We start from the raw sequence: 144,179 nt of genomic DNA, 5'->3' as shown, positions 1-144,179 counted from the left end.
CATCTGCAGTGATCTTGGAGCCCAAAAAAATAAAGTCTGACACTGTTTCCACTGTTTTTCCATCCATTTCCCATGAAGTGATGGGACCAGATGTTACTCAGCTCTAAAAAAGATTGCATCTGAGTTAGTCCTAATGATTTGGATGAACCTAGAGCCAATTATACAGAGTGAAATAAATCAGAAAGAGGAAGACAAATATCAGATATTAATGCATGTGTATGGAACCTAGAAAGATGGTACTGTTGAATCTGTGTGCAGGGCAGTGGTGGAGACAGACAGAGAGCAAACTTGTGGACACAGAGAGGGCAGGGGAGGGTGGGACAAACTGAGGGAATAGCATGGAAACATATACTTTACCATATGTAAAAAGAGAGCAAGTGGGAATTTGCTGTGTGATACAGAGAGCTCAAAGCAGTGCTCTGTGACAACCTAGAGGGATGGGACGGAAAGGGAGATGAGGGGGCATTCAGGAGGGAGGGGACATAGGCACGTATACCTGTGGCTGAGGCATGTGAATGTATGGCAAAAAACAATACAATATTACAAAGCAGTTATCCTCCAATTAAAAAAACATCAACAACCAAAAAAGAGAGCACAGGTTACTTTCAAATACTTGAAGGCATTCTCTGGGATTTAACATTTCCTTAAGTTTTACAGGAAAACTGTGAGCAATTAGGTGAAAATTACAGGGAAAAAAATTATTTCAATGATTTTCACTTATAATAACATAAGTTGTTCATGTTGAATTTTATTATATTAACAAAACATTAAGATACTTGGTGTTATTACTTGAAACATAATCTCTTCTGTGGTACAGATGATAAGGAATCTGCTTGCAGAGCAGGAGACCTGGGTTCAATCCTTGGGTCCAGAAGATCCTTTGGAGAAGGGAATGGCAACCTATTCTAGCATTCTTGCCTGGAAAATCCCATGGATGGAGGAGCCTCGTGGGCTATGGTCCATGGCATCACAAAGAGTCGGACGTGACTGAGCAACTAATATGTCGACAAGATACTTGGTGTATTTTATGTGAAACATAATAAGAACCCATCTCTATTTTTATGCAGCATATGTAATGAAATCAATTGATGGAAGTCTTAAGAGAGAAACATACAGTTATATGCAGCTAATTATGAAATTATAAACAAATTTCATCAGTGTCTCTCCATATGAAACACATCTCTTGTATTATTTAAATTGACTGATTTTCTTCTTTCATCATAAAATTAGTTTGGGCATATTTTCTTAAGCAAAAAATGCAAAATTATATGAAGTTAACTTTAATGATCTCTGGTCATATATCTCCTTTCCCACAACCTTTGATTGTTGTTTTTGTTCAGGCACTCAGTTGTATCCAACTTTTTGTGACCCCCATGGTCTGCAGCACACCAGGCTTCCCTGTTCTCACAATCTCCTGGAGCCCACTCAAACCATGTCCATAGAGTTGGTGATGCCATCCAACCATCTCATCCTTTGTTGACCCCTTTTCCCCCTGCCCTCAGTCTTTTCCAGCATCAGTGTCTATTCTAATAAGTCAGATCTTCATAACAGGTGGCCTTAGTATTGGAACTTCAGCTTCAGCCTCAGTCTTTTCAATAATATTCAGAATTTATTTCCTTTAGGATTGCCTGGTTTGATCTCCTTGCAGTCCAAGGGACTCTCACGAGTCTTCTCCAACACCACAGTTCAAAAGGATCAATCCTTTGGTACTCAGCCTTTTTTATGGTCCAACTCTCACATCCATACATGACTACTGGAAAAACCATAGCTTTGATTAGATGGACTTTTGTCAGCAAAATTATGTCTTTGATTTTTTACATGCTGTCTAGGTTTCTCACAACTTTTCTTTAAAGGAGCAAGCATCTTTGAATGTCATGGCTGCAGTACCAACTGCAGTGATTTTGGAGTCCAAAAAAGTAGTCTCTCTCACGGGTTCCATTATTTCCCCATCTATTTGCCATGAAGTGATGGGACCAGATGCCATGAACTTCATTTTTTGATGCTGAGTTTTAAGCCAACTTTTTCACTCTCCTCTTTCACTTTCGTCAGGAGGCTCTTTAGTTCCTCTTCACTATCTGCCATAAGTGTGGTGTCATCTGCATATCTGAGGTTATTGACATTTCTCCCAGCAACCTTGATTCCAACTTGTGCTTCCTCCAGACTTCCTATTGCATGGTGTACTCTGCCTATAAGTTAAACAAGCAGGGTGAAAATATACAGCCTTGACGTACTGCTTTCTCAATTTGGAACCAATCTGTTTTCCCATATCCGGTTCTAACTATTGCTTCTTGACCTGCATACAGGTTTCTCAGGTGGCAGGTAAGGTGGTCTGGTATCCCCATCTTTGTAAGAATTTTACACAGTTTTTTGTCAACCACACATTCAAAGGCTTTAGCATAGTCAGTGAAGTAGAAGTAGATGTTTTTCTGGAATTCTTTTTATGATCCAGAGATGTTAGCAATTTGATCTCTGGTTCTTTTGCCTTTTCTAAATCTACCTTGAACATCTGGAAGTTCTTGGTTCGTGTACTATTGAAGCCTAGCTTGAAGAACTTTGAGCATTACTTTACTAGCCTGTGAAATGAGTGCAATGTGCAGTAGTTTGAACATTCTTTGGCCTTAGTTTTCTTTAGGTGGGGTGGGATGAAAACTGACCTGTACCAGTCCTGTGGCCACTGCTGAGTTTTCCAAATTTGCTGGCATATTGGGTGCAGCCCTTTCACAGCATCATCTTTCAGGATTTGAAATAGTTCAACTGGAATTCCATCACCTCCACTAGCTTTGTTTATAGTGATGCTTCCTACAGCCCACTTAACTTTGCACTCCAGGATGTCTGGCTCTAGGTGAGTGATCACACCACCATTGTTATCTGGGTCATGAAGATCTGTTTTGTACAGTTCTGTATTCTTGCCACCTCTTTTGTATTGTATTGTATTGCCACCTGTTTTGTATTCTTGCCACCTCTTCTTAATATCTTCTCTTTCTGTTAGGTCCACACAGTTTCTGTCCTTTATTGTGCCCATGTTTGCATGAAATGTTCCCTTAGTATCTCTAATTTTCTTGAAGAGATCTCTAGTCTTTCCCATTCTATTGTATTTCTCTATTTCTTTGCATTGAATACTTAGGAAGGCTTTCTTATATCTCCTTGCTATTCATTGGAACTGTGAATTTAGATGGGTATGTCTTTCCTTTTTTCCTTTGTCTTTCACTTCTCTTCTTTTCTCAACTATTTGTAAGGCCTCCTCAGACAAACATTTTGCCCTTCTTTTTCTTGGGGATGATTTTGATCACAGCCTCCTGTACAAAGTTACAAACCTCCATCCATAGTTTTTCAGGCACTCTGTCTATCAGATCTAATTCCTTGAATCTATTTCTCACTTCCACTGTATAATCATAAGGGATTTCATTTAGATCATACCTGAATGGTGTAATGGTTTTTCCTACTTTTTTCAATTTAAGTCTGAATTTTGCATTAAGGAGTTCATGGTCTGAGCCACAGTCAACTCCCAGCCCTGTTTTTGCTGACTGTACAGAGCTTTTCCATCTTTGGTCGCAAAGAATATAATCAATCTGATTTCAGTTGACCATCTGGTGATGTCCATGTGTAGAATCATCTCTTCTGTTGTTGGAAGAAGCTGTTTGCTATGACCAGTGCATTCTCTTGGCAAAACTCTGTAAGGCTTTGTCATACTTCATTTTGGAATCCAAGGCCAAAAGCCTGTATCCCAGGTATCTTTTGACTTCCTACTTTTGATTGCAATCCCCTGTGATAAAACGGGCATCCCTTTTTGGAGTTAGTTCTAGAAGGTCTTGTAGGTCTTCATCGAACCATTCAACTTCAGCGTCTTTGGCATTAGTGGTTATGGCATAGACTTGGATTACTATGATTTTGAATGCTTTGTCTTGGAAATGAACCGAAATCATTCTGTCCTTTTTGAGACTGCACTCAAGGATTGCATTTCAGTCCAGTTTGGTTCACTGATTCCTAAAATATTGATGCTCACTCTTGCCATCTCCTGTTTGACCACTTCCAATTTACCTTGATTCATGGACCTAACATTCCAGGTTCCTATGCAATGTTCTTTACAGCATCAGACTTCACTTTCACCACCAGACACATCCACAAGTAGGTGTTGTTTCCACTCTGGCTCAGCCTCCTCATTCCTTCTGGATCTTTTCTCTGCTCTTCTCCAGTAGCATATTGGGCACCTCCTGACCTGGGGAGTTCATCTTTCAGTGTCATATGTTTTTGCCTTTTCATACTGTTTATGGGATTCTCAAGGCAAGAATGCTGAAGTGGTTTGCCATTCCTTTCTCCAGTGGACCACATTTTGTTAGAACTCTCCGCCATGACCAGTCCATCATGGGTGGCCCCACACGGCATGGCTCATAGTTTCACTGAGTCAGACAAGGCGAAATTATTTTAAGATAACTATAATGATCTCCAATCATATTTTTCGTTTCCCTCAACCAGAATTTATTCATTTTTTTTACAAACATATGAATCACAGATAGTACATTGCAATGTTAAAAATAACTATTTTAAATGAATTAACTATTCTTCAGATCAGAAGGTTTGTTCAGTCTTTCTTCTGTTGATTGATTTTCACTTTTTTTTAGTTTTATATTGCAGTCATGATGCTTACAAGGAATGTGTAAAATATGTGTATATTTAGTTACTATTGCTTTATTTTATATGATATTCCGTAGAAACTTTTTTAAAACTTGTTATGCTAGGTTCAGTTCAGTTCAGTCGCTCAGTCATGTCCGACTCTTTGCGACCCCATGAATCACAGCACGCCAGGCCTCCCTGTCCATCACCAACTCCCGGAGTTCACTCAAACTCATGTCCATCAAGTCGGTGATGCCATCCAGCCATCTCATTCTCTGTCATCCCCTTCTCTTCCTGACCCCAATCCTTCCCAGCATCAGAGTCTTTTCCAGTGAGTCAGCTCGTTGCATGAGGTGGCCAAAGTATTGGAGTTTCAGATTTAGCATCAGTCCTTCCAATGAACACCCAGGATTGATCTCCTTTAGAATGGACTGGTTGGATCCCCTTGCAGTCCAAGGGACTCTCAACAGTCTTCTCCAGCACCACAGTTCAAAAGCATCAATTCTTTGGCGCTCACCTTTCTTCACAGTCCAACTCTCATCTCCATACAGGACCACTGGAAAAACCATAGCCTTGACTGGAAGGACCTTTGTTGGCAAAGTAATGTCTCTGCTTTTTAATATGCTATGTAGGTTGGTCATAACTTTCCTTCCAAGGAGTAAGCGTCTTATAATTTCATGGCTGCAATCAGCATCTGCAGTGATTTTGGAGCCCAAAAAATAAAGTCTGACACTGTTTCCACTGTTTCCCCATCTATTTCCCATGAAGTGATGGGAACAGATGCCATGATCTTTGTTTTCTGAATGTTGAGCTTCAAGCCAACCTTTTCACTCTCCTCTTTCATTTTCATCAAGAGGCTTTTGAGTTCCTCTTCACTTTCTGCCATAAGGGTGGTGTCATCTGCATATCTGAGGTTATTGATATTTCTCCCAGCAATCTTGATTCCAGCTTGTGCTTCTTCCAGCCCAGCGTTCCTCATGATGTACTCTGCATATAAGTTAAATAAGCAGGGTAACAAATACAACCTTGACGTACTCCTTTTCCTATTTGGAACCAGTCTGTTGTTCCATGTACAGTTCTGACTGTTGCTTCCTGACCTGCATACAGGTTTCTCAAGAGGCAGGTCAGGTGGTCTGGTATTCCCATCTCTTTCAGGATTTTCCAGAGTTTATTGTGATCCACACAGTCAAAGGCTTTGGCATAGTCAATGAAGCAGAAATAGATGTTTTTCTGGAACTCTCTTGCTTTCTCCATGATCCAGTGGATGTTGGCAATTTGATCTCTGGTGCCTCTGCCTTTTCTAAAACCTGCTTGAACATCTGGGAGTTCATGGTTCACATATTGCTGAAGCCTAGCTTGGAGAATTTTGAGCATGACTTTACTAGTGTGTGAGAGGAGTGCAAGTGTGCAGTAGTTTGAGCATTCTTTTGCATTGCCTTTCTTTGGGATTAGAGTGAAGACTGACCTTTACCAGTCCTGTGGCCACTGCTGAGTTTTCCAAATTTGCTGGCATATTGAGTGCAGCACTTTCACAGCATCATCTTTCAAGATTTGAAATAGCTCAACTGGAATTCTATCACCTCCACTAGATTTGTTCGTAGTGATGCTTTTTAAGGCCCACTTGACTTCACATTCCAAGATGTCTGGCTCTAGGTCAGTGATCACGTTATTGTGCTAGGTTAAGGATTATAAATCTTTTGTTTAATCGATATTACAAATTACTTTTTAAAAAATTGTAACAAGCCTTGTAAGAAAATTAAAAAGAAGTAAATTTTCCGTCATGTTATAGTACTGGATACTACCAAATTTTAAAAGTTTTGTAGATCTGAAGACAAAAATTTTATTTATTTATTGCTTTAATTTGCATTCCTTGGAGTAAAGTTGAAAATATTTTTCATGATATAAGTTTTTGTTTTTATATGTCTTCTGTAGATTCCCTTCTATATTATTCAAGATAATCTAGGATATGCTCAGGTAATATATTAACCCAGAAACTTTGATGGTATAGCACAGAAGAATTTTATTCCTCAATCATGTTACATGCCCAAAGTAGATTAGCAGCAAGACCAAATCCACTGTCACTCAAGAGACTCAAGCTAAAATTATTCTTCAGTGTTGTATTTGAACCAACTGCAATATTTGTTCCAAGGGAGCTTCCAGTGAAGCATAGAATTATAAAAGAGGCCTATCAGCTCATTGCAGCTTTAGTTTACAAATAATACATGTCACTTCTTACACTGGCTAGTCCCAAAGCACCAATCTAACTTTCAATAGGGCTGGGAAAATCAGACAAGCTGCATTTGGTGAATATTTGATAGCTATTAACCATGTCTACAACAACTACCATTTTTATAGCTTGATATTTGTCTTCTTAAAAAAAAATCAGTTTTCAGAAGCATTTGTAATATCAATTTTTTACAGATTGTTAGCATATACTCGGAGAAGGCAAAGGCAAACAACTCCAGTGCTCTTGCCTAGAAATCCCATGGATAGAGGAGCCTGGTAGGCTGCAGTCCATGGGGTCGCTATGGGTCAGACACGACTGAACGACTTCACTTTCACTTTTCACTTTCACACATTGGAGAAGGAAATGGCAACCCATTCCAGTGTTCTTGCTTGGAGAATCCCAGGGATGGGGGAGCCTAGTGGGCTTCCGTCTATGGGGTCACACAGAGTCGAACACGACTGAAGTAACTTAGCAGTAGCAGCATATACTTGTTTAATGTATTATTTATTTGTCTCTAGCTACTTTGTGGTATTCCTAGACATGCAACAACAACAAAAACAAAATTTTCCATTTTTATACTATTATTCTTGCAAAATACGTATTCATTTTCTTTACATGTAAATATTTTCTTCATTGATACTGATATTTAAATAATGAAGTAAGAATTTGGTTTTTCTTCTGTCAGATAGTTAATAGGCCCCATCAAAAACATTTATTAAATAATCTATTTCCCACTGAACTAAAATATTTCTCTTAAAATACTATGTTAGTTCCTTTATAGTGTTTATATCTCTTCCAAAACTACTTTTTATGTATTTCACAAGATGTGGTATGCCTTAATATGATAATATACTTTCTTTTGCATACAATGTTTTCATACTCAAATTTAGTATCTAGTAAATCTTTGAGTGAACTCTGGGAGTTGGTGATGGACAGGGAGACCTGGCATGCTGTGATTCATGGGGTCGCGGAGAGTCGGACACAACTGAGTGACTGAACTGAACTGAACTGAACTTAAATCAAGAACAGAAGCTCATCTTCCAATTTTGCTAGGTATAATTCTTTGGAACCATAAAAACCTATTCAAAATCTAAAGGTAAAATCAAATTATTGTGGAATTTGAATGAAAACAATTTTAGCAAATACTTTTTGTCATACGGTGTTTCCTTTCAAATATGTGTATGTAATTATTTAAGATTGATGTCTTAATTTTGAAAAAAATTTATATTTTTATCTAAATCCTTTCTCTTTCTGGTATTATTCTTTTCACATTAGGGGAGTCTATTTTTCTGAACAAAGTATTTAGAAAATTAATAATGCTAAGTGAATTGTTCTAGAGTTTATCATGTTAAAATATTAAGGTTTTGATAAATGCATTAAATGACTTGAGAAAAGTTCCATTTTTCTGTAATCTAGAATACTTCATATTGGGCTTCCCAGGTGGCACTAGTGGTAAAGAATCTACCTGCCAGTGCAAGGGGTGTAACAGATGTGGGTTCGATCCCTTGGTTAGGAAGATCTCCTGGAGTAGGACACTGTACCCCACTCCAGTATTCCTCCCTGGAAACTTCCATGGGCAGAGGAGCTTGGTGGGCTACAGTCCATGGGGCCACAAAAAGTCAGGCATGACTGAGCACAGCCCAGCACACTTCATATTACATAGAGCTTTAATGTTTAATAAGTGCTCAATTATAGAATAATAAGTATCTTACAGCTCTCTTAATGGGAGAGTTCTAAGTATATTTCCAGTTGTTTCTGTAATTGTTTATTATTCAGTAATTGCTTTCTATGCTTTTGAAGTCATTCTTGATAGTTTAAATTTTGATAGGAAGCCATCTGTTTCTTTCAGGTTTTCTAAGTTATTGCCATCCTATTGCTCATAATATTTTACAATTCCTTCATTCTTTATCCTTTTTTTTCTAAAATTATATCTATTTTATCAATATAAGTATTGCATAATTGTGCTGTCTCTTATAGTTTTTTTGTCAGATTTGTTCAAACTTTATCTAATTGACATTTTTAAAGAAGCTTTTGACCAATTGGTTTAAACAACATTGTACTGTTTTCTGTTTAACTATTTCAACAGTCATTGATTTGCATTCTCTTTTTCCTTTTTTGGCTTCATTTTTTTTCTTTTTTTTTTAATTTGGATATTTCATCAGTTTTTATTTTGTTCAATCTACATTGGCTATATTAGGTCAGTTTTATAATAAATTATTCTAACTAAAACTATTTTTTTAGTTAAAAATCCCATTTATGGCTTGATTTTCTCTTTGATTCCAACAGTTCATTTTATTTTCTTTTTTGAAAGGAAAGAAAGCCTTAATTTCAAGGAAAGAAAAATTACCAAGTACAATACAAGGCTAATACCCACTCAGTGGCTAGATATGTTTTCCTGAGGGATTTCGCTGTGTTTATTCCTCTAGCATTTTTCCATTTCTGAATTTTAGGGTGGCATTCTGTGAAGAGTTTCTTCATCCCAGCTGTTATGATATTTAATCCAGAGTTGCCAACTTTTGATCTGGCTGTTCCTAGACACAAATTAATGAACACAAAGCCTTCTAGTATTTCTGAATCGCATCGTGCACCCAAATTGGAATTAGTGTTCTCATCTCTGGTCAATCCTGAATTGTTTTCAACCCTAGCTTCATGCTGCCTCTCCCTCAGAATAACAACAATTACTAATGTTGTCCATGGCCAGAGTGCAAATTACTTATGCCCCACACAAATTTCAATTTACTCATTTTTCCTTTTCTCTCTTCTCCCTTCTACCCAAGTAAATTATGGTGGTTTTCTCTGGGGAAATATTTACATTAAAGAGCTCTTTTTTCTCCTAATTGAAATATTAGATTTTTGTTTTAAAACTAACTAGGAAAAACAGGATAATCTTTAAAATGGATAATCATCTCTTTTTGATCCTAATGTTACTTCATGGGATGGCTTAACATTTCCAGTAAGGGAAGTCATGGCATTTCATTCTGGAAATAGATGAGGGTACTTCCAGTTCCCTCCTGGCCTCAGCCTGAATGGTATAATGTTAAAGTGAAATGGTCCTGACTGCTTCCATATTTTATGCATGGCCTGCTGCAGGACTAGGCAGATAAGGAATTAGAGGTAAGCAGAATTAATACATTAATTCTTATTATTATTAATTATTATATTAATTATTATTATTATCTAATAATTAATTAGAGGTAAGCAGAATTAATACAAAGAAAGAACCAATATGATACCTGATATGCTGAAATTTAAGGATGGGGCTTTGTTGTAACCCAGAAAATGCATATCTGCATAGGGTTATAGTAGCAAATTTATAATAACTGTACAATAGTTTAATATCTTAGTCTGTAGCATTGTCTCAGATTTGAAAGAGTCCAGTCATCAAAATATGACAGTGATCTTGAGGACCAGCTTGGGATGTCTATATGGTGCCTGTTTGCATCAGGTTACTTAATAAGAGGCATTTCTATAGAAACACAGGGCTTCCCGGGCAGCACTAGAGGTAAAGAATCCTCCTGCAACGCAGGAGACACAGGAGACTGGGTTCCATCCCTTTGGTAGGAAGATCACCTTTAAAAGAGAATGACAACCCACTCCAGTATCCTTGCCTGGAGAATCCCATGGACAGAGGATCCTGGTGGGCTACAGTCCATAGAGTCACAAAGAGTCACACACAACTGAAGCAACTTAGAATACATGCATGTACTGCAGAAACAAACAAACAAACAAAAAACATTTGGAGTGGACTCTAAGCCCTCTCTGAGTCCCCAGTTCAGTTCAGTTCAGTCACTCAGTCGTGCCCGACTCTCCGCGACCCCATGAATCACAGCACGCCAGGCCTCCCTGTCCATCACCAACTCCCGGAGTTCACTCAAACTCATGTCGGTCGAGTCGGTGTTGCCATCCAGCCATCTCATTTCTGTCATCCCCGTCTCCTCCCACCCCCAATCCCTCCCAGCATCAGACTCTTTTCCAGTGAGTCAACTCATCACATGAGGTGGCCAAAGTATTGGAGTCTCAGCTTTAGCATAAGTCCTTCCAATGAACACCCAGGATTGATCTCCTTTAGGATGGACTGGTTGGATCTCCTTGCAGTCCAAGGGACTCTCAACAGTCTTCTCCAGCACCACAGTTCAAAAGCATCAATTCTTCAGTGATCAGCTTTCTTCACAGTCCAACTCTCACATCCATACATGACCACGGGTAAAACCATAGCCTTGACCAGACGGACCTTGGTTGGCAAAGTAATGTCTCTGCTTTTTAATATGCTATCTAGGCTGGTCATAACTTTCCTTCCAAGGAGTAAGCGTCTTTTAATTTCATGGCTGCAATCAGCATCTGCAGTGATTTTGGAGCCTAAAAAATAACGTCTGACACGGTTTCCACTGTTTCCCCATCTATTTCCCATGAAGTGATGGGACCAGATGCCATGATCTTTGTTTTCTGAATGTTGAGCTTCAAGGCAACCTTTTCACTCTCCTCTTTCACTTTCATCAAGAGGCCTTTGAGTGGCCAGCTGAAATTTCTAGATGTTTAGTTTGAAGCATCTTCAGGTGGAGTGAGTGCAGGCAGTTGAAATCTGAAAGATGTTCTTGGTTTTCAGCTTTAATGTCTCTGGTAATCTTTCTGAGTGGCCACATAGCAACAGGCACAAAGATTGTCCATGAGTTATTGTGGTGATTTCTCCGAAGTTTATATTATTACCCTACTTTAGCTTGCATAGTTTTGGGGAATGGACAGTTGTAGTTTGAGAGTTTCAGAATTCTGGAGGGATCAAGTCAGGAGAAAAACAAATTGTTTGATTTTTGTTCACAGAGGTATACTTTAACAAATTGCTGTAGGTCATAGTTAGCTTAAGAGAGAAAGTTTCCTTAAATCTGGAAAACAAAAGATTAAAGAGCCAGCAGTGTTTCAGACAAAAAGTCATAAAAAATTATAATCACATTCATCAATTCATTCAGCCCTATATAATCAATTTTAATCTTGATCTTTTGTTGCTATTTTATGAATCCATGTTTTCTTAGAGTTCTGTAAATGGTATGTTATGAAACTCAGCAGAAACCTGTATTTGTCAGAGTCCTTTCCATGAATCTCCTTGAAGAGGAAGCACTTTGCAAAAGTATCAGAATAAAACAAAACTATCTATAAATGTCAAGAGACTTTAAAATGCCTATGGTTAAAGATCTGATAAGAGTTCTCTGTATGTAATTGATAAGGAAATTTGGTTATTTCTCTGACATAGGACATTTCAAAACGAAAACTGGAATTACGACTCTTAATATTACATATCAGATTTTTCTGGTTTCATAAAATTTCTGGAACAATTTTGTTCATAACACATATATACATAAGGAAGGTTTGGCTGCTGCTGCTGCTAAGTCACTTTAGTCATGTTCGACTCTGTGTGACCCCATAGACAGAAGCCCACCAGGCTCCCCCATCCCTGGGATTCTCCAGGCAAGAACACTGGAGTGGGTTGCCATTTCCCTTCTCCAATGTGTGAAAGTGAAAAGTGAAAGTGAAGTCGCTCAGTCGTGTCTGACACTTAGCGACCCCATGGACTGCAGCCTACCAGGCTCCTCCATCCATGGGATTTTCTAGGCAAGAGTACTGGAGTGGCTTGCCATTGCCTTCTCCATTATTTGTTATTTGACAGTGCTTCCCATGTAACTTAGCATGTCAAATCAGCCTGTGTGTGCTGGCATACTAGGTTTCTTGAGTCATGTCTGACTCTTTGCAGCCCTATGACTGCACTCCGCCAGGCTCCTCTGTCCATGGGATTCTCCAGGCAAGGATACTGGGGTGGGTTGCCATGCCCTCCTCCAGGGGATCTTCCCAATCCAGGATCGAACCCACATCTCTTACATCTCCTGCATTGGCAGACAGATTCTTTACCATTAATGTTTCTCTTTTATGAGGAGAGAGAATAAATCTTTTGAGATGTTCAAAGAATCCTCTGGAAATCCTAGAGTTACTTCAAGGTTAAAAGACTTCATTCAGAATTTGATTTTGGGGAGTCCATCAAAAATGTTAAAAGGCTATGTACACATGATTAAATAAGATCACCTATTATTATGAAACAATACTTAATTATCCCCTTAACCAAATTAGTACAAGATTTTAAAGGCAAATACAGGAAGTTACATAGTTGTAAGCAAAAACAATTCTTTTCATTTTAAGAAAACTCAGTTTTCTTAAGTAATCAATGACCTGATTTAGACAACATGAAGCACAAAATTATTTTTATAAAATTCACAAACATTCCTTTCTAGCCAGATAACTGAAAAGTCAAAGAAATACCTTTAACAGTCTCTTACCAGGAGAAGACCTGTTCTCCAAAACACTTTGTCCTTTTGGCAGATGAGACAAAATTACATTAAGTATACAATAAAAACTCTTATGAAAACAATTCAATTTTAGCCAACCTGGTTACACAAGACAAAGTTCTTTTTATCTCTTCTTAACTTTCTTACAATTTTGTCCTTTATTTACTTCTTTTTCATTCTGAAATAACCAGCTTTACTTTAGGATGAAAGACCAAGAAAAGCAAAATAATTACTGAAAAGTTTGGATGACGCCACTGTGAGTCCTGTCCATAGGTGGTCATTTCCTTTCCAGAGCATCCCAGTCAATCTCTCTTGGACTGGAATCTACCTCCACTTGTACAGGACACGCATGGTGTCTAGGGAAAGCCCCTGGCTTTCTGGTGTATAATTCCAGAGTTGGCATGTTGGTATGCATGCCTCTGGAAGCTTCTTTGGGGTTTTTCATTTATAAAGGATTTGCTGTTCCTCCTCTGGGTTCTTCAGATGGCTGTCAGCAGATATTCATGACATTTATATTTGTCCAGTATTATTTTTCTTTTTTTAGCAATATCATATCAGATATTGCACCCACAATTGGTCAGGGAATGAAGAATGACAGTTGTGAGGGATCTGGCAATAGACTTCTTGGTATTTTCCCTCTGATGATGCCTCTGGTCTCCTTGAGAGGCTGTTTTATTCTCCTGGGTTAGGACATGGTCCAGCCATGACCCATAGACTCAGGGTTCACAGATGGAGGGCTCCCATCCCCCTCAACTGTGAGATTCCTTTCTTCATGCCTTTAGCTCAGAGCCTCTCCTTGGTCAGTGACAAAAGCTTTTCGGTTCAATCCACCCTCCTTAGCTCTTCATGGTCAGCATATTAGTAGTTAAATAAAGCCTTTATAAATAGTGGTGTGATTACCTCATTAAACCATATGGCCTTGATCTCACTGCTCTTAGACAATCACAGAATTATCATGGCAACCCTGATACTTTGGGTTTGATACCACAGGTAACACATGACAGAGGCAATCCCCGAAAGCACATAGCAGTGGGACAGAACCTTAGAAGACAGAGTCCCTTCCCCAGATGGTGTCACCCACCTGAGTTAGGTGCTGCTGCTGCTAAGTTGCTTCACTCGTGTCTGACTCTGTGCGACCCCCTAGCCCACCAGGCTCCCCATCCCTGGGATTTTCCAGGCAAGAACACTGGAGCGGGTTGCCATTTCCTTCTCCAATTCATGAAAGTGAAAAATGAAAGTGAAGTCGCTCAGCTGTGTCCGACTCTTCACAACCCCATGGACTGCAGCCTACCAGGCTCCTCTATCCATGGGATTTTCCAGGCAAGAGTTAGGTGGTTAGTAAGCAAATTGCAGGTAAAAGGCATTCCACTTGGTTAATTACAAAGATGATCTTGGAGTCCTGCTGTCTATCCCAATTGTTTCATGCTGGTCTCAATCAAAAACCAGTATTATGGCTGGATAGGTCCTTACGGTTCTCATTTAGCAATAACCACCAGGAAACTTTGGAAAAAGAAAAGGTTTATTGCTTACAAAACCTGGATATTACATGGCACACCTGGGGCAGCACTGGAAGGTCTCAAATTGAGAGACTGAGAACTGACCGGGGGTTCAGCTTTTAGTGAGGTTGAGGGTCCTTGGGTTGTATGGGTTCCCTCTTTATTAATGAATTTAAAACAAAAGAGTGGGGATTTAAAGCAAGAAAGAAAAACAAAGTGATCCAAATGGTCAGTTATTGAAACCAACAAAGATCTCTAAATAGAGGCCTTTCCCCTCAGTGGGGAAAGGCCACCTGGTTCTTTACCTGGTCATATGGCTGGCAGCGTGTATATTCCAGATAGCATCTTTGAAGTGGATGCCTCTTTGAAGTGGATACCTCTTTGAAGTGGTGTGTCAGCAATCAAAGCTTGTGTCAGGCATATGCATTACACAAAAGAAAAAAAGAACTGTCAAGAGTTTATAGTACAGTCACTTTAGATGACTGATTCAGAAACAAGAAACAGAAAAGGAAATTTAGTAATAAAAAACAAATTGTGTAAGTCACAGATGGCAAATTTCTAGTTATGTGCAAGGACAGAAAGAAACAATCTAGGCAAGAGAACATAAAATGCAAACCTACAGTCTGTGATGCATCACAGGAATTTCACAAGTAAGCAAATTATTAAGCGTATAGCCCAAACTACTGTGTGAAATAATCATTCTATTATATGAAGTACAGGTTCTCTATACAGTTACAATCTGTGCAGAAGACGAAAATAGAATATAATCAATTGGAAGTTCCAGGAAGCAAATTGATTAAGTAGCATCTAAAACACTAAAATATTAGACATGTGATGGAACATTAAGTGATCTGGATTTATTCTCTCTATTAAAGACTATGAATGAGATTGGATAATTGACTGAAGTACATGAAAGGTTTTTCCAAACAGAATGATGACTGTTTTACTTCTAAAGAAACAATAGGATTTATATCCTATTTAATGAGTATTTTCTTGGCAAAATGATAAACAAGAAAGCATAGATGATAGAAACTGCAGATTTTCTCTGACTCACAGTCCTTCTGCAAAAGATAGGGGTCTGCTTATCCAAAGTAGCTTGATACATATGGCCTAGCTTCCCTGATGGCTCAGCAAGTAAAGAATCTGTCTGCATTGGAGGAGCTGCTCGAGATGTAGGTTCAGTCCCTGGGTTAAGAAGATACCTGAAGGAGGAAATGAGAACCCACTCCAATATTCTTGCTTGAAAAATCCGATGGAAAGAGGAGCCTGGCAGGCTACAGTCCATGGGGTTGCAAAAAGTCAGACACGACTGAGCAACAGCACACAGTGATAAAGTGCTGTGAATTACACAGCTAAAGTCTCCATTTGACAGAGAAGGCGATGGATGGCAACCCACTCTAGTGCTCTTGCCTGGAATATCCCATGGATGGAGGAGCCTGCTGGGCTGCAGTCCATGGGGTCAGTAAGAGTCGAACATGACTGAGTGACTTCACTTTCACTTTTCACTTTCATGCATTGGAGAAGGAAATGACAACCCACTCCAGTGTTCTTGCCTGGAGAATCTCAGGGACGGGGGAGCCTGGTGGGCTGCTATCTATGGGGTCGCACAGAGTCGGACACGACTGCAGGGACTTAGCAGCAGCAGCAGCAGTCTCCATTTGAAGCTGTGGAGCAGATACACAAGTTAGCTAATATACAAGACAAGAACTCTTGGCCCAAATATGGATCTTAGAGGGTATGAATCTAATTCCAAATTTTTATCTTGGGTTGACCTTAGTTCTAGAAAAGTGACAGGGCTGCATTGTATGAGCTTGGGCTTACACATTAGACAAGAAAAACTGAGTGATAACTCCCTAATAAATGAGAGATCTGTGTCTGAGGCTGAATGGTACAAGGTCTCAGTAGGTGGTCTAAGAAAGCTTCCTGATGAGTGAAACCTGAACTGATAGACAGAGCTGAGGCAGTTTTCAGTTTGGGCAGAATATATTTTAAGTTATTTATTTAATAATAATACAGAAAAAGGCAATAAGCGAGTTCTTTTTTTCCCCAAGGACTGCAAGATACTCCATGTATCTAGAATATAAGATTCAACTGGGGACTATGAGATAATAGTTCTAAAGGAAAGGCAATTCTTAGTTTATGAAGTACTTTTTAAGGCAATATTTGGAATTTGTATTTTATTCAGAAAAAATTAGAACAATATCTTTAAGCTCAGAGCAGTGCAAAGGAAGTGCATGAATGCAAGCAGTAATTGGGTGCATTTTCCCTAGTAAATGTAAAAACAATAATCAAATCCACTTAATTCAGTCCTTTTTTTTAATGCACCAGCAATTTTAAACAGTCAGTGATAAAATACTCTCCCAGAAAAATATTTTGTTGGTCTAATTATAAACAATTTCTACTGCACTTATTGCTGGATTTTAATATTTTAATATTATATATGCAGTGTGGCAGATTGTATTTTTCTAAAACAGCATTATGCGATGGTATTTCTACTCCCATATGCTCTTCTGAATTTTGTCACTCTCATCAAAAGATGGAAACTCTGTCCCCTCTATTTGCCTTTGTGTGGGCTTTTGTAACTGTTTTGTTGAATGGAATGCAGCAGAAGTGCAGATAGATCTTAAGTATCCCTTTCTTATAACGCTTGCTTTTGGAACCCAGTTACCACTATTATAAGGGAGCCAAGAAATAACTTGCAGAGGTTACGTGGAGATGGTCCTAATGACACACGATGACAGCTGTCCCCCTTAGCTGACTAACCTGTACACAGGTTTCCTCCTGTCTTCCTGACATTTCTCTTCTGAGAGCACTTACTTTAGAAAATTTGCAGTCATCTGTTCTTTCTCTGCCTTTCTGAAATGTAAATCTCCCATACTCCTGACAGTTTTACAACCTAGGAAAAACTTTCTTGAGGACCTGGGAGACATTCCTTTAAAATACAATCATTCAGAAAGATAGCCCCTTATTTCCCAGTGTCTGAGAGAGGGTAGGAGCCTAACTTTGATAAATGCAAGTTAGTCAACACATAGGACCAAACTCTCCCCTAATGTCCTCTAGTACTTTTCTACTGACTCACCCTGTGCTTGAAAATTTCCATCTCTCTCCCTGTTGCAGTAGACTTTACTACAATATACTTAAATAGTCGTTCTCACTGTTTCACTGCATCCGATGCAATATTTTTCTATGATTCATTATCTGATGAGATCCAAGATGGCAGCATCACCTGTTCAACATTTGAGTAATGAATATTCAGATTCCAGCACTCATCTGTCCACCTAATTGGCCCCCCTGGTGATCTTTGGAAAAGATACAAACTGTCTTCACTTAGCCCACCCATATCACAGATGTGCAACTAAATAAATGATTGTAATTGTTTTAAAACACTAAGATTTAGGATGGTTTGTTGTGCATCAACAAAAAACTGGAATAGTAAGCTTCTAGTTAGCAGAATTTTGCTAATAATGATTTTTATGTAGATATTAATTCTGATTAATTCCCATAGTACATAACACTCAATTCACAACTGTCCAGAATCATTTTAACTCACTTCTTGTGCCATTTGATTTCTCCAATCCTAGGGAACCACATATTCCTACATTTAATGAATGATTTGTAATCTATGATAGCACAATTATAAAAAAGAAAAAATCTTCATGCTATTTCAACCTTGTCATTTTATCTGACCCCTTAGAGTTTGTGCATGTGTATTTAAAACATTGAAATAGAGTATGAACTGGAAGTAATAATAATTTTTGGTGAGTGCAGATTTTATCCCACACATGAAAATTTTTGCTAAATTTGAAAAATATTTTAAAACTAAAATGTACTCCTCTTTTTATTTTTTTACTGCTGCTTGGTTACTGGGAAACAAAAAACAAATCAAGAAAATAAAACATTACATCAGAGTTATTATGTAGTAGTTACTTAAATGTTTTGCAGATGTTCCAGTTGTATTAAAATTAATTTACTAATTATTAGACACTTATTTACATAAAAACTTATTTTATAACACTGTGCCAAAGGATGATACACACAATTGGTAAGAAGATATAAAAATACTGTATAAATATTGTATTTTTTGCTCCTATAAAAACTTGAAAGAACTTGTAATCACTTGCAATATTTTTGTATAACCAGCAACTGGTTCATAATATTGTAAATTTCAGAGAAAATTGAATGCACCAATATGAAACAGATAAAATGAGTTTTCACTTGAAATGTTACACTGCTAACCATTATGTCATACTAGATAAAAGTGGAAAAACCCTTTCAGTAGCCAAAATAAACAATAGAAAGTCAGTGAGTGGAAAAAGTTCCTTTTTTTAGCCTCCATAGATTAAGTCTTAAGTGACTAACTCCTTTTTCAGTCCTCTCATCCATGTAGGAAGTTGTGAATACAGTCCAGCCTCTTTTAAAACACTTTGCTGTTCTCCTCACAGTTAATACAAACACTCTTCCCCAAACTCCTCTCCTCCTGTCAATCCAGTGGAGCTCAACAGGGAAAAACAACAATGGCAAAACCCTCAAACAAACAGCAACAATAAAAATATACTAGAAAGCAATTGTAGTAATGTCTGCATCTATTTTGGAATATCCAATATCTCCAATGTTATGTATAAGATAATTTCATTATAAAAAATAATTTTGTCATATAAGAGAGGGGGAGATGTTGAATAATTCACTCATGTCACATACTAGGTAGACCACAGGAATTATTATTTTAGATTGTATATTCTGACACTACTGAAACTATGGCTATTTTCCATTATACTTATCATAGTGCTTAATATTTTTTAAATTGATGCATCAAATATTTACATAGGGAGTAACATAATTGGTGTTTTATTTCTGAAGAATCTCACTGATACCAATTTGGACACTAAATTAGAGGAGACTAAGATAACAATCAGGAAGATCAATATGGAGTTGTTGAAAAGGAGATGAGGAGCCAAGGGGGCAGCTGGGGGTTTGGAGGGAATAGAAAAGATAAAAGTACTATTTATGAGCTATAATCCACAGGACATATGGAAAAAGGAGGTGTTAAGAGTATCTTTTATGGTATCCAGAAGAAGGACAGATTTAGGAAATCAGAGTTTAGCTGTATACATGATGTTCTAAAAATGTCTCTTTGACTATCCAAGAAGCTAATTGTGTATATAACATTTGTGTCTAGAGGAGAAGTATTAGAGGAAAATCTTGGGGATTCAATACATATATGCTCTACTTGATATCAAGCATATGATATCTGAGGTTCAGCCTTTAGGTTAGAAGAAAGAAATGTTAAAAACTTGTGAAAAAAGGCAACAGTTAGTAGACAAGCATAAAAAGAGAAGTTATAGAAAATCATTTGGAAATTTCTAAAAAGAAACAAGGTGTATGGAGATGTCAAGATAGTCATTGAAAAGTGCCCATTTGACTTAGCAAATAGGGAGTCATTGCAGGCATTAGAAAGAGGGCCTTCACTAGAACAGTGTGGGTAGAAAGATGTTTCCTGTGACTGAAGTAGAGACTGCAGAAGTGCAGATAACAAGTATCGACTCTTTCTAGAGTCTTTACTCCAAACACCAAGACAGAGTGTAAAATGCTAAATAAAGAGTAAGTTTAGGGAAGAGTTTGCTCTCCTTTCTAAAAGGGTTGAAACTTGATTATGTTATTGGTGTACAGAAAGAGCTAATGTGGAGAGAAAGTGGTAAGAGATACTTGAGGATGTGAAAGGAAATAACTCCAAAAAAAACCTTCTGGGTCATATATTGAGGATTTACTCATTCAATATTTATTCCAGCTTCCCTTTAGTATTTCTTTCTATACTGCAGAGACAGAAAAGCTTAAAACAAATCCCAAATGTCTCATGGCTAGAATTCCAAATGAGTTTTAGGCTCCATAATCAAATGAACTTACATGAGACTTGAATCAAAACTGAGGTTATTGATGAGAGAAGCCAAATGCATGGTTCTCTAATTATCTGTGCATATTGTGGAAGAGGTAGCATGGTTCTGAAATGAACAAGCATAATAGCACTATGTTTGTATGTGTGTGTGTGTGCTTTGTGTGGGAATGCACACACATGCTCATGTGTACCTTTCGACATTTGTCTGAAAACAGCATCTATGGAGGCAACCTGTGTGATAGTTGTTGAGTCACTAAATCATGTCAGACTCTTTGAGACCCCAAGGACTGTAGCCTTCCAGTCTGTCTGTCCATGGGATTTCCCAGGCAAGAATAGTGGAGTGGATTGCTATTTCCTTCTCCAGAGGATCTTCCTAGCCCAGGGATCAAACCCACGTCACATGCATTGCAGGCAGATTCTTTTACTGCTGAGCCACAAAGGAAGCCCTTATAGAGACAACTTATCAATGCAATACACAAGTTCTCATTATGGAAGGAGCTGCTGATGCTTTTGCAACAGGTCTGCTATTGATAATTTACATTAGAGTCTCTTGACAGCTCTCTCAATGATTTATAACCCATTTAGAACACTGCAAAAAATGTAAGTATTCTTTTTAAACCACTTTATTATGATGTGATTTATACACAAAAAAGCTATACATATTTAATTTCACATCTATGAAAGTCATCACAATCTATGCCACAAACATATCCATTACCTCCAGAAGTTTTCTCTTACCCTTATTATTATATTATTTCTCTTTTTTTGTGTGATAAAAACACATAAGATCTAGCCTCAACAAAATTCTAAATATACTGTACAACTATTGTTAACTATAGGCAGTATGCTGTACAATAGATCTCCGATTCTGTGTGCTTTAACTCAGCCATGATCCATACAACTGAGAAAACAACTATGAATGAGAAAAGATTGCTAGTGGGGAACAGGAAATTTGATGCCATGCTGTCTGGCAGTCTCCTTTTTCTCCCCAAACAAAAAGAAATTTTCTGCTGAGAGCAAAATATTGGAGTAGGGACTTGCTGAATATAAATATTTTACTTTGCGTTGGTGTTCAAAAACTTACCCTTGTTTTTGTAGTTATCCTCATAGTTGTTGTCTGGTTTTGAAGGGAAAATACAGATTCCTGAATTAATGGAATTCAGTCGAAATATTCTGATTGAGGCAATGTGTAGAATAACACAAAAACGTTTTGACTATAAATTTCTCGAGTGCTGAATAAAAATTCAACTTTTCTGAAAAAATCTATTGCTGTGTTTACAGGATAGAATGAGAATAATCCAGGGCTGGGGGCGGTGAGGGGAACAAGAAAGGAGGTGGAGAGAGTAAGCTGCTCTTGTGGCTGTGGCTGGGCATTGAAAGAGTTGAGTTGTACATACCCATGGAGATAAGAATGAAGTTTTGAGTCTATATGAAACAGAAAGTAGAACCGAGGTGCCTACACAGAAATAAGACTATGCAGAGAGTTACATAATTACTGAAAAGGAAGACTATGGAAATATCTATACATCTGCATGAGTAGATCCTAAGAATAATTTGTTAGGGTTAAGCAGAAAACAAGCTTCCTCAATTACTTAAATCAATGTACATGCTCCTTAAATGAGTCTGAGATCAAATTTGCACAACTCTAATAGTTTTGAAATGCCCATAGAAATGAAAAAAAAAAAAAAAAGAAGCTTAAAAATAGGTAAAAAAAAATTAATAGCATCAAAATGATCATTAGCAGACATAGCCACCAGTGTGATTAGAGACCTAAAAATGGCAAAAAACAAACAAACAAACAAAAAATAGAAAAAAAAAACATATGGAAGAGAAAAAGACCAGAAAATAAGTATTATAAAGTTATTAAAGACAAATGAGAAACTAAAAGTGTAAATCAGAAAGCAAAAAATTATGAAAAAAGGCAGAATTGAATGAAAATCAAGTAGTATTTTAAAATTAAAATACATTCACTGCAATTAAAAGTTTACTGAATCAACCAAAAGCATGCTAGGCACAGAGAGATTTGGTGACTTGAATATGAGACCTTGAGATATAACCCAGAATGCAGCACAGGAAGATAAATGATCTTTACTTCCTATTTCATGAGAAAATAAAAGCCAAGAGAAGACAATGTCTATACATAAGCACCACTTGGTCTGCCCATACTTTGCAACTGCACCCATATACTCTCCAGAGTCAGCTATATATTTGGGGTACCCAATATAAAATTTATCAATTTCAAGATGATGACAGAGGGTGTCAAACCAATGTCCTGTGTAATTGCACTAGGGTAATCAGTCACACGTTCATGAAACCAGCCTTTACTTCTATTTCTGTGAATGAGCTCCCTGTCTCCTACCTAACATCAGTGCATCCACCAGAGCACTCATGTTCAGCCCCCTAATTGTTCAAGCTTATTCTTTCCATATTAATTTATTAATTTAGTGCAATACCAGTCAATATTCTTTTTCAAAGAAATTGTTACACCAAATATTAAACTTCATATGGAAGATATAAAGGGCAAAAATGCCAAAAGAATGTTGAAATGTTGAAACAGAAGATAAAGATGATGATTTCAAAGACGAAGATTTAAAAGTATAAATTTAGAGAAAATGTATACTATTATATCCATCATATTATGGTAATAGAATTTTTAAATAAAATTTTAAGAGCATAAGCCATGAAGGAAAAGATTGATATATTTACCTATGTCAATATTAATTCTTATATGTCAAAGATACTCAAACAATATAAAAAGACAAGACATATACTTGCAGAAGGAATCTTCAATCCATATAACCTATAGGATTGCTTTTTTTCAGAATATACAAGGAATACTTACTGTTTCAACAAGAACAAAACAGAAAATCAAGTATTTTAAATAGTCAAAAGATATGAACAGGCATTTCTCAGAAGAGTCAACCAATAAACATGACCAACCACTTTCTCGCTAGAAATCTAAAAAAGTAAAATCATATCTACAATAAGATATCGTTCCTTACAGACCAGTTAGAAAAAATTAGAAATTCTGGTAACACTTTTTTTGCAGGCATTTGGAGAAATAAGTACTCTTATATAGCACTGTGGTGAGACTACTTTGTGGAGAAAAGTAGTATTGAATGTGTTAGCCATTCCGTCGTGTCCGACTCTATGAGACCCCATGGACTGTAGCCCACGAGGCTTCTCTGTCCATGAATTTCTACAGTCAAATATACTGGAGTGGGTAGCCATTCCCTTCTCCAGGGGATCTTCCCATCCCAGGAATCCAACCTGGGTCTCCTGCATTGCAGGCAGCTGCTTTACTGTCTGAGCCACCAGGGAAGCCCACTTTGTAGAGAACTTTAACAATAACATGTATAATTAAAAGCTGCTTGTTCTGCAACCCAGAAATTCCAGTCTTTCATTTCTATCCCGAGAGATGCTTACATTTGTCTCAATACAAGATGTCATGTGTAAAAATGTTCACTGAAGCAAAACAAGTACAAACAAGTTAATCTACTTCTCCTCAGTAGAAGAATGGAAAAAATTAATTATATGTTTTAATAAATGGAATACAATACCATAGCTAAAGCTAACATAGAAGAATAGCCATATATACATTTCATAAATACAATGATAGGCGAAAAAGTTGCAAAATAATAAGTTGAGGATAATACTCTTTATGCACATTAGAAAGGCAGCAGTATAAATTATTTGTATAAATAGCATGTAGAGCAATGTACAGCATCAGAAATGGGGAAAATTCACCCAACTTCAGGATATTGACTACTTCTAAAGAGGAAGAGAGACTGTAAAATGAACTAGATTTAAGACTATTTCAGAGTAAAGTAAATTTGGATCTTTATTGGTTAGGAGTGGTAAAACTAATCCACAAATGAAAAAAGTGCCAGCAGAAATGTTTCAAGATGGAAAACAGTCCCCTAACCTATGTGCCATAACAGAGTGTTAATACTCACTGAAGATTATTTCCATGTTTAGTGACATATGGGCAACTAAGCCTGAACGCCCATGCACTTTACTCTTTAATGCATTTGAAAAGTAAATGCATTACTCAGTTGTCATCCATTTTAGTGAAGGGAAAGGTACACTCCTGACTTTAACATGGAAAATGTAGCTCGACCTTGTCATTTGTGCTTCAGTTTTTGTCTTTACACCCTCATTGTTTAGTCTGACTGGTTATGATGAATGTCACCTGTGTTCTGAATGACTTCAAACATCAAAAGAGAGAAAAATTACTGTTGCCCAAGAAATAGTAATAGATATTCTTCTCAGTCCAGGTGGGTTTTTGGCAGGCACCCCATTTTATAAACCATGTAATGAATCACTAATATATGGATCTGACACAATTGTAATAGAACTCAGAAAAAAAAAATATGCCACGAAAATGCCTTTTCCTGAATTGATTTTGCTGTTAATGGAAATGAATTTGCAACTATGGCATTTCTAATTAACCTTACTTTTCTGTGTTTGCAAAATGGGCAGTAGCCTTTTATCACCATGTCTCCATAGGGATATATTAATAGAAGATATGGTTTTGTGACTGCTTATTTTACATGTTATAGTACCAGTCAATCAAGCTTATTCTGCTTACTTTCTGGAATACCTTGCAACCTGAAACAAAATTCAGTTTATATTTTCTTTCTTTCATATTTCTTTTAATTCTACTGATTAAATTGTGAGGATACTGTTTGCTGCATTGACATTTTTCTATCATTCTTTTGCTTCCTTTTGCCCCCTAAACATTTTCCCCAAGGCTAGACCTTTCCTCCCAGTCGTTTGATGAATGCTTTCAGAGTTATGGAGCTTCCCTGGTGGTTCAGAAGGTAAAAAAATCTGCGTACGATATAAGAGACCTAGGTTCAATCTCTGGGTCAGGAAGATCCCCTGGAGGAGGGAATGCCAACCCACACCAGTTTTCTTGCCTGGAGAATTCCATGGACAGAGGAGCCTGGTGGGCTACAGTCCATGGGGTCGCAAAGTTGGACATGACTGAGCAACTAACACTTTCACTTTCCACAGTTATGACATCCTACCAAAATCACTTGTTAATTCAGCAAAATTTGTCAAGTCAATGAGGAAAACTGAAAAGGTTTGTGTGTGCCATTAAGAGGGTAAAAAAAATATATGCCAGAATATGCTAAATACATCCCCTGACACTTCTGATGAAAAATGTACTTAAACATAAGTTCCAAGAAAACATTAATGTTTATGTGGTTTGTTAACTGCAATAGTCCCAGTAGTGGCACACAGGAAGCGTCAATTAATAGTTGGTATGACGGCACAGCGGTTAAGAATCCACCTGCCTGTGCAAGAGACTCAAGAGACATGGATTCGATCCCTGGCTTCAGAAGATCCCCTGGAGTATGAAATGGCAATCCACTCCAATATTCTTGCCTGGAAAATTCCATGGACAGAGGAGCCTTGCGGACACGACGGAATGACTGAGCACACAACACTCATACAAATAATTGGTAAATGAATGATTCAGAAAATGCTGTTTGCATATTAATAAAGTGGGAGGCAGCAAGCATTATGACGGACATGTTAAATATTGAAAGTTATTAAGCAAGATAGAAAAGTACTACAAAAATATCGTCTATCCTGCTTAAACAAATGCATATCATAAAGATGAAATTGTAAGATATGTTATAAAGCTGTAATTTTTATATGGCCAAAAGTTAACAAAATTGTAAGACATTCCAGTTGTGCATATTGGACATTAGGTTAATTAGTGAGTGATGCTTAATTGAATAGTATATATTTATTCCATACCATTGATCTTTCTTGCCTTTATTTCAGAAAAATTAATAATTATGTGGTAATCAAGATTATCACATAATTTTGCTATGCTGAAATTTGAAATAGTTTGTCCAAAACGTAAATTAAAGCATTAAAAATTTTTATTTTTTAGATTTTTTTCCTCTAAAGCAGTCAAAATTATTTATTACAATACAAATGTGAAGTGAAGAGTTTTAATGAATATCACAACCTAAAATAGAAATTTACATGACAAATTTTAATGTAATTTTTAAAAATCTGATTGCTGTATTAAAACCTTTAAGAAAACACTGTCAGCAGTTCTGGTGTACAACATTCATCTAATTGTCAATAAAAAGATTATTATTACACCCCACGTGTCATGTATACTCTCACATACAAAACTGTTCAGAGTTTACATGCATTGTTTAGTAGACCAAAACATTCCTCAAACTCCCAGAGCAACTATTGCGGATACTTCACTAATTTGTGTATTTTTCCAGAAAGAGAAATTAGAATTAAACAAGAAGCCAGAAAATGGACACTCAGAGCTTTGAGAAAATGATATTTAGCATCTAATATCTACTCTTCTTGTTACCTGAGAGAAAGGTTATGACAAGGTAATTATTTTGATTTTGTCTCTTTGCTGAGCACTTCTGCCACTCAAATCCTATCTGTGCCCAGAAGCAGAAAAACTGGGTTGCTTACAACGGAGAGGACTGCAGACAACACCTTGATCAAGGGATCAAGTTAACATCCATCATCAGTAATAAGATGGATCCAAATCAAATGTCCCCTGATGAAAGGAGAACAAAATTGTCTCACTTCTGTAAGAGTCCAAGAAGAGATGCACAGTCTAAATCAATTATTAGAAATGTCAGGCAGTCCCAAATAAGAACATTCTAAATTTGTCTGTAACCTTTAGAAGTGTCAATAAAACTAAGTCATATTAAAAAATGAGTTATATCATTGTGAAGTAATATGGAATAAACTCTAGAATATGTTTTACTTTTGTAAAAAGCTGGAGAATAGTACTTCAATTTTGAACATACATACACACACACATAATTTCCAGAAAGACAAAGAAACAGTTAATACTGGCAACCTCTGGGGGTGGAATCAGATGAAGAATTAAAGATGTTTAATTTTCTCTTCTCAGTTTCCTTTCTTGTATGATTTATTTTTAACCTGAACAAAGGTCTTATTTGAAGTTTTAAAAGAAAGTAATTTCTTTAATTCCTTTGACTATTGTAAATTCTGTTTCTGACTCTGAAAATGAAAAATATTCTCTGGCAAAAAAAAATAAATAATTACGGTTTTCAATTTAGTCAACACAACACTGATGGTAGGTCATGGTATCTGGGGTCTCATTCCATCCTTGTCATTAAGAACCTAAGCTCTTTGGACAAGGCACTTCCCTTTTCTGGGATTTAATTATTCATCTTATTGATGAGATTAACTCTAACCTTAAATAAGATTCTTAAAGTAAATGAAAGACATATAACATGCTGCCAACAGAGGGCAGTAATTAACCACAAATAGTTCCATGTTCTCTGAGCAAGAAACGCATCTTTTTTATACGATTTGAAGGAAAATAGTTCACTTTCTGGAGAAGGCAATGGCAAACCACTCCAGTACTCTTGCCTGGAAAATCCCATGGATGGAGGAGCCTGGTAGGCTGCAGTCCGTGGGGTCGCTAAGGGTCGGACGCGACTGAGCGACTTCACTTTCACTTTTCACTTTCACACATTGGAGAAGGAAATGGCAACCCACTCCAGTGTTCTTGCCTGGAGAATCCCAGGGACGGGGGAGCCTGGTGGGCTGCCGTCTATGGGGTCACACAGAGTCGGACACGACTGACGTGACTTAGCAGCAGCAGCAGCAGTTCACTTTCACACATTGGAGAAGGAAATGGCAACCCACTCCAGTGTTCTTGCCTGGAGAATCCCAGGGATGGGGGAGCCTGGTGGGCTTCCGTTTATGGGGTCACACAGAGTCGGACACGACTGAAGTGACTTAGCAGCAGTAGCAGCAGTAATCAGAATGGGGGGTTCCTGGTGGCTCAGATGGTAAAGAATCTGCCTCCAAGGTAAGAGTAATTAGAGTTTCCTTGGTATTTCTGAAAATTCGGATCACATTCCAATTTCCTTCCACTGAAACACTTCTACAAACCAAACATTTCATTATCTCAGACAGTTTCAGTTCTTTGCATTAGGAAAATAAAACATAATAAAAAGCAGAATATAAAGTTTTATAATGAGCTTTGTGCTGAAAGAGGAGCCCTTGTTAATGGGAATCAGAATGACTTTGCCTCTCTTCTGATCACTTGAATGGTGAATGTTAAGGCAGTAGCATCCATGGAAAGATAAAAGAAGAGGGATTACACGTATACCCCAATGTTCATCACAGCACTGTTTATAATAGCCAGGACATGGAAGCAACCTAGATGTCCACTGGCAGACGAATGGATAAGAAAGCTGTGGTACAAATACACGATGGAATATTGCTCAGCTATTAAAAAGAATGCATTTGAATCAGTTCTAATGAGGTGGATGAAACTGGAGCCTATTATACAGAGCGAAGTAAGTCAGAAAGAAAAACACCAATACAGTATAATAATGCATACATATGAAATTTAGAAAGATGGTAATGACCCTATATGTGAGACAACCAAAGAGACACAGATGTATAGAACAGACTTTTGGACTCTGGGAGAAGGCGAGGGTGGGATGATTTGGGAGAATAGCATTGAAACATGTATCTTATCATATGTGAAATGAATCGCCAGTCCAGGTTCGATGCATGAGACAGGGCGCTCAGGGCTGGTGCACTGGGATGACCCTGAGGGATGGGATGGGGAGGGATGTGGGAGGGTGGTTCAGGATGGGGAACACATGTATGTCAATGTATGGCAAAAGCCACCACAATATTGTAAATTAATTAGCCTCCAATTAAAATAAATAAATTAATTTACAAAAAAAAAAGAGATTGCTACAGATTGGGGCTGTACACAATGCTCAGCTACTTACTGGGCTTCCCAAGTGGCTCAGTGGTAAATAATCTGCATGCAGGATACACAGGAGACATGGGTTAAAGAGGGATATATACGTATTATGCATATACATGCTTATTGTTTATTTTTATTGTTTAGTTGTTTCACTTACTGTTTCGTTTATTGTTTACTTCCCAATCCAGGAAGTAATATGGAATAAACTCTAAAATATGTTTTACTTTTGTAAAAAGCTGAAGAATTGTACTTCAATTTTGAACACACACACACACACACACATATTTTCCAGAATGACAAACAAACAATTAATAGTGGCAACCTCTGTGAGTGGAATCAGATGAAGAGTGAAAGATGTTTATTTTTCTCTTCTCAGTTTCCTTTTTTATATGATTTATTTTTAACCTGAACAAATGTCTTATTTGAAGTTTTAAAATAAAATAATTTCTTTAATTCCTTTGACTATTGTAAATTCTGTTTCTGACCCTGGATTGGGAAGATCCTGTGCAGAAAAAAATGGCAACCCATTCCAATATTCTTGCCTGGAAAATTTCATGAATAAAGAGTCTGGTGGGCTACAGTCCAGGGGGTCACAAAAAGTTGGACACGACTTAGTGACTGAGAATGCACACTCACAGAGCTACTTACAGTGGCCAATTGAATTAAGCCTTCCAATGGTCAAACTTAAAATGATAATAATAGCTACTTTGGAGGATTTTGTAAGGATCAAAGTAACTGTAAATGGTATAACAGAATAGCAGGTATATAAGTAGGTACTCAGTAATGTTAACTATTACTATCATTATTACTGTTACTAGCAGCAAATATATTTCTTTGTTTTAGTACAGTAGAGTTTAACAATGGAAAAATATTGCATTTTATCCCTAAGTACATATCTGCATGTATGTATATGCATATATTGGAGAAGGAAATGGCAACCCACTCCAGTATTCTTGCCTGTGAAATCCCTTGGACAGATGAATATGGTGGGTTACATTCCATGGGGTCACAAAACATATGACATGAGACATGACTTAGCAACTGAACAATAACAATAAATAATATGCATATAGTGCATAATATGTATATATACCTTTTTAAAAAATGACAAACTAATTTTCTTGAACCAAATTTTGGATATTTTATACATGCAGTTATTAATTCAAAATAGATATCAGTTTAGCTGTTATCTCAATTCTAAGATTTTTAAAACAGAAAAAGTTGGGATACTAAATAAAAACTCTTACAAGTCTATAAAAAATATACCAAACTAAAACAAAGACCATAAAGAGCAATCCACAAAAGAAAAAAAACTATTTAGTGAGGAAATGAACATTCAATTTCAACGGATTACAAGTTAAAATTTTTGCCATGTTTTGGCTATAAAACAAAAAAAGCTTTTGAGAATGTTGTTGAGGGTGTTGGTATATGGGTACTACCATAGACTTTGAAGTTCAAGTGGTTTTAAATTGATATAAAAGTATAATTATAACCATGAAACTTTATGACAAAAAATTTAAGATGTTAATCAACATGGTAATAAATAAATATTTGTCTTTACATTTCAGATATTGAATGATCAATGAACACTTCCACAAGATTAACTAACACATTTTTTATAAACTAAAAAGAAGAAATAAACTAAATTGTTGCATGCAGCTCCTGAAATAACTTCATCTAAGCAGCTTAAAGAGCCTCTTGATAAAAGTAAGAGGAGAGTGAAAAAGTTGGCTTAAAACTCAACATTCAGAAAATTAAGATTATGGCATCTGGTCCCATCGATTCGTGGCAAATAGATGGGGAAACAGTGAAAACAATGACAGACTTTATTTTTGGTAGGGGGACGGCCTCCAAAATCATTGCAGATGGTGACTGCAGCCATGAAATTAAAAGATACTTGCTCCTTGGAAAAAAGTTATGACCAACCTAGAAAGCATATTAAAAAGCAGGGACTTTACTTTGCAACAAAGTCCCATCTAGTCGGAGCTTTGGTTTTTCCATTAGTCATGTATGGATGTGGGAGTTGGACTATAAAGAAACCTGAGCATTGACGAATAGATGTTTTTGAACTGTGGTGTTGGAGAAGACTCTTGAGAGTCCCTTGGACTGCAGGGAGATCCAACCAGTCCATCCTAAGGGAAATCAGTCCTGAATATTCATTAATTGGAAGGACTGATGCTGAAGCTGAAACTCCAGTACTTTGGCCACCTGATGCGAAGAACTGACTCATTGGAAAAGACCCTGATGCTGGGAAAGATTGAAGGCAGGAGAAGAAGGGGACGACAGAGCATGAGATAGCTGGATGGCATCACTGACTCAATGGACATGAGTTTGAGTAAACTCCAGGAGTTGGTGATGGACAAGGAGGCCTGGCGTGTTGCAAAGAGTTGGACACAACTAAGCAACTGAACTGAACTTACCTGAAGCAGCTTTAAAAAGAGATATTTTTAAAGGTGAGACATTTTTTCTTTTGTTTTCTGTAATCCTCAATCACTGAGTAAGAATGGTTATTGTTAGTAGCATTCAGTTTATGGCACTAAAATTAAAGTTCCAGGAAGACAGTTTTATTTGTCATGTTCTTTGCTGTTTCCTTGAATCCTGGAACAGTGTTTATCATACAGTTGGTGCTCAATAAATATATCTGTGTGGTATATTTATATGCTATTTTATTTTCTGTTTTGAAATTTTTCCTAAGAAATTTTTAAAGTAAAAATATTTAATAAAAACATATACCCTTATGAAAAACAAGTTTTTAAATTTCTAAAACAAATTTATCTGTTAGCAAAATTGTTATGCTTCTTATCAGGAATCTACTCAACTCTGACTACCAGCCATTCTTGCTTTTGTAGTTGTGTCTTGCATCCAAAAAAAAGAAAAAAAGGGAGACAAATAATCATAACACCACCTTTGTACTGAGTCTTTTTTTCAGAATTCCAAATGACACTGTACAATATTGTTTTTCTGAATCCTCTTAGAAATGAATAGTGATAATACAAATGTAAACTTAACAAAGAGATAGAAAATAAGATAAATATTTTGAAAGGGAGATAATCCAAACCCAGCTAAGATTACAATGAATGAGAGATTGAGATGGTACCTTGTCTCCTATACTTTGAAATTCTGGGCAGGATCACATTATCTAATCAGCTAGGCTCTCTGAGGGCAGAATCTATCAAGGGATTAACTCCCTAAATCTAAAACAATAGGAATGGATATATAAGGATAATTCTGAGGCAGGCTTTCCTTAGCATTCCTAATCAATGAGAGATGTTTTGCACTATAAGTAACAATCCTTCAAACCCAGTCAATAAAGAAGGTGAATTAATATGTAGATGTTGGTAGTGCAGACCAAAATAAAATTTAGCTATCCTCACACGCAAGCTTTCTGGGAGGTTCAGAGTGAAAGTTTGCTGTGAGAAGGTGGACTTTTCATGCAATTCGTCAGTGTCTATCCTGGCAGTATAGGTAAGCCAGTGCTTGGAAATATTTGCCTTCCATGGACCTATCAAATGATTCATTGTTGTGATCTTAGAGTCACTGAACCCCGCTTTGGTTAAGAGAAGATAGTCTGTCCTAGGGGATTGAGAGTTTGCTGCTTTATTAACTTGAAGGAAATAAAGACTCAACTTTCCTAGTTGACACCATGCTATATTCACATCCATGGGCATCATACATTATATCTTCATCAATATAGTAACGATAATAATACTTAAACACTTTCATAAAAATTAAAATGAAAAATAGCACTAAAAATAACAAAATAGTTAAAAAATTACAGATGGGATTAATAAAACAAGTAATAGAAATCAGAGGGTTGATTAAGAATAATAGTATTACAAAATAATTAAAAGGACCAAAAAACTAAAATGAGTTTTAAATCTAGAAAATACATAGAGGCAAAGCAATTAAAGTCTAGAAGATTAAAGGGTAAAACACAACGTTGATAAAAGTATCAACTTCAAGGCTTAACATTTAAGTGAAGAAACAAAGAGGTAGAAGATATATAAGTCAAGATCACTTCCTTCTCTTGACATCTGAGATTTGACTTTCTTCGGATAGGGTCTCCAGGCAGATTTCCTAAAAAGGGAGTATTTACTGGGTTGCAGGTGAGCTCAGCACTGGTTAATCTCCCTTAGGAATTGGACTATACATTTATTCTCAGCATTTTTGCTTCTCCATTCCGTAGCCTTTTCTCTGTGTTCACCCAACCAAATCAATGTACACCTATGTGAAGTGAACAGAAAGTTGCTCAGTCGTGTCTGATTCTTTGTGACTCCATGGACGGTAGTCCACCAAGCTCCTCTAATCATGGAATTTTCTAAGCAAGAATACTGGAGTGGGTTGCCATGCCCTCCTCCAGGGGATGTTCCCAAACCAGGGATCAAAGCCAGATCTCCCGCATTGCAGGTGGATTCTTTACCAGCTGAGCCACCAGAGAAGCCTAAGAACACTGGAGTGGGTAGCCTATCCTTTCTCCAGTGGATCTTCCAGACCCAGGAGTCAAACGAGGGTCTCCTGCATTGAAAGTGAATTCTTTACCAGTTGAGTTACCAGGAAAACCCACATACATTTATAATGACCCCTGAATATTCATTGGAAGGACTGATGCTCAAGCTGAAGCTCCAATACTTTGGCCACCTGATGTGACGAGCTGACTTATTAGAAAACACCCTGATGCTGGGAAAGATTGAGGGAAAGAGGGGAAGGGGGCGGCAGAGAATGAGATGGTTGGATGGCATCACTGTCTCAATGGACATGAGTTTGAGCAAACTCAGAGTGACAATGAAGGACAGGGAAGCCTGACATGCTGCAGTTCATGGGGTCACAAAATATTGTACACAACTTAGCTACTGAACAATAACAACAATAATGATCCCGTCCATCCTGTAATGAAAAAGGAATCCTTGGTCTTAAAAAAAAATGCAATGAGACAACAATTGTGAATGGCATAATTGTCAAACTCAGGGATTCTGGAGTTGGACTTATTCTTTGTAATTTTTTAAAACACCCTTTGTACTATCATAAAATTGATACAAAAATCAAAGGAGTTCATTTAGTTAAAATAACAGAATAGTTTTGGGTACATAATGACTTTATCACTCTCCTAACAAAACTTGAACTTTAAAAGACTATTTGGTGAGCAGACAAATGCCTTCTTCATTACTGGGTGCATTTCATTTATAGCAGAACCAGGGATAAGACATTGGGAAACGTGAGACTTTATGTCACTGCTTATCAGATTGCATCTTACAGGAGCTTACCTTTCCTATCTGGACTTTTTCTCTCAAAAACATTCCCAGAAAGAATGAAAAACCAACCTGGGCCAGAAGACCCTGTCCAAATTTTTACCTTTCACATAGAATTAGGGAGAGACAGGAAGAAACAAGAGTTATACTTCCCAAGTTCTCACGGAAGAAGTTAAGCAAACTAAAAGTGATCAGGAAAAAAGTACATGAATTAAAGTGAAGTCTCAAAGTAAAATCACCGGACCATTTAATAGACTATCTAATTCTAAAAAAAGCATAAAGAAACATCTAGGAACTCAGCTTATTTTATTTTTCCTCTGAGACATTATATATATTTTAAAAATATCAGTAACTATCAATAATTTATTGTGAAGTGCAATGCCTAAACACATGATACAATGATTAGCTTTCCCAGCTCTCTTAGTCTATATGTTTTGCCTGATGAAGGAAAAATCACTTACTCAAGATGTCTACCTGTTGATAATGTGATTTATCACTGAAATTCCTGTGGAGACTCTCCTGAGAGGGCTGATTATACATCAATTACGACTTTATGATAGTTCATATTACCACTCAATTCAGTTCAGTTCAGTTCAGTCGCTCAGTCACGTCCGACTCTCCGCGACCCCATGAATCACTACTGCTCAATAATCGATTATTCTCATTTTAAACTGAGCAAGGAATATCATATTAACAAGAAATATGAATCAAATAAAACAAAAATAACATGATGATTCCAGTACTCATGTTTGCATGCATGCATTTATTTTGAGTTTAAATTTGTAAAAATTTAACCTAATTTGAGTACTTGCTTTCCTACAGATGCAGTCAGTTTGTGACCATAACATTTCTGGAAAGACATATTATTGTATTATTTAATAAGAATTAACTTTAATCTGCAACACATTTGAAGTTGATTGTTGGTTAATTTTGTTTACACTGCTGCTTTAACATCAGTAAACTTCCAGAAAGCATTCCCTCCAAAATACTTGATATTCTTCAGTGAAGTACATAGGATGAAAAGGAACTCAGAACACCAGGGAGACTGAAAGCATGGAGTCTGGGGGTCCAATTTAGTCCAGTGGCCAAGGTTATAGAACATAATAATATATATGTGGTCAAGAAAACATATCTTTAAGGGAAGAAGGTAAGGGGGTAGGGAGTATATTATTCATCTCTTCCGAAGTGATGCTTGATAATAGAGTACCAACGCCTTTATTTCTTTTATCAAGAAATGATTTATTTTCAGTCCCCTTTCTGGGTCACCTTTACTGTTAGCCAATTTTAAAGACTGACCTTTATGTAGGACATGTACATCATCTGGCAGAGAAAATGAAAAATAAGTAAAGAATCATAAAACTCATAAACTTCTGATAAAGCTCACACAAATCTGAAATGCTATTTGGATTGTATGAGAGTTGGAAAGGAAAAATTAAGTGTTTGGTTAGAAATGAAAAGGAGATGCCTAGTATTTGGTGGGTACTTGGAACAGCCAAATAATGATTAGATACAAGGCACTTAAAAATACAATGGCACAAACAACAATAGTCAAATTGTTGGTGAGAAAAATCTTTTATCCATACAACTTTGACTAAAGAGTTGTACACAGTAGAACGGCAGACTTGTAATACAGCCTCAAAAAGGAGCTCACCCAAGCTTCAGGGAGAGAAAAGTTGAGTCCACAGAGGCCTTAAGTGTCTTGTCAGGTTGTCTAATCTTAACAATAGTTTACATCAAGTTCCCGTATTGTGTTGAGCACAAGAATACCCAAGTGTGTATAGATTACTTGGGAATCAAATGCAACTTAAATATGAAATCAGTAATCATTGGGAAAACAATTTCAGCTCAACTGTAGCTCTTTCAGATAGAGTTCTTTACACAGTAAGAAAAAGATATTTCTTAAATGACCTTAGGGATAAAGTGGGTTTATTACAAGGGTATATGAAGTGAAGAATCTGCCTGACAATGCAGGAGAGTCAAGAGATGCTGGTTTGATTCCTGGGTCAGGAAGAATCCCTGGGGCAGGAAATGACAACCCACTCCAGTATTCTTGCCTGGAAAATTCCATGGACAGAGGAGCCTGGAGGGCTACAGTCCATAGGATCACAGAGTCAAACATGATTGAGTGACTGAGTGTGTGCCTGTGTGTGTGTGTGTGTGTGTGTGTGTGCACGCACACACACACACACACACACACACACACACACACATGTTCTTGAATACTTAGAAAAAATTTAATTAGGCCTGGGGAATGATGGTTACTGTAGAACTCAGGTCACTGTCTCATATCTCTGTCTTGTTCTTGATTTCATTCTTTCCCTGTTTCTCTCTCAGAGGTCACTCATCCTCTTCCTTCATCCTTTTCAACATTCTTTCTCAACTAGCTTTCCCCACCAAATCATCTTGCACTCATCATTGTGGCTGTCAGCACTTCTTCTATCTTCGCTTTTTAGTTAAGACCCTAGCATTGTATACTTTTTTCTATAGCTCTTAGTACAAGTTTCCAAAAAGGAAATCTAATTTGCTGAGTTTACCACTACCTGAGTAGAGCCTGTAGATTGGCCAAAAATGAATAACGTCCACTCCAGTCCAAGAACAGCAACTTTTCTAAACTTTCTGAGAAAGAAGGGAACACTGACTGGGCTTGAGTTGCAATAGGTAATAAAGGGTAATAATTGTGCTGCAAAGCTCATTTAACTTTGTTAAAATAAAAAGTTCTATTACCTTTGTTAATATCAAAGTTTCAACACACAGCAGCGTTTTGTTATGGTATGAAATCCAGAAAATGGGTGAAAAAGAAACTCAGAAGAGCATTTAAGTATCTGTACTCTGAAGTCAGACTACATGATTTGAATCAGAGCTCCACAAACTATACTCAAATGTCATGCAGAGAGGGCTTTCTTCACAATCTAGTTGTGAGAATTAAATGAGGTAGTTTTGGGGACAGACATCTTAAAATTACTCAATAAATAGTAAAAACACACAAGAGGAAAAGTTATCATGTAATAGTGAAGAATCTTTGTATTCTATTACAAATTAATCACTAAAGGGATGTTGCCTGTAAGATTAAATTATACACAGTGGCCAGTCTCTGGGAACCTTGCCTCCCACGTAATGAGCATTAAGCTAAAATACCTTTGTTTAGCTCACAAGAAAACATCCTGAGCAGTCCACCTGTGAATGACTGCAGCAGGAAAAAATTAACAAAACCCCTCCAGAGACTGACCAGAATCAGGAAATGTTTGACTTAACGCCCTTCCCTTTTAGTATAAAAGAAGCCTGAACTCTAATGCAGGAAAGATGTTTCTTTGGAATACGAGTCCCCCATCTTCTCAATCTACCAGATTTCCAAATAAGGTCACTATTTCTTGCCCCAGAAAATTAACTTTTGATTTATTGCCTGTCCTGTGGTGTGAGTTGGAGTTGGTAACAACAACCTCTTATCCAGAAGTCAAAGTAAAGAAGCCAGAAAACATCAAGACACAAAGACACTCAGAGATGGAAAAAACAAGAAACTGATGAATTTTCTAATCAAGTGGCTTCAGCCATCATGACAAAGTAGATTCTTCCATCTTATGAAATATCTAGTGATCTTAGTCTGATATGACCATAATTCCATTACAGAAACACTAAGGGTTAACTTCATTAACAAAGACCTACAGCAGAGCAAGGTGAGTTATGTCTTTAAATACTTACATACCATTTAAAATAATAATTATGATGTAAACAACAGCAATAAACATGATAAACATCTACTGAATATTTGCTATGTTTGGAGCCCATGCCAACATCCATGCAATCATAGAAAAAGCAAGAGAATTCCAGAAAAACATCTACTTCTGTTTCATTGACTATACTAAATCTTTTGACTGTTTGGATCACAACAAACTGGGGGAAATTCTTCAAGAGATGGGAATACCAGACCACCTTACCTGCCTCCTGAGACATCTGTATGCAAGTCAAGAAGCAACAGTTAGAACCGGACATCGAACAATAGGCTGGTTCCACGCTGGGAAAGAAGTATGTCAAGGCTGTATATTATCACCCTGATTATTATATTCAGAGTATGTCATGCAAAATGCAGGGTTGAATGAAGCACAAGCTGGAATCAAGATTTCCAGAAGAAATATCAATAACCTCAGATATGTAGATGACACCACCCTTATGGAAGAAAGTGAAACACTAAAAAGCCTGTTGATGAAAGTGAAAGAGGAGAGTGAAAAAGCTGGCTTAAAACTCAAAACACAAAAAACAAAGATCATGACATCCAGTCCCATCACTTCACGGTAGATAGACGGGGAAACAATGGAAACAGTGGCAGACTTTATTTTCTTGGGCTACAAAATCACTGCAGATGGTGACTGCCACCATGAAATTAAAAGACTCTTGCCCCTTGGAAGAAAAGCTATGACAGACTTAGACAGCATATTAAAAAGCAGAGACATTACTGTTAGGGGAAGCACACTGCCTGAAACCACCCACCCTGGCCAGGCTCTTTAGTAACCATTTGCATGAATTGTTTTATGACAGGAGACCCTGGTAAGGAATATGGAATTAATAAGCCACCACCAACCGGAAGAGTTCGGGAAAGGTTAAAAGGAGACACAGCGTGTCCATCCACTTCCCAGAATCCCTCTTGCTAACATCCATCTTGGCTGGGCGATGCGTGCACCACCAGGAAAGACTCTGAATCAGAATGATTGGCCAAAGACAACCAGGAAACTAATCCCATCACCATAAAACCCGAGACTGTGAGCCACGTAGCAGAGCAGTTCTCCTGGGTTCCCTTACCCTACTGCTCTCCACCCGGGTGCCCTTTCCCAAAAAAATATCTTGCTTTGTCAGCACATGTGTCTCCTCAGACAATTCATTTCTGAGTGTTAGACAAGAGCCCGGTTTTGGGCCCTGGAAGGGGTCCCCCTTCCTGTATCAAATGGCGACTCTGGCAGGACTCTTCTTTGCTGAGACTGACATCCTGACCTCTCGGGTTACTCAGGGGCCAACTAGCCTGCCAGTGGACCAGACCCAGAGGCCACAACTGGGACCTTTTTGTCCCTGGTGTCCTCCTGATGTGGACAACTGGCCAGAGTGCCCCAACCGGTAAGGAACAAGAGACTTTATTGACCTCTCCTTTCCCTCCCTCTTTCCTCTCCTTAACCCTTCCTTGTTGTTAGTCACTCTGTCGTGCCCGACTCTTTGCGACCCCATGGACTGCAGCCCACCAGGCACCTTTGTCCATGAGATTTTCCAGGCAAGGATACTGGAATGAGTTGCCATTTCCTTCTCCAGGGGATCTTCCCACCCCAGGGATCAAACCCGGGTCTCCTGCACTGCAGGCAGATTCTATCCCTTCTTATCCTTCCCCATTTTTCTAGTCCCCTGGTCTTGGCTGCAGGATTCTGGTCGAAGGGCCTCAACCTGAGCTGAGGATTGGCGACTGATCACCTCCTATTGGCAGAGAAATCGAATTCTGGTTCTGGTTTTGTTCTGATTTCTGGTAGGGCCGAGTTCCAGTCCTCCCTTCTCTGGAGGCCCAGGGTAAAGTCCCATAAGGCCTGGGTCTCTGCAGGTGGCAGGAGACTTCTGTAAGGCCACCCCTTTCATCCCCCTCTCCCTCCTCCTCCCCCTTCTTCTTTCAATCTGGCTTCTTTCCTCCCTTTGAAATGTTTGTAGACCTGAGATATTTTCATTTACTCTGTTAATACTTGGATCTGAAGTTCTGTGTCTTTATAGGAGGTTTTCTGAGAGACTGTATTCTTGTATTTAAGGGAGTGTCTGATGAGGACTGCCAGGTCTATATGTTTTAACTCTGTGTTCTGTGTTATGATTTTTGATGGCCATTATGCTTTGTCTGGCTACCATTTGGTTTAGACCTGGTGTCGTTTCGTTAGAACTTGATTTTCTTTCCCTGTGCCTTGAGACCAGGGCTTTGGCTCTGTTCTCAGGAACACTTATCTAGGCCATCTCTAACCCCTGAGACAGAAAAAATGGAAAAAAGCCTTTAAAAGTTTTATTTATTCCAACTGTTTTTTATAAACTAGTAAATTTTATATTATAATATCTAATTCATGACTAAAAACTTAGAAAATGCAGCTAGATCTTGTACTGTGTCTGTCTAAATGTGTCTTGGTATGTTTTTATCTCTGGGTAATATTTTTGAGGTTAATTTGTAAATTAGCTCTATTTAATTGGCTTTAAAAAAGGTAAGCGCTTACAAATCAAATAATTCTGACTTAAACAATAAATTACAGGTTCATGTGAACTGGGAAATATTCAGTATTAAATACTTGATGTTAATGTTTCTTTGTTGATCTATCTAATATAGACATGTCTTTGAGTAATTAACATTAAGTAGAATATTTTCATTGTACCTAGGTTTAATATAAGTTAAATATTATCATATCAGTTACAAGTTTGTTAACAAGGACATCACCTCGAGTGAAGAAACTTCTAAAAAAATGTAAATGAGATATGAGCTTTTAGATAAGCTCTATTAAGTATAATTATTCTTTAAGAATATCTGTCTAAAATAGTCTCTCCATATTGGTATAACTTGAATTTCTAAGGGTTGTGCTAAATGTGCTAAGTGTTAGAAGTCTATTGAATAGTTAGGTCATTTCCAAATAAAACAAGGTTTTGAAACATTTACTACTAAACACTAATTTCCTTTTACAGAGAAACGAAGAGATTTGGGACTATAAGTGAATAATGTTTAGTGCCATCCTAAAATGTTCTAAGAAAGCAAGGGTTTTAGAAATTATCACTGATATTTATGCTCACCAATCTATAAAATGCTAATATAAAAGTTAGTTCTTGGTTGCTAAAGGAAAGTAGGAAGTGTGTTTTCAGTTTAAAAGTATAAAAAATACTAAAAGGAGTTATGCTTGATCAGGATTTTCTAAAATTGGATTACAATTAGTTATATAAATGGATTTTGTTAGGAATGACACAGCCATAAGAAAACTGGTTAGAGCAAATTAGGTCCAAGATAGTGGAGCTGACTTTCACTAGACCTTGAGCCTTGGTATTTACACCCATTGTGACATATCAACAAGCTAAATGATACACCCATCAACGTTGACTAAATCTGACCAAATGTTCTAAACCCTTTTAATTGATCTTTTTGATAAAACTTCCTAAATCGAGTTCTTTTGAAGTTCTTTTGACCTCTAGCTAACTCTGGGGTGCTTCAGAGGGCCCTTAAAACATCCCAAAGAGAGATATTAAACTGTGTTTATTTGGTTGGTTAAATTATATGAAAAAGATTATCAAATGAGTAATAAATCTGCTCATGTTATAATGTATGGTAAAATTACTAATACAGATATCCTAAAAATTATATGGCGTTCTTAACATTCTGATGTGTCCTGGTATTCTGATGGAAAACCTGATGACTTCACAAAAGTTAACAAAAGGACTGAATGAACCAGCGATATGTTTATAACTTTTATGGTTTCTGTCTGAAAAATTACGGGTTTGAATATTATGTTTTCCAGGATTAGGGAAACCTTCCTCTCAAACTAATAATGACAATACTTTGGAAAAATTATACATTATAAACAAAACAATTGTATTTTCTCTCTGACTCCTCCAGAAACTGGAAACTCTTAGGTTTCCAGTAAGTTTATCAAATGAGCTAGGAAGGTTATCTCACTAACAGGTACAAAAATCTCAAGGAATTTTTGAGACCTTAAAAAGGAAAGACTTCACTTAGATTTGTTAGGCAAAATCTGTGATAAGCCTTTGGTGTGTGTTTCCCAGCCCTGTTCAGTCTGATACTCTGTAAGTGTTTCAGCAAAATAAAAAGTCTATGATCAATTATGGTTATATAAATCATCAGACCAAAACTAGTGAGAACAGACCTATTTTACAAACAAACTAGCCTTAATTTGGTTATATTTGATAAAAATGAGGGTAATTTTAGGGAGAAAAAGATGTTTCAATAAATGTTAAACCCCAGTTTATTAATGGAGGTCTGCATGTAGTAAGTGGAGAAGGCAATGGCAAGCCACTCCAGTACTATTGCCTGGAAAATCCCATGGATGGAGGAACCTGGTGGGCTGCAGTCCGTGGGGTCGCTAAGGGTCGGACACGACTGAGCGACTTCACTTTTCACTTTCACACATTGGAGAAGGAAATGGCAACCCACTCCAGTGTTCTTGCCTGGAGAATACCAGGGATGGGGGAGCCTGGTGGGCTTCCGTCTATGGGGTCACACAGAGTCGGACACGACTGAAGTGACTGAGCAGAGCAGAGCATGTAGTAAGACTCATTTCTTGGATAGTTCTTTGCTGTTATGTGGTATTAATGTAAAATTTAATTGAATTCTTAAAGAACACCCTAAGTTTGTTTCTGAAGCTTATCTTGTGGTATTAATGTAAAATTTAATTGAATTCTTAAAGAACACCCTAAGTTTGTTTCTGAAGCTTTGATTATTATCAAAGTAATCTCTCTTTGGATGAAAATCAGATGCCTCATGACCTGCAACCAGGACTGGAAAAAGACATAATTTAAGGGACTGTCTCCCACCTGGATGGAAAGACTTTTTTATCAGGAGAAACTACACTCCACCAAGATGAGAAGAAAACGACATCAGAGGTGGACAGCTTGCCCAAGAGGCTGGACCTGATTCGTATGATCATTTATAATGTTTTCTTGACTTCTTAGACCTTTGCATATAAATCAAATGCTTTTCTGTCATAGGCCTGATCCTATGCTAGTTTTAGAAATCAATCCAATTGTTGGGTTTGTGGCCAATTACCTGTGTCTAGTTCTGGGTTACCTTGGTAAATTTCTCTACTACAAGAATCTAACTGGTTGGCCCTGAGAAAATTTACTTAAAAAAAATTATAGTCATATTCAGGTCACTGTGATATTACTAGATGGGATCCCTCACCAGGCCAATTAATAATGCCTGCTCTGACTCTGGCCATAAATTTGAGCTTTTTTCTATTACTCAAGCTCAATCAGAGGAACAAGAAAAGTTTCAACAAAGGAAAAAAAAAAATCTCCCACAATGATGAGGTGGATTTGTATAGATAACACCAGGCTATGGTAATTTAGGTTTAAAGTCTCCTCTGTGTTGGAAACAATTAAATCATGCTAAAGGTAATCAGTCTAGTAACACTAGAAAACTGGGCTATGTACCTTATAGACGGTGGTGCCAATATATAGTTTCCCTGAAAGATAAAGGTTCTACAGAGTAGACTGAGTCAGATGACCTGAAATATACTGGGCTACATCTAATGAAAGCTCTTAACTTAAGTCTTACTTGTGACTTTACTAATACTGCTGGCTATGTTATTTGTATTTCACCTGTTTCACAAAATTGCTGTTTCTTACACTGCCAAATGTGTGTCTGAGGCCTCTAATAACATAATATATAGTCCCATATGAGATCAATGATGGTAATAGTGTAACTCTAGATACGGGAAGAAGCAACAAGAGGAAATATTTTCCTGGACCAAGAGGCTAGTAAGACAGGTGGTCCAGAAAATTTTGGATACTGTTTATGGCCTAGTCTAGTAACAGCACATTGAGTAGCCTATCAACAAAATCTGCCAAACCTGAGAAAGGACGTTCTCAGCACCATGAAATGCCCCCCTCAAAATCTTGGTCAAGTTTATGAGCAAAAAGGGGCTCTTCCAACTGAAAATTGACACTTGCCATCTACATCTACAAAGATTAAATCATGGCCACTGCAACTGCTGACTTTCAACACCCCTGAAAGGAGTTCAGGGTCAAAATCAGGAATGAGGCACTCTGTGCTCTGAAAAAAACTGGCAGAACAGGACTTCAGATAGTTAGATCTTTTCAAGAAAAGATTTTATGAGTTCCAATTCTTACATCTTCTCACACCTAGAGAAACACTGACATCATTAATGGTGACACCTGCTTTGGCTATTAAGGAAACTTTTACAATTATAAAGTCAAAATAGAGTAGCTATGGTTCAGACATCCTGGGAAATAACTAGGTGATACTATGGTGTTATTTCAGATTAGACGTTGTATTGCTAAACACTTAAGTTTTCTGAGTCGTGTCAGGCTTAGATGCCATCATTCTCAAAACAATGTCTGCTGGAAGCTAGTGACTGCCACCTTACTTTTTATAAAACTAGGCAACTGGCTACCTGGCTACAAGTTTGCCCGAAGTGCCAGGTCCAGACTGGTTTTCAGGCCTACTCTTCGAAAAAGAAATGAGATTTATTTTGTCTGTTAAAATTCCAGTTATCCCTCCTCGAGCTACTTCTAATTGGGTCTGTTACAACAAAATGGCAGACCAAGGGATTGAGATTTGAATCATACAAGGCTCAGATCTAGGACTTGGAACTCAGAAATACTTCCAATTCAGGGTCACTTCTCCAAGCTGAGGCAGTCCTATGCCCCATTCTGACAAGAAGTTATCACAGTCATAGTTGCCCAGTTCCCTAAATTAAAACTGAGCAGGACTCTGTGCGGCTCTGCAGTACAGATCTGTTCTGTGTTCTCCATTTCTTGTCTGTAAGATATAGGCTTCATTCAGCATCCTTGACCTTCCCTGAATTCCAAAGGGTGGATTCAAACAATTGCTAATCAGGGAAGAGAGGGGATACAGAAACAGAAAAAAACAATCAAAGGTTGGTACAGTCTCCAGACAGGGTCTTGGTTCCTACTCAAAGAAATATGCATAACAATGTCTTTGAGTTCTTTGCAGAACTGGAGCCCCCACCCAGGTGGAAGATGGTAACTTCAGACTGAACACAAGATTCCTGGAACACAGCTCTGTTGTCTCACCACCAACCAATCAAAAAGGTCACAAACCCTGCAACCCTCACCCCAAATGTTGCCTTCCGTTTCTGGGGACCAGAGATGACCATCCTGTTAGGTCTCCTGTTTGACCCCTGTCTATTTCATCTCTGAGAGGGGCCAACAGTTTCAAACTAAATTGCTTTAATTACAAGGGTGAATGCTGGTTTCAGGCAAAAAATACCTTGACTTAGATCAGATAGAGACTTCTGCCCTACTAGGCAGGCCTACGCCCATGCACAGCAGGAAGAAGTTACAGAAAAAAAAGACCTCTGCCCCAATTCCCAAAAAGTATCTTGAGCATGAAGTCTCTCAGGGGGGAGTTGTTAGGGGAAGCACACTGAAACTGCCCACCCTGGCCAGGCCCTTTAGTTCACATGAGTTGTTTTATGACAGGAGATCCTGGTATGGAATTAATAAGCCATCACCAACTGGAAGAGTTCGGGAAAGGTTAAAAGGAGACACAGCGTGTCCATCCACTTCCCAGAATCCCTCTTGCTAACATCCATCTTGGCTGGGCATGCACCACCAGGAAAGACTCTGAATTAGAATGACTGGCCAAAGACAACCAGGAAACTAATCCCATCACCATAAAACCTGAGACTGCAAGCCACGTGGCAGAGCAGTTCTCCTAGGTTCCCTTATCCTACTGCTCTCCACCCGGGTGGCCTTTCCCAAAAAAATATCTTGCTTTGTCAGTACATGTGTCTCCTTGGACAATTCATTTCTGAGTGTTAGACAAGAGCCCAGTTTCGGACCCTGGAAGGTGTCCCCCTTCCTGCAACATTACTATACCAACAAAGGTCTTTCTTGTCAAAGTTATGGCTTTTCCAGTAGTCATGTATGGATGTGAGAGTTGGACCATAAAGAAAACTGAGCACCGAAGAACTGATGCTTTTGAACTGTGGTGCTGGAGAAGACTCTTGAGAGTCCCTTGGACTGCAAGCAGATCCAACTAGTCTGTCCTAAATGAAATCAGTCCTGAATATTCATTGGAAGGACTGATGCTGACACGGAAGCTCCAATAATTTGGCCACCTGATGTGAAGAACTGACTCATTGGAAAAGACCCTGATGCTGGGCAAGATTGAAAGCAGGAGGAGAAGGGGACGATAGAGGATGAGATGGTTGGATGGCATCACCGACTCGTTGGACCTGAGTTTGAGCAAGCTCCGGGAGTTGGTGATGGACAGGGAAGCCTGCTGTGCTGCAGTATATGGGGTCGCGAAGAGTTAGACAGGTCTGAGCAACTGAACTGAACTGAAGTCCTTTATTTGTACACTTACATGTATTAATATATATGTATTAATCCATTTACTACTTATCAATCCTAGGAACTTTTACTATTATTACATTAGGGAAAAAGAAACTGAGGCACAGAGAGTTAAAATAATTAACTACAGTTGCAAAGGTAGTAAGTAGCTGAGGAAGGGTTTACAGACTAGCAGTCTTTAACAGTCAGTTTCCCAGTCATGTATGTGTATGACTTTGTGACCCCATGAATTGTAGCCTGCCAGGCTCCTCTGACCATGGAATTTTGAAGTTACAATACTGGAGCTGGGTTGCCGTTTCCTACTCCAGGGGATCTTCCTTACTCAAGATCAAATCTGTGTGTACCCTGCATTGGCAGGCAGGTTCTTTACCTCTGTGCCACTGTTGTAGCCACGCGTTCTGGGAAACAAACTCACTCAGAAGGACAATGCAGATAGTGGAGTGCAGTTTATTACACCGGTGGGCCCATAGTAGAGTCTCCTCTTAGCCAAGGATCCTGACCAGTTTTTCTGAAAACCTTATATACCCTAAGTGTACCTGCCCAAACCTACCTCCCCAAATTCCCTGAAAGTAGTCTGAACAAAGGAAGAGAAAGATACAATCAAAGTTAACCCGTGATTCATATGCCTTAAGCCTAGGTAGTTAACAGTGGACAATTATCAATAGGCCTGTTGTCATACCCCAATAAGCATAATAGAATTTATGATTCTATTCAGTTACACAGATAATTAGGGTATTCTTTTAGGCAACAGATATCTAGGTACAAGCTCTGGGACTCTTCCATCCAGGCGGCCTGGTTTTCTATTTGGTATGTCCTTTCCGTAGATAGTGGCCATATAGCTCAAAGTTCACAATCTGGCCCAAGATGGAGTCCTGCTTTCAAGATGCAACCTGTTCATCTGTTTCTTCCTTCATTCCCCCCTCTTGATGCTCTTAATTCATAGTATGAGCATCATTCATAGGGATATATTGCACCCTGACTCTCCGACCTCCAATTTGGGAGAATGACATCAACCTTTGGGTTACAAAGTTCATCAGTTCAGTTCAGTCTCTCAGTCGTGTCCGACTATTTGCGACCCCATGAATCACAGCACGCCAGGCCTCCCTGTCCATCACCAACTCCCGGAGTTTACAAAAACCCACCTCCATCGAGTCAGTGATGCCATCCAGCCATCTCATTCTCTGTCGTGCCCTTCTCCTCCTGCCCCCAATCCCTCCTAGCATCAGAGTCTTTTCCAGTAAGTCAACTCTTCGCATGAGTTGGCCAAAGTATTGGAGCTTCAGCTTTAGCATCAGTCCTTCCAATGAACACCCAGGACTGATCTCCTTTAGAATGGACTGGCTGGATCTCCTTGCAGTCCAAGGGACTCTCAAGAGTCTTCTCCAACACCACAGTTCGAAAGCATCAATTCTTCAGCGATCAGCTTTCTTCACAGTCCAAATTTCATAATACACTGTAAAATAAAGGGTCCACAAACGACTATCAAGGCAACTATAACAATGGTAAATATAGTTTTCCACCAATCACCCTTCACCCAAGATAGGATCAAAGTTCAAAAAGGAAGATTATCCTCAGACATAACTTTTACCTGACCTTTCATGTCATCTAGGGTGGCTGATATTTAGCCAGATAAATCAGGAATATATACACAACATTCAACTTTATAGCACAGGTCCCTCTTTGTACTGAAACTATGGTTAGTCTCAAGATGATACCCCACAAGTCCTTGTAGCAGCAGTTGATTGTAGAGCTTCGCCTATTTTTCTTCTTTAAGATGATCTTGGTTTCAGGGGGATTAGTGTAGTCCACTCGGTGTCCTCCAGGTCTGCATGATATGCTCTCTTCACCCTCATGTGGTAGATCCTGGGAGTGACACCTGCAACTTTAACTGCTGCAGGAGTGGTTAGACCAACAGTATATGGACCCTTCCAATGCGGGGCCAAGGAGTTGTGTTTCCAGTCCTTGATCACACCTGATCCCTGGGCACAAATTCGTGGATCTCTTCCCCAAGGGGCAATGGCACTCTTTCTTGTACAAACTTAGTTACCGGATTTATTACCTTACCCAGTTGTCCCATCTGCTGTGAAATCTCAGCTCCCCTTACCTGAGGCAAATTTGTTGACACCTGTTTTATTATGAGAGGGGGACTCCCATTCACAATTTTGTACAAAGAGCCGTGGGACTGTGGGGGTCCTTCTGAGTCTGAGCAGAGCCGTCAGAAACAAGTCCACCCAGGAACAGTCAGTCTCTAAGATCCACTGGGAAAGCGTCTCTCTAAGTGTCCAGTTGGTTCCTTCCACCTTCCCTTAACTCTGGGGCCTATATGCTGTATGTAGTTTCCATTTGATGTTTAAAGTTTTGCTGACTTGTTATACTAAATCAGCTACGAAAGCCACGCCATTGTCCGATCCAATGCTGGTAGGAAATCCAAATCTGGGAACTATCTCCCTAAGCAAGCACCAGGCTACTTTTGATGCTCTTTCAGTCCGGGTAGGAAAAGCTTCTACCCATCCCGAGAACGTACATACTACGACCAGCAGGTAACGGTAGTGTCGGTGAGGTTTTATTTCAGTGAAGTCCACTTCCCGGTGTTCAAAGGGCAGCGTGCTTTGGTAAAAGGCCCGAATCCCTGGAGGTTTCTGTCTGTGCCGAGAGGCAGCATTGACCTGTGAGCAGAGAGTGCAGTTCTGAGATTTTGTCCTGCCTAGGGAAGAGAAGCAGGGAACCAAGAAATATTTTCAAATTATCTCTTCCAGTTTATCATGCCTTAGATGGGTCACTTGGTGTCTTTGGCTTACCAGAGTGGTTGCCAACTCCACTGGTTCCAATAATTTGCCTCTTGACAATTCCCACCATCCCTTTTCAGTCTTGATGGCCCCTTCTGCTTTGGCTAGTTGGTTTTGGGCTTCAGTGTATTTTGGAGAGTCTAGCGTTAGCTCAGGTAGCTCTGCCAATATGAGAGCTTTAAGAGCAGCCCTTGGATGCTTGTTTAGTGGTCTTAAATGCCAGTCTGTTCCCTGAGCCCGGGGGGTATCCTGTTTTTGACGTCCTCAGCAGTGTATGACTGCAACCCTTTCTGTTTCCCTGGCACCATCTAATAGGGTCTTAATTTCTTCCTTATTTTTAATCTCCTTTTCACTAGCTGTCGAAGGCCTCTCTCCTTATACAGAGCCCTGCAGTGTGGCAAAAGCATACCTGGAGTCTGTGTAAATGTTTGTCGTCTTACCTTTTGACAGCTGGAGGGCCTGGATTAGAGCATATAGTCTGGCCCATTGAGCGGACCTGTGTGATGGCAGAAAGCCAGCCTCAACGATGGTTTCTTCCATGACTACTGCATATCCTGACAGTCATTGTCCTTGTTTCACCAGGCTGGTGTCATTGGTGTACAGGACCAAATCTGGGTCCGGGATTAGCTGGTCTCTCAAGTCAGGTCTGCTGGCATAATTCCTTGCAATCATGTGAGGGCCCACCTTCTCCCACAAGAAAGAGAGTGGCCAGATTCAAGGCCTGACAAGGCTCAGTAGTAACATGGGGGTTCTCACATAACAGTCCCTGGTATTGAGTAATCCGGGATGTTGACAGCCATTTATGGGGGTCCCTTCGTAGGAGAGTGTTGACCTCATGCGGGACTTTTATGAACAAATCTTGGCCCAAAGTCAGCTTGGTTGCCTCCCGGACCAGTAAGGCAACTGCAGCAACTGCCCGTAAGCATCCTGGCCACCCAGTGGCAACGTTGTCCAACTGATTAGAGATAAGTCACTGGTCTGTGCTGTGTCCCCACAGTCTGGGACAGCACTCTGTAGCCACCTTGTCCTTTTCAGTCACGTAAAGAGTAAATGGCTTAGCAAGGTCTGGCAGGCCCACCAGGTTTGAGTTCTATTACCAGTGGGACTTGTTTTGCAAGCCTGGGAGGGTTGTCTTCCGCCCAGACCTCAGGGAATTGTTGAGCTAATTCTCTCTCTTGACTGTTTAGCCCATCCGGTTTCCTTGCCGGGAGATTGTGCAACCTCCATTGATCTTGATGGGTTACTGAGAGGAAGAGTAAATAGGTGGTTGAGCCCACTCGAACAGTTTTCGTGGGGGGAAAGGTCACTTGTGCCCCCAATTTAGACAGCAAGTCTCTTCCTAACAAAGGTACTGGGCATTCAGGGATGTATAAAAATTCATGAGTCACTTGGTGTCCCCCCATCTGACATTTTCAGGGTTAGGCTAGAGACACAAAGGCTGCATTTATCACCATCTGAGACCGAGGAGCCTCTGGCTGGGTCTATTGGCGTATAAAGTCTATAGGCCTTGCACAGTCTTTTGCAGAACTCAGAGGGTGATTCGCTTGCCCTTTGAATCACTGGATTCAAAGATTTTCGGGACCCCCTCTTGAGACCTTGTCAAATAGCGGCCCGATATCTCTCCAGGTGGCCCCTCCCTTCCTCTGTCTTACAGTCCCGACTGGGCCTCTTATGGGTGTGGCTAGTTCTGCCCCCCACTGCGGGTTTGCAATCCCCTCAGGTGCCATTTCCCTTAACCATTTTCTGGCCTCAGTTAGGATCCTGTGTCTTTCCTCAGTGCTGAAAAGGGAGACTAGTAGTTGAGTTATGTCATCCTATGTAGAGTGGTGGGTTCGAAAAATAATCTCCATTAGCCTAATCATGGCTTGTGGCTTCCCCGAGTACAATGGAGCGTGTCTCTGCCAGTTTAATATATCTGTAGAGGAAAATGGCTGGTAATAATAGGCTACAGGGAGCTGATGGTAGTGCCCCATGCGTCCTGAACCGGAGGCTGTTGTAGCTCTCTGAGGGGCCTCTGTAGTGGGGTTTGTTCCCCTTGTTCCTTGGTGGAACACAGCCTCTGTCTAAGTGCTGTGTTTTCTTCCCCCTTCCCATCAGTACTCACAGGGAGAGGTGGATACAATTCTGGAGGTCCAGCTGAGGTGGAATTCTGGGGGCATTGACCAGAGGTCTCCATTGCTGGGATTGGAGCCTGCTGAAACGGCGGCTCTACGAACTTGGGGAGAGCTGGCAGAGGAGTAGCAGGTGCTGTAGGAACTTCACCTGGCCTTGGGTTGGGCATTAAGGTGGCCTCTGGTCCTGGTGGAGCACTGGGAGGCAGGCGCGTCATTATCCAGTATGGGGGAGGGGTCAGGTCATCCCCGTCCAAATCTTGTAGAATTTCCTTTTTTATCATCAGTCAATTTTTGTGCCATTAATATTTTTCCCTTTCCCTTCTGGATACGGAACCTTGTCCAAGTAGGAAGGTCTTGAGCTAACCCTCACCATGAATCAATTTATGGATATTGATCCAGGTGTCCTGGCTCTCCTTTGACTACTGAATAGACTGCTTCCACTATGTTTAAGTTCATGGTGTTCTCTGGTGGCTCTCCTACTCCCAAAGGGGGCCATTGGACCTCACAGAGTATGTGGAGGCGGTTAGGCTTCTTCTTCACCCCATAGTCTCCTCCAAATCCCTTCTTTAAATTTTTAATCATGCACTCCAATACAGTTTCACTTCCCCCTATCTTGCTTACCTTATCGGACATTCTTCTACTTTTCCTTTTCGTTCTCTCTACGAAGTTCTCAGTACCCTAGGTACTTCTGATATTCCCACTCAATGACATTTAAATTGCCTTTCTGCCTCCTTAATTGGGGTGAGAAGAGCCTTACCTGCCAGATCCCAGAGGGAGAAGAGGGATCAGCGTGTCTTCATCTGCCAGTCAGCACAGCCGAACCAGAACACCATGTGATCCAAGACTGTTAACTTTTAAAATCCATTCTGCTTTGGTGGACTTGATCAGGTGCGGATGAAAATACAGATGGGTTAAATACCCTATGTCCCAGGTCATCTCTGGAAAAGCCAATTTGTACTCACTTATGTATCCCCCTTCCTTCTAGCCTGACAATTCCGAAGGGGTGAAGAATTTCATAGCAGATGGGACACCTCCTCAGGGAGGGCAGAATACGAGCACACAAAAATCAAGTTTCTTCTCCTAAAAATCCCCTGGCAATTGCTTGGTAATATTTTTTCAAAAGATGGCAGGGACACCACCTCCTAAATGACCTTCACAAATTTCCTTCCTAAGCCTTAGCACGCTCGTCAACCTGTGCACCAAGCAATCACCGCCTTCCTATTCCAGACTCCTGTGGGTCTGTGCCCCTTCTAATCCTTCCAAGGGGGGTGATCAGGCCCCCTCTTCCACCCTGCCAGGTGGGTTCCTCCTCACCTGAGAGCTCAGTTCCCCTGCCGTCCACTACCTGCTAAAGTGAAAGGTTCGGGAGTTGAGAAGCAGAATCCTTCCAGAAGGGCGAGGCGCCTTCCCCCTTCTAGAAGATTTGAGCCGCAAGGCCTCGGAGTAGTCCCAAATGGGACTTGACTCCTCAAAGTGAGGAGTTTCCCAGTTCATGCACCAAATATTGTAGCCACGCGTTCTGGGAAACAAACTCACTCAGAAGGACGATGCAGAGAGTGGAGTGCAGTTTATTAAACCAGCGGGCCCAAGGCAGAGTCTCCTCTTAGCCAAGGACCCTGACCAGTTTTTCTGAAAACCTTATATACCCTAAGTGTCCGTGCCCAAACCCACCTCCCCAAATTCCCTGAAACTCGTCTGAACAAAGGAAAAAAAAGATACAATCAAAGTTAAGTTGTGAGTCATGTGCCTTAAGCCTAGGTAGTTAACAGTGGACAATCAATAGGCCTATGGTCGTACCCCAATAAGCATAATAGAATTTATGATTCTATTCGGTTACACAGATAATTAGGGTATTCTTTTAGGCAACAGAAAGTCTAGGTATGAGCCCTGGGTCACTTCCATCCAAGGGGTCTGGTTTTCCAGTTGGTATGTCATTTCAATAGATACTGGGCATCTAGCTCAAAGTTCACAATCCGGCCCAGGATGGAGTCCTGCTTTCAAGATGGAGCCTGTTCTGTCTGTTTCCTCCACCACCTGGGAAGCCCATCAGTCTACAACTGACAATACATTATACTGGCTCTCTAATCAAAGGGAATTTCAGCAGCCCTCAGATTTTTTCATAAATATAATGACAATGTAGATGAAATAACTAGAAGAGAAATAAAGTGCTAAAAAGGCTCCCTTTATTAAGTAACAATGTAATGACAAATAGGCAAAATTTTAGAAATATATAGCACAAGGGGGGAAAAGTGGATTTTTGAAACTAATTACAAAAAGAATCCTGGAAATAAAAGAAATAGTAATTTTGAAATCTTAGTGTCAGCTGATTCCTTTGTTTCCTCCATAATAGAAAAGGCTTTTGAATAGTTTGACGAAATTAGCCTAAAAAGAGTTGCAGTGACCTAAACAGGAAGCCTGGCTGTTCTCAGCTGCGGGTGTTCTCAGAGGCTCTTCTTTGCTCCAATAGACAGGAGCGACTTTGGGCTGGATAAAAGTCAAATTCTTACCTCGCCCTTTCACTGCGGGCAGGATCAGATTGCATTTCTTTCATTATTCTCCACGCCCCAGTTTCTCCATCTATTTAAAAGAAGAAGTAGAAAAGATAAATTCTCTCTTCGATGCATGGAAGGGAAAACAAAATGAACTCAATTCTGCTTTGAAAAAATCTTTCTAAGAACTTTCTTCAGAGATTTTACTCGTGAGTACCTGGCAATAAATAACCTTTATTTCTTTTTACTGGAGGAAAAGCAGGGTGCTGAGAGGCAAACACTTGTAGGAGAGGACCATTGTCTATAACCCTACAATGAAAATTGACCCTTCTCTGTAAATAAACTGATTGCAGTGCGAAACTAAATTCTCAGCATTTTGCATTGAATTTTAAGCAAATATATTATTTTTTTTAAGTTGGTGAGATGTACCCTTGTTTATAATTTTAAGCTTGGATTGGCAATTCTTTACTAATTGTGCTTTTATTGGAATTTTCTGAACTTTTTTCAACCTTTAAATATTATTTAGTAGCATATAAAGAAATACAATAAGACACTGACAGTCTTATGTTTAAAGAAAGTTCTTTCATTGCCATCAATTGGTGATGTTTAAAATAAGGTATAAACAGAATTCTTGTTGCTATTTCATTCCAGCATTAACTAATCTCAAAATATTAAGGAAATACTTTACAAGTCTCCGAAGACAAAATCTCATATTCTAAGATAACAAAATAAGAATAGACAGGATTGCACTATATAAAGTACAATTATGTGAATGAAAGCAATAGATTACATACCTAATATGATGTACTGTCGTATTCTGGTTGCTTATAAAATGATATTAAACTTTGCTTCTGGTAGTAAAGGAAAGCACATAATATAGAAATACACAACCACAGAACTATAATGAAACAAAAAAAATTATTTATGTAAAATGCTTATTTGTATGAGTATTAATGAAAAATGAAAGCCAAGAGCAGTGCTGTGCAGGAAAAGAAAAGAAAAGATAAGCAACAGCCACACTGTGACTCAGTGCTCTGGAAATTAGTCACAAAATGACTTTGTATGTTTGTGATAACATAAATATACAGGGCAGAACCCAAGCAGGAAACACGCAGCCCAAAGAGTCATAGTTTATGTGTAAATGCATAATATTTATATCAGAGGTTAAAAGTTATATCCATTTTGAGATATTGCAGAGTTTTTTAACCTAGCAAAATCTTTCATAAAACAGTTTTAGAATTCTTATATATATATATATAATACAGTGCATGATAATTTTAAGACGTATAATTTATATTTTATTAATCTTTAAACTGAAGGGCAAAAATCTCTGAAAATGTTTTGGTGTGTGAAATTTTAATTAGGCACGTATGGGTTAATAAAATGATACAAAGTGTCCTTAGGCATCAACAGAGATGGAATACTCTTAATATGAATACAGATACTTAACTCTGGAGATCTAACAATATAAATGCATAGATCTAAGAGTAAAACTTTAAAATATATACTTTTAACAATTTGAATGGTTATATGGGGAAGCCAAATTTGTCTTATTCGGGTAACCATAAAGTCTTAACAGAGAGCTTCAATAATATCTCTACTATTAATAACTAGGTTCCTTTCTCTATTAGGTATGCTGACTTGTGCAAGTTTTGTTTTTTTTTAATAGTACAGTTTTATATCTTTAAGCTTTTGTTTTATCTACAATGACTAGATCAATACCCCTTTGGGAAATGTGGTCTTATTCAAATGCATTATGCCATCAGCTGATGCTTGCTTGTTCCTAATTCTAGGCTTTATTTTCTTATTGCTTGTACAACTATTTTGCCTAGAATCTTCTAATATAAGCAGTATTGCTAAATTTACAAATGATAATTTTTGAAATGGAAAATTGTTTTGTATCAAATTATAGTTTTCATAAAACTAATTTACTTCTTTCTAAAAATTAATTACCTGATCTTAGTTATCTACACTATTCAAATTCAAAGCATAATTGGACAGATGACAAACTACTAGAGGAAAAAAGCCAAGATGAAAAGACTTTATTAATTCCCAGAACACCTAGCAATCTAACCAAACAGTAGATGTACTAAAGATTCTTTAGGAATGGTTGGTTTATTAAATTGAGTGTCACAAACTCTTAATACAGATTTCAATTCTCTACTTAATAGAAGAAAAAAATGAAAATAAGCATCGTTGCCCACAAAAGGTGGGGTGGGGGAGTAGGAGAGATAATATGAAAAGGAAAGGAAGGTACTCAAGATAGAGTTTTCAAAAAAATCTTGTTTGTTGGTATAAAGTGAATAAATTCAATGATAATATTGATTAAAAATTAGTTAATTTTATCAGTTTATCTTTGCTAGTAGACCAGGTCTAAGAACTGTACTGCAGACCAACTCATCTTTTCTCAATAAAGGCTATCTTCAGCCACCCTTTTTTTGTTTACCATCTGAAACATTTAAGTCTGCTAATTAAAGTTGAAGAGTTGTCTTTAAAAAAAAAACAACAAAACTTTTAAATGTGTTATATTTTTATAGAAATATTTCAGTACTATAATGATTTCTGATTGTTACCATGTGCATTTGCAGAAACCTGAATTCTAGACTTGAGGTGACTATTGAAGTCCTTATTTCTGCATATTAAATCCCACCAAAATGAAGAAAGAATGCAAGCTATTTCAGAGAGTGCTCTTTCTGCTAGACTACCTCTCCTGGGCCTCTGTGACCCTCAATGAGTGCTTTCTTAGACTGATGTATCATCTCTGGGAGCCCAGTCCTCCTATTACTCTTTTCTCCCTGTCTTCACTTCTCCAAGTAGCAGATGCTTTGTAGAACCAGAACCTAGGATTCAGCTACCAATAGGCTTAGGGCACCCTAGTCATTTCTACTTTTCTTCTTTTCAAAACCAATAAGAAAAACATTGGATGCATGTCAAATCTGCTATATTCCTCTCTCCTGACCTTCCTTTGGGATTCTATGTTCTTTCCTTAGTTGGAACAACAAAATTTTAAAATCATTTTAAAAACAAAAGAGGTCCATGTTCCATAGTAGAAGTCCCAATGCTGCAATATTTCTATCCCAAGTTGTTCTATCTGGTAGACCACTGGTCCTGGGGAGACAGTTCTCTCTGGACTGAATAAATATTGCGTGTTATTTATTGGGTTATTTCAACATCAGGAATGTGGAAGTACCCATTAGTATAGCATGATATAATATAATAATCATGATAATATAGCATGATGGTGTTTTTATTACTAAGCATAGACACCATTGATGCCCTTCTGTACCACACACTCAGTGTCACCATCACCCTGCTGCTAACCTCATTTTTTCACTCTTACTCATGTTTCTCACCAACATCTACCCCATCCTTGAATCCGATAAAAACCCATTTTTAAGTATCACCACATTTTTTACTTTGCAATGCTTATAAATGGAATCAGTTTAGTTCAGTTCAGTTCAGTTACTCAGTCGTGTCCGACTCTTTGCGACCCCATGAACCGCAGCACACCAGGCCTCTTGTCCATCACCAACTCCCGGAGTTCACCCAAACCCATGTCCATCGAGTCGGGGATGCCATCCAGCCATCTCTCCTCTGTCGTCCCCTTCTCCTCCTGCCCTCAATCTTTCCAAGCGTCAGGGTCTTTTCAAATGAGTCAGCTCTTCCCATCAGGTTGCCAAAGTATTGGAGTTTCAGCTTTAGCATCAGTCCTTCCGACGAACACCCAGCACTGATCTCCTTTAGGATGGACTGGTTGGATCTCCTTGCAGTCCAAGGGACTCTCAAGAGTCTTCTCCAGCACCACAGTTCAAAAGCATGAATTCTTCGGCGATCAGCTTTCTTCACAGTCCAACTCTCACATCCATACATGACCACTGGAAAAACCATAGCCTTGACTAGATGGACCTTTGTTGACAAAGTAATGTCTCTGCTTTTTAATATGCTGTCTAGGTTGGTCATAACTTTCCTTCCAAGGAGTAACCATCTTTTAATTTCATGGCTGCAATCACCATCGGCAGTGATTTTGGAGCCCAGAAAAATAAAGTCTGACACTGTTTCCACTGTTTCCCCATCTATTTCCCATGAAGTGATGGGACCGGATGCCATGATAGTTTTCTGAATGTTGAGCTTCAAGCCAACTTTTTCACTCTCCTCTTTCACTTTCAAGAGGCTTTTTACTTCCTCTTCAGTTTCTGCCATAAGGATGGTGCCATCTGCATATTTGAGGTGATTGATATTTCTCCCAACAGTCTTGATTCCAGATTGTGCTTCCTCCAGCCCCAGCGTTTCTTATGTGTACTCTGCATAGAAGTTAAATAAGCACGGTGACAATAAACAGCTTTGATATACTCCTTTTCCTATTTGGAACCTGTTTGGAAGTTTGTTGTTCCATGTCCAGTTCTAATTGTTGCTTCCTGACCTGCATACAGGTTTCTCAAGAGGCAGGTTAGGTGGTCTGGTATGCCCGTCTCTTTCAGAATTTTCCACAGTTTATTGTGACCCACACAAAGGCTTTGGCATAGTCAATAAAGCAGAAATAGATGTTTTTCTGGAACTCTCTTGCTTTTTCGATGATCCAGCAGGTGTTGGCATTTTGATCTCTGGTTCCTCTGCCTTTTCTAAAACCAGCTTGAACATCTGGAAGTTCATGGTTCACGTATTGCTGAAGCCTGGCTTGGAGAATTTTGAGCATTACTTTACTAGTGTGTGAGATCAGTGCAATTGTGCAGTAGTTTGCGGATTCTTTGGCATTGCTTTTCTTTGGGATTGGAATGAAAACTGACCATTTCCAGCCCCGTGGCCACTGGACTGAAGTTTTCCAAATTTGCTGACATATTGAGTGCAGCACTTTCACAGCAGCATCTTTCAGAATTTGAAATAGCCCTACTGGAATTCCATCACCTCCACTAGTTTTGTTCGTGGTGATGCTTCCTAAGGCCCACTTGACTTCACATTCCAGGATGTCTGGCTCTAGGTGAGTGATCACACCATTGTGATTATCTGGGTCATGAAATGGAATAAATAGCAGAAATTGGGTGAGTCTCCAGAATAGTCGTGTTTGTTGCAAAATATTGGTAATATTTTTAAAGTTCTTTTAGGCATAAACTTCAGAGTATCCCAGGAAATTAAGCAAAATGTTTATATTAAAATATCATATGGTGGCCCAGATGGTAAAGAATCCACCTGCAATGCAGGAGGCCTGTGTTCAACCTCCGGGTAGAAAGATACCCTAGAGAAGGAAATGGCAACCCACTCTAGTGTTCTTGCCTGGAGGATTCCATGCACAGAGGAGACTGGCAGCCTATAGTCCGTGGCATCTCAAAGAGTCAGATACAACTGAGCAACTAACACTCTACTGACTCTTTTATGTGCAACATGACTGTAAAATGAATGCATTTCTGATTCATGCTACGGGAATGAATTTAAAATCATTATACTAAGTCAAAAAAGCCAGACATAAAAAAAGAACAAATAGCGTATAATTCTACTTACAAGGAATTTTATCTACAGTAGGCAAATTCATAGAAAAAGAAAGTAGAATAGAGGTTAACAGAGTCTAGAGGAAGGAATGAATGGTGAGTTATTACTTAATGTATACAGAGTTTCTGCTTGGGGTGATGACTGCAAAAACATATAGAAGTAATTAGTGCCACAAAGTTGTACACGTAAAAATACTTAAAATTGAAAAATTAGTACAAGAAAAATAGTATTTTAGGTTTTTTTTTTCCAGTGTTTCAATATACATAGTTTCTATCATTGTGTCTTCGGATTTACTTGTCTTTTCTTCTATGTCTAATGTGTTTATAGTCCCTTCCAGTGTATTTTTCATCTCAAATATTGTGTGTTCATCTGTGCAAATTCAGTTTGAGTCTCTACCTTCTTTCTCTATTTAATAGTTTTTCTCCTGTAATTGAGATATAATCTTACTGCATTGTGGTCAGAAAAGATGCTTGGAATGATTTCAATTTTTTTTAATTTACCAAGGCTAGATTTATGGCCTAGGATGTGATCTATCCTGGAGAAGCTTTTCTAGTTTTTTGAACATATGAATGCAGCTAAAATTTTAGTTTAAATATTCTTGTCTGTTAATTCTATTTTCTGTGTCATTTTTGAGCCTTATTATATTTTACTGTTGTTTGCATGTCTTGTAATTTTTATTTGAATGGCTAATATTATGAATATTATCTTCTTAAGTGCTGCATATGCTGTCTACCAGTAAATAATATTTAGTTTTGTTTTGAGTTGGAGTTTAACTCTTTGCAAACAGTCTGGTTTTTTGTTATCTCACTGTCAAGCTTTGTTAAGCAGAGTCAGAGAAATGTTTACTCTATGGTTAATTTTCCCCCAGTGCTGAGGAAAAGAAACAAAAAAACTTTTCTGACTACTCAGTGCACCATGAATAGAGGTTTTTGAAATTTAGGGACAAGAAATATTTGCAACTTTACCTGTGTTTTAAGTGTTTTTCCCCTTTAGCCCATTAAGGTGGTTCTTTACCCAGACTTAAGTGATATTCTCTCATGTGTGCAGTAATAGATATAAAGCTGAAGACTTGAGGCCATCTGAAGATTTCTGGGTCTCTCTTTCTGTATAGCTCTCTACTCCGTTACTCTGCCATGAATATTCTAGCCACCATGACCCCTCCAGAGAATATGCTTTCTCCTAAACTCAGGGAGACCACTGGGCAATTCCAGAGCCTCCTCTTCCTGTCTTTGAATGTAGAAATTCCGTTCAGTCAGTGTGCTGGAGCAGATTGGAATGTAGGGCTGAAATCTTGTTCCCCATCCTTATGTGATTACTGCTCTTCACTTACCAATATTTAATTAGCTCAAATATTATTTAATACATTTTGACTTTTATTTTTTTAAGTTGCTTCAGGTGGGAGAATGGAGAAAGCAATGACACCCCACTCCAGTACTCTTCCCTGGAAAATCTCTTGGACGGAGGATCCTGGTAGTCTGCGGTCCAGATGTCGCTAAGAGTCGGACACGACTGAGCGACTTCACTTGCATTTTTCACTTTCATGCATTGGAGAAGGAAATGGCAACCCACTCCAGTGTTCTTGCCTGGAGAATCCCAGGGACGGGGGAGCCTGGTGGGCTGCCATATATGGGGTCGTACAGAGTCAGACATGACTGAAGTGACCTACCAGCAGCAGCAGCAGGTGGGAGAATAAATGCAATGTTAATCTATTATAACACGAAGTGGAAGAACTATTTTTCTTTAAATTTTTACTTTATATTGGCATATAGTTGATTTATAACGTTATATTTAAGATATAAAACAAAGTGAATCAGTTATACATATATCTATTCTTTTTCAGATTCTTATCCCATATAGGTTATTACAGAGTATTGAGTAGTGTTCCTTGTGCTGTAGAGTAGGTTCTTATTGATTTTTTGATTTCTATTTTATATATATAGCAAGTGCGTGGCTATGCTCAGTCATGTCTGATTTTTTGCAACCCCATGGACTATAGCCCACCAGGCTTCTCCGTCCATGGGATTTCCCAGGCAGGGATACTGTAGTGGGTTGCCATTTCCTCCTCCAGGGGATCTTGCCAACCCAGGGATCAAATCTGCATCTTCTGTGGCTCCTGCATTGGCAGGAAGATTCTTTACAATATGAGCTACCTGCGAAGATATACAGTAGTGTGTATGTGTTAATCCCAACCTCCTAATTTTATCTGTCCTCCCGAACTTTCCCCTTTGGTAACCACAAATTTGTTTTCTAAGTCTGTAAGTCTATTTCTGTTTTGTAAATAAGTTGTATCAGTTTTTTAGATTCCACATATAAGTGATATCATATGATATTTTTCTTTCTGTGACTGATTTCACTCAGCATGATAATCTCTAGGCCCATCCATGTTGCTGTAAATGGTAGCATGTCATTCTTTGTTATGACTAATACTGCATTATATATGTGTACCACATCTTTTTCCATTCATCTGTCTAGGGACATTTAGGTTGCTTCCCCATTCTGGCTATTGTGAATAGTGCTGTGTTCTTGCCTGGAGAATCCCAGGGATGGGGGAGCTGGTGGGCTTCCGTCTATGGGGTCACACAGAGTCGGACACGACTGAAGTGACTTAGCAGCAGCAGCAGCAGCTGCAGTGAACATTGGAGTGGATTTATCTTTTCAAATTGTAGTTTCCTCCAGATATACGCCAGGGAGTGGGATTGCTGGTAGCTCTGTTTTTAGTTTTCTAAGGAACCTCTACACTGTTCTCCAGAGTAGCTATACCAATTTACATTCCCATCCACACTGTAGGAGGGCTCAGCACCCTCTCCAGAATTTATTGTTTGTAGATTTTTTTGATGGCCATTCTGTTTGACATGAAGTCTTATCTCATTGTTGCTTTGATTTGTATTTCTCTAATAACTAATGTTGAGGGTTTTTTCCTGTGCTTTTTGTCTACCTTCCTTAGAGAAATGTCTATTTATATTTTCTGATTGGGCTGTATTTTTTTTATATTAAGTTGCATGAGCCGTTTATATATTTTGAAGATTGATCCCTTCATGGTCATACGATTTGTCAGTATTTTCTCCCATTATGTGGGTTATCTTTCCATTTTGTTTACGGTTTCTTTTGCTATGCAGTGTGGAAGAGCGTTTTTGTTTTTTTTAATTTAATGATACTCTAAAAATCTAAAAATGAACATAAATAGACATATCTTAAGAGCATATAAACTGTAATTCATTGATTGTCCAGTTCATTGATTGATTGTAATTCATTGATTGAAGGTAAATATATTTTGCTTGCTATATCTCAGTAACTATGCTAAGTGAGTAAATATATTTACATATTTATGTAATGAATAAATTCATTATTTCTAAAAAATAGGTGTTTCAGCTTCAGTACCAGTCCCTCCAAGGAACACCCAGAACTGATCTCCTTTAGAATGGACTGGTTGGATCTCCTTGCAGTCCAAGGACTCTTCTCCAACACCACAGTTCAAAAGCATCAATTTTTTGGCAATCAGCTTTCTTCACAGTCCAACTCACATCCATACATGACCACTGGAAAAACCATAGCCTTGACTAGATGGACCTTTGTTGGCTTTCTCTGCTTTTTAATATGCTATCTAGATTGGTCATAACTTTCCTTCCAAGGAGTAAGCATCTTTTAATTTCATGGCTGCAATCAGCATCTGAAGTGATTTTGGAGCCCAAAAAACAGCCTGACACTGTTTCCACTGTTTCCCCATCTATTTCCCATGAAGTGATGGGACCAGATGCCATGATCTTAGTTTTCTCCATGTTGAGCTTTAAGCCAACTTTTTCACTCTCCTCTTTCACTTTCATCAAGAGACTTTGAGATAAAAGATAACCCTAAATGACGAACATTGCAAACAATGTATGTTTAGCATTAGAATTTACTTTTATAATTATGTAACCATGTGTACATTATTCAAATTTCTGTGGATCTTATTGGTTTGGGGTCTCTTTTAACATAGTTACTCTGTCTATGAGGAAAGAAAACAGGTACACAGTAAAGCAATCATTATGGCGTATACATCCAGGCAGTAATGCAGGCATATAAAAAAATGAAGAGATAAGCAATAAGCAGTTTACCTTAGAAATACTCAAACTCTCCTTTCAGTGGCAATATATTTTTTCAAGTTTCAGATTTTGTATGTTTTTCTCTTAAGGAATTACTGAAGAATATGCCAGTGGAAGAAAAGTGTTTAACTAGGGAGAATTGAAATTAGTCTCAATTCACATGACAAGAGAGGGTTCTTTTTTCTATTCGTGGTAAACTCTGGCCAAAACTCCTTATATCTATTTATTAATTACAGCCCTAAAAAAAGTAAAAGTTTCCTTAGATAGCAGTGTTTGCCCTGCCACTACTATGTCAACCTTGCTCTCCCACCCCCTCTTGACTGCATTCCTTATTAATTCAGTTCAGTCGCTCAGTCGTGTCCGACTCTTTGCGACCCCATGAATCACAGCACGCCAGGCCTCCCTGTCCATCACCAACTCCCGGAGTTCACTCAAACTCATGTCCATCCAGCTGGTGATGCCATCCAGCCATCTCATTCTCTGTCGTCCCCGTCTCCTCCCGACCCCAATTCCTCCCAGCATCAGAGTCTTTTCCAGTAAGTCAACTTATCGCATGAGGTGGCCAAAGTATTGGAGTTTCAGCTTTAGCATCAGTCCTTCCAACGAACAACCAGGACTGATCTCCTCTAGAATGGACTGGTTGGATCTCCTTGCAGTACAGGGGACTCTCAAGAGTCTTCTCCAACACCACAGTTCAAAAGCATCAATTCTTCGGCTATCAGCTCTCTTCACAGTCCAACTCTCACATCCATACATGACCATGGGAAAAACCATAGCCTTGACTAGATGGACCTTGGTTGGCAAAGTAATGTCTCTGCTTTTTAATATACTATCTAGGTTGGTCAAAACTTTCCTTCCAAAGAGTAAGCGTCTTTTAATTTCATGGCTGCATCTGCAGTGATTTTGGAGCCCAAAAAAATAAAGTCTGACACTGTTTCCACTGTTTCCCCATCTATTTGCCATGAAGTGATGGGACCAGATGCCATGATCTTTGTTTTCTGAATGTTGAGCTTCAAGTCAACATTTTCACTCTCCTCTTTCACTTTCATCAAGAGACTTTTGAGTTCCTCTTCATTTTCTGCCATAAGGGTGGTGTCATCTGCATATCTGAGGTTATTGATATTTCTCCAGCAATCTTGATTCCAGCTTGTGCTTCTTCCAGCCCAGCGTTCCTCATGATGTACTCTGCATAGAAGTTAAATAAGCAGGGTGACAATATACAACCTTGACGTACTCCTTTTCCTATTTGGAACCAGTCTGTTGTTCCATGTCCAGTTCCATATTACTATCTCCTTATTTTGTGGATGAAGAGATACAAGTGACCATCTATCCTTCTGAATGGAAGCCTCATCTGAAAAGATATGAGTGAATGAGCATTCACGGATCGTCCTCAAAAATGTGTGAGAAAAATATGTGAGCCATGTGTGTATTTGTTCCTTAGAAAGGAATCGATAGTTTTTCTCAGATCCCTCAAGATATTACACATAACCAGGAAAATTGTATCTAAACATGATTAAATATTCAAGGAAACCATTACATAGCATTACGATCAAAAAAAGTGTCAAGTAATAATATATCCTGAAGAAGGCAAGATAAAGATTTCAAAGGCAGATAAACTTGACATTGGATGAATAAGGGTGGGGGAAGAGATGCCTGAGTTATCCTATGGATAAGAAACTTTTGAGAAAAGATCTGTTTTGAAAAGCCTAGGAGGACATTAAATTTAGAGCCTCACTTCTATGATTACCATTAAATCAGTCTCTCGGTCGTGTCCAACTCTTTGAGACTCCATGGACTGCAGCACGCCAGGCTTCCCTGTCCAACACCAACTCCTGGAACTTGCTCAAACTTATGTCCATCAAATCCAGTGTTGCCATCCACCCATCTCCCCCTCGGTCGTCCTCTTCTCCTTCTGACTTCAGTCTTTCCCAGGATCAGGGTCTTTTCAAATGACTCAGTTCTTCACATCAGGTGGCCAAAGTATTGGTGCTTCAACTTTAGAATCAGTCCTTCCAATGAATATTCAGGACTGATCTCCTTTAGGAAGGACTGGTTGGATCTCCTTGCAGTCCCAAGGGACTCTCAAGAGTCTTTTCCAACACTGCAGTTCAAAAGCATAAATTACAATTCAAAATTACGCTTGAATAAGCAGATTCAATTTTTAACATCTTTCAAGCTGAGCATTAATTGTATACTTCTTTTAATGTTTTTTTTACATGTACACTGCTGTGTTTGTTTGTTTGTGGCTGCACTGGGTCTTTATTGCTTCATGCAGACTTTGTCTAGTTGAGGAGACTGGGGGCTATTCTCTAGTTGTGGTGCATGGGCTTCTCATTGCAGTGGTTTTTATTTTAGTGGAGCTCAGGCTTTAGTAGTTGCAGCACACCAGTTTAGTAGTTTTGACTTGATGGTTCTAGGGAATGTGAGCTCTAGAGCAAAGGTTCAGTAGCTGTGATACTCAAGCTTAGTTGCTTCGAAGCATATAGAATCTCTCCCGACCAGGGATTGAACCTGTGTCCCCAGCACTGGCAGAAAGATCCTTATCCACTACACCACCGTGAAAGTCCTAACTGTATACTTTTTACATATTAGATCTTTTGCAGGATAAAAAAAAGTGTGTGCAGTGTGATAAATTTTAGTCATTTATAAATCAACCTAATTATTAGTATTGAAAGTAATGTAGTACAAAATTAAAACTCTGGTCTTCATTATAAGAAAATTACAATCAGTGAAATTAACAAGCCTTTTAACAAGAACATACTATCGAATTCCTGGTTTTGTGTTGGTAGAATCTGGATAGGAGAAAATGGAATGGCAATTTGAGAAACTAGCTGATTTTTATAAAAATATAAAAAAATGAACATTCAGTGTGAGGAACCAAGAGAATAAAGAACTCTTTATGGGGTGCTATAAATAAAAAATGAAGTAGCAACAGTTTTGTTTCATTCTCTTGAGTCCATAGTTCATTCTTTCATAGGTCTGATATTTTAGACTAAAATGCTGAAGATCAAAGTGTTAATGGTTCCTGGAAGACTGTGACTCAGCTGCCTGGAGCCCCCCATTCCTTTACAATGATGATTCAGAAAGTAGAACTCAGGATGTCATCTTAACACAAGGGTGTAGTCACCAACAGCTGCAGTACCAGTCTTGAACTAAGCTCAGGTATTTTTTACTAGAGCGCAATCAGAAATTCTCAGGTTTTTCACATTAAGATTTATTTCACTCACAGTTGCACTCACTGAAGAGGGAGAAAATTGATCATTATTGGTTCAAAATGTTTATTGGACTTAAGTATAAAACTTTAGCTAATATTTGGAATCATAACACTTTGATAGTCAGACACAAAGTTAGCTGATCATTTATCTGAAACCAAAATGTTATAAATAACTAGCCTCAGGTATATTGAGTGTAAATTTTGCTTCTCTTTCCCTCAAGGAAGTGACAGTATGAGAATATTTTGTGGGAAATTCCCATACATGGACTAACATGTTGCTCTCCTTTTCTTATAATACAACTGGTACTATCAAAAGCAGATAGTTGAGAAGTTTCCAATATATTTGTCTGAGCAGAGAAAATCTAGGATTGCAACAGACTTTAAGAGGAAATAGGGAAGCAGACTTGACTTTATTCATCTTTAAAATTTAAAAAGGTAATATCAACTTGACTTATATGAGCTATGTATCAAGGTCTTAATTAAAACCCTGTTAGGAAGGTCTCAACTGTCTTTCTCTGTCTTTCCAAAATACATATACCTCCTGCTTAAGATGTTAGAGTTCAGTCACTCAGTAGTGTCTGATTCTTTGCGACCGTGTGAACGGCAGTACACCAGGCTTCCCTGTCCATCCGCAACTCCCGGAGCTTGCTCAAACTGATGTCCATCAAGTCAGTGATGCCATCCAACAGTCTCATCCTCTGTGGTCCCCTTCTCCTGCCTTCAATTTTTCCCAGCATCAGCTTGTTTTCCAGTGAGTCAACTCTTCACATTGGGTGGCCAGAGTATTGGAGTTTCAGCTTCAGCATCAGTCCTCCCAATGAATAGTCAGGGCTGATTTCCTTTAGGATTGACTGATTTGATCTCCTTGCAGTCCAAGAGACTCTCAAGAGTCTTCTGCTACTGCTGCTGCTGAGGCATCACAAATAAAAAGTATCAATTCTTCAGCACTCAGCCTTCTTCATGGCCAAATTCTCACATCGGTACATGACGAATTAAAAAAACATATGGTTTTTTGACAATATGGAACTTTGTTGGCAAAGTAATGTCTCTGCTTTTTAATATTCTGTCTACGTTTGTCATAGCTTTTCTTCCAAGCAGAAAGTGTCTTTTAATTTCATGGCAACAGTCATCTTCTGCAGTGATTTTGGAGCTCAAGAAAACGAAATCTGCCACTGTTTCCATTGTTTCCCCATCTATTTGCCATGATCTTAGTTTTTTGAATGTTGAGTTTTAAGCCAGGTTTTTTCACTCTCCTCTTTCACTTTCATCAAGAAGCTCTTTAGTTCCCTTTGCTTTCTACCATGAGGGTGGCGTCATCTGCATATGTGAGGTTATTGATATTTCTCCTGGCAATCCTGATCCCAGCTTGTGATTCTTCCAGCCCAGCGTTCCTCATGATGCACTCTGCATCTAAGTTAAATAAGCAGGGTAACAAAATACAGCCTTGACATACCTCTTTCCCAATTTGCAACCAGCCCATTATTCGTGTCTGGTTGTAACTGTTGCTTCTTAATCTGCATACAGGTTTCTCAGGAGGCAGGTAAGGTTGTACGGTATTCTCACCTCTTTAAGAATTTTCCACAGTTAGTTGTGATCCACACGAAGGGTTTAGTACAGTCAGTGAAGCAGAAATAGATGTTTTTCTGGAATTTCCTTGCTTTTTTCTACGAACAAACTAGTGTTGGCAATTTGACCTCTGGTTCCTCTGCCTTTTCTAAATGCAGCTTGTACATCTGGAAGTTCTTGGTTCAGTAGTATTGAAGCCTCGCTTGAAGGTTTTTGAGCATAACCTTGCCAGCATATGATGTGAGTGCAATTGGGCAGTAGTTTGAATATTGTTTGGGATTGCTCTTCTTTGGTATTGAAGTGAAAACTGACCTTATCCAGTCCTGTGGCCACTGCTGAATTTTCCAAATTTGCTGAGATAGTGAGTGCATCACTTTAACAGCATCATCTTTTGGGATTTGAAATAGCTCAGCTCAAATTCCATCACCTCTACTAACATTGTTTGTAGTGATGCTTTCTAAGGCCCACTTGGCTTCACATTCCAGGATGTCTGAGAATTACAATATATAAATAAGAAATCCAAGTCATAGTTCTCAGTTCAGTTGTCACTCAGTTGTGTCCGATTCTCTGTGACCCCATGGACTGCAGCACACCAGGCCTCCCTGTCCATCACCAACTTCCAGAATTTACTCAAACCCATGTCCATTGAGTCGGTGATGCCATCCAACCATCTCATCCTCTGTCCCCCCCATCTCCCCTGTCCTTCAATCTTTCCCAGCATCAAGATCTTTTCCAATGAGTCAGTTCTTCATATCAGGTGGCCAAAGTATTGGGGTTTCAGCTTCAGCATCAATCCTTCCAATGAATACACTCAGCATTAATTAACAGATTAATAATGATTAATTATGTAATCAGATTGATTGATCGGCATATAAGAGAAACAGTGGTCCTGAAATATCATTTTCTTTTTTATTTTAAATTAATTAATTTATTTTAATTGGAGGCTAATTACTTTGCAACATTGTAGTAATTTTTGCCATACATTGACATGAATAAGTCATGGGTGTACATGTGTCCCCCATCCTGAACCCCCTTTCCCCCCCTCCCCATTCCATCCCTCAGGGTTGCCCCAGTGCAATGGCTTTGAGTGCCGTTTCATGCATTGAACTTGAACTGGTGATCTATTTCACATATGGTAATATACATGTTTCAATGTTATTCTCTCTAATCATCCCACCCTCGCCCACTCCCACAGAGTCCAACAGTCTGTTCTTTATATCTGTGTCCATTTTGCTGTCTCGCATATAGGGTCATCGTTACCATCTTTCTAAATTCCATATATATGTGTTAGTATACTGTATAGGTGTTTTCTTTCTGACTTCCCTCTGTATAATAGGTTCCAGTTTCATCCACCTCATTAGAACTGATTCAAATGTGTTTTTTTAATAGCTGAGTAATATTCCATTGTATATGTGTACCACAGCTTTCTTATCCATTCATCTGCTGATGGACATTTGGTTGCTTCCATGTCCTGGCTACTGTAAACAGTGCTGTGATGAAAATTAGGGTACACATGTCTTTTTCAATTCTGGTTTCCTCCTTTGTATGCCCAGCAGTGGGATTGCTGGGTTGTATGGCATTTCTGCTTCCAGTTTTTTAAGGAATCTCCACCTTGTTCTCCATAGTGGCTGTACTAGTTTGCGTTTGCACCAACAGTGTTAGAGGGTTCCCTTTTCTCCACACCGTTTCCAGCATTTATATTTGTAGACTTTTTGATAGCAGCCATTCTGACCACGTGAGATGGTACCTCATTGTGGTTTTGATTTGCATTTCTCTGATAATGAGTGATGTTGAACATCTTTTCATGTTTTGTTAGCCATCTGTATGTCTTCTGTGGAGAGATGCCTATTTAGTTCTTTGGCCCATTTTTTGATTGGGTCATTTATTTTTCTGGTATTGATCTGCATGAGCTGCTTGTATATTTTTGAGATTAATTCTTTGTCAGTTGCTTCATTTGCTATTATTTTCTCCCATTCTGAAGGCTGTTTTTTCACCTTGCTTATAGCTTCTTTCATTGTGCAAAAGCTTTTAAGTTTAATTAGGTCCCATTTTTTTCTTTTTGCTTTTATTTCCTTTACTCTGGAAGGTGGGTCATAGAGGATCCTGCTGTGATTTATGTCAGAGACTGTTTTGTCTATGTTTTCCTCTAGAAGTTTTGTAGTTTCTGGTCTTACATTTAGATATTTAATCCATTTTGAGTTTATTTTTGTGTATTGTGTTAGAAAGTGTTCTAGTTTCATTCTTTTACAGGTGGTTGATCAGTTTTCCCAGCACCATTTGTTAAAGAGATTGTCTTTACTCCATTGTATATTCTTGCCTCCCTCATCAAAGATAAGGTGTCCATAGGTGTATGGCTTTTTATTTCCATTTATTTCCATTCTCTTATTTCCATTGATCTGTATTTCTGTCTTTGTGCCAGTATCATATTGTCTTGACTGTAGCTCTGTAGTATAGTGTGAAGTCAGGCAGGTTGATTCCTCCAGTTCCAGTCTTCTTTCTCTAGAGTGCTTTGGCTATTTGAGGTTTTTTGTATTTCCATACAAATTGTGAAATTATTTGTTCTAGTTCTGTGAAAAATACTGTAGGTAGCTTGATAGGGATTGCATTGAATCTGTAGATTGCTTTGGGTAGTATACTCACTTTCACTATATTGATTCTTCCAACCCATGAACATGGTATATTTCTTCATTTATTTGTGTCACCTTTGATTTCTTTCATCAGTGTTTTATAGTTTTCTATATATAGGTCTTTTGTTTCTTTAGGTAGATTTATTCCTAATTATTTTATTCCTTTTGTCACAGTGGTGAATGGAATTGTTTCCTTAATTTCTCTTTCTGTTTACTTATTGTTAGTGTATAGGAATGCAAGGGATTTCTGTGTATTAATTGTATGTCCTATAACTTCACTGTTTTCATTGATTAGCTCTAGTAATTTTCTGGTGTTGTCTTTTGGGTTTTCCATGTAGAGGATCATGTCATCTGCAAACAATGAAAGTTTTACTTCTTTTCCAATCTAGATTCCTTTTATTTCTTTTTCTTCTCTGATTGCTAAAACTTTCAAAACTATGTTGAATAGTAGTGGTGAGAGTGGGCACCCTTGTCCTATTCCTGACTTTAGGGGAAATGCTTTCAATTTTTCAACACTGAGGATAATGTTTACTGTGAGTTTATCATACATGGTTTTTATTATGTTGAGGTATATTCCTTCTATGCCTGCTTTCTGGAGGGTTTTTATTATAAATGGATGTTGAATTTTGTCAAAGGCTTTCTCTGCATCTATTGAGATAATCATATGTTTTTTGTCTTTCAGTTTGTTAATGTGGTGTATCACATTGATTGATTTGTCAATATTGAAGAATCTTTGCATCCCTGTGATAAAGTCCTCTTGGTCATGATGTATGATATTTTTAATATGTTGTTGGATTCTGTTTGCTAGAATTTTGTTGAGGATTGTTGCATCTATGTTCATCAGTGATATTGGCCTGTAGTTTTCTTTTTTGTGTGGCATCTTTGTCTGGTTTTAGTGAAATACAATTTTCTTATGCTACTAAATAATGAATGCCTAGAAAAGCAGAAACAAATGGGAGAAAAAATAGAAGTAGCCAAAGGTCTTACTGTATAATGTGCTTCCTTATTATGGACAGTAATAATAATAGAGAAAGACATAGTAAATATATTCACAACTTTTATTTCTTCTCTCACACCAAAATTCATTGTATTTCTTTGTATTTTTTCCTTTCATTTGGAGTTAGTAGTTGAGCAGAATTGAATTCTCAGAAACCTCCAGTGGAGCCTGGGGGGGGGGCTACAGTCCATAGGGTTGCAAAGAGTCTAATACAACTGAAACAATTTAGCAGGCACATTCTTAACTTTACCTCTGTACTCACTTGCTCTTTTTTCTTCTCAATTTTACTTCTCCATATCCATATCTCACACACTTTTCTCTAAACTAGTAATAAAAATTAATATACCCTCTTGCCATTTAGAGGAGATTATTTTCCCTCTTAAAAATGTAAACACAAAATTTAAAAAATAATAATAATTGGTGAGTTTCTTGACTGAATTTACTTACAGGACTTTGGTCCAAAACAGAGACTAAAAATCCCCTACTATGATTTGATGAATTGCTAATTTCTAGAGAATGTAAATAATCTGAAATTCACTTCAGGGGAAAAAAAGGAAAATATTTGTGATAATAGTGGTTCATATGTGGGCTTCCCTGGTGGCTCAGATGGTAAAGAATCTGTTTGCGATACAGGAAACCCAGGTTCAATCCCTGGGTTGGAAGAACCCCTGAAGAAGAAATGGAAACCCATTCCAGTTTTCTTGCGTGGAGAATTCCATGGTCATAGGATCTTGGCAGGCTACAGTCCAGAGTGTTGCAAAAAGTCAGACATGATTGAGGGACTAATACTTGACTTGGGACTTTCTTAGGCTTGCATTTGCTCTTTTGGAGGGCTCATCAGAATTCCTGAGTTTGAGTTGAAGCTCTGCCAATATGCAAATGAAATAGTTGGAGGTGGAAATTAGTTTCTGGGATTCTGTTCAGTTCAGTTCAGTTGCTCAGTCATGTCCAACCCTTTGCGACCCCATGAATCCCAGCATGCCAGGCCTCCCTGTCCATCACCAACTCCCGGAGTTTACTCAAATTCATGTCCTTCGAGTCGGTGATGCCATCCATCCATCTCATTCTCTGTTTTCCCCTTCTGTTCCTGCTCCCAATCCCTCCCAGCATCAGGGTCTTTTCCAATGAGTCAACTTTTTGCATGAGGTGGCCAAAGTATTGGAGTTTCAGCTTTAGCATCAGTGCTTCCAATGAACAACCAGGACTGATCTCTTTTAGAATGGACTGGTTGGATCTCCCTGCAGTCCAAGGGACTCTCAACAGTCTTCTCCAATACCACAGTTCAAAAGCATCAGTTCCTCGGTGCTCAGCTTTCTTCATAGTCCAACTCTCACATCTATACATGACCCCTGGAAAAACCATAGCCTTGACTAGACAGACCTTTGTTGGTAAAGTAATGTCTCTGTTTTTTAATATCCTGTCTAGGTTGGTCATAACTTTCCTTCCAAGGATTAAGCATCTTTTATTTCATGTCTGCAATCATCATCTGTAGTGATTTTGGAACCCCATAAAATAAAGTCAGCCACTGTTTCCACTGTTTCCCCATCTATTTGCCATGAAGTGATGGGACCGGATGCCTTGATCTTAGTTTTCTGAATGTTGGGCTTTAAGCCAACTTTTTTACTCTCCTCTTTCACCTTCATCAAGAGGCTTTTTAGTTCCTCTTCACTTTCTGCCATAAGGGTGGTGTCATCTGCATACCTGAGGTGATTGATATTTCTCCCAGCAATCTTGATTCCAGCTTGTGCTTTCTCCAGCCCCAGCGTTTCTCATGATGTACTCTGCATATAAGTTAAGTAAGCAGGGTGATAATAAACAGGCTTGATGTAGTTCTTTTCCTATTTGGAACCAGTCTGCTATTCCATGTCCAGTTCTAACTGTTGTTTCCTGACCTGCATACAGGTTTCTCAAGAGGCAGGTTAGGTGGTCTGGTATGCCCGTCTCTTTCAGAATTTTCCACAGTTTATTGTGATCCACACAGTCAAAGGCTTTGGCATAGTCAATAAAGCAGAAATAGATGTTTTTCTGGAACTCTCTTGCTTTTTCGATGATCCAGCAGATGTTGGCATTTTGATCTCTGGTTCCTCTGCCTTTTCTAAAACCAGCTTGAACATCTGGAAGTTCATGGTTCACGTATTGATGAAGCCTGGCTTGGAGAATTTTGAGCATTACTTTACTAGTGTGTGAGATCAGTGCAATTGTGCAGTAGTTTGCGGATTCTTTGGCATTGCTTTTCTTTGGGATTGGAATGAAAACTGAGCTTTTCCAGCCCTGTGGCCACTGGACTGGAGTTTCCCAAATTTGCTGGCATATTGAGTGCAGCACTTTCACAGCAGCATCTTTCAGAATTTGAAATAGCCCTACTGGAATTCCATCACCTCCACTAGCTTTGTTCGTGGTGATGCTTCCTAAGGCCCACTTGACTTCACATTCCATAATGTCTGGCTCTAGGTGAGTGATCACACCATTGTGATTATCTGGGTCATGAAATGGAATAAATAGCAGAAATTGGGTGAGTCTCCAGAATAGTCGTGTTTGTTGCAAAATATTGGTAATATTTTTAAAGTTCTTTTAGGCATAAACTTCAGAGTATCCCAGGAAATTAAGCAAAATGTTTATATTAAAATATCATATGGTGGCTCAGAAGGTAAAGAATCCACCTACAACACAGGAGGCCTGTGTTCAACCTCTGGTTCAGGAAGATCCCTTGGAGAAGGAAATGGCAACCCACTCTAGTGTTCTTGCCTGGAGGATTCCATACACAGAGGAGACTGGCAGCCTATAGTCCGTGGCATTTCAAAGAGTCAGATACGACCGAGCAACTAACACTCTACTGGCTCTTTTATGTGCAACTGATTTTAAATATACATGACTGTAAAATGAAAACTGAATTTTTGCAGTCCTGTGGCCACTGCTGGTTTTACAAATTTGCTGACATATTGAGTGCAGCAGTATCACAGCATCATCTTTCAGGATTTGAAATAGCTCAACTGGAATTCCATCACCTCCACTAGCTTTGTTTGTAGTGGTGCTTCCTAAGGCCCACTTGACTTCACATTCCAGGATGTCGGGGTCTAGGTGAATGATCACACCATCGTGATTATCTGGGTCATGAAGTTCTTTTTTGTACAGTTCTGTGTATTCTTGCCACGTCTTCTTAATATCTTCTTCTCCTGTTAGTTCCATACCATTTCTGTCCTTTATTGAGCCCATCTTTGCAAGAAATGTTTCTTTGCTATCTCTAATTTTCCTGAAGAGATCTCTTGTCTTTCCTATTCTGTTGTTTCCCTCTATTTCTTTGCATTGATTGCTGAGGAAGGCTTTCTTATCTCTCCTTGCTATTCTTTGGAACTCTGCATTCAGATGCGTATTTCTTTCCTTTTCTCCTTTGCTTTTCACTTCTCTTCTTTTCTTAGATTGTGATTCCATATTCAAAAAAAAAAAAGCATATTTCAGATACTTATCCTTGTATTTATTATTTTATCTCTTACCATATATAATTCTGTGACCTTGCCTTTCATTTCAGCTGTTTAAAATTTTTTTAAATAAATTTTGTTTACATATGTTGTATGCTGTTTGGTCATTAGCATAGAGATATTCACATTTTTCTCCTGGCATTGCTATTTCTTTTCCCTGTTTTTTTTTTTTTTTTTAAGTTTTAGTTCCCATAGTATTATAATTGACTAGAAATTAGGCCTCCACAATAAACAGGTTTAAACATATCATTCCTAGAGAAAATTGCCCTGATTTATAAAATCATACCTAACAACAACTTCATTATCCAAAAGAGAGAAACACACTTTATTTTTTATCAGTGAAATTGTTACACTCTAAAATAAAGATAAATGTTATGATTTGGCCTATTAGCTAACATTAAGGAATCTCACATTGAGCAATTCTCTAGAATTACGACTTCCTCTAATGAGTCAAATCCAATGGATGTTTCCTAAAGGATTGGTCAATCTTTTAGTAAACACGATTAGAGTCAATAGTCTGAAACTATTTAGGGAGGCTTGGTTTTTTGTTGTTTTTGTTTCCAATATTAATTTACTTAGCATGTTCAGAATGTTTTGCTTCACTTTTTCCCATATTTTATCATGAGTTTGGGTTGTTTTTAAGATATAATCTGAAAATCTGACTCTTAGATATTAAACATCAAGCATTATTTTAATGACAAAACAGTTTTAATGCTAAGTAAAGGGGATTCTGACCTGAGCATTATAGTAATGAAATAATAATGCTATTTTCCCATCTTCCATGCATCCTCCAATCAAAACACTGAAAAATAAAAATTGGTGAGTAGCCAGTTTCTGAAAGCAGGAACAGCAAAATAAATGTCACGTTACATTTGGCTGCCAAAAGGAAAAAGTCCATAGCATGAGTAGCTTAAAAATGAGGCCATTTATTAGTTCACATTATACAAAGGACAGATGCTTCAGTCAGTCAGTTCAGTCGCTCAGTCGTGTCCGACTCTCCGCAACCCCATGAATCACAGCACGCCAGGCCTCCCTGTCCATCACCAACTCCCAGAGTTCACTCAAACTCATGTCCATCGAGTCGGTGATGCCATCCAGCCATCTCATTCTCTGTCGTCCCCTTCTCCTCCCGCCCCTAACCTTTCCTAGCATCAGAGTCTTTTCCAGTGAGTCAACTCTTCGAATGAGGTGACCAAAGTATTGCAGTTTCAGCTTTAGCATCAGAGGATGCTTCAAGATTTGTTAATTCAAAACAGATTTAAGTGCTTTCCTTCCTTTTTTTTTTTTTCCATCATTAACAGCAGGTCATCTTTATCTTGGGATCATTCATCTCAACATTACAAGGTGGTTGCTCCAGTCATAGGCATCATATACAGACAAAACAAGGGATAGGCACCAGGCACCTGTCCCATATGGCTCCTTTAGAACAAAGGTCTTTTTCAAAAGTTCCCCAGCCCTGGAAAATAGCATGCTTCCTTTCTCATCTCATTGGTCAGAGATTTCTAATATAGAAATATCTAAACCAATGACTATAAGGGAAATGGAATTACCGTGATTAATGTGGGTTGTGTGTGTGTGTATGCTCAGTAGCTTAGTCATGTCTGACTCTTTGTGACTCCATGGATTGTAGACCACCAGGCTTTTCTGTCCATGAATACTAGAATTGGTTGCATTTCCTTCTCCAGGAAATCTTCCCTACCCATAGATTGAACCTATCTCTTGCATCTCCTGCACTGTCAGGTGGATTTTTTAACATTAGTGCCACCTGGGAAGCCTGAATGGGTTAATGAAGAGTTGATTATTTATGAATTTAGTTCTTAGGTGGGAATAGGCTATCTTTCCCTGAGAACTGGACTTATGAACATACACATCTTACCTGCTATCAAGGAAAAGTGGCAGAGAACAGTCGTTGCATAAATAAATTAGATGACTGAAACATCTTTCAAAGTAGAAAAAAAAAGACAAAAATATATCCATAATCTCACTGACCTAATTTCCCTTATTGAAACATATTTTTCTGTACAAACACCAATTTTTGCTTAGTTGATTTCAATGTATACATATATTTTTGTATACAGCTTTTAAAATTCACATTAACCATTATTAATTCCTACTTCATCTTCTAGTCATTATCATTACCAACTTAACTTTGTGTAGTATTACATCTGGTAGGTGGATGTGCTGCTGTTTCCGATAATTGTTATAATGTTGCATATCTACATTGTTTAAAAATATAATATTATTTCCTATTCTAAAAAAAACTTGATTGTCATTTTAGTCATTTTCTTATTTTTAAGTTTCCAAGTGTGATAGCACTATCCTAAAGTATCATGTTCATTTTTTTTTAACAAAGAAAGTATCACATTTAGGAAAAATTACTAGTTGATGATTAAATAACAAGCCACTTATATACTTCCTCTTGACAACACTCCCCAAAGTTCTATCTTTTTTGTATTTTTGTTACTTTGTTCTTTGGTTTTTGTCCTTTTCCTCTGTCCAGTTGATAAAATCCAACTCTGAATCCTTTAAAAGCTTAATTTCTGAATCTAGAAGGAAGTGGCACTGAATTTTGAAGACATCAGTTACTATGAATTCATAGTTTGGGATTCTAGCAGTTCATAGTTCTTTAAGATTTTCAATATGCCATTTTATTTTACCTAGAGAAAACGTCAAACCCTCACCTTTTTAAAAAGTCTACCATTTTTGATATTTTGAACAGAAAATCTCAACCTCGTCTTCATGGAGAAAATTGAATCACAGCAAGAACATCTTCAGCTTCTGTCTGCTCTTCAACAACTCTATAACAAAGCATATGTACACACACACCTGAAAATGTATCCTGATTTTCTCCCCACCAAGAAAATCTCATTTTAATAGAAGTTCCTCTTTTCTTCAGGCCAGGGTCAGACCTTCTTCCCTGTGTCCAGTATTTCATTGTCTGTTTACAGTTTTCTTTTTAGCTTTTGTCTCTTCCTCTCTAGTGGCAGAAATGTATTAAACTACGTCTTCCACAAAAGCTTCCCTTCAAACACCCTCTCTCACTTTTCACCATAGATTTATAAAATGACATCTTTAATTGCTATTTTCACAGCCTATGTTCTGATTTCTTCCTCAGGTCACCAGCTTTTAATTTGCAGTGTTGCAAAGGTAAAGACAATACCATGTCACTAAACCCCATGCATGTATTTTTCTTTAACTTTTGTACTTGAACCCTCTGTGTTCCAGACATTTGTCAACTTGTGACAATTTTATGAAGTACTCACTTCCTTAGCATGTGTGTCACTACAGCCTCCTACATTTCCTTTTGCTTCCCTGGCTATTTCTTAATCTTTTCAGCCCTATTTCCCTCATCCCTGTTCTCCACAGTTAACTTGAAGGATGTTCCTTCCCAGTCCTCACACTCACCTCATTGAGTCACTGTAAGGATTATGTGAATTAATGTTTGTAAAAGCTCTTAGAAAAACACCTGCTTCATATCAAATGCTACATAAGTACTTATGAATCACATCAATTGCATGCACTCCAGAAGTAATCATTTCTATATTGTTTCTCACATTTATGTCTCCATGGAGATGTCTACCATGAGCTCCATGTCTACATGTTGAGCATCTTATTTCGTGGCTCCAGTGAATGTCTCACAAATATTTAAAATGCTTTTCCTCTGGATGAAAATATTTATTTAAATATATTATAATTAGTAATACATAGTCACAGTAAAATTTTGCCTAAGATTCATACTACTTTAGTAACACCAAGTAGAATGCTTACTTTTAAATTTTTATTGAGATGTGCTTTACATATAACATTGTGTAAATTTAAAGTGCATGATGTGTTGATTTGATGTATTTATATATTGCAATATGATTATCACCATAGCATTGACTAACACCTTTATCATGTCACATGATTATCACTTCTTTTTTGTGGTGGGAACAATTAAGATCTATTCTCTTAGCAACTTTGATATTTATAATCATTATGTTGTGCATTAGATCTCCATGACTTATTTATCTACTGGCTGAAAGTTTTCACCCTTAAATAACATCTCCCCAATTTCCCTATCCCCCAGCCTTTACTAACCGTCTTAAAGTATGTACTTTAGGCTTATACAGATTTATCACTTAGATGAAAACCAAATTGTATATTTTTTCTAGATTGTATCAAACACAAATTAAATAGATCATTTCTGGATGGTTTTACTGTTAAAATTTTTATATTTTTTTCTCATTGAATAGATGGAAAAAAATAAAACTTCTAGGTACTTGGAACTCATAAGCTTATTGTAGTCTTGAAGTTATATGAGTATATGGTAGATATTTTTGGATGGAAAAATTAAATTGGTATCATAAAATTATAACTAAATTATTACACAATACACATAGAAATATTCTGTGAATACATTTACTTTACAGTTATTAATATTAATAAATATAAAAGACATTGACCATTTTGTCAATTATGGTGATAAAATATATCACATTTTAATAATGGGTCATAAATAAAGATTCATTTAGACGAAGTAAACAACACATATAAGGAGACCTCAAGGGCACAATTGGAATTCCTTGATAGACTATGGAATACTTAGAAGAACATTCAGTCCTGAGCAAGGGCAGAGACTGGTCTGTAAACAACTAAGATCATCACTTCAGCCCCTCTAATGAGCTCATGTTATTTGATCTTTTCTGGAAGTCTACACCACACCTCTCTCTATAGACCAGCAAATCAACTGACTCTGTAGAAGTATCTACCCCATGGCAAGTCAGCAGTGATCAGATGCTAATGTGACTTCCTTATTATCCATTGACTAGGAATTTGGTGAGCAGACAATATGAGTAGAGAATATGGGCAGGTTTTTTTTAGAATTAAGGGTGGAGAAAAGAAGAAATAATTAGATGAATACTTACTGTCATCTTGAACAGAGGTTTAAGTTGTAATTGAAGTTCATTATGTTCCTTTTCATTCATACAGTTTCAATTAATTTTAGTTTCTGTGTTTGCTTTAAATTTCTCCAGTGAGTTTTTACTTTAATTTTTGCAGAATCCTTAATTCATTGATTTGTTCCATAAACATTTATTGAGCTCCTATTAGGTACCGGAAAGAATGGATATAATGCTACATTTAAGGACAGAGAAAACAGATAGTAAGCAAATAAATATATAATGTGTTACATAGGGGAAAATGCAGTCATTAAAAAAAAATGAAAGGGAATAGAATATATCATGGGGCTGTCTCAAGTGTTCAAGGAAGGATTATGTGAAGATATCATTTGAGCAGAGATTTGATACAATCAACCTATCATGGACGGAGAAGTCTGGTAGGCTACAGTCCATGGGGTAGCAAAGAGTCGGACACGACTGAGCAATGGAACAGAACAGATAGTTTTATGAGATTGAGTCAGAGTATCATTCCAAGGGTGGAGAGGTAAGGAAATCCTGTGATAGGGATTTACCACAGAATTTCCTCTCTGCTGAGGTTGGGAGTGTCTCTACATCTTTTTCTATAGTAGTAATCATAACTTCTCATCCTGAAATATTGCAGAAATTCTACATCTTATTTTTCAGGCCCCTAGGGTAATTTAATAAACTGTATTATGCAAACTTATGAAAAAATTCAATTTTAAAACTCTCAGTAATTTCATACTTAGCCCATAAAACTGACTGGCTGAGGGAACATTATTCTCTAATTTCAAGTTACAAGGAACGTATGATTTGCAATTACAGTTGAGGAATGAAGCAGAGAGGGGATTAGGCAAAGCAGTGAGGATCTGTTTTACCTGCTAAGTCTTTCCTTCTTTTGAACTTTGATACTTTCTTCCTAAAAGAGATTATAGAGAACAGTTTTCCAAAAACACATATCCCCTCTTTGTAAACAGCAACAAAAATTCAACAAAAGCACATAATTTGGGAGAGCTGGGTACTAGGCATCCTTCTTATGTAGGAATGTGGCAGATCATAGCCAGTACTGTCTCAGTCTTCATTTTTAAACAACAAGAAATAGAACATGGTGGCCTGTAATTATGCAGAAAGGAAAGAACTGGCTTATACATTTATACATTAAAAACCAAACTCCAGGGCTGCTGTATCTATTCCCACAGTCTAATGGCAAAAGGGAAGTTACCCTTCTTCTGAAACAGATTTACTCACCAAATTTAACTTAACTGAAGAAACTAGGAAGACTCCTGCTATGAACTGAGTTGTGTTCCTCCCACCTCAAATTCATATGTTGAAACCATAACACCCAATATTATTATATTTGAAAATAGGACTCTTAGGAGATGCTGGTGATGGTGGTTTAGTCGCTTGTGGCCCCATGGACTGTAGCTCACCACGCTCCTCTGTCCATGGGATTTCCAAGGCAAGAACTCTGGATGGGTTGCCATTTCCTTCTCCATTTTATGAGATAATTAATGTTAAATTGAGGTCATAAGAGTAGTGTCCTAATCTGATAGAAATGATGACTATATAAAAAGAAAGAGAGAGCTACTTCTCTCTCGACATACACACACAGAGGAAAACCATGTGAGGACATAGAAGGCAGTTTCTGCAAGCCAAGGAGAGAGCTCTCTCCAAGAACCTGATCCTACCAATGCCCCGGTCTTGGACTCACCAGCCTCCAGAACTGCGAGAAATTTTTTTCTGTTGTTGAAGTGGTCTACTGGGTTGGTTTGTGTTTTACTATAAAATGTTATAGAAAATATGAATGAATATTTTGGTCAACTGAGTACTTAATGGTATTGTCTTATGGTAGGCCCAGTAGACTAAGATAGCTACTGTGAGCTTTATCCACAAAATCACTTGTATCTTTACCTAACAAAGATCCATCCAAGCCTTTTTGGTTGGTTTGGAGTGATAGCAAAGAAAAAATACCTTGAATTAGGTCTAATTCAGCATTCTTTGGGGCTTTCTTGGTGGCTCAGGTGGTAAAGAATCTGCCTACAGTGCAGGAAACTCGGGTTTGATCCCTAGGTTGGAAAGATCCCCTGCTCTGGAGAATTACATGGACAGAGGAACCTGGTGGGCTCTAGTCCATGGGGTTGCAAAGCGTCGGACACAACTAAGCAACTATCACATAGCATTTTTGCCAGACCTCAAACCTGGACTAGGTCATTGATGGTTGCCTACCTTAAACACTGAGGCTCTTTTATTTATTTTTTTAACCAGCTGTCATATAAACATAAACTTCATGTAATAATATTATGATAATAATAATATAATATTGCATGTTCAGAGTTCCCCAAAACTTACAACCACTGACATGGTTTGGAGCATGACTTCATTGCATGATGGTAACTGCTTTTATCAAATCTCCAGTGTCTTTCAAATCTTTATTTACCATTTTTATTACAACAAAGTACACTAATCCACAGAGGGATGTACAAATATAACCTTTACTAATGTTTAAATTTTCATTTACCAAACCTTTTTCTTTTAATCTGGCAGTATAAAGTGATAGCTAAGGAATTGCTTTATAATTAATATATCTACACAACCACTTACAGGGTGTTTTCTTAAAAAAAAGTTATCTTATCATTTTGAACCACCATTTATTTTCTCTATCAAGTGAGGATAAATTAACAACATTCTTCTAGGGGGAGTGTGAAATATAAATGAGAAAGAAATAATAATTAAGGCTCACTGGAAACTGCTTTTTGTGTTATGATTTAAAGTGTTAAACTGTAATTTATCCATCCCCTGGGGGAAAAGGTAGCTTAAAAGCAGGCATCTAGAAAGAAATTCTAAACAAAGACATAATCTACAATGTGAAAATTAATCCCAAACAACTCAAGAGCTGACTATAATTACATGTTTGAAATGAGACTTAAATAAAACAGGAATTTGCTCTTTTCAACTCTGATCTTTAGCCAAGATTTTTTAAAACGAATGTATATGTGGTTTCTCTGTCTTCTCAAGTTTGGGAAAAAAGAGAAAACATGATACTTAACAGATTTTCCAAGTACCTCCTTTAGATGATCCTTTGTGTAGGCTTGTTCTAATCTATCCATTCAGGCTTTGACCGATGGATGAACCTGTGTCCTTTTCCCAGGTATGAGAGGCAAGCCCCTAGTTTTTCTAAGGTTTATCACATATTCCCTTCTGTATGGTTTGTTAAAGCTTGGGCCAAAAGCCCCTACCCACATACATGGATGGAGTGATGCAGAAATACTTACATAATAATAAGTATGAGACCTAATGAAGTGTAGCATTAAAGCTAGTAATAGAAAACATTTAGGCAACATACTGAATCAAAAATGACAACAGTGATCACAGTAAAAATTTACATTCATCAATTAATTGTACTTGTGGAATTAGCAAACAAGATAAATCAGTTTTTTTTTTTTAAATCAATTTTTATCCTGTAGTTTCTATGGCAATATTGTCTAACCATTCTTCAAGTCACAATAAAGGTATATTTTAAAAAGAACTAAAGATAGACTAAGTAATTAATACATTTTTAGTTTCCTACGTTGTATTCAGTCTTTGTTCCACAAATCTTGTTTATTTAAAGGGTGCTTTGGGACCCTGTCCTGCCTCTGTCACTTACTCACCATCTAGACATATGAGGTTGGAAAACAAATCATGGTATCTCTAACATAAATTCAATTTACCTGCTTTTTTGACTCCACAGCATTATTGTCAAGGTACAGTAACCTAGTAAATAAGAAACCACTTGAAAAAATAATAAATCATAATGATATAGCTTTGTACTTCTATTATCACTGTTGAATGTAGTATATGCCATATTGCCAGAGCCTCAGGAAATTTGATCATAATTTTAATTGTGGGTCATTAAAAAAAATAATAATCCTGATACCAAAATATCCCTTATAGTGATGACTCAATGCCTCAGGCATGTGGAAATTTGAGGGGTGGGTAGTTAATAAAGAGATAAAGAAGGCTCTGTATTGACTTGTTAAAATTTGGTATCTGGCAAGTGTGCAGTTACACAACCTTAGATCTCTCTTGGGACAGTGCCCAAACATTTGCATTTTCACAATGTATTTATTTAGAAAACACTTTTTTCCTGAGAAAAATCTGGCTCTCAAACCTCTCACTGAGATTATGCAAGTTCAGTAACTATCAGGAACAAGAGTTGGCAGTCTAGTGAGAAATGTATTTAACAAAAATCCATTTACAGATTCTCATTGTTATGAATAGTTCGGAATTTTCAGTTGAAAATACTACTTATAAAAAGTAATTCAAAACATAAGAAAAGAAACAGAAAACTGTTAGAATCTCAACAGGACTTTTTTCTTCCTCCCCTTTCTATAGATTTATGCCTATGTTTCCTTTCTTCATTCATCATCCTTGGTATTAGGGTTCTGCAAATTCACCCAAAATGAGAAACACTTGAGAAAACACAAAAGTTAGAGATAAAAACAGGCTCTAGGTTTTAGTGGGCAGCCCCCCAGGGTTCAGCCAAACTGAGTGGACGGAAGCACTAAACACCAGGAAGATGATGACATTAGCCACTGCTGAGTAGAAAATTTGAATTATTTTTAAAGTTACAGTTTTTTATATTTTCCTGGTTGTCATGTTTTGTCTCTCTGTCTTTTCACTAGTATACTGCACATAAATAAACAGCCAAAATGAAATTCTTTCAGACATGGCCAAGTACTCATTGAGCTTAATTTTAAGAGTAAAATTTTTAAAAAGAAGTTCAATGATATGTGATAAAGAAAATCGAAACTGAAAAGTTTAAATTATATAAGAAGCGTGATGAGAATATATATGTAAACATGTGATTTTTCCAGATAAATTTATAAGATGAGAAAATAACAAGACTGTACCAGAACTAATTAGAGAATAGAGTAGAATAATGACTGCCTCCATGTTGTTATATGCTTTTCCCAAAATGACACAGTGAAAATCTAATGCCGCCCTTCTGGCTACTATGCTTTTCCATTCCTTGTGAGCTTTTTGACTTTGACTTCTGCCACAACTTCTCATTCATTCAGTTCAGTTCAGTTCAGTCGCTCAGTCATGTCCGACTCTCCGTGACCCCATGAATCACAGCACGCCAGGCCTCCCTGTCCATCAGCAACTCCCGGAGTTCACTCAAACTCATGTCCACAGGGTCGGTGATGCCATCCAGCCATCTCATTCTCTGTCGTCCCTTCTCCTCCCGCCCCCAACCTTTCCCAGCATCAGAGTCTTTTCCAGTGAGTCAACTCGTCACATGAGGTGGCCAAAGTATTGGAGTTTCAGCTTTAGCATCAGTCCCTCCAATGAACATCCAGGATTGATCTCCTTTAGAATGGACTGGTTGGCTCTCCTTGCAGTCCAAGGGACTCTCAAGAGTCTTCTCCAACACCACAGTTCAAAAGCATCAATTCTTCGGAGATCAGCTTTCTTCACAGTCCAACTCTCACATCCATACATGACCACGGGAAAAACCATAGCCTTGACTAGACAGACCTTGGTTGGCAAAGTAATGTCTCTGCTTTTTAGTATACTGTCAAGGTTGGTCGTAACTTTCCTTCCAAGGAGTAAGCGTCTTTTAATTTCATGGCTGCAATCAGCATCCGCAGTGATTTTGGAGCCCAGAAAATAAAGTCTGACACTGTTTCCACTGTTTCCCCACCTATTTCCCATGAAGTGATGGGACCAGATGCCATGATCTTTGTTTTCTGAATGTTGAGCTTCAAGCCAACCTTTTCACTCTCCTCTTTCACTTTCATCAAGAGACTTTTGAGTTCCTCTTCACTTTCTGCCATAAGGGTAGTGTCATCTGCATATCTGAGGTGATTGATATTTCTGCCAGCAATCTTGATTCCAGCTTGTGCTTCTTCCAGCCCAGCGTTCCTCGTGATGTACTCTGCATAGAAGTTAAATAAGCAAGGTGACAATATACAGCCTTAACGTACTCCTTTTCCTATTTGGAACCAGTCTGTTGTTCCATGTACAGTTCAGACTGTTGCTTCCTGACCTGCATACAGGTTTATCAAGAGGCAGGTCAGGTCAGGTGGTCTGGTATTTCCATCTTTTTCAAAATTTTCCACAGTTTATTGTGATCCACACAGTCAAAGGCTTTGGCATAGTCAATGAAGCAGAAATAGATGTTTTTCTGGAAACATTACCCACTACCATTTCCAGTGAAATGGGCTCTGCCAGTCACCAAAGCTAAATTACCAACGTATTTCTAGCTCCAAAAGACTTGAATTCTTACAACAACATTCACTTTAGATTAGATTTGTATGTCTAGCCTTTCAACTACTATCAGTCAGTTCAGTGTCTCAGTCGTGTTTGACTCTTTGTGACCCTATGGACTGCAGCACACCAGGCCTTCCTGTCCATCACAAGCTCCCAAAGTTTACTCAAATAATGTCCATTGAGTTGGTGATGCCATCCAACCATCTCATCCTCTGTTGTCCCCTTCTCCTCCCATCCTCAATCTTTACCAGCATCAGGGTCTTTTCAAATGAGACAGCTCTTCACATCAGTATTGGAGTGAAGGTTCAGCATCAGGCCTTCCAATGAATATTCGGGACTGATCTCCTTTAGGATGGACTGGTTGGATCTCCTTGCAGTCCAAGGGACTCTCAAGAGTCTCCTCCAACACCACAGTTCAAAAGCATCACTTCTTAGGTGCTCAGCTTTCTTCACAGACCAACTCTCACATCCATAAATAACTACTGGAAAATCCATAGTCTTGACTAGACAGACCTTTGTCAACAGAGTAAGGTCTCTGCTTTTTAATATGCTGTCTAAGTTGGTCATCTTTTTTTCCAAGGAGCAATTAAAAGCGTCTTTTAATTTCATGGCTGCAATCACCATCTGCAGTGATTATGGAGCCCCCAAAAATAAAGTCTGACACTGTTTCCACTGTTTCCCCAACTATTTCCCATGAAGTGATGGGACCAGATGCCTTGATCTTAGTTTTCTGAATGTTGAGCTTTAAGCCAACTTTTTCACTCTCCTCTTTCACTTTCATCAAGAGGCTCTTTAGTTCTTTTTTATTTTCTGCCCTTCAGGTGGTGTCATCTGCATAATTGAGGTTATTGATATTTCTCCCGGCAATCTTGATTCCAGCTTGTGCTTCCTCCAGGCCAGCATTCCTCATGATGTACTCTGCATATAGTCAAATAAGCAGGGTGACAATATACAGCCTTGAAATACTCCTTTTCCTATTTGGAAGAAGTCTGTTGATCCATGTCCAGTTCTAACTGATTCTTCCTGAACTGCATACAGTTTTCTCAAGAGGCAGGTCAGGTGGTCTGGTATTCATATCTCTTTAAGTTTTTTCCACAGTTTGTTGTGATCCACACAGTCAAAGGCTTTGGCATAAGCAATAAAGCAGAAATAGATGTTTTTCTGGAATTCTCTCGCATTTTTGAAGATTCAGTGGATGTTGGCAATTTTATCTCTGGTTCCTCTGCCTTTTCTAAGTCCAGCTTGAACATCTGGAAGTTCATGGTTCACGTATTGCTGAAGCCTGGCTTGGAGAATTTTGAGCATGACTTTACTAGCGTGTGAGATGAGTGCAACTATGGTAGTTTGAGCACTCTTTGGCACTGCCTTTTTTTGGGATTGGAATGAAAACTGACCTTTTCCAGTCCTCTGGCCTAGGCCGAGTTTTCCAAATTTGCTGACATATTGAATGCAGCACTTTAACAGCATCATGTTTAGGATTTGAAATAGCTCAACTGGAATTCCATCACCTCCACTAGCTTTGTTCATAGTGATGCTTCCTAAGGCCCACTTGACTTCACATTCCAGGATATCTGGCTCTAGGTAGGGAATAACATCATAATGATTATCTGGGTTGTGAAGATCTTTTTTGTACCGTTCTTCTGTGTATTCTTGCCACCTCTTCTTAATAGCTTCTGTTTCTGTTAGGTCCACACCATTTCTGTCCTTTATTGTGCACATCTTTGCATGAAATGTTTCCTTGGTATCTCTCAATATCTTGAAGAGATCTCTAGTCTTTCCCATTCTATTGTTTTCCTCTATTTCTTTGCATTGCTCACTGAGGAAGGCTTTCTTATCTCTCTTTGTTATTTTTTGAAACTCTGCATTCAGATGGGTATTTCTTTCCTTTTCTCCTTTGCCTTTTCTCTTTTCACAGCAATTTGTAAGGCCTCCTTAGACAACCATTTTGCCTTTTTGCACTTCTTTTTCTTGGGGATGCTCTTGATCACTGCCTCCTGTACAATGTCATGAACCTCCATCCATAGTTCTTCAGGCACTCTATTGGATCTAATCCCTTGAATCTATTTGTCACTTCCAGTGTATAATTGTAAGGAATTCGATTTAGGTCTTACCTGAATGTTCTAGTGGTTTTCCCTACTTTCTTCAATTTCAGTCTGAATTTGGCAATAAGGAGTTATTTTTTTGGGCTCCAAAATCACTGCAGATGCTGATTGCAGCCATGAAATTAAAAGACGCTTACTCCTTGGAAGGAAAGTTATGACCAACCTTGATAATATATTAAAAAGCAGAGACATTACTTTGCCAACAAAGGTCCGTCTAGTTAAGGCTATGGTTTTTCCCGTGGTCATGTATGGATGTGAGAGTTGGACTGTGAAGAAAGCTGATCGCTGAAGAATTGATGCTTTTGAACTGTGGTGTTGGAGAAGACTCTTGAGAGTCCCTTATACTGCAAGGAGATCCAACCAGTCCATTCTAAGGGAGATAGATCCTGGGTGTTCATTGGAAGGACTGATGCTAAAGCTGAAACTGCAATACTTTGGCCACCTCATGCGACGAGTTGACTCACTGGAAAAGACTCTGATGCTGGGAAAGGTTGGGAGCGGGAGGAGAAGGGGACGACGGAGAATGAGATGGCTGGATGGCATCACCGACTCTGTGGACATGAGTTTGAGTGAACTCCGGGAGTTGGTGATGGATAGGGAGGCCTGGCGTGCTGTGATTCATGGGGTCGCGGAGAGTCGGACACGACTGAGCTACTGAACTGAACTGAACTGATCTGAGCCACAGTCAGCTCTCAGTCTTGTTTTTGCTGACTGTATAGAGCTTCTGCATGTTTGGCTGCAAAGAATATAATCAATATGATTTTGGTATTGACCATCCGGTGATGTCCATGTGTAAAGTCTTCTTTTGTGTTGTTGGAAGAGGGTGTTTCCTATGACCAGTGTGTTCTCTTGGGAAATCTCTATTAGCCTTTGCCCTGCTTCATTCTGTACTCCAAGTCGAAGTTTGAAGGTATTTCGTGACTTCCTAGTTTTGCAGTTCAGTCCACTATAATGAAGGACATCTTTTTGGGTGTTAATCTAGAAGGTCTTGTAGGTCTTCATAGAATGGTTCAACTTCAGCATCTTCAGCATTACTGGTTGGGGCATAGGCTTGCATTACCGTGATATTGAATGGTTTGCCTTGGAAAAGAACAGAAATCATTTTGTCGCTTTTGACATTTCATCCAAGTACTGCATTTTGGACTCTTTTGTTGACCATGATGGCTACTCCATTTCTTCTAAGGAATTCTTGGCCACAGTAGTACATATAATGGTCACCTGAGTTAAATTCACCTGTTCCACTCCATTTTAGTTCTCTGATTCCTAAAATGTCGAGTTCACTCTTGCCGTCTCCTGTTTGACCACTTCCAATTTGCCTTGATTCATGGACCTAACATTCCAGGTTCCTATGCAATATTGCTCTTTACATCATTGGACCTTGCTTCTATCACCAGTCACATCCACAACTGGGTGTTGTTTTTGCTTTGGGCCCATCTCTTCATTCTTTCTGGAGTTATTTCTCCACTGATCTCCAATAGCATATTGGGCAACTACCAACCTGGTGAATTCATCTCTCAGTGTCCTATCTTTTTCCTTTCCATACTGTTTATGGGGTTCTCAAGGTAAGAATACTGAAGTGATTTGCCATTCCCTTCTCCAGAAGAAGAAGGGAGAAGAAGCTCAAGAATCAATAGGTTCACATTTTGTCAGAACTCTCCACCATGACAACTACCATTCCTAATCAAATTAGAACAATACGTCTCTTAGTTTTGGCCTAAGGTCTTTTCAAATCAGTGCTGTATTTTCAATTTTTTAGACTTTCAAAGAGTCTGAGATCACATTTTCAGTAAAGAATAAGGTCCATGAATATTGCCCTTCCATTTTTACAGTATACCCAAAATGATGTCAAGGATTACTTAGAATGATTATGATAGCTAACATCTGGAATTAGTTATCATTCTAATGATTCTTCCATTTAATCCTCACACCTTATGAAAAAGGTTTTAGTAAAATACCCAGTCTATAAATCAGTAAATAGAAAGAAAGTAACCTTAAACATGTTGTCAAGTTTACATAATTAGTAATGTCTCTGCTTTTTATTATCCTATCTAGGTTGGTCATAACTTTCCTTCCAAGGAGTAAGCGTCTTTTAATTTCATGGCTGCAATCAGCATCCGCAGTGATTTTGGAGCCCAAAAAAATAAAGTCTGACACTATTTCGACTGTCTCCCCATCCATTTCCCATGAAGTGATGGGACCTGATGCCATGATCTTAGTTTTCTGGATGCTGAGCTTCAAGCCAACCTTTTCACTCTCCTCTTTCACTTTCATCAAGAGGCTTTTGAGTTCCTCTTCACTTTCTGCCATAAGGGTGGTGTCATCTGCATATCTGAGGTTATTGATATTTCTCCCAGCAATCTTGATTCCAGCTTGTGCTTCTTCCAGCCCAGCGTTCCTCATATAAGTTAAATAAGCAGGGTGACAGTATACAACCTTGACGTACTCCTTTTCCTATTTGGAACCAGTCTGTTGTTCTATGTCCAGTTCTAACTGTTGCTTCCTGACCTGCATACTTATAAAGCAGAGACATTACTTTGCCACCAAAGGTCTGTCTAGTCAATGCTATGGTTTTTCCAGTGGTCATGTGTGGATGTGAGAGTTTGACTCTGAAGAAAGCTGATTGCTGAAGAATTGATGCTTTTGAACTGTGGTGTTGGAGAAGACTCTTGAGAGTCCCTTGGACTAAAAGGAAATCCAACCAGTCCATCCTAAAAGAGATCAGTCCTGGGTATTGATTGGAGGGACTGATGCTAAAGTTGAAACTCCAATACTTTAGCCACCTCATGCGAAGAGTTGACTCACTGGAAAAGACTCTGATGCTGGGAGGGATTGGGGGCAGGAGGAGAAGGGGACGACAGACAATGAGATGGATGGATGGCATCACTGACTCTATGGACATGAGTTTGAGTAAACTCCGGGAGTTGGTGATGGACAGGGAGGCCTGGCGTGCTCTGATTCATGGGGTTGCGGAGAGTCGGACATGACTGAGCCACTGAACTGAACTGAACTGAACTGAGTCTGTGCTGGGTTAGTATAGCTGTAATGAACAAACTATGACAAAATGGGTGGCTTAAACAACAGAAATGTATTTCCTCACTGTGTTCTGGAGGCTATAGAGTTTGAGATCAAGGTGTCACTTGCATTGATTTATTCTAAGGCCTCTCTCCTTGGTTTATTCGTAGTCAATCTTTCTCTGTATGTCTGTGTTCTAATCTGTTTTTGTAAAGACACCAGTCAGATTGAATTAGGACCCACTCCAAGGACCTCATTCATCCTTAATTATCTCTTTAAAGGCCTTATATCTCCAAATACAGTCACATTCTGAGGCACTACGAGTTATGATATTAACATATGAATGTGGAGAGGACACAACTGCTCATATCACAGAGCTGGCAAAGAACTTACGTCCATAATATATAAATAACTCCTATAATTCAATAATGAAGAGACAAAGAATCTTAAAAAAAAAAAAAGTTATTTGGACATTAACAGAGGAACTGGTAGTTGTTACTTTTAAAATATGGTACTAAAAGAAGATCTTTTGTACAGATGATATCTGACAAATTTCCTGACTAAAAGGACAGAGTCTTTCATTCTGGAATCTTGTAGAAGAGTATTCCCATGACAAGAAATAACAAATTTAAAATACTAAATCTAGAATGAGTATGGTTTGCTCAAGAATCAGCAGCTTCAGTGGAACCAAAGGATTAGTAGGCAGTATCCATAAAGTCAAGTAATTACAAAAAATAACAACAAAAACATATCTGACAGGAGATAAAGTTGAAAGAGGAGCTGGGAATGACTTATTGGACTCCTTTTCCCTTGTTGAAATGATATTACCTCATGATGATGTTGGGAATACTTCAAAACATTTCCCAGCTCCTGCTTTGTATCTTTAACTGCCTTTAATATTGTTCCACTTAGAAAACAATCTCAAATGTAATCTGTCCTGACCAAATTTGTCCCTAATATGCACACTGATCAATACTTACATTAATTTACTAAGTTGTATGACTAGCACAATAGTTCACTCAGGATATACTTGAATCCCCTGTCCACATTCTGTATCTATTCAATGACTCAGTTTTATCAATAGTAATTCAAGATATCTGTCCCTTTATCTTTAATTCCACTGATAACCCTCTGTTCATAATTTCAATCTGATTTGCAACATTCTATCTGTTAATTCCAATTATAATTTTGTCCTCTCAACATCTCTCCATTTTTGTGGATTTTGTTAACAGAAAAATTATATAATGTTTTTTAACGTTTTTCTGGTTCAGAAAATCTGACTTTTTCTTTTCTGTAACATTATCTCTCAAGATATTTTCTAAAAATATTTTATGGGGAAATAGACACTTGACATGTAAATTTAGAAATGCATTATGTATTTCCCATAGAGGACACCATTGCACATTACCATATTACGTGTTCGTTAAAAGTCCTATAGTTGAGAACCCTATATAAAAAGTTAAACATATTTAAATATATATTAGCCTATGAAAACTCTTTTTAATGTAATAACTAATAACATCTTGCTGAACTGGTATTCTAAGAACATATCCTGACTAAAATGATAAAATAGATGCTACAAATTATCATTAAAGAGACTATAATATGCAAGTTATGCAACATAAGTTATTCTTCAAAGTAAGTAAAATGTGTTACTTCAAATGCATAAATTTTTAGAACTGAAATGGAAGTTAAGGACAATCTATTTCAAGTCCTGCATTTTATGAATCAGGTTCATAAACACAAATCTGTTTCCAAAGGTTACTTAGATTGTTGGCAGTGCTGAACTTAGAATTACTAGTTTATTGCCCCAGTATATAAATACTATTTTTATGCAAGGTAAATAATTATATTTATTGTCCACTACTATGTGCCTAGTGTATGCAAAGATATTCTCACAATTTATCTTGGCACTTAACATTACATGTGTATAGAATTCAATTGGTTGAGCATAAAAATTCCTTAAGGGTCAAGGTTTTCTCTAATTTTTGAATATCACTTAGTGTCTAACATATTATATACAACTAGTCACTGACTCAACACATATATGCAATATATTCTTGCTTAAACAACTTCTGATATCAAATTACAAATTAAATGGGATTTTTTAAGAGTGAAGATACTATTCCTGGTTCACAGCTGATGCCTTCTTGCTGACTTTACATGATGCAAGGTACAAGGGACCTCTGTGGGATCTCTTTATAAAAACACTAATCCCTTCCTTCATGACCTAATTACCTCTGAAATGCTTCCTAATACCAAAACCTATGAGAGTTAGAATTCTACATTAAGATTTGGGGAAACACAGTCAGACCATAGCATAATCCAACCAACAATTGAATGTTCACATCCTAACAAACATTTTGTATTGTCAGTGTTTATTCATTTTAGTTGTAGCATCCCCCACAATAGTGCTAATTTGTATTTTTTGATGAGTAATAATGTTGAGCATCATGAGGAATGCTGGGCTGGAAGAGGCACAAGCTGGAATTAAGATTGCTGGGAGAAGTATCAATAACCTCAGATATGCAGATGACACCACCCTTATGGCGGAAAGTGAGGAGGAACTCAAAAGCCTCTTGATGAAAGTGAAAGAGGAGAGTGAAAAGGTTGGCTTGAAGTTCAACATTCAGAAAACAAAGATCATGGCATCTGGTCCCATCACTTCATGGGAAATAGAAAAACAGTGGAAACAGTGTCAGACTTTACTTTCTTGGGCTCCAAACTCACTGCAGATGCTGATTGCAGCCATGAAATTAAAAGACTCTTACTCCTTGGAAGGAAAGTTATGACCAACCTACATAGCATATTAAAAAGCAGAGACATTACTTTGCCAACAAAGGTCGGTCTAGTCAAGGCAATGGTTTTTCCCGTGGTCATGTATGGATGTGAGAGTTGGACTGTGAAGAAAGCTGATTGCTGAAGAATTGATGCTTTTGAACTGTGGTGCTGGAGAAGACTGTTGAGAGTCCCTTGGACTGCAAGGAGATCCAACCAGTCCATTCTAAAGGAGATCAATCCTGGGTGTTCATTGGAAGGACTGATGCTAAAGCGGAAACTGCAATACTTTGGCTACCTCATGTGAAGAGTTGACTCACTGGAAAAGACTCTGATGCTGGGAGGGATTGGGGGCAGGAGGAGAAGGGGATGACAGAGAATGAGATGGCTGGATGGCATCACCAGCTGGATGGACATGAGTTTGAGTGAACTCCGGGAGTTGGTGATGGACAGGGAGGCCTGGCATGCTGTGATTCATGGGGTCGCAAAGAGTCGGACACAACTAAGCGACTGAACTGAACTGAACTGAATATTGAGCATCTTCTACTATGCTTATTGGCTATATGTATATAATCTATTGAAAAGTTCCTATACAGTCTTGTTTTGCTGATGTTTTACCTTTATTTTAGGTGTGAAGAGTTCATTAACAAAAGAAACCACTTATCACACACAATACTTTTGATATTTAATAGATTATTAGACTTAATTTTAATAGGTGTGCATGCTAAGATGCTTCAGTCATGTAGTCTTTGTAGCCTATTGACCGTAGCCTGCCTGGCTTCTCTGTCAATGGAATTCTCCTGACAAGAATACTGGAGTGGGTTGCCATGCCCTTCTTAAGGGGATCTTCCTGACCCAGGGATGAGACTTGTACCTCTTATTCCTCCTTCATTGGCAGCAGATTCTTTACCACTAACGCCACCTGGGAAGCCCAATTTAATTTCAGTATACAATTATTAAAAGAGGAAATGTAGAGACAATAGAGAAAAGTAACAGCACATACATCCTCAAATTCCGCCATCAAATATCCACACTTGAACAGTTCTGGGAAGTCCCTCGTTCACACTAATCTGGAGACCCCATTGGTAAAAGTTCCCAGGCAGTGTGTCCACCCCATTGGCAAGACTTCAAATTGTTTGGGGGGGTTGCAATTGCTTGTACCCCAGGGCACAACCTGATACTGTCATCGGTTTGCACGCAAAAATGCAGCTCTGGTTTAACTTTAACTTTTACAATGCTGTTTTTTTCACCTTATAAGTCGTAAGATTTCTTAGACCTGGGGGTAGAGGGGACAGGGAGGAGCTGGCCAGGCCTTGGGATCTTAAAAGATTCCAAGACCTACTCCATTTCTTATCTAAAGTGCTGCCTGACTTGCTGTGCTTGCCAGCAGGCTCAGAATACAGGTGGTGTGCAGGCAGGTCAGAAGCAGGTCAGAGGCCTGATATTGCTGTCCTGCTTCTGAAGCCTGAATAAGACTTCTTCATTTTAATTTCCTTAACAAATCTTTAATCCATTTTAATGGCATATTTATTTGTAACTCTTTATACATTTTCAATATATAATCTTAAGTTCAGTTCAGTTCAGTTCAGTCGCTCAGTCGTGTCCGACTCTTTGCGACCCCATGAATCACAGCACGCCAGGCCTCCCTGTCCATCACCAACTCCCGGAGTTCACTCAAACTCATGTCCATCCAGCTGGTGATGCCATCCAGCCATCTCATTCTCTGTCATCCCCATCTCCTCTCGCCCCCAATCCCTCCCAACATCAGGGTCTTTTCCAGTGAGTCAACTCGTCACATGAGGTGGTCAGATTATTGGAGTTTCAGTTTTAGCATCAATCCTTCCAATGAACACCCAGGATTGATCTCCTCTAGAATGGACCAGTTGGATCTCCTTGCAGACCAAGGGACTCTCAAGAGTCTTCTCCAGCACCACAGTTATATGAATTTCAAATACTTCCTCACAACTTGCCTTTTCAATATCTTAATGGTATTGCCTTTGATGAACAGAATCTCTTGATTTTAATGAAATACAGTTATCAGTATTTTATTGTATTTAATTGGTGCTGTCTATATCCTGATTCAAAAATGCTTGCCAACTTCATCATAAATACGTTCTCCTGTGTTTTTTCTCCTAACATTTAATGTTTTACCTTTCACATTTAGATGGTTGAATTCTCTTGAATCAATTTTTGTGTATGATACTAGAGATTGGGTAATGCATATTTTTAACGGAGTCAGCTATTAAGACAGTAGAGTGCAGAAAGGTACAAGGATGTATAAGAAGTGAGTCAATCAGTACACAGCTTCAGTTTGGGTTTGTTATTTATCCTGTCACTTTGCGATGTAATGCATCTTGAAATTTAAAAAATAAGTAAATTACAATAACATATAATTAAATCAGTTCTCTCTGATCACCACAAATTACAATTTTATGAATGTTTTAACATGTTGTACTATTTCTTTTCAGTGGTGCACCCAAATCAGTCTTCTACATTGCTCTTAGAAATTGTATTATTTAATGCTTTTGGTCACTTTTCAGAAGCAATATTATGTAAAAGAAAGAGCACTGAACTAGCAGTTTGCTCACTTGAATTCAAGATCTGTATCAGTCATTAATGAGCTATGGCTTGTTAAACAGCATACTCAGAGTTTTTTCTCTTCAACTCCCATTTTTTTCTGGAAGTAATAACCCACCTCTCCTGGGAGCTACACCTATCCACTCCACCCTTAAACTCAGATTTACATTAATATTTGCAGTGTTTTGACATATTCATATTTCCTGACCCTTTTATAGAGTTCACCAAATATGGGCTAATCTCCTGTAAATTTTGACCTCAAGAATATTGGTTCAGTGGTGGGACACTCCCTATCATTTCTGTGTGCAAGCTTTGTGAACCTAGTTCATGAAGAAAAGTAGTCATACTGTTTTCACTAGGCCCTCCTTATGCAAATTCCTTCATGTTCATATTTCCTGTATATCAGCAGTTCCAAGTCCAAAAATTCAAGCAACCATAGATCAAGTAGTACTATAGCATTTACTATTGAAAAAAATCCATGGTAAAGTGAACCCACATAGTTCAAATCCATATCAAATCCAGGTCTAAGGCCAATGGTGCATATGTATATTTCTGCATACATTTAAAGATATATATGTGGATTCAAGTACTTTATGATATGATTTAGAAGGTATACAGCACTGCTACCAAATATAATTTAAAAATGTGTTAATATTTGCAGTGTTGTGAGAAAATAGGTTATCCATTTCACCGGTGATTTTAATGAAGTTTAATGCAAATTGTCATTTATCACTTTATTATTTAAGAATACGCTTTAATGATGTATACTGTAGCTGTGATCCACCATAGACATAAACAAAACACTCTCTAAATTGTTTTCGATGGAGTATCAGTTCCTGCATTTGTGAACATAGACTGATAACATTGCTGTTTCCTTCCTGATTCCGATGGCAGCAGCCACTGAGAATGTGCATGCATTCTCTTCTTTTCTCTGCCCATGCTGCGTGAACATTACACATTTCCTTCCACTTTTGAATACAAAGGAAAAATAACCCTTTAAATATGATTTTCCATTATTTTTTGCTATGGATCTTTAAATAATTTTGAAACAGGAAGTCTCACTCTTCTCCTGAAATCTGTTTCCTATAGGCTGTAAATGTGTTGATTTATCACTTAAAGTCACTTTTCTGTGAAACTCTTTTGCATGAGATAATTCCCTAAGTTGACGGAGAAAAATTGGGGCAAACAACTGGCTATAATGTTAAGACATTTCTTTTTGCAATAGTTTTGTTTTCAATCTCATAGAAAATATGGTTAGGAAATTGTATAGAAGCAGAAATATATTTTAAAGGAAACAAAGATGAACATTTGGAAATGTTTCTTTTTTGAACATGGTAGTTAAGGGAAAGAGGAATCAGAAATTGAAAGCTGTATTCAAGAAATGATAGAAAAATTCAAATAAAATTAGTTCTGACCCAGAAAAGAATAGTTATGAAAAAGATGTGACAAACAGAGTTGCATATGAAAATGGATCTTAATACATACTTAGTCATGTTGATTAGCATCATCCCTGTCTCAATTATTGCTATTTAAGTGTGTATTTGAATATTATTAGCTATATGCACTGAAAGGATGTGTGTCTACAATGCTGAATGCTAATACACGTTTTAAATATGACATGGAATTTGTAAACAGAGACGTATGAGAATACACATTAAATGTCATAGAATGTCATAAATGCCAAGGGTATGCTTGAGATACCTACCAAATTGTGTATAAATCCACATCAACTCTCTATTCATTAGGTATATCTATGTTTTATATTTCAGAGATGATTAACATAATGAAGGAAGAACAGATTTTGGGGGTTTTTGTATGTCTGCTGCTTAGCTGTGCATCTACCCCTCTCAATGCTGTTCCTGAGGAAGGGGAAGAATATACAAACATTACAGGTAAAATGTTAGAAACATTCATTTTTTAATCCAAAAATTAATATATTTTTATTCATCTTGAAGAAAAAGTTTTATTGAAATGATATTTTTCCAAAACCTTAGTACATAAAAGTCACTTTAGGGAAGAAGAGCTCTTATTTCTCAGGTTGTATATTAGAACCTGAAGTATCTCTGGAAAATTGCAAGTAAAACAGTGATACAGAAACAGGTCTCTATGAACCTTGATGTCACCTTTTGCCTGGGGAAAGTGTGAGAAGGAAGAGGAAACAGCAGACATTGAAGGCTTCAGTTTTTCTCTCCTTCTCGCCTTATAGTCCTCAAACAAGAACTTCTCAGGTGAGTCCAGGGTGAGAATACAGTCAAGCTGGGTACCAGGAGATGGGGATAGTAGAAGCTAGTTTTACTCCCACAAAGTTCTGTGCTTAAAAATAAAATACAGTTGACTCTTGAGCAATGCAGGAGTTGGTGCCCCATCAGTGAAGTAAAGCATCCACGTGTAACTTATATTCAGCCCTCTGTATCCACAATTCCTCTATGTCCGGCGTTCTGCATGCAGTTTCAGCCAACCACAGATCATGCACTACTGCAGTACTGACTGTTGGAAAAAAAAATCTGTATAAGTTGACCCACGCAGATCAAAGCCGTGTTGGTCAAGGGTCAACTGTTCTAACAATAAAGCAATAGAACAAGGAGGAGACTGTGAAGTGATCATTATTATAGATTTATTTCTTATTTTTTGGCATTTTTAAATTTATTTCTTATATTTTTTAAATTTATTTCTTATATTTTGTGGCAAGTTAGTAAATTATTGATAGAAACTTCAACTCATTGTTAATAATGAGAGACTGAACAAAATGAAAGCTTCTATTCATATGTGTGTTTATGATGTACAAACAATTTCCACAAATATCTTTTTATTTCATATCTCTAGCTGCTCTTTATTGGTTTTGCTTTGGCTCCATCCCTTCATTCTTTCTGGAGTTATTTCTCCACTGATCTCTAGTAGCATATTGGGCACCTACCGACCTGGGGAGTTCCTCATTCAGTATACCATTATTTTGCCTTTTCATACTGTTCATGGGGTTCTCAAGGCAAGTATACTGAAGTGGTTTGCCATTCCCTTCTCCAGTGGATCACATTCTGTCAGGCGTGCTGTGATTCATGGGATCGCAAAGAATAGGACACGACTGACCGACTGAACTGAACTGAACTGAACAGCATAGCTCTTTAGTGTGATTTTGTTCAGTGTACTTCCCTTTGATACAGATTGAATAAATACATCTTATGTGCCTGAAGCTCTGGTAGATGCTCAGGAAGACCCGACGACTGAGACCGAGTTCTCCAAATGTCATGGTTTCACAAGGGAGGCAGGTTATTGCAGTACAGCGCAGTAAGTGAAATGAGCGAGGCACGCACAGGCTGCTGCTGTCGATTCAGAGAAGAGGGAGCTCATCCCTACTTGGCTGTCTGAGCGCTTGGCCCGGGGAAGTCCAGATGTACATGCTACACCACTTCAGCCTGCACCCCAGAATCAGACACTGGGAGCAGATTTGAAGGTCTGCCCCAGCTGGACCCACAACTTGAACTCCACCTGCCCAAGCAAGCCCAGCCCACAGCAGCCCCAGCTGACTGGTAGATAAGAAGCAAACCCAGCTGGGATCAAAAGGGTCAGTCCCATCCTATCCATGTGTGAAAAGTAAAGGCTTATTGTTATATGCCACTGCTACTGCTAAGTCACTTCAGTCGTGTCCGACTCTGTGCGACCCCATAGACGGAAGCCCACCGGGCTCCCCCTTCCCTGGGATTCTCCAGGCAAGAACACTGGAGTGGGTTGCCATTTCCTTCTCCAATGTGTGAAAGTGAAAAGTGGAAGTGAACTCGCTCAGTCGTGTCCGACCCTTAGGGACCCCACAGACTGCAGCCTACCAGGCTCCTCCACCCATGGGATTTTCTAGGCAAGAGTACTGGAGTGGCTTGCCAGTGCCTTCTCCAGGTTATATGCCACTAGAAAAAAGCATATTGTTGGGAAAATTTCCTAAAGATGGAATGTTATTTGATAAAGTTAAAAACCATTATGTGTCTTATAAAGTAGGAATGTCGTCACCATGAGATGAGATCTAATCCTTCATTCTGCTCATTTCTCAAAAAAGAGATGGCTAAAATTTTAATATTCTGGAGGTAGGTAGAGAAGGAATACAGAGATTAAAGTAAATCCCAATAGGAGAAAGGCAGGCAATTCCATTTTAGGAAGTGGGAGGAGAAAGAGTCCACCTGTCCCCAGTATTCATCTAGTCTAAGAATTCACTTAATTAGGCTGAGAAAGTGCAAGGCAGTTAATCAGGAGGTTCCTGAAGTTTTTGCTACTGCCACAGTCAGTCAAGAAAACAGAATTAAGCCATCAATGATTAAACCCAAGTTTAAAATCTCTGGGTAAACACAGACCAAATCTAGCTGGATAAGGAAAAATTTTGATTGTAAAGCCAGATGTGAAGACCACTTAGCTGACTGGCTGCACAGACTTATGCAGTTTTGTTTTTGTTTTGTTTTCAATTAATCTTGTGTTAGGATAATCTTTTGTTTGTCTCAGGGATTCCCTGATAGCTCAGCTGGTAAAGAATCCACCTGCAATGCAGGAGACCTTGGTTCAATTCCTGGACCAGGAAGTTCCCCTGGAGAAGGGATAGACTACCCACTCCAGTATTCTTGGGCTTCCCTGGTGGCTCAGATGGTAAAGAATCTGCCTGCAATGCAGGAGACTTGGGTTCGATCCCAGGGTTGGGAAGATCCCCTGGAGGAGGGCATGGCAACCCACTCAGTATTCTTTCCTGAGAATCCCCATGGACAGAGGAGCCTGCTGGGCTAGAGTCCATGGGGTCCCAAAGAGTCGGACACAACTGAGTGATTAAACACAGTGTCTGTCTTAATTCAATTTTGGAGATATCATCTATTACATTATGCCATGGTCATGCCATCATTTTATAGAAGTTCAGTGAAATAATGTACTAGTATTTTATTGAAAAACATTACGAGATTTTATGGCTTCTGTCATAAGTCAATAGTAGACATTTTAAAATTAAGTCAACCAGCAGGGAAGATGAAATAGAGAAACTTCTTGAGAAAACAAAAATGACAAAAAAATTGTGGTGAAAACTTTCTATAAAAAAATTCCTTTGGAAGAGGAGAGACAAAATTATCAGGGAGCATTTAGAGAAAAGCAAGTATGTTTCATAACACTTAGAATCAGATGGGCCTAAGTATGCATTTGTAGTTTGTCACATGGCAGCTTTGCAAATTTAGATGAGTTGATATAAACTCTCTGACTCCCAGTATCCTAATCTATAAATAAGTGATGTGAATAACTACATTCAGATGGCTGTTGCATAAAAGCATCTGGCACATTTCCTAGCACAGAGAAGGCAGAGTACATGTCTGTGTTCTATCTTTTCAGAGAAACCAGCCTTCTAGTGAGAGAGTCAAGTAGCATATAGACTCCCAGGTAGTAAGTTCCCTGAAAGCTCTAGGTTTCCCAACAAATCCCAGGAGGAGGCGGATTCTAACAACCAAGGACTTGACACATCCCCAAGTATTATCCTGAGTCTTCCCTTCAATATCCCAGGACAGGGGGAAGGAAGAATGAAACTGTAATCCTCAGACTGTGAAAAATAAAATACAAGAAATTGATTATGAAAATGACTAAATATGAACCATAATTCTGTTTATTTCAATACATCAGACTAAATTCTTGTTACATTGCCCTATATGTGTTTTCCAGTTGTATGGCCTTAGGTAGATCCTTGTCACAGTCAATGCTTTATTCAAGTCTCAGGAAGGAAAGTTACCCCTGACCCCCTCAGAGAAGCTTAAGTATCTTATTAAACATGGTCACAGCATCTTGAAATTCTTTAATATTTATATAAGTAAGTCTGAGTGTCCGCATGAGCCGTGAAGTCGGGGCATGGGGTGGAGGTTACTGACACTTAATCTCCTGTCACATCTGCCATGACAGCACATGCCTGACATACACGATCAGCACACAGCTGTTAACTTTTGAAAAGGTTTATCTAAAGTAAAAAGTGAAAACAAGACAGACTTTCATCCAATTTTGGTAGTGGCATGACTTTGTCTTTAAAGGAGCCGCATGATCACTCTCCCAATCAGGAATGATGTTGCTCAAGTGGGAGATTGTAAACTCACTGCACAAAAGAATAAAGAATATCCTAATGCAGGATTTGTGTAAGAAATACCATAAAATGTGAATGGCAAAAATGAATAATTAGATAATAATTAGTAAAATATATTAATCAAATTGCTTCTTAGTGCTTTCTTTAGGAAATTGCTATAAAATCATTACCTGCTTTCATCATTGAAACTTTTTACAAAGTTATGTGGCAGTCTGGGAGGGGAGGGGAGTTTGGGAGAGAATGGATACATGTATATGTATAGGTTGAGTCCCTTTGCTGTCCACCTGACACTATAAGAACACTGTTAATTGGCCATATCCCAATATAAAATAAAAATTTTTTAGAAAAAGGAAAAACAAGAAAAAAAAAAAGAAACTATTCTAATTTCTATAAAGTAAAATTTAGAAAAATTTATTGAGTAGAAATTGTAGAATTCAATCTACATTCTTGACCTAAATGTCAATTAAGGAATCTCAGTCACACAGATCTGTGACTGTATCACTCAGCTATAAAGAAGGTGTGAGATATCTGATATGATATTATCTGGGGGTCAGATCTAAAGCCATCACTTAGAGCGTGAACTGAGAAATTCATTTTTGCAGTGCTATTTTATAATTTGCACAGCGGAGATAAAAGTGCCTAATTCAGATGGTTGTTGTGATTATTAAATAACATAACTGCAAACTGTCTGGCGCACAGTAATTTCCGTAAACCGTTCGCTGTCTTTCCCAACCAGACACTGCTACTGCTGCAGGACAATTATCGTCTGTGTGTGGTGTACTGCCGCCCCCTGGTGGCACTATTCCTAAATAGCAGGTTGAAAATAGGCTGGTATTTCTAGCCTTAAAACAGAAAATGTAAAATAAAAATTTGGCATGATGATAAAGAATATAAAATACATGAAAAGTCAAAAATATTGGCAACTATCAATGAGAAAAATCTGATAAAAATTATTATAAGAAACAGTTCCCCTGCATATACAGTATATGGCAACTCAGGTAATGCTTTCCACATTCTACGGGTGTCCTCTTTAAAGGTGCTTATCTGAAGCACTTCTGCAATGATTTGGTGTCTGTAAAGTTCCACGATAACTGTAACTTGGGAATCAGGACCATCATATTATATGAGAAGGGCTATGCTGTGTTGTGCTGTGCTTAGTCACTCAGTTGTGTCCAACTCTTTATTACCCCACGGGTATAGCCTTTCAGGCTCTTCTGTCCGTGGGGATTCTCCAGGAAAGAATACTGGAGTGGGTCACCATGCCCTCCTTCAGGGGATCTTCCCAACCCAGGGATTGAACCAAAGTTTCCCACATTGCGGCTGGATTCTTTATCATCTGAGCCTCCAGGAAAGCCCAAGAATACTGCAGTGGGTAGCCTATCTCTTCTCCAGGGGATCTTCCTGACCCAGGAATCAAACCAGGACCTCTTGCATTGAAGGCGGATTCTTTATCAACTGAGCTACCAAGGAAGTGCTAAGAATTTCTGAAATAATGGAATATACCTATACAATTCAAAATGTCAGAATATTTGTATTCTAGCTCATTTCTCAAAATTATTGACATGACTTCTGATATCTGATTATAAGATCAGATATTTATAAAACTGATAAGTCAAAATTTGGTCAGCCCTATCTAGAGGAGAGAAACATAAAATGATAATTCAGTGACACATGGTGAGCCATCTCTCAGTCAAATGTACCACATAGTGTCTTTGATGCAAAGCCTTCTAACTTCTCACAACTTTCTAACAACTTGAAACGTCAAGTATAAAATTATCAGTCTTGAAGTAAACATAGGAATATAAATAGCATTCATAATTATGCAAAAATGTATTACTGGAAAATGCTTTCACTTATTTTTAATTTGAATTGATAATTGTAACTTCAGTGATAAAGGGAAACTATTTTTTCATAAGTCATTTTTTGTATATATACAGTTATATATAATACTCTAAAATGCTATTATATATTAATTTCTATAGAAAGACGTTCTTGTGTGTATAGTGTAAAAGTGAAAGTCACTCAGTTGTGTCCAACTCTTTGGGACCCACGGACTGTATAGAATTCTCTAGGCCAGTATACTGGAGTGGGTTGCCTTTCCCTTCTCCAGGGGATCTTTCCAACCAGGAATCAAACCCAGGTCTCCCGCATTGCAGACAGATTCTTACCAGCTGAGCCACAAAGGAAGCCAAAGAGTACTGAAGTGGGTAGCCTACCCCTTCTCCAGTGGGTCTTCCCGACTCAGGAATCAAACTGGGGTCTCCCGCAATGCAGGCGGGTTCTTTACCAACTGAGCTACCAGGAAAGCCCTTGTGTGTTTACTTTAAGAAAATAAATTCTTTGGAATTTATAATAAATTACATAAATTTTCATAATTAGGAAATGGTTTAGTGTAGTAAGATATATATACACGTATATAAACAGAGATACTGTTAATTTTTTTCATAAGGCTTGGAGTCATGTACCAGCCCTAAAATTGTTCCTTTAAAGACTTGTTTTATATGTAAAAAATGATGCAACTGTTGATTAGGGAGACATCTCTATGACTCAGTTACATATTGGTCAAATGGTACAAGTTTAAGCAATAACAAGAATCTATTAAAAATTTCAACGTTTTCCCCTAATAGTTGGTTAATAATCAACAAAGTTTAATAAAGTTGGTAAGATCTGTCTCATTTGGTGAGTTTATATATTTATCTACCTTTTGGGTAACTTTTATAGTTTCTTATATCAGCCTGTTTTATTATTGCTGTACTTTTCCTTAAAATTAAAATGTATTAAAAAGGAAGTGAGAAGGAAGTAACATTATTACAGTGTTGATGAAGGATTATGTGTTGTTCTTTTATTTTTACCTTGTAGATGCTGAATTGCCCCCATTGAAACCTGTACATTCATTCTGTGCAATGAGAGCAGATGGTGGCCTATGCAAAGCATTGATAAAGAGATTTTTTTTCAATATTCACACTCAACAATGTGAAGAATTTATATATGGAGGATGTAAAGGAAATCAGAATCGATTTGAAACTCTGGAAGAGTGCAAACAAAAATGTACAAGAGGTAGGTTTTTGGAGGCATTATCATCCAGAAACCTTTCAGGTTATTAGATCTAATCATAGATTTGATAATTTTAGAAAAAAGTTAAACTATTTTAACATTAGAAGGAATAATTTTTTTTTTTTACTTTTTCAGCTTTAACAATTACTGTTTTTCATTTTTTTGTATCAGTTATTATAAAATACATTAAGCTTATTATCCTATACACTTCTCCATGATGAAGAGGGAAGAAAACCCTTAAGTGTGCAGAACAGATTTAAGTGTAATTCCACCTCTTTAGGGAACTATGAGTTCACAGAAATAAATCATTATTCACAGTGATTTAAACTTTCCTTTTTCAATACGATTATGTCATAGTGTTTTCCATGTCAAGATGATGAATTAATCCATTTTGAGGTTCTCAGTAGTTACTAATTAGAAAATTATAGAAATATATGTGTGTGTATATATATATATATATTTATATATGAGTTAAATCCTTCTCTTTGGAACTTTGGAATAATGTAGAAAATCTTATCTCCAGTGGCTTATGAAGACCTTATTGAACCTGACTTTTCTTTTCTTATTTTACTAAGTTATAAGTTTTAAAAGCACATCACATTCTATTATTAAAATTAATTTCATGCTTTTATTATTTTCATTATATTAAAACTTTTAAAATTCTACAAATTACAATGTTTTATACAGTTTTCTCTCTTTGACTAAAATAAATTCTGAATAATTACTTGTCCAATTTTATCTCAGTTTTATTCTTCTGAATTGAGAGCTACTTGAGAGATAGAAAATCCTGAGTTAGCCTTATTTCCATAGTTTCTAGCCCCTGATTTTTGCCTTGCATGTTCTTAGAGTTGAATTACATTGTAAGTCTATAGATGGCTTCTTTAGTTAACACTAGTGTCTTGTTTTTTGCAAAGCAGGTGGCTTAGCATTTTCACACTGATAATGCTTTCCCAAACCACTTTTACAAAACAGCCTTGGCATCATGATGCTCTTGGCTTGTGGGAAGAATCTCAGTGTGGTGAAAAGAGCTTTTCTCCCCTATGATTGGTGTATGCTCCTGAGCTGACAGAAAAGAAATGATGTGAATGCATTTCTTTATTTCAGAGCACTTATTGCCCTCTTCTTCTCCATAGATGTGCTGGAAAGTGTTACAAACACAGATTAGGCAGTTCAGTGTTTCTCTGCGGTACATTTGGTTTTGTGATTGCCTGGCCATTTCCCATCCATCACAGATTTCTGTACCTTCTCCTCTTCCATACCATGCCAACTATCCTTCTGTGTTGAGTATCACTCAAGTTCAGGACCTTGGCTAGAGGTCAGGTTGCTCGTTTTGTAATCCTCACTTTCTCATGTAGCAGCCTACTTGTTTTCATCAACTGGCCTTGTTCCTGAAACACATATCTATTTAACTTTTATAATTTAAAAATCTCTTATTTCACCATTGTGACAAGTTACCTTTTTTTCCACAAATTAATCAAATATAATCATTTTGTTCTTCAGTGAGTATCCTGCTGTAATATTTTCTCAAATACCATAGTAATATAACTATAATAGTTATATTAGTATATAATAATGAATTACTACCATATTAATATAACTATATGTCCTTTGTCCCAATCTCCTCATTATTTCTTCAAATGTCATTGACATTATTACTTGAATATCTGAGTATTTTATATAGTAAGCTACAGTTAATAATATAGCTGACATGTAGAAAAAGAATTACTAAACTTTAAAGAAATCACCTAAGGAGAATATTCCATCTTCAGCTATGATGGAGTAACTGGAATTGAATTTCTCTCCTAATGTAAATAACTAAAAACTGGAAAAGAATGTATGAAGTAATTATTTTACAGACAGTGATCAAAATTTAGTACATGATTGTGATCTCTGAGAGAAGGGAAACAAGCGTGGTGAGGCTTCCAGTCTCCCCAGTGTTCTACATGAAGGTACTTCTCAAAAAAAGCAAAATGGCTGTCTGAGGAGGCCTTACAAACAGCTGTGAAAAGAAGGGAAGCGAAAGCAAAGGAAAAAAGGAAAGATATACCCATTTGAATGCAGAGTTCCAAAGAACAGCAAGGAAAGATAAGAAAGCCTTCCTCAGAGAAGGAAGAAATGCAAAGAAAGAGAGGAAAACAATAGAATGGGAAAGACTAGAGATCCCTTCAAGAAAATTAGAGATACCAAGGGAACATTTTATGCAAAGATGGGCTTGATAAAGGGCAGAAATGGTATGGACCTGACAGAAGATATTAAGAAGAGGTGGCAAGAATACACAGAAGAACTGTACAAAAAAGATCTTCACAACCAAGATAATCATGATGGTGTGATCACTCAGCTAAAGCCAGACATCCTGGAATGTGAAGTCAAGTGGGCCTTAGGAAGCATCACTATGAACAAAGCTAGTGGAGGTGATGGAATTCCAATTGAGCTATTTCAAATCCTGAAAGATGATGCTGTGAAAGTGCTGCATCAATATGCCAGAAAATTTGGAAAACTCAGCAGGGGCCAGAGGACTGGAAAAGGTCAGTTTTCATTCCAATCCCAAAGAAAGGCAGTGCCAAAGAATTCTCAAACCACCGCACAATTGCACTCATCTCACACGCTAGCAAAGTAATGCTCAAAATTCTCCAAGCCAGCAATACATGAACCATAAACATCCAGATATTCAAGCTGGTTTTAGAAAAGGCAGAGGAACCAGAGATCAAATTTCCAACATCCAATGGATCATAGAAAAAGCAAGAGAGTTTCAGAAAAACATCTATTTCCACTTTATTGACTATGCTAAAGCTTTTGACTGTGTGGATCACAATAAACTGGAAAATTCTGAAAGAGATGGGAATACCAAACCACCTGACCTGCCCCTTGGGAAACCTGTATGCAGGTCAGGAATCAAGAGTTAGAACTGGACATGGAACAACACACTGGTTCCAAATAGGGAAGGAATACGTCAAGGCTGTATATTGTCACCCTTGTTATTTAACTTCCATGCAGAGTGCATCATGAGGAACGCTGGGCTGGAGGAAGCACAGTCTGGAATCAAGATTGCTGGGAGAAATATCAATCACATCAGATATGCAGATGACACCACCCTTATGGCAGAAAGTGAAGAGGAACTAAGGAGCTTCTTGATGAAAGTGTAAGAGAAGAGTGAAAAAGTTGGCTTAAAGCTCTCAACATTCGGAAAACTAAGAATCATGGCTTCCGGTCCCATCACTTCATAGCAAATAGATGGGGAAACAATGGAAACAGTGGCTGACTTTATTTTTCTGGGATCCAAAATCACTGCAGATGGTGATTGCAGGCATGAAATTTAAAGATGCTTACTCCTTGGAAGAAAAGTTATGACCAACCTTGACAGCATATTGAAAAGCAGAGACATTACTTTGTCGACAAAGGTCTGTCTAGTCAAGGCTATGGTTTTTCCAGTGGTCATGTATGGATGTGAGAGTTGGACTATAAGGAAAGCTGAGCACCGAAGAATTGATGCTTTTGTAATGTGGTGTTGGAGAAGACTCTTGAGAGTCCTTTGGACTCACAAGGAGATCCAATCAGTCCATCCTAAAGGAAATCAGTCCCGGGTGTTCATTGGAAGGACTGATGTTGAAGCTGAAACTCCAATACTTTGGCCACCTGATGCGAAGACCTGACTCATTTGAGAAGACCCTGATGCTGGAAAAGATTGAGGGCAGGAGGAGAAGGGGACGACAGAGAATGAGATGGTTGGATGGCATCACCGACTCAATGGACATGGGTTTGGGTCAACTCTGAGAGTTGGTGATCGACAGGGAGGCCTGGCGTGCTGAGGTTCATGGGGTCACAAAGAGTCGGACACGACTGAGAGACTGAACTGAACTGAACTTCTGGACCATAGTTAAAAGACGGAAGTACAAGCATAGCACACCAATCTCCCTGGTGAAGGATGTGGAGATTGGAGATTGGTAAACTGGTGTGGCTAGGTTCTGAGGGACAGTATGTGAAACAGAGTGGACATAACAAAGTGAAAAAACTAAAAATTCTGGATAAGGGTCCTGTTGAGTTTGTTGATGAATAATAAAGCTGCATGTACTTGATGAAACTCCATGAACTGAGAAAGTAATTAAAGGGATTTGTAAGTGGAACACCTCCCAGAGCTCCCACAATTAACATAAATTTTGCATTTAATTTAGTACTAGAATGAAATTAGACCTAGAGTAAAAGCTACTTTACACTTGCCATAGCGAAGCTTAAACCAAGCCTTAAAAATTCATAATTAACTACTTGCCAAAAAAGCACTCCTTTAATTGTTGTGTTCTGTCGTTCATTTGTGTCCTACCCTTTGCGACCCTATAGATAGCAGCACACCAAACTTCCCTGTGTTTCACTGGCTCCCGGAACTTGCTCAAACTCATGTCCATCAAGTCAGTGATACCGTCCAACAGTCTCATCCTCTGTGGTCCCCTTCTCCTCCTGCCTTCAATTTTTCCCAGCATCAGCTTGTTTTCCAGTGAGTCAACTCTTCACATTGGGTGGCCAGAGTATTGGAGTTTCAGCTTCAGCATCAGTCCTCCCAGTGAATAGTCAGGGCTGATTTCCTTTAGGATTGACTGATTTGATCTCCTTGCAGTCCAAGAGACTCTCAAGAGTCTTCTGCTACTGCTGCTGCTGAGGCATCACAAATAAAAAGTATCAATTCTTCAGCACTCAGCCTTCTTCATGGCCAAATTCTCACATCAGTACATGACGAATTAAAAAAACATATGGTTTTTTGACAATATGAAACTTTGTTGGCAAAGTAATGTCTATGCTTTTTAATATTCTGTCTACGTTTGTCATAGCTTTTCTTCCAAGCAGCAAGTGTCTTTTAATTTCATGGCAACAGTCATCTTCTGCAGTGATTTTGGAGCTCAAGAAAACAAAATCTGCCACTGTTTCCATTGTTTCCCCATCTATTTGCCATGATCTTAGTTTTTTGAATGTTGAGTTTTAAGCCAAGTTTTTTCACTCTCCTCTTTCACTTTCATCAAGAAGCTCTTTAGTTCCCTTCGCTTTCTACCATGAGGGTGGCGTCATCTGCATATGTGAGGTTATTGATATTTCTCCTGGCAATCCTGATCCCAGCTTGTGATTCTTCCAGCCCAGCGTTCCTCATGATGCACTCTGCATCTAAGTTAAATAAGCAGGGTGACAAAATACAGCCTTGAGATACTTCTTTCCCAATTTGCAACCAGCCCATTATTCGTGTCTGGTTGTAACTGTTGCTTCTTAATCTGCATACAGGTTTCTTAGGAGGCAGGTAAGGTTGTACGGTATTCTCACCTCTTTAAGAATTTTCCACAGTTAGTTGTGATCCACACGAAGGGTTTAGTACAGTCAGTGAAGCAGAAATAGATGTTTTTCTGGAATTTCCTTGCTTTTTTCTACGAACAAACTAGTGTTGGCAATTTGACCTCTGGTTCCTCTGCCTTTTCTAAATGCAGCTTGTACATCTGGAAGTTCTTGGTTCAGTAGTATTGAAGCCTCACTTGAAGGTTTTTGAGCATAACCTTGCCAGCATATGATGTGAGTGCAATTGGGCAGTAGTTTGAATATTGTTTGGCATTGCTCTTCTTTGGTATTGAAGTGAAAATTGACCTTATCCAGTCCTGTGGCCACTGCTGAATTTTCCAAATTTGCTGAGATAGTGAGTGCATCACTTTAACAGCATCATCTTTTGGGATTTGAAATAGCTCAGCTCAAATTCCATCACCTCTACTAACATTGTTTGTAGTGATGCTTTCTAAGGCCCACTTGGCTTCACATTCCAGGATGTCTGAGAATTACAATATATAAATAAGAAATCCAAGTCATAGTTCTCAGTTCAGTTGTCACTCAGTTGTGTCCAATTCTTTGTGACCCCATGGACTGCAGCACACCAGGCCTCCCTGTCCATCACCAACTTCCAGAATTTACTCAAACCCATGTCCATTGAGTCGGTGATGCCATCCAACTATCTCATCCTCTGTCGTCCCCTTCTCCTACCGCCTTCAATATTTCCCAGCACCAGGGTCTTTTCAAATGAGACAGCTCTTTGCATCAGGTGGTCAAAGTATTGGAGTTTCAGCTTAAACATCAGTCCTTCCAATGAGCATCCAGGACTGATCTCCTTTAGGATGGATGGGTTGGATCTCTTTGCAGTCCAAGGGACCCTCAAGAGTCTTCTCCAACACCACAGTTCAAAAGCATCAGTTCTTCAACACTCAGCTTTCTTTATGGTCCAACTCTCACATCCATACATGACCACTGAAAAAAGCATAGCTTTGACTATATGGACCTTTGTTGTCAAAGTAATGTCTCTGCTTTTTAATATGCTGTCTAGGTTTCAATGGTCTCCTAAATAAAACAAAATTTCAGCTTCAAAGACTTGAAATATATGATATAAATCATATTTCTTCTTTAACGTCTATCAATTGCTTCTCTGAAAATTGTCAGGTTCTATGGTTGCATTTCTACAGTTGAGGTTCTACAGTTGAATTTCTTATAAAATAAGAATTTCACCAGATATACTTAAAGCACTTTAGATATTATAGAAGAAAAGATCAGTGAACTTGATGACAGAACAATAATAACTGTTCAAGATGAAGCACACTGAGTATGAAACCAGCAAACAAAAATAATATTACCCAATAACCCATGAAACAAAGTCAAGGAGCCTGTCAAAATGTACAATTGGAGTTCTGGAAGTTGGGAATGAAGATATGCAAACAAGAAATTGGCAAGGAATTATCCACATATTTATGAGATCCACATTTCATTTGATGAAAACTTTAACTTTCAGAACCAAGAGGCTTGACAAAATCAATAAAAGAATGAATACAAAGAAAAAGAAAGCCATGTCAATGAATCACATTGCTGAAAATTATGCCTAAAACGTAAACCATAAAAAAAAATAAAAATTATACATGCTGGAACAAAGACCAAGAGAATCCCAACTTCTCATGAAGAAAAAATTCACAAGAGAATAAAATGGAACATTTTCTTTAAAGAGCTAAAGGAAAAAATAAACTGCCAATTGGGTAATTTAGATCTACTAAAAATACCCTTATGATGGAGATAAATAATTTTTTCAGATTATCAATATTTGAGAAAATTCATTGCTAGCAGACTTGCACTGTGAGTAATTTTAAATGATTTAGAACAAAAATAGGAGGGTTAACAGATGAGATTACTGTTGTCTGGTTCTGATACTACAGGTGAAATCAGTATAAATTATTTGAAGTCAAATTGCCATGAATTAAAGATGCATATTAAAAGTCCCAGAATAGTCACTAAAAATAAAGAGATATAGCAAATTGACCAAGTGAAGGTAAAATTGTTATTAAAATATTCAACCAATTCTAAAAAATACCCAGAAAAACAGGAACTGAAAACAGATGTAAAGTAGAAAACAAAGACCTAGGGATTTTTATGCAAGCATAATGATAACTACATTAAATTTTAATGGTATTATTACTCCAAGAAAGGGCTTATAGTAGACAATATAAAAAAATAATCAAGAACTAACTACATGTTTTCTACAGGAAAGACATTTTAAAAATATAGACACAGAGTTTAAAAGTTAAAAGATGAAAAAAAGATACACCTGCAAGCACAGATCATAAGAATGATTAGTAGAAGTAAACTATAGGACTAGGAATATTGGCAGGAGAAAGAGAAGAAATTTTATAGGAATGAGGGTCAATTAATCAAGAAGTCATAACACTCACTGTCTATGTGTATGACTCAACTGTAGAACCTGAAAACTTTCAAAGAAACAATTGATATAAGATATGATTTATATGAGATATATGATTTATATCTTTGAAGCTGAAATTTTGTTTTATTTGGGAGACCATTGAAAGTTATGACTTGTAAATTGCCATGCCTGAGAATAAATTCAAGCCAAATATTTCAGATAAAAGGAATTAGAAATGTGTTCAGTTTGATATGTATCTTCAGCTGTCCTTCTGCAGGTAAAGGTGGTTTATCAGTTGTTTCCAAATATGTATAGTTTTGTGTGGTGTATTTACCAGTGTAATAATAGAGGCATAGTAACAAAGTCAATAAGGTAGAAAAAGTTAAAATATAGTTTGCAAATGGTTTCTCAACACATGCATGGCTTTCAAAATGTTTGTCTTTTGGTTTAGTTGTTTTTTTCCCATAGCCTGAACAAAACAGGGCTCCCCTAGTGACTCAGTGGTAAGAACCCACCTGCCAATACAGGAGACATGGGTTCGATCCCTGGGTCAGGAAGATCGCCTAGAGAAGGAAATGGCACCCCACTCCAGGATTCTTGCCTGGGAAATCCCGTGGACAGAGGAGCCTGGTGGGCTACAGTACAAAATAGTCAGATAAGACTTAGCAACTAAACAACAACAACAAAAACAACATTGAATTTGATTATTAGTTTTTTAAAAATAAGTGTATAAAGTGTGGAACTTAAAATAATTAGATAAAGTGAAAGTGAAGTCGCTCAGTTGTGTCCAACCCTCAGCGACCCCATGGACTGCAGCCTTCCAGGCTCCTCTGTCCATGAGATTTTCCAGGCAAGAGTACTGGAGTGGGGTGCCATTGCCTTCTCCAGGTCAAATTCCCATTTAACTTTTTAGCCAGTCCACCTCTGCAGCAAGGTTGACTGTTTACAATTAAATCATAGGTGATAAATTACTAAAACATCTTTAAAGGCTCTAGTAAGTATGCTGTTTACCAGAGGAGCTCCCCTGGTAACTCAGCTGGTAAAGAATCCGCCTGCAATGCGGGAGACCTGGGTTCAATCCCTGGGTTGGGGAGATCCACTGGAGGAGGGCATGGCAACCCTCTCTAATATTCTTACTTGGAGAATCCCCATGGACAGAGGAGCCTGGTGGGCTAGAATCCATGTGGTCACAAAGAGTCAGAAACAACTTGCCAACTAAACACAAGTATGCTGTTTATATTAATTACTATTTTATTGGCTAGGCTAACTGTGACTTGTGGTTTTTCATGGGGATTTACATGGGAATTTTCTCCACAGGGAATTAAAGAATATGTAAATACATTTTCCATTCTCTTAATTTTTAACTTTGTTATTTTCTGTTTTACTTGTTTGGAATAGTGAAGACCTACCTAGTAACAAGTATATTCTGCCCATAGAGTCTTTACCTGTCTATTTAGAAAATTTCTAGGCTGACTTCAACAAATAAGAAACATTAAAAGTTAGTGTTCAGATTTTACCCTTCCCATTCCCAACAGAAAAGAAAAAGATGAAGACAGAATAGGGCAAAAAATATTTTTTTTACAGTTGTCAAAATGTATATGATAATTATAGCAGGCTTCCCTGATAGCTCAGTTGGTAAAGAATCTGCCTACAATGCAAGAGACCCCGATTCAATTCCTGGGTCTGGAAGATCCACTGGAGAAGTGATAGTCTACCGACTCCAATATTCTTGGGCTTCCCTTGTGGCTCAACTGGTAAAGAATCAGATAATTGTGAATTAATTTTAATATTCCTAATGAAAAGTTAAATGTAAATTCATATATATTGGAATTCAAGGAATTACTAAAATAATTCATAAAACATACTGCCATTACTTCTTACACCATCATTAATAAATGTTATGTTCTGTATAAATCTAGGAAAATATCTTTGATAATTAGCGGTAAGCCTTATCTATGTTTTCAGACTATAAGTGGCATAAAAATAAATTGTGTGTCCATGGTTGTTCTCAGAATTCTTGAGGATAATTTAAATATACCTATAATACGAATGTGCTAAAACACATTATTTGAATTAGTTACGCATGTACCAGATGAATTACTCTGACTTAGGATGAAACCACCAAGGAACAAGTTCTCTTTTAATATTGCATGAACATTGAGATCAAGCATCTCTATGACTCTTGTCAGTAGCACTCTATATTCTTTCGCTCCTTTCATAAATTAAAAATATGACCCAATAGTCGCACAGTATATTTTAATGTAAGCTTACTGTGACAATCCACTGTCTCAAAACATTAACTGGAGGTTGGTTATTTACAATAAAAAAATCATATTTTAACATTTAAAATACAATTAGAATTTCACACACACACACACACACACTTTTTTTAAAAGAGTATTGAATAAAACATAGTTAAGCTCACATCACCTTATCATTCATAGACATTTTACTCTCCAGAGAATAACCTGACTGATCACTGGCTGAAAGGGGTATTTAGCCAACTCATACTCATATTCTCTGTCTCTGACCTCTTTTTTCCCCCAAACTTTTATGTCTCTCTGGCCATCCAAATAGTGATAAACTGCCTTATCCAGAGCTTTTCTGTATAAAACAAATGATTATAAGGAAAAAAAAAAAAAACAGTTTCCTAGTGTTTATATCGGAGAAGGCAATGGCAAGCCACTCCAGTACTCTTGCCTAGAAAATCGCATGGACAGAGGAGCCTGGTAGGTTGCAGTCCATGGGGTCGCTACTAGTCGGACACGACTGAGCGACTTCACTTTCACTTTTCACTTTCACATATTGGAGAAGGAAATGGCAACCCACTCCAGTGTTCTTGCCTGGAGAATCCCAGGGATGGCGGAGCCTGGTCGGCTGCCGTCTATGGGGTCGCATAGAGTCGGACACGACTGAAGCGACTTAGCAGCAGCAGCAGCAGTGTTTATATGAACAAATTAAAACTGTATATATCAATTGTAATTTCAATAGCTATCATTTAAATGAGAATTTATATTCCATACTTGAAATACAGTGGCTTAAAGAAAAAGAGCATTCTAATTCTTAAGTGGAAAGTGAAGTCGCTCAGTCGTGTCTGACTCTTGGCGACCCCATGGATTGTAGCCTACCAGGCTTCTCCATCCATGGGATTCTCCAGGCAAGAATACTGGAGTGGGTTGCCATTTCCTTCTCCAGGGAATCTTCCCGACCCAGGGATCGAACCCAGGTCTCCTGCATTGCATGCAGATGTTTTAACCTCTGAGCCACCAGGGAAGCAGAATTCTTAAGTGGAGTAATTCCAATTATTCTATGAGATTAAACCAAAAATGACATCACAGGTATCTTTTGCTTCATTCTTCCTCTGTATTTGGAAATAATAATGAAACTTGTAATTGGATTAAGATAATGAGCTGGAGAAGGAATCAGGAAAGGAGGTAATTCTGGTTCCTTTCACCTCTATTTCCATTCCTCTGTAGAAATGACCTGTTTTTACAGGCCAAGTAGGCTGTTTGAATTACTTTCATATTTCACATTATTTTAATAAAAATCTATTTTAACCATAGATATTTTGAATAGAAAACTTAGTTCACCATGAATTATTATTTTTGTAAACGGGTTAGAATGTTTTAAAATAGTTTTTGAGACATTATTATATTAAAACATAGGTGACTTCATGGTTATACTGTCATAATTTCACTAACTTAATATCTAGAGAAAATAGAAGGAAATTTATCCATTGACATTCTGTATAAGAATAATTTTGATAGTAATAAACACATCATCCTAATTGCTAAGTGGAAAGTCATAACATTATATGATAAATTGTGGTAACTGATACATATATATTGTTTTTCTTACAGATTATCCAAAGAAGATGAAAACAACACTGCAAAAAGGTGAATGTTCATTTGTGTGCTCGTTAGTAGCATTTACATAAGGTACTTGGAAATTCAGTTCTCAGCTTTCTCTGATAAGAGATTCATCACAAACCCACGTGATTTTTGGAATGGAGCTTTGTTTCAGTTGCTATAATGAAAAAATAAAAACAACATGCATGATGGCTCATGAGGGAAGGCTTGAGCTCTGTGTTTCCTCCTTCTCATGCGGTGTGATGTCTGATATGAGATCAGCAACAATTCAGAGCCATGAACATGCTACTCTAACATCTCCCAAATAGAGATTTAGATGTTGCTGTTCTTTCTTTAGTTCTCGGATAACTAATCCTTTGATAACCTCAGCACTGTGTAGCTCTAGCAAGTTTCATTCAGTATTCTCCTGAGTGGATATGCCTTTGAGTTGTCAAAGTCTACATGCAAAAATATGTGGAGATATTTAGCAATTATTTGTTGCCTTTGTCAACATTATTTAGTATTTACATATTTTTAATTTGGGGATTTAAATTATTTTACTTACAGTTTTTAACTAAAAATAATTACATTTTGGTAAATATGTTGTAACAAGAAAGACTTGCTTCTTTTTAATAAAGGTCTAGAAAATGACTTTGCTCAATTACCATTCACAGCATTTACATAGAAATGAGAAAATACTGAACAAAAAGATGACATTATTTAACTCATGACATGAAAATGGAAGAAAGTGAGCCACCAGGGAAGCACTAAGACATGAAAGAGCTACACAATTCAAAGTGAATTTTAGTTTTACTGACTTTGACTAAATTATGTGAGAAAGAGCTGAAAAATTTTACAATTCATTGATAAGCTTAAGACAGTTTATGGTCCAGAATTACAATCAAAATTTATAAAATAAATTCAGCAGCAAAGTTTATACAACCAACATAAGTAAATGTACTTATTTACAAGTTGTAAAATAACTTTCTATAAATATTGAATTAATTTTTGCAAAAGTGTTCACTACCTCAATTAAATGAAATTCTTCCTATCTGTAATATCATATTTTTTGTCAATAAAGTAAGAGATGATATCTTTAATATTTAAATATTAGGATTTTTTTTCAAAAACGTAGAATTAGGAAAAGATTCTATGCAGGGAAAATTTACTAGAAAATTATGCTACTTAATTTATATTTAATGATTCAGAATTCATTCTATTTTGATACTACATGTGAAAGAGAATAAAGCTATCAATTCTATTCATGTTTAAAAAAGGTCAGATGCTGAAATTAATCAATAATGAAGACCTTTAAACATACTGATTTGCAGTTAACTTTGTCATATGCCTCCTAGCATCACCATCAAAACAGTTACAGAGGCAATGGAGATTCTCTACAACCCGCCTTGGGAGAAAGTTTTACTTCAGACAGTTATCAAGTTTGCAGCTTGGAACAAAAATTAGGAGTGAGAATCATGTAGCTTATGGAAGTTGGTATATAGTTTAAAACTTGCATTCTAGGTTTTAACTGAGCATCAATTTAGAGCAAGAATTGTATATACAGATTCAATACAAATATTAAAACTTTATTTTTCTGAGGAATATTGGAATGAATTTCTTAATTTTTAATCATAAATATTTTAAGCTGTAGGCCTAAGCAGAATAATTTTACAAGTGTGCAATATCAACTCCTAAAATAAATTTCTGTCCTACGATTGGGTCTCATATAAATGATAGCAACTTCCAGTTGTGTAGTTCCTTAATTACATTTCAGGATAATTTATTATCATTTTCTCATCTTTATAGTCAATATTTTTTTTACCTACTCCCTTTTGTTAAGCACAGATTTCTTGTATTGTTTGTTAATGTGATTTAAAGTTTTATAAGATGTACATACTAAGACCTAAACAAATCAACTTAGTGATCAAATGTATTTTTCTTTCTCTTATAGTATATTAAAAAAATTAAGGAAGTAGGATTTTTCCTTATTTCATATATCATGCTGCTGCTGCTAAGTCACTTCAGTCGTGTCTGACTCTGTGTGACCCCATAGACGGAAGCCCACCAGGCTCCCCCATCCCTGGGATTCTCCAGGCAAGAACACTGGAGTGGGTTGCCATTTCCTTCTCCAATATGTGAAAGTGAAAAGTGAAAGTGAAGTCGCTCAGTTGTGTACGACCCTTAGCGACCCCATGGACTGCAGCCTACCAGGCTCCTCCACCCATGGGATTTTCTAGGCAAGAGTACTGGAGTGGCTTGTCATTGCCTTCTCCGTCATATATCATCCTTAACCATAAATTGTTACCATGGAAATAATAGCAACATTCACCCTAAGAAACAAGAGGCAGTAAACAGTGAACAAAATAATTTTCAAATTGGTAGTTTTAGAGTCATAGAAATAGATACTTTATATTAAAATAGTATGTTTTCCTTAATAAAATAATTTTTTCATGAAGATTGATTTTTCTACTGTTGCAGAAATCATTAACATTATAAAATACATGTTCTTTTTAAAATAAACACTCATGAATATTGTATCCTTGAGATAGATACAACATGCTTTAAGATGTGAAAAGATTGTGCAGTTCATTTTTGCCTCTATGGGCAGCAACAGAGAGGGCAGGAAATGGGGAAGCTGGAGATTTTCCCTAAAAATTCGAGCACAATATATCTTGCAATCATAATAATTTTGAAAATAATTTTAAGCTCTTCTTTCTGAGAATGCATGTAAACAAGACTTATAATGTAAACCACAGTGGCACAACTTTTATGACAGCTGTGTTTAGCCTGGATTGGAGCACTATCAAAGACTGGGTATTAGGCCCTTTCAAAAGCCTCTCCAATCCCTGAACATGTATTTCCTTTCTGCCTGTACACTATTGGAGTCATTCCAATGCCTGGAAGAAAAATAAGAGACACAGTGGTGGAGGATGTCATACCTAATACAGATATTAATTTCAGCATAAGAATTTAGGAGCTTCTAATGAAAGTCAAAGAGGAGAGTGAAAAGGTTGGCTTGAAGCTCAACATTCAGAAAACAAAGATCATGGCATCTGGTCCCATCACTTCATGAGAAATAGATGGGGAAACAGTGGAAACAGTGTCAGACTTTATTTTTGGGGGCTCCAAACTCACTGCAGATGCTGATTGCAGCCATGAAATTAAAAGATGCTTACTCCTTGGAAGGAAAGTTATGACCAACCTTGATAGTATATTAAAAACCAGAGACATTACTTTGCCAACAAAGGTCCGTCTAGTCAAGGCTATGGTTTTTCCCGTGGTCATGTATGGATGTGAGAGTTGGACTGTGAAGAAGGCTGATCGCCAAAGAATTGATGCTTTTGAACTGTGGTGTTGGAGAAGACTCTTGAGAGTCCCTTGGACTGCAAGGAGATCCAACCAGTCCATTCTAGAGGAGATCAATCCTGGGTGTTCATTGGCAGGACTGATGCTAAAGCTGAAGCTGCAATACTTTGGCCACCTCATGCGATGAGTTGACTCACTGGAAAAGACTGATGCTGGAAAAAGTTGGAGGCAGGAGGAGAAGGGGACGACCGAGAATGAGATGGCTGGATGGCATCACCGACTCTGTGGACATGAGTTTGAGTGAAATCCGGGAGTTGGTGATGGACAGGGAGGCCTGGCGTGCTGTGATTTATGGGGTCGCGGAGAGTCGGACACGACTGAGCGACTGAACTGAACTGAACTGAAGTATAGCCGTGAAAGCTTCCACCCCCCCGCTCAAAACTTCTCTATAAAAATTGAAGCCATTCATAATTAAGCAGCACAGTATACTTCAAAATTAGATTACACATCTGAAAATTAAGAAATTTGTGGATCTTTCCTAAATGTAGATGCACATAAGGTTAACAAAAATAAATAAACCAAATTTTTGCCATAATACTTTACACTTCCAAACCAAGGGTAATCAAACCCCAATATCTTTTATTCTCTCAATTTATGAAAGAGTTGATAGTTAATGTGCTAACTGACTATGAGAAATTTAGAACTTGAAATTCCAATAGACTCAATGTTTGACAGTTGTACATACATTGTTCTAAATGTCAAAGTGAATAAAATATGGTTAAGGATAATATATTTTACCTTTTATGTTTATCTTCATATGTACTCTTTAAATAACTTCAACTTAAGCAGCTGTTTATATTTTTAACTAACATAATTAAATTACTCAAAAAAAGAATACTATTTTCTGGTGTTTTAATAATTTCTAGAAAAGCCAGATTTCTGCTTTTTGGAAGAAGATGCTGGAATCTGTCGTGGTTATATTACTAGGTATTTTTATAACAATCAATCAAAGCAGTGTGAACGTTTCAAGTATGGTGGGTGCCTCGGGAATCTCAACAACTTTGAATCACTACAAGAATGCAAGAACACCTGTGAAGACACATGTATGTTTACTTCTCATCTCCTTTTACTTCATTTTATAGGCATTCTTCTTAAAATAAGACATCTTAAAGGACGTTCAGGTTTACCCAGATTTTGTTGCAGTCATGCAAATTAAGATCCATTGTATTCACTCTAAATCTGATATAAATTTTGTCACTATCTTAATTTTTTTTAAGAAGTAGAGAATTAACAAATTTCTGTGTGCTAAATTCTTTGTCGTGTCCAGTTCTTTGTGACCCTATAAACTGTAAACCCCAGACTCCTCTGTCCATGGGATTCTGCAGGGAAGAATACTGGCGTGGGTTGCCATGCCCTCCTCCAGAGGATCTTCCCAACCAGGGGTCAAACCCGCGTCTCTTATGTCTACTGCATTGGCAGGTGGGTTCTTTGCCTGTAGCGCCACCTGGGAAGCCCTAAGAAATTTATAGTGAAAATTATTTTCATTGAAAAAAATCTTTAGGTTAGATTATTTAATGTTCATTTCTGAGAATACTGTAGTAAAATTTAGGCACAAGTGTAGGACTGCTAAAATCCCTTAGGTTTATAACAATTTGAGGGAAAATGCTTCTTTGGAAACTACCACTGAAGATCAGTTTTGTCTAACTATAAAGTTAATTAAAGGAGTGACTTAAACATTAACTGTTACCCCCTTTTGTTTTGACAAAGAACATCAAAGATACTCATGGAAATATTAAAAGAAATATTTATAGATAGGTTTAAAGATTCATTGTTCACCACTTCCCAGGTGGCTCAGTGGTTAAGAATCCAGTTGCCAATGCAGGAGATGCAGGAGACTCAGGTTTGATCCCTGAGTCAGGAAGATCCCCTGAAAGAGGATATGGCAACACACTCCAGTATTTTTGCCTGGAAAAATCCCATGGGCAGAGGAGCCTGGCAGACTACAGTTCTTAGGGTCTCAAAAGTCAGATGTGACTGAGTGAATGAGCATGTGGCACAATTTAACAAAGCAATGTAAATAAAATTTCTAGACATTTACTTTTCTAAACACAACTTCCATGTTTTATGTGTACAGTTACGAGCTTGTGACAATGTCTTCTATTTTAATTGGCTATATATGTTTTCCAGTGAATGATTTCCAGGTGGATGATTACAGAACCCAGGTTGATGCTGTGAATAATACCTCCTTGACTCCCCAGCCTAGCAGGGAACCCAGCTCCTTTGGTAAGACTCTGTTTTAATTACTGCCAGAAAAATATTATCATGGTAACAATAGAAGAATGTGTATGAGAACTATGTTTTTTAGAAAATTGTACCTCTTGTTCTTTAATAATAGATCTGATGAAATGCTGAGTATTTCAGTATTTAAACTGAATATTTCAGTATTTATATCAGTACGATTATTTCAGAAATAATAGTAGATGAAATACTGAGATTCAAAACTGCTTAAGACCTTTATTCCCAGAAAAATGTTAATTTTCCTAATCTATTTTAAAGTATGCTTTGAGTAGGTTTTTTTATTACATATCACATGAAAACTTTTATGTGATACTTAATTCTATGCTAAATTTATCTTATAACATAATAGCTAGGGGTTATCAGCTTTAGTGCTTAATTGTAAATGTTTGTGATGGCAGCCTAGAATGGTCTTAAATTGAGCCTAGCATTGGCCGAGGTCTCTGGTGTCAGTCACAGGAGAGATTAGGAATTTGGTGACTAACCATCCCTAAGGTTAAGTCACTCCGAGAGAATTTTCTTTTGGAGGTATGCAGAACTCTTTTTCTGGACTCTATCCTGTCAACATATTTGTAGAATTTAAAGAAACATACAGGAAATATGCCCAGAAAAATGCAGAACTGTGAAAATTCTGGGAAACATAACCAGACAAAACAAATATCTAGACAGAAACCACCTGAAAAGTTGGAAGTTAATGGGACGAATGTAAGGTCCTTACTAAATTTAAAAAATCACATGTGCTCTTTCAGAAACTGAAGATTTTGCTTAGAAGCAGTCCATATAAAATTGTTAAATGTAAAGTTTGCATTGTTCAAAGAGTTCTGCAACATTAAAATTGCAACCTTAAGGTGAAAAGAGACATACTCTCTCCACCCCAGTCATGTGTCAGAAACAGGTGGGGTTCAGAATGTCTTTGAGCATCTTTCTTTACAAAAAAACAAATAAGCAAGCAAAACTTCTGCCCAGATGGATTTAAGAGACCGTAATACTGACTGATTTGTCTAGAATGAGGAAAATAGACCTACCTTGACCTGATTATGTCTGTGGACTTGTTTCAGCCGTGAATGCAATCCATTAGAAGTCCCCACAGTGTAACTTTAGAAGGGCTGGACAGTATGAGTTGTGAGACCTAAGAGAGAACATTATATATCCTCTTGGTGCTTGAAACACTGTCCTGTGAAAGGAGAATTAAATTCTGCACGTGCCTCACTCAGCCCTGTCTATTTCAGTCTTCCCTACTCACACACCCCGACATGGTTCCTTATCTCCCTCAACCCAGCTGAAGAATCAGGTTTATTGAATGAAATCTAAAGCACAGATTTCTTTCTGTAAAAGTGTTTCTTTTTAATGTGAGGTCTTCAAAAATGGATGAGTGCCTCGGGGACTAAGGTCCCCAAATTGTAGGCACTGATGCAGTGTTCCAGTAGCACTTGAGATGTCATAAAGGGCATGAAAAATTTCAGAGGCAGTTAGACACTATGGTATATGGAAAATGCTTTCAGGTCCTTGCTGCTGCTGTTGCTGCTGCTGCTGCTGCTGCCAAGTCGCTTCAGTCGTGTCCGACACTGTGCGACCCCATAGACAGCAGCCCACCAGGCTCCTTGTCCCTGGGATTCTCCAGGCAAGAACACTGGAGTTGGTTGCCATTTCCTTCTCCAATGCATCAGAGTGAAAAGTGAACGTAAAGTCGATCAGCCATGTCCAACTCTTTGCGACCCCATGGACTGCAGCCTACTAGGCTCCTCCATCCATGGGATTAGATTTTATAATTAGAGCAATGAGTTCAATACCAAATGAAAAGAGTCTAATTTTTAAATACTACTTTGTAATAATAATAATCATAAGTATCTTTGTCCTTCTAATTTTTTATCTGCGAAATTAAGTAATTTCACTGCATTGTCTCTTTGTGTCCTTCCAGCCCTGTGTCTTTCAGTGACATTTTATTTTATCCAATTAAATATCCCATGTTGAAAAGCACGCTAACTCTTACTGCTGTGAAAGATGTGAAAGTTAACAACAAATATATTATTGAATGTAAACATATGTGTGATAAATATATCTACATGTGAAATTAGTTTTTAATGTGTTTCAATTATTTTTGTTGGGGTTACTCTACTATTCAAACAGAGATCACTAGTTATTTACCATTAAAATGAATAGAGTAGGTTAGGAGATGGTTTTGTCTTACAGTATAATACTTGATTTTTAGCAGGCATACTAGAAAAACAGAAAGGGGAAAATACAGAAAAATGTGAGAAAATAAATGTTTTAAATACTGTCTGCTAAATGTCCTCCCTAAGTTTCTATGTAGCTGCACATTAAACAGTATATTAAACAAATTAATGGTTTTAAAAGCATATCATTAACTAAGGAAGCAGTAACATTCACACCATAAATTTAAAGGGAAACAATGTTAAGAGATTTTTTAAATTTGAGGGATAGTTCTTTCATAGTAACTGCATTTAAAATTAGGGCAAATGGTCTACCTTTTTGTCTAGAGAACTATTTTGGGGAGTTTGTATTTGTTTCAAAATCTAAATTCCTCTAGCCACTTTGACCCCTTACCCTCTTTTCCTGGGAGCATTCTCTTATTCTTTTGTTTTGCAGCATTCCTAATTTAAAACATGAAACAGTGTTGCAATAACTTCTCTCCTGTGGCTTAAACATGTAAAGGATGACAATGAAGCTCTGCCTCTAATCTTCCTAAAACCTACATAATCCCATGTCTGCTCCATCCAAGATACGGCAGGTGGAGATGCAGCTGTTCTTTTCCATCATCTAAGACCTAGATGATCCCTCCTCCATCCCATCTAGCAGCAGAGTGTAGGAAAGCAATTGTGCCCCCACTCTTCCAAAACATAGATAATACCTCCCTCGTCCCTTCAAAAGGCTTTGGAGGTCTGTAAAGACACTCTGGATATTCCAAATCAAAAAGTAGTACATCCATCACTGCTTGCAATTATATAAATATATGTATACATTATTATAAATATAATTATATAAATACATGTATACATTATTATAAATATAATAATTTAAGAAACTACAGTTCAATGTTTACAGTAAAACCTTGTTTAAGGTTTTGCTGCTGCTACTGCTAAGTCACTTCAGTCGTGTCCGACTCTGTGTGACCCCATAGACGGAAGCCCACCAGGCTCCCCCGTCCCTGGGATTCTCCAGGCAAGAACACTGGAGTGGGTTGCCATTTCCTTCTCCAATGTGTGAAAGTGAAAAGGGAAAGTGAAGTCGCTCAGTCGTGTCCGACCCTTAGCGACCCCATGGACTACAGCCTACCAGGCTCCTCCATCCATGGGATTTTCTAGGCAATAATACTGGAGTGGCTTGCCATTGCCTTCTCCGTGTTTAAGGTTTTAGCAAATGTTAAAGGTTCTCTGTAAATGTTAGATTCTTTTGAAAGATGTAAATCCTTTAAGATTTTGAATCAGCATACAGTGATAGAACATGCCCCACAACACAAATAGAATAGCATTCATTTAAAATTTTTGTCATTGAAAACAATCCTTAGGTATTTGAATATTCCAAAAATACAGTGAGATTGTGTTATTGTTAAGTGAAATATTGGCAAATGTAATTTTAATGTTTCTCTTTCTGATGATGATAGAAAAACATTTTAGAAATATTGTTGAATGTTACTAGAAAATGATTTAGTAATTTTTAAAATTGCTATTCCCAACCAGAATATTGCAAATTAGCATGAGGAAATGTTTTTTTCCAGTGAACCTTCTTGACTCAAGATATTTGAATGCTTATTAAGCATAAGTGTTAGTTGCTCAGTCATGTCCGACTCTTTGCCACCCCATGGACTGTAGCCCGCCAGGCTCCTCTCCAGGCAAGACTACTGGAGTGGGTTGCCATTTCCTTCTCCATACTAAGCACAACTGATGTTTATTTCTCCTTTCATTTCCGTATTTCAATATTACTAGGCTCCTGCATTGCAAGCTGATTCTTTACTGTCTGAGCCACCAGGAAAGCCCAATAGGCTACACGGGTGACCTCAAAGATTGAAACATGCTCTTCCTTAAAGAGGTTTTATAAATGTCTTGTAAGCATGCCCCTGTGCACAAGTGAGACAAAATTATTTGAGTTTGATTTATTGTTCTGAATTATAAGGATTTCCTTGTAGTTACAAGAAATGTATCCTCCATACATGAAGAAGAGAAATAATTCTAACACAATATCTCTAAATGTATGCAGTTCTGTGTATGAACTTCAGGAAGAAAGACTGTCACAAATGCTTCTTGACTTTCTTGGTGTGATTGGCACTATAATATAGTGGATAAGAGAAATGACTGAATCTGAAGACTTGGGCTCAAATCCCATTTCTTCCACTTACCACCTGTGCAACCTCAAAATAATTCTTAACCTCTCTGAACCTTACTTTGTCCTACTACAAAATGAGGATGGTGGTAATATAGTGCTTACCTCACAGGCTTTATTGTGAGGTGAAATCATTCAATATATATAGCTCGCTTAGGACAGTGCCTGATACCTCTTCCATGCTACATAAATATGGTTCATCATTTTTAACCCATATGATTCAGAGCAATACAAGCCTTAGTTCTTAGGCCTTAATTTCTCACCTCTAAAACAACTCTTTATAAGTTCCCATTTGCAGGAAAAGGTGATATTTTAGCCACTTATAAAATCTCTAATTATTCAGATAAAGTGCTTCAGTACATACACTATAATAAAATGATAATCAACCTTTAAAAGAGAATTCACAATAGAACTAAATACATATATGGAAACTTAAACAGTTCAAATGTGTTTCCTAGAAACAAATTAAAGAATGCTGGTATGAAGTATTGTGGGGCTTTGGGGCAAAAGAATTTTGAGTAATTTCTCTTTACATTTTATACTATTTCCAACTTTATAGATTTTCAGAGTTCTGCCACCATTTCCCCATTTTTAAAGATTGAGCATTTGGTAATCACTTTTGATCACATCTCTCCTAGTCAGTCATTAAATTTTATTATTTTCTCTGATGAAATGTCCATTCTCATCTTCTGCGTTTTCAATCTTACCTATTTTGTTCAGACTGTCGTTCCTTCATGTTTAGATTACCTCAACAATCATATGTCATCCAAACTGGGATGCTAATGAAAGTAGGATGCTAAAAATCATTTATTTATTTACAATATATATTTATAGAGAGAAAATTAGGGTTGTGATTTTGGCAGATAAGTAACATAGTTTTATTTTGAAGTGTATTACAATTTTTCAAAAATCATATATATGTTGGAATATGATATACCAAAAAAATAAGTATGAACCAGTGCTAGCTCAGGCAAACCAGACATTATAGACCATTCAGTTCAGTTCAGTTCAGTCGCTCAGTGGTGTCTGACTCTTTGTGACCCCATGAACAGCAGCACACCAGGCTTCCCTGTCCATCACCAACTTCCTGAGCTTGCTCAAACTCATGTCCATTGAGTCGGTGATGCCATCCCACCACCTCATCCTCTGTCATCCCCTTCTCCTCCTGCCTTCAGTTTTTTCCCCTTCCATAAGGAAGACTTCTTCCTCTCTCTCTCCCTTGGCTTTTTATTTTGATTCATTTAATAATTAAATTGGCAAAACCAATACAATATTGTAAAGTAATTAACCTCCAATAAAAAAAAAGAAAAAAATTAAATTGATTTTTGTGTTAGCTCTGACTTACTGACTAGATGGCAAGTTTTTTTAAGGGAAGAAACAATGGATTTTGTATTTTGTAGACTCCCTTCCTCTAGTGATTATCCCACTGTTAGGCACCAGAGAAATGACTTATATATTTTTATTTATTAATTTTGTAATCCATAGTTACAACAGAAAGAACAAATGATGGTTAGAAGAATGCTGATCACACTTACCAGGTGTTTTTGAACATCGCAGGCATTCATGCTCCATGTTCATTCTAGGATTAGATACAATTTTATTTATATGCTAATAATTGTGCATTTTATATTTCTTTACTGTTTATATGACATATGTACAGATGCCTTCCATTAATAACTTTTGAATATTTATACAGAGAGAATATATTCCTCTCCATATATCTCTTTGGTAAATGTCTAAATAGCAAAGAAAAACTAATGTTTTCAAGTATTCATATTGGTTCTGAACCTTTTGAGTAGACCTGACTCATTCATGAAAAAAGTGAGTTATCCTGCTTCTCATAGCAGACATTCTTCTGTATATCAACTGTAAATAGCTGTCTTGGGACTACTCCAGTTATATGATATTTTGCCAAAAAAAAAAAAAAACAACTTTGAATATATTTCAAAAGACTGTTTCCAACCCAGTCTGATGTGTGTTGTCTGGCTGAGAAAAGGAACATCTCTATATCTGACCTAGTCCCCTGTTGTTTCCTGGCAGCCTCCAGTCAAGAGAGAGTGATTGGGTGGTATTCTGAAGGCCATTTGGGTACCTGGAACTCTGTCTTTCTCCTGACTGTATTCACTGTGTGACAAAGTGCCAGATTACATATATATATCTGTGAAAAAAATGGGTAGAAAAGAAACACACACACACACACAAATTTTTTAAAATTTTTGGTTCTCATTAGCTTTCTGGAAGAGGTATTACACTCACAAATTGCCTGCCTGACACCAAAAACTATTACTGATACAGTCAATTTAATATTTGAAAGATAATTTTGTCACCTATTTGGCCTCTTGTTGAAAATGTGATTATAGAAAAATATTACAACCATAGACACTTTTTGGAAAGAAAATAATCCCAAACAATAAAGAGTTATGCATTTAGCTGTATATCACAGTTAATCACTAAGCACTGTCAACAAATCTTGAAAATCCCAATCAACAACTCATATCCATAGTCCCAAAGAAATATCTTATTTTTCATATGGTGTTCTCAGATCAAAAGACACAGAAACTTCCCTCATAATCTAAACATGTCGGCATGATGAATCTGGTGTCATTGAGCTGGGCTTTACAAAAATAGATAAAAACTTGTGGTAAGTATCCATCAGCCCTCCTACTTCCTGGCAGGAGTGCTGGTGAGAAACAAAAATGTACCACTGCATCTCTGCCAAGATGGCGGCCGTCCAAAACAGTCACCCGAGGTGACCACTGACTCCTTTTTGCTAATCCTTTTCTTCCTGGTCCATTTCTGGTTTTAACAAGGATTAAATTTTTTATCATAAGATTTTGTTGTAAGATTCCTCCAAAGAAGTGTTACGGATGCCTTTAAAAGGGAAAATTCACAGACCTCCATTTTGTGAATATTACTTTTATATGAACAAGTAAAATGGTAGAAATAAACTTCTTAGGCATGTGACCATCATACAACACTCAATCAAGCTTCAGTTCAGTTCAGTCGCTCAGTCGTGTCCGACTCTTTGCGACCCCATGGCAGCAGCTCACCATGCCTCCCTGTTCATCACCAACTCCCAGAGACTACTTAAAATCATGTCCATCATGTTGGTGATTGTCATCCAACCATCTCACCCTCTGTCGTCCCATTCTTCCCCTGCCTTCAATCTTTCCCAGCATCAGGATCTGTTCAAATGAGTCATTTCTTTGTATCAAGTGGCCAAAGTATTGGAGTTTCAGCTTCAGTATCAGTCCTTCCAATGAATATTCAGGACTGATTTCCTTTAGGATGGACTGGTTGAATCTCCTTGCCATCCAAGGGACTCTCAAATGTCTTCTCCAACACCATATTTCAAAAACATCAATTCTTCAGTGCTCAGCTTTCTTTATAGTCCTACTCTCACATCCATACATGACTACTGGAAAAAACATAGCATTGACTAGATGGACCTTTGTTGGCAAAGTAATGTCTCTGCTTTTTAATACGCTGTCTAGGTTGATCATAGCTTTTCTTCCAAGGAGCAAGTGGCTTTTAATTACATGGCTGCAGTCACAATCTGCAGTGATTTTGGAGCCCAAAAAAGTAGTCTGTCACTGTTTCCATTGTTTCCCCATCTATTCATTGTTTCCCCATCTATGTGCCATGAATTAATGAGACCAGATGCCTTGATCTTAGTTGTCTGAATGTTGAGTTTTAAGCCAACTTTTTCACTCTCTTCTTTTGCTTTCATCAAGAGGCTCTTTAGTTCTTCTTCACTTTCTGCCATAAGGGTGACGTCATCTGCATATCTGAGGTTATTGATATTTCTCCTGGCAGTCTTGATTCCAGCATGAGAAATGCTTCATCCAGCGTTTCTCATGATGTACTCTGCATGTAAGTTAAATAAACAGGATGACAGTACACAGCCTTGATGTACTTCTTTTCATATTTGGAACCAGTCTATTGTTCCATGTCCAATTCTAAATGTTGCTTCTTGACCTGCACACAGATGTCTCAGGAGGCAGGTCAGGTGGTCTGATATTCCCATCTCTTGAAGAATTTTCCAGTTTGCTATGATCCACAGAGTCAAAGGCTTTGGTGTAGTCAATTAAGCAAGAGTAGATGTTTTTCTGGAACTCTCTTGCTTTTTTGATGATCCAGCAGATGTTGGCAATTTGATCTCTGGTTCCTCTGCCTTTTCTAAATCCAGCTTGAACATTTGGAATTTTATTCACATATAAATACAATACAAACTACAAATAAATTCATAATTGTGATAAATAATTAAATTAATAAATTAATAATACTATTTGATTTATTTAATGATACATGTTTTTTGCTAATAGGGAAAAATCTCTATAACATGATTTTGGTATGGACTGCTATAAGACAGGTTAGGAATGAGATAGGAACAGGTTAGAAAAGCTTGTGCTATTCTATATTGTGTTTAATTTTACTGTCCTTTTTCTATTTGAATGCTGGGCAATCTTTACAGGAATGAGCTTGAAAAGCATTGATATAACATGTGTAGTGTAGGGGAATCTCAACTTTATCTTTCCTAGGGACACAACAGAATGAGCTTTCTAGTTTATCACTTATTAATTTTACTAAATAAATCTGACTGACTAGTGCAGATATGATCAGAGAAGGCATAAAATCCTAAAAATTTGGTCTATTTCTAGAATCTGCTCAGGTTGAACATTACAATTCAATAATTCTTGCCCTTCAAATATTTGAGCTCTCTGTATGCTGATTGACTCAGACTGTTACTTCCAAAACTTTTCAGCCTTCTTGTTTGATAAACCTGTTTTGTTAGGTATCTTTCTCCTGTTCAGACTTATTAAATTCCAGCTCCACTCATACAACTGAGGGTAAGAAGCATCTAAGATACTCTGAACCTGAACTTCAAAGAAGACAGACTTTGAGAATCAAATATAAAGGGGAACTTGTGACTACTTTCATTTTACCTGATAATAATTAAAATATCTTTGCTCAATTATTTTTATTTTCTAGTTAGTTTTTAGAGATTTTGTATGACATACCATAAACATTAAACTCATTGGCTTTATGGGCAGAAAAATGTGGGTTTGAGTTCCAGTTCTGCTATTTGCAGACTCTTTCTCTGGCCTTGAAAAAATGTATACCACTCTTAGCCTCAAGTTCCTGATTTGTTATATGTGAAGAGTAATATCTCATAAAATTTTTGTGAAGATTGTAATGGCTAACCTCAGTATTTAGCACAAATAACTCAAAGGTATTAATATTTAAGTTTTTCATGATAATGGTATCAGTGATTATCCAGTATCAACAGAGGTTTATAGCAGGAAAAAAATAAAATAATCAGGGGTACCATTTGTATACGTTTTATAATAATGTTTTAATACAACTAAAGTATGTAACCTTGAATTGAAGTTTCTTCATTTAATATACTTAATACTATGATTACCTGAGATAACATAAACCATTTGTAAAACTGAAACATAATTATAAAATACCAATATATGTTTTATGTCTTTGGGTCTTATTTCTAATCAGAGGAATATCAAACTGTGTTTCCAACTTAATCTTACGACTTGAGGTATGGATTTGTTATACTTTTAAATTTTGGTTCAGTTCAACATACTGAGTGCCTATATGAGGATTTGTCACTCAGACTAGGAGTCTAATAATAGTAAACAGAAGGTGGTTTTGTCCTTTCTTGGCATGCCTGGGAAATAGGGGCATATGTAGATGTTTTCAGCGTCTACTATGTGCTCAGACAGAGACCTGAACAAGTGTTAAGGGAGGACAAAGTCTTGATGTTGTACTTACATTGAAGAATATCAAAATTAAAATTTTCTGTCTTCTCAAAACTTGGGTTTTATCTTCTAACATCTTGGACTTGTTTGCATAGATGCTAGCTAATTCACAGGCATAGTTCACAATTCTGTCTTCGTTCAGAGAATTTTCTGAAGTACGATGCTCAGTTGCTCAGCCGTGTCAGACTCTTTGGGCCCTGATGGACTGTAGCCTGGCCGGCTCCTCCATCCATGGCATTTTCCAGGCCGAATACTGGAGAGGGTTGCCATTTCTTCCTCCAGGGGATCTTTCCGACCCAGGGCTTGAATCTGTGTCTGCTGAGTATCCTGCATTAGCAGGCAGATTCTTTTAAGACTATGCCACCTGGGAAGCCATTTTCCAAAGTAAATCCACATTGAAATAAAGCCATGATTACAAAATTACAAATTTGGAAGTTATAGACTATATTTCATAATATAATTACATTTCAAAATACATTAGAAAACATTCCATCTTCTAAGTCACCTAATCTAGAAATAATAGAATTTGCCTTCTCTCTATAGGTCTCCCTACCCACTTTCACTCTGGTGTTTACTTTTAGCCATTCCTGCTATAACTGTAGTTAGTTAGGATTCTCTTATACTCTGCTCTTTTTCATGTCTCCTACTGGATTCAGCTGACACATACCTGGTTGAATTTGTTTTATGTATAAAGATATATAATAATTGCCTATTTTATCCTTTTATGTGTTCAGTCATTTATTAATGTCTAGATCATAAAATCAATGTCTTAGTATTCAAGAACCTTCTTAATTTGGTCTGAATTTGTTGTTCAAAGGAGAAATTTGTTATTCAGTTCCCTGAAACAATCTCAGAAGACATAAAGATATTTCTTCAAGAAGTGATGAGGTGGTTCCTAAAATCTAAGTGGGTTGAATAGAAACGTGTAAAAGAGTATACACATCTACATCACCAGATGGTGAACATTGAAATCAGATTGATTATATTCTTTGCAGCCAAACATGGAGAAGCTCTATACAGTAAGCAAAAATAAGACTGGGAGCGGACTGTGGCTCAGATCATGAACTCCTTATTGCCAAATTCAGACTGAAATTGAAGAAGGTAAAGAAAACCACTAGACCATTTCAGGTATGACCTAAATCAAATCCCTTATGACTATACAGTGGAAGTGAGAAATAGAATTAAGGACTGGATCTGATAGACAGCGTGCCTGATGAACTATGGATGGAGGATCGTGACATTGTACAGGAGACAGGATTCAAGACCATCTCCAAGAAAAAGAAATGGCAAAAAGCAAAATGGCTGTCTGAGGAGGCCTTACAAATAGCTCTGAAAAGAAGAGAAGTGAAAAGCAAAAGAGAAAAGGAAAGATATACCCATTTGAATACAGAGTTCCAAAGAATAACAAGGAGAGATAAGGAAGCTTTCCTCAGCGATCAATGCAAAGAAATAGAGGAAAACAACAAAATAGGAAAGGTGAGAGATCTCTTCAAGAAATTATACATACAAAGGGAACATTTCATGCAAAGATGGGCTCAGTAAAGGACAGAAATGGTATGGACCTAACAGAAGCAGAAGATATTAAGAAGAGGTGGCAAGAATACACAGAAGAACTGTACAAAAAAGATCTTCATGACCCAGATAATCATGATGGTGTGATCACTCACCTAGAGCCAGACATCCTGGAATGTGAAGTCAAATGGGCCTTAGGAAGCATCACTACAAACAAAGCCAGTGGAGGTGATGGAATTCCAGTTGAGCTATTTCATCCTGAAAGATGCTTCTGTGAAAGTGCTTCACTAAATATATCAGCAAATTTGGAAAATTTAGCAGTGGCCACAGGACTGGAAAGTTAAATTTTCATTCCAGTCCCAAAGAAAGGGAATTGCAAAGAATGCTCAAACTGCCACACAGTTGCACTCATCTCACATGCTAGTGAACTCATGCTCAAAATTGTCTAATCCAGGCTTCAGCAATACATGAACCGTGAAATTCCAGATGTTCAAGCTGGTTTTAGGAAAGGCAGAGGAACCAGAGATCAAATTGCCAGCATCCGCTGGATCATTGAAAAAGCAAGAGAGTTCCAGAAAAATATCTATTTCTGCTTCATTGACTATGCCAAAGCCTTCGACTGTGTGGATCACAATAAACTGTGGAGAATTATGAAAGAGATGGGAATACCAGACCCCCTGACCTACCTCTTGAGAAACCTGTATGCAAGCCAGGAAGCAACAGTTAGAACTGGACATGGAACAGCAAACTGGTTTCAAATAGGAAAAGGAGTACGTCAAGGCTGTATTTTGTCACCCTGCTTATTTAACTTATATGCAGAGTACATATGAGGAACACTGGGCTGGAGGAAGCACAAGCTGGAATCAAGATTGCCAGGAAAAATATCAATAATCTCACATATGCAGATGACACCACCCTTATGGCAGAAAGTGAAGAGGAACTAAAAAGCCTTTTGATGAAAGTGAAAGAGTAGAGTGAAAAAGTTGGCTTAAAACTCAACATTCAGAAAACTAAGATCATGGCATCCGGTCCCATCACTTCATGGGAAATAGATGGGGAAACAGTGTCAGACTTTTTTTTTCTGGGCTCCAAAATCACTTCATATGGTGATTGCAGCCATGAAATTAAAAGACGCCTACTCCTTGGAAGGAAAGTTATGACCAACCTAGAGAGCATATTAAAAAGCAGACACATTACTTTGTCAACAAAGGTCTGTCTAGTCAAGGCTATGGTTTTTCCAGTGGTCATGTATGGATGTGAGAGTTGGACTGTGAAGAAAGCTGAGCACCAAAGATGCTTTTGAACTGTGGTGTTGGAGAAGACTCTTGAGAGTCCCTTGGATTGCAAAGAGATCCAACCAGTCCATCCTAAATGAGATCAGTCCTGGATGTTCATTGGAAGGACTGATGATGAAGCTGAAGCTCCAATACTTTGGCCACCTGATGCGAAGTGCTGACTCATTTGAAAAGACCCTGATGCTGGGAAAGATTGAGTGCAGGAGGAGAAGGGGTCAACAGAGGATGAGATGGTTGGATGGCATCACTGACTCAATGGACATGGGTTTAGGTAGACTCTGGGAATTGGTGATGGATAGGATTGGCATGCTGCGGTTCATGGGGTCATAAAGAGTCGGACATGACTGAGCGACTGAACTGAACTGAAAATTGTACACAAAAAGAGACACCACATAAAGATTCAATGTAAGTACAATATTAAAGGTTTACTGTATAAATTTCAAAGCCATTATATAAGCCAGTTTACATATAAAACTGGCTTTTGGAGCATCATCTTATAGTTTAACAGTCATAGTACATCAACTGTAATTCCTGGCAGAATATGAATCGATTCTGAATTCTGAAATCTATCATAGACCCTCTAAATGGAAGCTATCCAACTTGTTATTAATGGTGAAGTCAAGACAGTGCATTTGGTTATTAAATTCCCTTTGGAAATGAACAGAAGTCAGGTTAGTATCTTTAATTCGGTCTTAAATTTCCACAAATTATAATCTAGACCAAGATATCACATTGTGCAACTACTTCAAAACCTTTATATTTTCTTTCATTGTAGATCTCAAAGTCTGGATTTTGAATAGGTGAGTGCCTTGTGTTTATCTCGAATAAATATGTTAATTGAAAATAGTCAAGTTTATCTCCTCAAAGGGAGCAAAACATTTCTATTTCTTCACCTTTAGAGATTGAATCAGATGATACTCAAGGACTCAAAAAATCTGAAGCTATAATGTCCTTGAGAAACCATCTTCTTCATTATTTTAATTCTGTTTTTTTTATACTAGAGTAATTCAATGATAGTCTTAACTGCTTCACGCTTAAAAGATTTTATGAGAAATAATTTATGGAGTGGGTATAATTCATGTTTCTGAAGAGTGATGTCCTTATAAAAACTTCCCAACTGATGGTGATTTACTCCATTATTAAAAACATAATTTTTTAAAATTTGAAATATTGAGTTGGCCAAAAAGTTCATTTGAGGTTTTTCATAAGATGTAATACAAAAACCCAAATGAAAAAGAAAGAGGAATCTTTGGCTTACCCAATACAGCCTTCTTAGTGATTAACGTCAAACTTTAACTCCCTATCAAAATGTTATTATCTCTCTATATTAACCCAGGTCAAATGTGAGTTGAGTCTGATGATCTGTTTAGGTAGTGATTAAAATAGGACAAACAAATGAGACAGTCATCGGATCAGTCATGGAGAAGTACTTTCTGTGTGGGAGCTGCTATGTGTTAAGAGAGACAGTTAAGTCTGCACACCAGATCCCAGACTGTCAGAAGCAGCATTCCACACATCCTCTGATTCAGAAGTCACAAAGAGTTTCAGGCAGAGGTAATTCGATGCTTGGAGCAGTTCAGCAGGTAGTGAAACTCTTTGATGAATCTGTACTGTCAACTGTCTGTTTGCTTTCAAACTTATCCCTTGCATTCTTCTTGCTCCTTCCCTTGGTATCTGAGTAGTTTGGTCAGTGGCAAACTGTTGCAAGACTGGGTGATCAAAGGAAGACAGAGAAGTACGTTTCTCCACCAAAACTGTGGTATATGCTCCATGGTTTCAGATGAGACCAGGCATATTCAGGGTGGTATGGCCATAAACGCTCCATGGTTTCGGATCCCAGTGGAGAATGTTTTGGTTCTAGCTTTCAAATGATGTTCCAGGCTCCTGGTCTGTGATAGCAGAGGCACATTCCTTGTTATCTTTAATCTAGGAACTATAGCCCCAGATGTACTATGCCAATTTGTTCTCACTTTGAAATAACACTGATTTTGCTATGGGGCCAGTTTTACTTCAGGCTGTGTGTTAGGCAAAAAGAGATGATTTGTTCCCTGTAATCAGAAATTTCTGTCTGTCCTGGAATAAGGAGCTTTAGAGCACTGCTATTAAGACATAATAAGTAACATTTGTAAAGAAGTATATTACAAAGATATCTATAATATATGTATATATTATTATTTTCAACTTATTATGGGCTAATATATTTTGTGTACAAAATGCTAAAGTGAAATAGATGTATAAATCATACCATGATACTTACTTACACATCTATTATGAGGCATCTGTGGGTGCTTTTTGAGAATAATATTCAAAAGAATAGCAATTTTTTTCTGTTTTCTCTGTTTCTCAAATCAGGCTAATTGCTTGTGGGGTATTTCATTTGTTTCTGAGCATGGGTGATTTTAGAAGGTCATGGAATTAGAAGCAATGGCAATTGATAACTATGTTATATTCTTGGCTATGGACTGATGAGAATCCACAACTTACCCATTGGAAAAGCTTTCACACAATATTGGGCTCAATTACAGAATCTCTCTCCTAGGTTGTTACAAACTTCCTCTTACACTAACCATTTTTGAAGAAAAAAAGACTTCCAACATTTTCAGAAAATTAAGCACACATTCTCACCAAGTACATTTTGATTTTAAGATGGCAGTAATAATGCTCTATAATCCCTAAATGGGGTGAGGCAAAACATAAATTAGACTACATGATTTTTAGTCAAGTTTTTTATGAAATCCTAGGAGTTTCTTTTAAATCAGTGTCTATACACCTACTTAAAGATTAAGTAATACAACTTTAATGTGATTTCAATTCTTGGATTTTGACACAAAATGTCACCTTTCTAAAGTGTTTATCATAAATTCTTCCCATGATATTTTCAATGCTTCTCTTATATTTTCAAGAATTTCTCTTTTACATGAGACATATCTAGATACTCTAATCTTTATTTAAATATCTAGAAGGTAGGAAGTTATAAAATTTTGTTTATCAATTTAAGATTTTTTTTCACTTTTTTTTCTAAAATTGTTTTATTTATTTTTTAGTCTGTTCACCTGGGGTTCACTTGCCATCAAACCAGTTCTTGCTTTTTGTACAAACTATTTGCCTTCATTGCTACTGAATTCCTCAAAGCTCTATTTTCTGCCAATATTGTACAATCAGCATATCCTCTTCATCTGCATTTGCTGTACCATGTCTTACTATACTGATTCCTGGCCTTACACCAAATTATCTGCAGTTTTGGTTTACTAATATTATCAAGCAGTTTAGCTCTACACCTGAGAAGACTACCAGCTTGCCCTCACTGACAGGAATCCCAGAAGGAGCTGAAAACTATCATCAGGCTGAAACCACTTTTACGCTTTGTCATAGGGAAATGAGCGGTCCTTTCCTTACCCTAGTTGTATTTTTTTTCTTCTGTTTTTGAAAATGGTTGGTCCCATTGACAGACCAGCCCATCTGTCTGGTTTAAACCTGTAAATGTGTGATTTCACCTGCCTTTAGCAATATTCCTTCCTTTGCAAAAATATCTAACTCATCTAGAACTGCTGGTTTAATTCATACACACACACACAAAATTTATTACTAAGCCAAATCATCTGGGTTCACTTTCCAAAGTTAGAATTTGCTCTACCTGAGTCCCTGTGCTTTAAATTGTCGCATGTTATGTCATTCAGAACTTTGGTCCGGGAACGACCTCTTCCTTTAGCTTCTGTTTTTTTCATGCAGTGAGTAAGTTTTCGCTCATCAGGACTTTATTTGTGAAGTTGAATACTCATGAACAAGTGATATATAAGCAATGATAATTTTTTTAATGGATATGGTTAATAAATTTTCATAAATTGTTGAACAGTGGTTGTTTATATTATGTAAAACTAGTTTTGTCATACGAAGAGTAATCCTGGCACTTTCCTTTAACAGATGTACCTACTTTCATATTTACTGGAGAAAGGTCTCAGTATAGTGCACACTTGGAGACTGGCTAAGCATTTTCCTGGACTTGAAATATATGAATTTTATGTTACTCAGATTACTGTTTCACATAAACATGCCTAATAAGACTAATCTATAAACAATAAATATGAAAGTTTCAGGCTAACTATTATATATGACTTACTATGTTTTCTTGATCTTTTTAGAATATTATGGCCCCTCCTGGTGTCTGACCCCAGCAGACAGGGGATTGTGTCGAGCCAATGAGACCAGATTCTACTACAATTCACTCATTGGGAAATGCCGCCCATTTAAGTACAGTGGATGTGGAGGGAATGAAAACAACTTTACCACTAAAAAAGCATGTATTAGGGCTTGTAAAAAAGGTATGGTGGGCATACTCCCATTAATTCACTACTGTTTAAGATAATAACTGTATTGAAATCATGAATGAATTTTAATCTGTGAAACTATGAAATTAGTTCTATTTATGATAAGAAACAGTATTTTGATTTAACTGTGTCTTCTCAACTGCATTTTGATAATATTGCCATATACGTTAACTGCAGTTCCTTTCAATGTATCTTCCTCCCCCCCGAAAAATGTAAACAAAACATTTTATTTTTTTAATGTTTATATACTAAGTTTTCATTTTAAAGTATTATACCAAAATATCTTTAAGCTTTCTCATGCATAGAAATTTAATGTATTTATTTTCTTCTGAAAATAAAAATGATCCATATTTATAGAATGTGTGCATGCTAAATCACTTTAGTCATGTCCAACTTTTCATGACCCCATAGACCGTAGCCACCAGACTCCTCTGTCCATGGGGTTTTCTAGACAAGAATTCTGGAGTGGGTTGCTATGCCCTACTCCAGGGATCTTCACAACCCAGGGATCCAATTAAGTCTCTTAAGTCACCTGCATTGGCAGGTGGACTCTTCACTACTAACGTCACCTGGGAAGCCCACTTATAGAGTGTTAATACATAAATAAAAATCATCTATAACTCCACTAACCATATACAGACACATGTCCACTTTAATAAAATAAGCATTAATTTCTAACTGAAGATGAATAATAAAAATCAATAATGTTTATCCATTTATGCAAACTGACATCCTTAGAAAGAGGATGTTTACACAAAGAAATAGACAAATGACTGTTAAACCAATTACACTTTTTTGATTTTAAACATTAAAAGATAATTTTAAGAAATTTTAGGTTACGTTTTGTTAGTTTATCATGTATAAATTTATTTATCTTCCTTTTCTAGGTTTCATCCGAAGAATATCAAAAGAAGGATTAATTAAAACCAAAAGAAAAAGAAAGAATCAGCCAGTGAAAATAGTATATGAAGAAATCATTGTGAAAAAGATATAAATTTGTTACATTACAGCATGATTTCTACTAAGTATTTTGGACAAACATTTTCATTATGATTCCTATTGTTTCTCTCCTGAAATCTTTTTAATGAAAATCTCATGAATCTTCTATACATATATTACCTGCTATTAATACACTTGCACCAGAGTTCCTTTTCTAATCTAATCAAATTGCTTATTCTGTGGCTATAATTTATTAATTTCCTACTATGAATTTATTATTCTCTTGATACCTAAGTATCTGCCATTTAACTACAATTTATCATACTTCTGGCCCCATCAAGTCAGTCTGTTTTACCATCTGGTGGTTATCTTTTTGAGAATATGTCATCACTTATTTGTTTTTATATGTATACAATTATATTCTTTATAGCCTATGTTCAGATTAACAAATATAACTGTTAAAGATCAAGTGGTTTGTGATTTCACATCTAAAATGGTTAAGCATCTTTTTCTAATTAAGATCACTCAATATTACATTTGGAAAGAGCTGGTAACAGAATTCTATCAGATGATTCACTCCCTAGACACACTTTTGCTCCTTTTACATGAACCAGCGCTTCAAACTATCTTACACCAAATCATATCTGAACAAAGAGAGTCAACTCTGTGTCATGTGCCTACCTGATTTTGATTGATGTAACTTTTGTGTGCTTCTGGCCCATCTTATCAATAAAGAGGGTGGAATAGTTGTGTGTTAAATACAAATCATAAGAAAAGTCCTGGTGGAAAAGAGAAGCTTTTAATGACAATCTGAAGGAAATTATTTAGGTACTTTCTAATTTTATTGTTTGACAAAATTTTCTCTTCCCCCAAATGGCAAGAATATATAAACCTCCCGAAACCTATTCATTTATAATTAGACTTTGCACACAATACAACCAGTAATTCATGCTTTAAAAAATGTCATACTATTTCTGTAAAAAAAGGAGACAAAATTATCTGGAAGGAAAAGTCTCCTAGAAAAATGTGTGTTATTCACTCTCAAGCTTTTAACATTTCTCTGGAGTTAATTCGGTTTATCCAAATCCATACCTTTCCTTCTCTGCTGAGTCATGTACAGTTTGAGATCTCAAGAGCCTCTAGATACTTTAGATTCTACAGTGTTCAGTTCAAATTTCACATTTAAATTTGAACTTGTCATCTAGAAACAACTAACCACTTTGTCCATTTAGTTTAGGTTAATGACTTCTCTCTAGTAATAAGTAAATAAATTTTTCCTGTTCCTCAGTCTTGAAAGTTTGAATCCAATTTTGATTTCTTATTTTCCCTCATATAAAACTTATAATCAGTCTCTAAACACTATTGATTGTTTTGTCATAAAGTTCATCTATCTCCCAGTCTTTTTACCTCTACTTCATTCTGCACATCGTTACTGATTTAATTCTTAAGAATTAACTCGTGTGTTTCTCCACTACTCAGAATCCTTCGGTGACTCATTAATTGGTACTTAACTTCACCCTATCCCCCCAATTTAATTTTGATATATGTATGTATTTGTACTTACCTACATTACTCTTTCACAACTATTTCAGTTTAGTTAAAATGGTACTCATAGATCACTGAAAATGTATCTCATTGCTTAGCTTATTCATGCTGATTTCATATTTTTAAAATGTGATCCCTTCCAGATCATTCATGTGAAATCAGGGACAAGCTGATGTGAACTATAAAATCACTGTCTTTTGAGGCATAATGTGAAAAATCCTAACATACATCCTATGTCATAAAAATTGTATCAATACAAAATAATGTCAATGTTTTCACTTAAGAAAATTTTTATATCTTGTTTTCAAATACTCAGTACATAAGCACATAAATAACTGCTTTAAATTGAGTCTTCTATGTAACTTGAAACTTTTTGAAATCAAAATCTCTTGTGAAATATGTCTGTTGTCTTTTATACATGGATAGCAATAGTTTTAAGTAAATGGTAAAGTCTTCTTAGGTCAAGTGGCAAGTTGCCACCAAGGACATATAAATAGCATATTGGTGACTTGACTATTTTCCCCAACAACTATTCATAACTTCATTACTTAGTCAAAAAACATACACTAAGAGATGGTTTGCAATGTTTAATGCATGTGAATATGTTTACTGTGTTTTAAATAAGATTGTCTTTGGTGGTTTTGTCTTCCCATATTTTGAATGCATCTAACTGTGAATTTTATATAGAATTACATTATATAGCATCTGATGCTTATTTACCAACATTTTTTATTCTGTTAAAACATTATGTTTATTCTGTTAAAATAATTAACAGGTTATGCTGAAAATTGATAAAATGTTTTTTTACAGTATAATAAATAAAATATATTATCCTAAATAATTAAATGTGACTGTTATAATTATGTTAGACTTAAAAAACTAAAAATTAATGATCTTCAGTTATTGCAAAGATAAAGATTTCCAAGACAAAGAAAAAAATCATTCCACAAGCTGCACTCTACTTGCCTCCTTTAATTGGAATTTGCTAATAATCCTTTCAGTTATAAATGGACATCTATGTATTATGATTTCCTACTCAGCAAAGAAATCAGTATATTATTCCTTATAATCTATATATTCTACATTTACTCTATTCCATATGTATTTCTAC

The 144,179-nt window shown here is 37.6% G+C and overlaps 1 protein-coding gene and 1 long non-coding RNA gene across 4 annotated transcripts; one reads left to right on the top strand and one right to left on the bottom strand.

Annotated features, from left to right (window-relative positions):
- Nucleotides 1-46,618: 46,618 nt before the first annotated feature.
- Nucleotides 46,619-55,033, bottom strand: LOC148778623 (uncharacterized). Of its 2 annotated transcripts, XR_016035953.1 has the most exons (5): nucleotides 54,801-55,033; nucleotides 54,025-54,094; nucleotides 52,275-52,396; nucleotides 48,722-49,283; nucleotides 46,619-48,070 (listed from the first exon to the last, which is right to left on the bottom strand). It is a non-coding gene; the product is annotated as an uncharacterized LOC148778623 (long non-coding RNA). The 2 variants fall into 2 exon arrangements; XR_016035950.1 differs by having other exon boundaries at nucleotides 46,619-49,283.
- Nucleotides 54,018-143,845, top strand: TFPI (tissue factor pathway inhibitor). 2 transcript variants are annotated; one of them, XM_055398612.2, is made up of 8 exons: nucleotides 54,018-54,215; nucleotides 98,838-98,960; nucleotides 106,001-106,198; nucleotides 117,749-117,784; nucleotides 121,969-122,145; nucleotides 123,230-123,325; nucleotides 140,399-140,578; nucleotides 141,472-143,845. In XM_055398612.2, exons 2-8 carry the CDS (start codon nucleotides 98,840-98,842, stop codon nucleotides 141,576-141,578), a joined length of 915 nt encoding a protein of 304 aa, XP_055254587.2. In that variant the 5' UTR covers nucleotides 54,018-54,215; nucleotides 98,838-98,839; the 3' UTR covers nucleotides 141,579-143,845. The 2 variants fall into 2 exon arrangements, with proteins under 2 accessions (XP_055254587.2, XP_055254589.2); XM_055398614.2 differs by lacking the exon at nucleotides 121,969-122,145.
- Nucleotides 143,846-144,179: the final 334 nt, after the last annotated feature.

This window comes from Moschus berezovskii, chromosome 2 (genome assembly GCF_049115385.1).
Source record: "Moschus berezovskii isolate FMDL1 chromosome 2, NW_MosBer_1.0, whole genome shotgun sequence".
Classification (NCBI taxonomy): Eukaryota; Metazoa; Chordata; class Mammalia; order Artiodactyla; family Moschidae; genus Moschus; species Moschus berezovskii.
Note: the sequence above shows the minus strand (reverse complement) of the source record. Positions and strands in the feature narration are given on the sequence as shown.

Excerpts from the sequence above, each read along its gene's own strand:
- TFPI (XM_055398612.2), top strand. The coding sequence starts at position 98,840 with ATGATTAACATAATGAAGGAAGAACAGATTTTGGGGGTTTTTGTATGT. Across the intron at positions 122,146-123,229 it reads GAACACCTGTGAAGACACAT|TGAATGATTTCCAGGTGGAT; the intron begins GTATGTTTACTT and ends TATGTTTTCCAG. Across the intron at positions 140,579-141,471 it reads TATTAGGGCTTGTAAAAAAG|GTTTCATCCGAAGAATATCA; the intron begins GTATGGTGGGCA and ends TTCCTTTTCTAG.